Raw genomic sequence first — 126,712 nt, 5'->3', positions numbered from 1 at the left:
TTAACCGTGAACCTCAACTTGCCATGCTCAGTACCGAGCAGACATGTTTACAGGGCAAAACCCAACAGAAATTAAGAGGGGTAGAGATGCTTGAAAACTGAATTTTGTGAAGAAGGGAAGAATCTTTCTTTCAGTGGCCATCAGTCCACATTGAATGCTTACAGAAGCTCAGGAATTCACACTACTGTCATTTCTAAAAGTAGCTTAAAAGGTACTTTCAGCTCCTTCCTCTCTTAAAGATGAGAGACCAAGAGCCTTAACACAAGTTTTGTTATACTAATTTACATCCAGCTCGCTCCTGGAATCACGCCAGACACGAACACCTTCCTAAACAGAACTACTGTCCTCACAATCACAGTAAAAAGTCTAAAAACATGAGTCAAGTGCACCATGAAGGTTCAAACCACATGGCCAATAAAAGTAACAGAGAATGGCTTTAGTTTTAAAACTTGTATCTTTCCAGTCCAGACCTCCTAACTCTGGCAGTCTGACATGATTTGGGATTGGAGTTTGGCAACAACAGGAAAAGTCAAGAGGCCAATTTAAAGTGGCTCCATTGTACATATGTTACCTCACTCCCCATTAAGTATTTTAATTTAGCTGTAATCATAAGCAAATTACTTTTATTGTGGAAATTGTACTGTCAATATTACAGTGATGATAATGTTTAAAAGCATATTAGTCAAATATTTAGTGATTAAATGTTAGAAACGGCACAAATAACTGTGTCTCCTGCTCTAGACACCACAAGCAGGGGAAAACAATGTGCTCTTTCCAAGCCAGTACGTGATAATTAGATGAATATTCTTCTGAGCTGTCTGCAAACCGCTGCCACCAGAGGACCCTCTGGTCTGCTCTTCACCCTGTCCCCACTCCCTCCTGCTCCACGCTGGCGCCCCAGGCGAGCACCGCTCCACACGGCAGCCGCAGGGGCCCGCTGCGGCCAGCTCCGGCTCCAGCACAGCACCGCACACCACAGCACCGCACACCACAGCACCGCACCGCACCGCCAGAGGGGAGGCCTGCCCACTGCCCGGCGGCGGGAAACGTTCGCACTCGCAGCGCGCACCGCCCAGGCCCTGTGCTCGCAGGCCCTGTGCTCGCTGCCCTTTGATGGCCGGGCTCTGCCACACGAGGGCTTCCTGACAGCCCTAGCTCGCCCCTTGCCAAGGAAAGCGAGGCCGCGGTCACGACCGAGGCTCATGCTCTGCATCCTGCTCAGCAGCCCCCCCGCACGGCGGGACCAACGCCCCGCACGGCGGCACCAACGCCGCCCCCGCCCCCGCCCCCCGGCCCCGCCGCAAGGCCCGGGGTCCCGCGCCCCGCCCCGCCCCGCGCATGCGCGCTGGGCCCGCGCGCCCCGCCGGCCTGACGTCACAGAGCTACGTCTGGCGGTTTCCGCGGAGGGGGGGGAGAAGCCGGGAGCCCGCCCGGCGCAACCGACCCCGCTAGCCGGAGCGCGGTGACGTTACCTTGACGGGCAGGCATGCTGGCCAATCAGAGGGCTAAAGACCGGCACTTGATTGGCTGGCGCGCTGGGGGGGGCGGGCCGAGTGCCGGCGTAGCTTGGTTGCGGTCACACCGGGTTACATAGGGCGGAGTACGGCGTGTCCTTGGGCCCAGACGCCGGGCGGACGGAAGTGACCGGGGCTGCGGTTCCCGCCGTGGGCGTAGGGTCAGCGGGGCGGCCGGGCAGGAGGGCGCGGGCTGCGGGGCGCGGGAAGCCGGGTGCGGGCAGCGGGGCGCGGGCAGCAGCCGGGCCCGCCGGGACCGTTATCCGGGGGGGGCGTCGGGGCCGCCGGGCGGGGGGCGCGGGCGGCGGTGTCTGTGTCCGTGTCTGTGCTGGGAGCGCGGTTCCCGCCGCCGTGCGCCGGGGCGGGGAGCCGGGCCCGCGGCGCCGGGCGGCGGTCGGGGCGCAGCGGAAGGTCACCGCGGGCGGCTGCGGCCTGCGCGGCCGGAGGGCCCGCCCGGGCTCGGCCGGCGGCCGCTCGAGGGGCGGGTCGGCGCGGCCGGGGCCCCGCGCCCTCGCGGGCCGTGCCAGGGCAGCGCTGCGGGCCGGGGCTCCCCCGCCTCAAGGTCAGGCCCCGCGGTGCCGGGGCGGACCCCCCGGGCGCTCTCCCCGCAGCGGCTGCGGGCGGCGCGGTGCTCGGGAGGCGTCCCGGGTCGTGGCGGGGGGGGGGGGCGGCTCTGCCCGCCGCCCTCCGAGGCGGTGTGCGGGGCGCTTCCCGGCTGACGAGGAAAACTCTTGTCCCTTTACGCGGGATTGGTAACGAGTGGGAAACGTTACTGTTATAACAACCCCAGCTGTATAGGGAAGTCCTGTTCAATTTACTCATCAGAAGTTATTCATGCTGTTTAAATGCTGTGGGGCAATCCCTTTGGCCGAGGGAAGGCTTTTCCTGCTCTGCAGGCCTGTTTATCACCTTGGTAGCTTTTGCATAGTCTAATGATTCTATGCTAATCTTCAAACCTAGGAGCTATAGCTTGTGGGTAGAACGTGTGCTGGCGAATTACTAGGCTGATGTGCCAAATATTACCGTTTTACAAAACAACAGGACACTTTGAATAGGTGACCTTGAAATTGCGCTCATGACCTCTCTGTGTGTTCTTGGCCTAGTACTGAAAATGGGAGATATTGAGAAGGGCAAGAAGATCTTTGTCCAGAAATGTTCCCAGTGCCATACAGTTGAAAAGGGGGGCAAGCACAAGACTGGACCCAACCTGAATGGCCTGTTTGGACGCAAGACTGGGCAGGCTGAGGGCTTCTCTTACACGGATGCTAATAAGAATAAAGGTAAACTTCCAAGCTGCTGTTCTGAGTTCCTAGGAGCAAAAAGATTTAGTTCTCAGTGATAGTTCCAGAAGTATTGAAACCTGCCAATAAGTAAATGTGGAGGACAACCATAGAAATGTTTTATTCTGAAGTCACTAACTATTTTTTTCTTCTCTCTAGGTATTACCTGGGGTGAGGATACTCTGATGGAGTATTTGGAAAATCCAAAGAAGTATATCCCAGGAACAAAGATGATTTTTGCGGGTATTAAGAAGAAGACCGAGAGAGCAGACTTAATAGCATACCTCAAAGATGCCACTGCAAAGTAAAAATTATCTGCTGCCTTATTTATTACACAAAGGAGATGGCAATGGAAATGTCTGTGATAAGATTGGTTTTTAAACTTTCTATTTTTACATATACTGTGTCTAACCTTAAAAATCTGTCTCGCCCATCAGGTAACACTGCTCATGGTGGGCCGCTGGAGTACACATGTGTTTGGCAGCCATTAACTTAATGCAAACTATGTAATTGGGTTGATTTAAATGACTATAATGTTCAATTATTCTTGGTCGTAGAATTAAAAAAAAAGGAATAAATAAACATTTATTGCCTCTTCATTGTTTAAAAATAATCTATTAATAATTAATTAATAATCAAATTAGTAATTGTCAATAGCATAATGGCTTTGACAGCCCAACTCTTCAAGATGAAAAAGCAGGGTGGTTTCTGGCATCTTCCACCATACATATTTTGTTTCAGTATTTTGAGTGTGTGTATATATATATATATACATAAAGAAAACAAACCACACAAAACAAAGGCTACAAAAACCCAGGATAATATTTTTCTAAATTAGGTGTTGTGGTATATGTTAATCTGTCAAAAGCTTGCGATAAAGATGCATTTCATCTGACTTAAGTACTATTTGTGAAGTTGTAGTTGTGCCCAGCCATTTTTCTTTTGTCTAGGGGAAGCATGTTACCTAATTCCTCCAGACTTTTGACAGCTGCATGCACCAGTAGTTTATAACTCCCTTTCAGAAACATCTCCAGTTCTTGAAATGTTATTGAAACTCTTATTGCTCAGTAAGTCTTTTGAAAAGAGCCATTCTTGGTGTAATGAATAGAACAGAAAAATATCCTGTTCTGGAAATACAAAAGCTAAAGGCCAAGCAGAGAGTTATTTAATCTTAATAATTCAGGACAAGTATTCACCTAAAATCTACTGTTACAGACAATTTCAGATGAAGGGGTACAGGAATAAGTATGCTGGTAGACTACAAGAAGACAGTCTTCCTCTGTGCCTGGCTGTAGCCAATGTCATGACTTCAAAAGGTTCTATTTCGCACAGTGTAAAGCATTATTTTTAATGTTTTAACGGCATTTTTTTCATATTAAGTGAAATGTTCAGATGAATGTATTTACTTTGTAACAGCAGTAAGGCATAACTCAGAGCAATCAATACTGTAAATTAAAAAAAAAATAATTAAAAGTCTTGTTTGCTGTATGTGTCTGAAATGATGCGAAAGAGTTGGAATATAGAGCAAAGTGGGACTTCCAGCTTTACATCAGTAGGAAATGAGACTCGCGAAAGCTCGACTTGAAGGAAAGTGAACATTAATAGATTTGGTCTGAAAAGTATGTACAAATGTGACAAAGTTAGGAAGTGTTTTGGACTGCAAATAGCAAAGCTAACCTCTTCCACTGGGGATGTGTTAAACAGCACTTCTGCTGTGTTTTCCAGGTGGGACAGGAGAAAACTCAAAGCACCTTTAGAGCTGCAGCTGTGCTATAGGATTGACTGAGTTTGAGTTAGGGCATGTAGAATGGTGTGCTTAAAGACTGAATTTCTAAGGGCTGTTACTCAGAATTAATGGGTGGAAAGAAAATAACAGGTCATCTCAATGATTGCCACGTTTTTTGACTCAAACCAAATATGGAAGCAGCATTTCCTCCAAATAGGAAGGCAGACTGAGTATGAGCCATCAGCAGCTTCTTTACTAAAAGCTTGTTAAGAGATACATTCAAGTTGTAGTTAATGACTCCTAATTTTCAGAAATTGTGTTCATTGTGGCACTTTTGTGGCTATGCAGAACCTGGCTTTCACTGTGTCAAAATCCTGATAAAGCCGTTCTAGATTACAGAATGTAACCCTACACAGCTCTGCAGTCTTCTGAAATTATCGTGGAGAGAGAGAATTGTGCCACTTTTCTTCTGTTGACACCTTTATGATATGAGAAAAGAATTTGTGATCCTCAAGTACCTTTTCTTCCCTTGTTAAGCTAGAGAAGAAATGGACTGGAGAGAAGAGGATTTTACAGTAAGGTGGCATTTATTTCTGCACAGGCAACAATTTGCAAGAAGTAAGATACCCATCATGAGAAAAACTACTTCAGGAGAAAGCAGAGTGATCCTTTGTCCAAAGTAAGTAGGGGACACAATTCAGCTTGGTTTGTTCTATCTGTGTCTCAGAGACCTTAGTACAAAGACAAGTGCAACTTACACATACCATTGAACTTTTTAAATTGTAGACTGGGAATGCATCCTTGTTTACAGTCTGGGGAAGAGACCCTTCTGAACTTTAAAATTTCAACTTTCAATGTATACAGCCCTAGACAGCAACAGCTTGTAAGATTTGCTGAGGTCATTTACCTCCAGACAAACAGCACAACAGTATTTCTACTAGTGGATCAGTGAAGTAATAATATTGAAATGGAATAAGGTTACATTATTGCTTGTTGAGATAAGTATTCATGACAGTGCCTGGCTGGGTTGTTTGGTGGGAGGGAGGTGTCCAAATTGATTGTGGAATGAAGCTTTATAGAAGAGTATGAAGAGTGGGGTTTGCTTTAGTTACATGAAGTAGCAGGTTCAGTGTTTTTCTTTCTGGTAGTGGTATCAGTCTAAATGTTTGGTATTTCAGTACTATTACAGTACCAAATTAGGGAATCATGGCACCATTGCCAAGCATTGCACCATCCCATAAAAATGGTTCTTGGCTACGAGCTTATAGATTTGATGGGGCACGACTTTAAAACTGATCTTGTGATACGTTCACATGCAGTTACACAAATGCATGTAGATTGTGAATGTCGGTAATGCCTGGACAAAAGGTAAAATTCAGAAATACAGTTTTTCACAGTATGACTTCAAAACCAAAATTAAACAGGTAAGATACTTTTAAAATTATAGAAGCTATCTACATCCCAGTGAAATTTTAATTATACAGAAGCTCATCTTTATTTAGTTTAGTAATTCAAGTACAACCAGTACAAACAGCTACATTTGGGAGAGTTTCATTTGCAGCTGTCCATGTAATTGTAGGTTTCATTAAAGATCTGTTCATTTTAATAGGTCTGGTCTTGTGTGGGATTGTATAATACTTTCCATTTTTTTGGTATAAAATACAGTATCAGTGACCCAAAATAAATGTGACACATTATAATTCTTTTATGAAGAAGAACAGAAATTAAATAGTTAAGACCTATGAGATCTTCCAGTCTCATGTATATCAGAGGCCATTGAAATGCACACTTTTACCTTTGCAGTAAGCATCAATTGCCTTTGTCTAAAATACAGCCTAAGAGTCCCAAGGCCAAAGCCAATGGAGTTCTCTGTATTACTGCACATAGGATGAGTTGAACCATTTCAGACTGGTGTCCTGAAACCAGGTTATTCTGGCAGGAGAGCAGCCTAGAGCTAGGAGTAGGAAATGTTAACCCAGGGGATGTGTGTGAAATCCTGTCTTTTTCCCACATTCTAATGGCTGAGTCAGAACTCCAGGTAGTTACTGCCATCTGCTCATGATCCAGAGCTTGCAGCTAATTACTTGCATGGGTTTTTTCCAGAATAATTCTTTTGATATGAAATACATAGAATATGATGGTCACCTTTTGAATAATTGGTTTCTGTCTAGGTCTCAAAAAAGGTAAGAGATGTGGATGACATGTTTGCTTCTGTGACAGGATAGAGATTTGCATCCCCAGATTTCCAGAAGTCTGCTTTAACCACCAAACCAAACATGCATGCTGGGAAGAAGATGCTCTCTATATATACACACCTCTGTTGGAGAAGTCTTTATGGAAAAGGAGAGCCAGAAAGAAAATGAGCAAAGGAGAAGCTAACTATAGCATAGTGTTCAAAACACGTAGCTTGGAGCAGGGGAGAAAGTGTGGTTTTTCCAGGTTATTTATGCATTGAATTTTAAACAGTCTTGGATAAAAATATACCTGGCAATGCAGAGCAGAAGTCATTACTCTGCTGGTTTTACATCTCATTATCACTGTTCACTGGAGCATGCTCAGGTAATGTGAGCTGCTGCCTTGTTCATTTTGGAATTGCCCACTCTCCAGATGCGTCTTCCCTTTCCCCATTCTCCATGTGTTACAACATGTTTTTACATGTAAGACTGTGCTGTCTCTGTGTTAGGACACTGCCAGTCTTTTGGTTGCAAGCACTGAAAAGCTGTTGATGGAAACATCGAGTAGTGTTCTCTTCCTTACAGTAATTACAGAAATACACTTATGACTGCCTGGTGACAGGTTTGGGTTTTTTAAGGTATCTGTGTGACATTGCCCTTTAGTGATTATTTTTTAATTCTAAATTTTTAATAGCTAATTAAAGCAGCTGGAGTTTAATCTGGCTTTTATCTGCACTGTGTCTCCAGGCTTTTTTTTTTACTGTGAGCTGCAACATGATGACGTGGGCATTCCCTGGTGCATAGTGCTTCCAGACAAGTAGGAAAAATGTACCAGATACACTGAATTTTAAAAATATCATTGGTGTCACCTACCGTTAGCCTCAAGAGCCTGGTGCTCTCACCCAATTTTCTTTGCAGGATGTCCCTATGCTGACAGTTACCAGCCTTTCCCTGAAAGCATTTCAAACGTTTCTCCTTTTACTTCGGGTTCATTGTTCAGAGAATAAGGAGAAACGAGAATTAGGTTTCTCCATATCTTGCCATGTTTCTTATGGGACCTTGTAATTTTCTTTCCGATGAGCCTGTCACTTCACTTGCTATCGATACTAGACCCAGCATTCTTTCTAGTGCTATTTTAAAGGTAAGGTAGCACATTTTCAGCTCCACAGATTTCTTGCCCTAGTGACTGATTTTAGTTATGACTCTTCATGTACATGTTGTCATTGGTTAGCTTACCCATTTGGTCTTTCCTTCATTTTACTTGTTACTGTTATCATTTATGCTTCTTTTCTATTGGTTGAACAACAGGCAGCTTCTTGCACCATACTATTTAAATGCACTCTTTAATTTACACATCTCTTAACTCTGTAGTGGACTGGTTTTTAAAGTTTTTGGGTAATGACTCTGACTGAAAGTATTTTTTTTCATTGTCTTTTTCATTGTTTAAAATGATTAATTTTTTTTATGTACTGAGAAGAATTTTTTTTTTAACTATCCCTCATACAATGGCATTGTATTATTTTGTATACACCGCTGGTTTGGACCCAGATAGTCTTATATATTGAGGAGTGATTTTGTCCTTTTCAGTGATACCTGCGAAACAATTTTTCCTTTGTGAGCCTCAGAAATAACGCTTCCAAAAAACAATCATGGTAAGTTCTGAGAAACTTCTATACTGGACCATTTGATCGGTTTATTGCTTACACCAAATGAACAGGAGGGGGAGCCAATGTACTAAAAAGCTGGAGGAGAACACAGCACAGACTTGAAGGTAATTTTGAACAAACCTTGGGCAGATTGACAGACAAAGTTCATTTGTACAAAAAGCAGATTTACTGCAAGTGCACAGCAAAAAACGCTGGAGGTGATTAGTACAGCTGAATGCACTGGTATGTCTGCAATAAGGCTAGAGTCTTCTGAGATCTTAAACAGAATCATGTTTCAGATTTCAACAGGCTAGCTCAAGTTTGAAATAGCCTGTATTAAATTTCAACCTTTTAAAATGGTAAAAGATTCAGTTAAAAACCAAAATGTTCCTTTCTGACTATTCAAAGAATCTTAATGAAAAGTAGCAATCTCTTAATGCATACTCTGGCTTTGTTCCTGCTGTAGAGCTCACATTGGTATCATCAGTTGAAGTATATGCTTGAAATGGATGCACAGATTGTAATATGGTTTCTCCACTAGCAGTTAGGTAGGAACAGGATGACCTTTGTAGCATAAATGCACTTTAATTCCATTTTTAATACTGTTTCATGGATGATGCTTGGTGATAGACACAAATCACTCTGAAAATTGTGATGTTGTATAATACTAGTATGACTAAATATTAGCAATGTTATGATTTAAGGTCCCAGGAAAACTAATACTTGTGTCTTTGAGTCAGAGCTCTACCTAACTGGAATATTTCTCATGGGGTTATCAATGTTAATTTCATTATCAGTATGGATTTTCTGGCACACATCCAAACATGAAGCCTCTGCAGCTCTTCAAAAGACCATGTTGCCTTTCTTCCTATTAATCCATGGTCTATGTATATGTCATAAGTCAGGCTTTTTTTCAGTGCCTAACTCTGTCAGGAGCAGTGTGATCAGACATTAAAAATGTAGTTGATCTCTGTGTTTGCTGTCACTCTGATTTATCAGAAAGATGACATCTCTCTCCACCCCAGCATGCAATGACACATCAGAAACTACTCCCCACGGAAAGCAGCAATCCAAAGGGAGAGCTTTGCAGTTTAAAGGTGCTTCCACATCAGAAAATCTATCAAGAACATAGAGGAGTCTTATACAAATGAACAGGGTCACAGAATAGAAATTGAGATGACACAAACGAAGCAAAGAAAGGGGAAACAAAGTGGAGATGAAATGAGGGTACAGGGTGAAATATTGCATACTCTCATTACATGTTCAGCAGTTACAAAGTCTGTATCTGTGTTTCAACCTGTTGAGCCGGGTATTGTAGCATGAAAGGAAAAGCAGTGGAAACCCAGAAGCAATAAAAACCAAACTTGCCTACCTCCAGTAGAAGGTTTGGCAACTCTGTGTGAGTTCAGTGAATATACCTTTGGTTGGATGCCTTTAATTTTGTTACAGCTCTGTGAAGTCATCCAATTGAAGCTACCTGGCTCCAGCAGTCTGTACTTCGCTTCCACTGATTTTAGTGATACAGATTCCATGTTAGCAAATCAGTGAGCTGAGAAATTGTGTGATGTTTACTCAATGCATGTATCAAATATTGTTTTGCAGGGCTGGAAGCTCTGGTCCTTCTGTAACACTAGATAGAGCCTGATGTCCCCACTTCCACAACATGCCTGAGTTGCACTGCAGTTGGTGGCATAGCTTTACATTTTGCTCCAGCTTCAGACCTGACCTGAATAGTACAGGTCAGTGAACTTCAGTAGCTACAGTGAACATAACACAGATAAAAGGGCAACAAGAATGACTGTAGCACAGGAGAGAGTATTCATACAGTAGAGTCAGCATGAAAAACAGCCTTTGTTCCTCAGCCAGAATATATAAAAAGCATTGATGGGGAGCATGGCCTAAATTACATTTACATTGCAGATTATTTTTCTTAATTTAAGCATGCTAGCTCTCTGAGCTGCTCCATGCCAATCCAAAACTCAGTTGAAAGTCATCAAGAAAGTAATAAGTGACAATAAAAAGACCCAAAGCCCAGTGCATCCACTTCTAGTTACATCTGTTTGGCTCCAATTGTCTGTCTCTTTAATACCAGATTTCAAATAGTTCAGCCTGATGCTCTGACTGATCAGGTTAGCTAAAATTATGGGGTTTTTTCTCTCAGAAAATGATTTCCAATAAACTTTTTCTTCATTTTGAGATTTTAAGAGAACTATTCCTTTGATAAAGCAGTTGGTTTTACTTTTCTCGTATCAATCAAACCAGCAGTGTGTATAGCACTGATACTACCATGAATAAAGCAAGAGAGAGAGAAGTCACAACAAAGACTTCACCCACTGCCCGCAGGGAGCTGGGATAGTCCCACCTAAGGGTTTCACACCATGGCCCAGAGACTGCACTGTCTGCATCAGTTGTGCACCACAACAGTTTGGTGCCTGGTAGTTGGGATGGTTTTGCTGTGTCTCTGGGAAAACTTTCCTGGACCGTTTTTTGTGATCTACTCACATCAAGCCCATGCCCGCTGCTGCAGGGGTTAGAAAAAGAGGATAAAGGAAGAAACAGAAACAGTTACCAGTTTGTGCTGTGATGTCCAGGCTCAGTCTTGAAGAGTTTCCAGTTTGGGCTGATGTGCTGAGAGGTCTTTTACCACCCAGAGTTATTTTAATCTTAATCTTCCTGCTGCCCATTACCATTACCATCTCTTCTACCCCTCCACTGCATCTCCTTTTCCTGCATGGCTGCAGCAGTAATGTCTACCAGGTCTTGGCCATGTTTTACTTCTTCAAAAAGGGGGATGGTCTCCACTGATCTTACAAGTGGATGTGGTTTTCCTTCTGTGTCTACAGCATTACAATTTTCAAACATCCTTTCTTTCTAACCTTAGGGTCATAGATTTTGGTTCTTGCTTTAAAGAGCAGCACAGGATGCTCTCTGGAATAGTGATTTCTTAGCTAGTCTTTTGATTTCTCCAGGTAATTTTTAGGCAATCCAATTACCCTTGTTTGTTTTGCCAAAAGAGTTGGCCTCTTCATTTTCTGTCAGAACTTCCAAGATAAGGGTCAGCAGGGGGTCTGAGTTGTGGTGTTTTGTGTTTTTTTTTATTGGTTCTTTGTTGTTTGTTCCTTTGTTTGTTTGTTTTGCAAGAACTAACAGGTTTTAATTTATAGAGTCTCTGAATGTCCTGTCCTTGTGAGTGAAAAACATAATAATACAATTACAAGGGCTTTGCTTTTTTCCCCCTGTTTCTCTGACTGGTTGAAGGTGACTCTCAGGTACTTCAAATATTGGATAATTATTGGGTAATAATTTCTTACTACTTCATCAGCAGAAGTTCACTTTATTGGTGCACATTATATACCCACTTTCTCTTCGTTTATGGACCTAATGTAATTTGAGAGCTTGTAACCTCCCTAAAAATAATAGTGAACATCAAGTGTACGTTTTATGACAGCATTCAACATCAAAAGGTTTCAAAGGCAGTTTAGTTAACTTTCAGTAGCATGGAAGCATAAGTCTAAACAAAAGCTTTAGAGTAGCACAATGAGAGTCTTTGTCTTAGGAGCTTTATATTAGAAGAAGAAAATATAAATGGAATTGTGAAATGTTTGACCCTCTGGTGACCCATCCTACTTTCCTTGCTGTCTTCAGCTATTAGAGCTACGTGTCTCCAGAGAATCAGATACATGGCTGCAATGATTGCTAAAACATTCAGCTAGCAAATGCTTGTTTAAACTATTTTTAAGGATGTTCCTGCATGAACACAATACCTTGCTTTTTCTTTAATTTTTGTTTAACTGAAGCCGTTGTCTCTCACACAGGTGAAAGAGAGGGGGTAGTGAACTCTGACCCCTCTACAGAGCTCTTTTTCACAGCTGTGGTTATACAGAGGATGGTTGGGACTTTCTGTTTTTCCTGTGGCTTATTCATGTGTACTGGTTTTTTTTCAGCCATAGAGGAGACCTTTTCCTTTTTGTAAAGCCACCTTTTGAAGCAAACTCTGTTATTTTGTTGCTTAAGGCCGTATTTTTCACTAAAATTGTACTTCAGTAGGTGGAACCAGTCTGAGTTTATACACTTTTGTGTCTGTCTCTGAAACTGTTTCAATTTTTAAGTGGTCCAGGGAGTTTTCTTGATTATCAGGAGCAGACTGTTCAGGAGTGGTACCACTTACAGTTGTAAAATTGAATGCTTCAGACTTTCAAACTGTGGGCAAATATGAATTTGTTTAAATTTTGCAAGTAGGTGGAATTTTTCTGTCTTGCCAAGCTTTGCAGTGATTACATGGTGCTGCAAGCAATTTGTAAGTATTGAATAGACCTTGGTTTCTTAAAAAATGCTAGGGTTTTCCTCTTATACTTTAATGGATATGAAGCTGTGAACCTGCCAATGTATGTTTAGCCGCAGAAAGTGCAAGTGCTAATAAGTCCATGCAATGTGTACAAAGCATTCCAAAGGTGTGAACTTAACTCTTTATTTCTTGTCAACCTCAGGAAATTCAAGGTTTCAAAAAATGAAAGGTGTCAGCTAGGAATTGCCTTACATGTGTTTCTGCCTCAATTTTAGCTCCTACACTCAGACTTTGTTGGAGAGGATTTACTCTCCATATTAGCCTCTGGTTTAGTTCCCTGTCACCATGAACAAAATGACAAACCTCTTCTGGTCATTGTATTGGCTGAGAAAGTGAGTGTAGACCACTGTGTTAAACCATCTCAATAGGTGCTTGCAAGGGTTTTGTATATATACATGTATGTTAGGCCTTAAGGTTTGGGCTTCTGTTTTTCAGCTTTGGCCTTTTGTTTTTCAGCTTTGATTGTTTCTTGCTGTTATGTACTTTCCTGGATTATTTCTCTTTAGCATAAAAGCTGGCCACAGAAAAACTCGGAGGCCAACATCTGTATTCCTTGTTTGAATTCCATGTTATGGAAGACATAGGAGAGGCAGTCCAGTACTTAAAAAGAAGTGCATGTTTTGCCTGTGTTGCCTTGAATCTCTTGTAGCAAGACAAGCTAAATAATCACCAAAGCAACAGCTTCGGTAAAAAGACATTCTATGACTGGAATCACAGATTTATGTCCTAGAGGAATCAACTCTTCATCCTGCATTTATCCAGCATTAAATAGTCTATTTGAAAAGGACTCATCTACAGTGAATGGATAGTGACCTCCCCCCAGAGCTCCTGAAAAACTTGTGGTTTCTCTGTTCTCTCTGAACAAGTCCTTCTCTTGGTATTCCTCTGCTGTTTGCTCATTGATTAGTATCTTAAAAATATATATATAAGTTCTGTATTCTCTCGCTGCTTCACAGTGTATGTACAGATAACTAGAGATTAAAAGTGCATCGTATGTTGCTACAATAATAATTACAGACTCAGTGCACTGAGTGATTTTTATTTCTTATTTATTAATGCTCCCTAGCAGTTCAGAACTGATAAATAGGATGTTGTATAAAGATATCTAGCCCAGAGCAATGTTTTCAGCAATCCTGTTTTTGCAGCTCCTTTCCTATTATGCATATCCATTTTCTTTATCTGTGTCTGAAGCTCAGGAGAAAAATAATCAGCTTTTGTGCGATTTAGACATTACAGTGCTTCTCTGTTTCTAAGCACTCAAGTAATGAAGGCTTTGGGAATCATCTTCAGCATACAGTATTACTGTCTTTCCAAAGATGTCATTGCTGTTAAGTTTAATGGCTACTCTACAACTTAGAAGCAGCTATGAAAATCAAAAAGGATGGCACCACAACTATAGACTGAAATCAAGAAAGCTGTGGTTCCTACTCCAACAAAAATATTGAATGCATTAGCAGAACGTGACTTCATTAACAGCTTTGATCGTTATCATTTACAGGAAAGCAAGCTCTACTCTGGCACACATTTTAGTGATTGACAACTTTTTGAGTATTTCAACTAACATTCATTGACAGGTAGGGCAGCAGGTCTAAAAGCATTTAAGATTACAGCAGTATTCCTTAGAATAATATGACAAATTGTTACTACACTAATATTTTTCATTTTAAAAAGACATTTTGCAGAATGTGTAGTGTATGCTAGTATTCATATATATATTTAAAACCATAGGCATGTCTCCTAGCTAATTATGTTGCCCAATATATTTCTAACAATATTATTTAATATACTTTTTTTTTTTTTTCCCAATATAGTAGAAAAAGAAACATTCTAAATTTTCTCCTTCATGGCTTTTATAGGTTTGCTTAGTGTTGACTCAGTTTTGAGACTGGGGGTTTGGATTGCTTCCTTCTGCTTCTCCTCCATCCTCACCTCTATACACCAATCTTACATCATTCTCATTGGTCCTTTCTGCAGCCCTGGCTGGATTTGTTGTTGGTGATCTTTTATTTCTGTCTAGCCAGCAGTGAGTCCTCTCCTAGGCTGCTCTCACTGCTACTGCCTTTTTGTGACATTAAATGTTCTGGAACAGCAGGATGGATTTCTTGGATTTCTGTAAACCACCTGCCTGAATAAGAATATACCACTCTGCAGGTCAAAGACTGCTATTGTTTCCTGAGCCAGCAAAACACTGATAATATTTCTTGGCTGTTTTGATGATTTACTTTTTTTCTCTTCAGTCTCATATTTGTTACATGAATAGCTGCTATAATTTTGATTTAGAACAGCATCATTCGATGTTTCAGATAATCAGGATCAGTTTCAATTAGGCTTTTCCAATTTTACTTACAGCAAAAAAAATATCAAAGTGGGTAGGAATGCTATTGTGTCTCTGGGGATTTCTTTCTTACAATTTTAAGGCTTGATTCTTTCCAGTTTTACAGTGATACAAATTAAGCAGAAATGTAAGGCATGATGTAAATGTGCTCTGATGTAAAAGCAGGGGGGACAGAGGAAAGAATTTGGGCAAAATGAAGAGTACCTAGATCCAGGTAGATGCATGATTTTTAAAAGTGGAAAACGCAGAGGTCCACATGAATCCAAAGTGAACCAGAAACCTGGACTCAAATACTGCAGAAAAGCTTGAGAAGCAACTGCTTTGATGTCCCTGCCCAGTCTTGCTACAGTTAAATGTTTTCATATATGCCTCTTCATGCAGGAAGGCATAGAGGTAAGACATTTGGCAGAGAGAAGAGGAACACAACCATGTAATACAAACCTTCCCTGCACTTCCAGGGACCGGGAAAGAAAAGCCAGACAGGCTGTTTCTACGTCCTAACTGATTCTGGGTGAGTACAGAGACCTAGCATACTTCACCATAGCTTAGATTACCTAGGGGGTTTCTCGAAACTGGGAGAGCCTCTCAGCAGCTGTGATGCCTGAGGTATTGGAGATCCACCGGGATCTGCCTTTGCTGTGCCCAGGTCTGGAAGCAGCTGGCGTGAGGCAGACTATTTTCCCAGGCAGTTAGAGAAGTCAAGCAGAGCCTCATTTGCTGTCACCACATCCTAACAGAGCAAATAACCCCATCTGTAATGGAACTGGGCACTGTTGCTGTCACACTAAAAGGGATGAAAAATGAAGTTTAAAGAAAGTGAGAAGAAAGCAGGCAAGTAAATCAAGTCAAGCTAAAATCAAACCTGCTCTTCCACTCATGCCAGTGAAAAGAGTGGAGACAAGGAATCAGTGAGTTCTTGAGGGAACAAGAGCACTACAACAGTGAACAGTGGGAACTGGAAATACACGATGTTTGTGCCTCAAATATTCACCTTGTTGCTCACATTCAATTTTTTACCAATTTTTGCAACAGTAAGGGCCATTAAACAACTCTACATATATTCACAAAACTTGTGTTCTGGATATGGTGATGTGGGAAACTGTGTTCTCTTCCTCAGTCACTACAGACCAGCCTGTGGCACTGCAGATCTGTCCCTGCAATACAAAGATCTGTTCCCTCCTGCCACCTATGGGCACTGGATGCTGGTATCTGTCCTTGCTGCCAGTTCCTGAACACCCTCGCTTTGGCACCCCTGAATGAGCTGCAATGTCACAAAGAGCATTGTTTGCTCAAGTCACTGAAAAATCATCTACATCATTCACATTTGGCAAATCTGTGGGGAGGAAAGAAGGCACAAATCATGGGAGCACCTGGTGTGCTTCATGGCCAACACCTAGATGGGGAAATGCACAGGTACTGAGGGAAATAAAGGGATGAAAATTCAGTTGCAAAAAGGAGTAAGAGAAACATGGAAGAGTGGAAGGGGCTGAGGAGAAAATGAAGAGATTTCATGTGGGAAAGAAAGTCTTCAAGACCCCCTCAGGAAGGAGAGAACAAAAGGACCAGAGATAGTCAAGGTAAAGGAAAGCTGGTGAAGTCAATGTGGAAATTAGGGAGGCAGACCCAATAAGGTTTGCTGGCGAGGTGGCACTGAAGGGAAAAAAAAGTCATAAGGAAAGCATATGACTTTAGGAAGGAGCAAAGTAAATATAATTTTAAATGACTTGTTTAATTCCAGCTGACAACTAAGCACTACTTACCCGTGCACTCACTTTCCCCCGGTGGGATGGGAAGAGATTTAGAACAGCAAAAGTGAGAAAACTCCTGGGTTGAGATAAAGACAGTTTAAAAGGTAAAGCAAAAGCCATGCATGCAAGTGAAGCAAATAAGGAATTTATTCACTACTTCCCATTGACAGGGAGGGGTCCAGCCATCTCCAGAAGAGCAGGGCTCCATCATGCGTAAGGGTTACTTGGGAAGACAAACACCATCTCTCCAAACATCCCCCCAGCCCCTTTCCTTCTTCTTTATCCAGCTTTGTATACTGAGAAGGATATCATAAGGTGAGGAATACCCCTTTTGTCAATTTGGGTTAGCTGTCCTGGCTGTTCTCCTGGCTGCTTGTGTACCTGCAGACTAGCAAAGCATGGGAAGTGTAGAACTCCTGAATTTCCTAGCAGCAACCAAACCCATCCGTGTATTATCAACATTCTTCTCATACCAAATCCCATACTAAATCCTAAACATAGCACTATTCAGGCTACTAAGAAGAAAATTAACTCTATCCCAGCCAAAACCAGGACAGGACTGAAGAATTTCCATGGAAAGTGTGAGAAATGAAAAAGACTACAGAAAATTCACCCAGACATAAAAGGACAATACTAGAGAAAGAGTAAGAATTAGAGCAGGACTAGAAAGTTATTTGCTCTGATTTATTGCATGTTTGGTCCATCCAGCATTCTGCCCTGATAGTGAGTGACTAATGTCTTGCTTCTTTACCTAGATTCTGCTCCTTTCAATACAGTCTATGCCATCCCTCTTTTTCTCATTCTGAAAAACTGACCAATCTTGCACTCATACAGCTGAAAGTCCATAGAAATTCAAAAAAGTAATCTTACAGCAAAAAGCAATATAGGAATAGTGAAGCACTGTGCCTCCATGGGCAGCAGCTGCAGGAAAGTGTATCTCTCATAGTACTAAATAGCTCATTGACCTAAGCCTTAGTTGCAAACTCGTAAAATGATAGCAATTATTGGAAGCACCTTTAATTCCTGAAATTGATAGTCCTATAGTGTCATCCTCTGATTAAAGTTGCTTTGGAAATATAAAGTGGGGAAAACTACCACCCAAGCTGTATTTTTACTTATTTTAATAATATGGGCATACAGTTCAGTAATAACCAAATTGTTGCTTATATGTAAATATATAGAAAGTTTCTGTCCTGTGGTAGATGCCTAGGAACACCTGAAGTACACGTTTTATTTCAACCAGAAATTATGTTTTAAAGAAGTTCTCATGCCTACATGATAGGCACATTACTGGGTTTTTGAGGACTGCATTTTCATTTCTCATCAGCTTTCTCTATTTCTTGAATTAGTGCTTAGGAGAAGACCTGCTTAAGAAAGTGTTTCAGCAACCAAGTCAAAATTGCTTTAGAAAGAAATGTTTCCATGCTTCAAAGTGGGAACAGAAATGGGAGCTTCTGCTATTCTTTTCCATCCTAGGCTTGCTCTGGCTTTTCAGACACAAGGGCCTGGTGTACCTGTGCTGCACATTGCAGCACAAAGTAAAAATTTCCAGGCTAGCTCTCATTGAGTTAGCATTGCTATCAAAGAGACAAGAGCTGCCTTGGCAGAGCACTGCATGACAGCCAAGTTCCCCTGCCAAGAAACTAGATTGGATCCGTCTCCTCTTTTAGCTCTAGGTCAGGCATCACAGCCATGGGCGATGCCATCTGCACATCCCATCACATCACTTTCTGGTGTGGAGACATGGGCCGTGTTTTTGAGGGGAAGAGAACCAGCACTGACCACTTCCCCAGGTGACCCACCAGGCGAGCCTGCCTGCCAGCAATCCCTGCGTGGTGGCGCCGTGGCCTTCCAAGGGACTCTTGTTCATGAGTGACGCAGCAGGGCCAAGAGACCTTTGCATCTCTGGCTCCTGATCAAACTCCTCCATGAGGGGAGAGGCAGGCGGGTGGCAGCGGCTGACTGGGAACATCGATCTGGGTATTGATTTATTTCCTTCTCCAGCCTGAGCAGAGCAGAATCCTGCCCCTCCTTTTGAAGGGGGCTGACTGCACAGGGACCCAGAGTAGTGCAGCATGTATCAACTGCGGGTGGAAATGCCTGGGGACGCTCTGCAGCCATCACAGCCAATGCTTCACCTAGCACCAGGAGCAGTGCTATTGATTTTGTTCCATTCTCTTGTCATCAAGCTGAGTTGAGACTCAGTTCTTCTAAAAGCTGCATTAGAAAAATGTCAGCAGAAGATTCCCTGCACCTCCACTTACTGTTCAGAATGCTCATGGGATTAGCTAGGCCTAATGCATAATCTCTCTCTTCAATTGCTGGAAATCTGTTGTTATGCCAGGCTCTGCCTTTTCTGAGAGAAGGAGTATTGTGCCAAATTTCATACTGAGTGAGTGCAGTTCTATAAATCAGCATTAATGCTTAGCTTATTAGAACTGCAGGCAAATAAGACAAGGCTAAATGAGCGATACAGTGTATTTAACTATGTATGAGGTACAATTCAAACAGCACAAGGGCTTTGTGTTGGAGGTACTGCCAGTGAACTCAGTAATCAAGTTGTTTACTGGGGAACACTCCTTTAGCCAAATGATGAGAAATCCTTTTAGACAGTGCATGACTGTGATGCTGTAAGTTTTGCAGTGCAGAAAGAAGCTTGAAAATCTAGTTTAACACTGAGCAAGAGCCTGGTGATCACCAACCATAACATTTATCTTAAGGTAAATTACTTTCCTCTAGGAAAGAGCAATTAATGTTTAGACATAGAGATATAATGGGCAGTTCAGAAAGAGAGAAATATCTTCATCCCTGTGTCTCAAAAACTCGTTGTCTGGAATGTACATAATTCTGCTTAACCTTCATCAATGTCCTCTGCAGAACTTCCTGCAAGTGTTCCAGGCATTTGCTTATTAAGGGACAATAAAAAATATAATGAGATTAAAATGGTTGTGTTTTATTCCTGAAGCTGTTTGTTGCAAGATTCTGACCCAGATTCAGCCTTCCTCAGGGCAATTTTGCACTGCACTCTGGGCAGGGTGCCCTTGAAAAGGGCAGAGCTGGTGGTGTGTTTGTGGACTAGACTCCAAGGTGTCTTAAGCAGCAAATATCAAACTCTGCTTCCTTTGTGAATTGTTTTTTTTTTTTTCTAAGTCAGAAAATTAAGGGCAAAAAAATAAAATTATTTAGTCTGTTAAGAATACGCTGTCTAAAATCTGTGTTGAGATCATGTTTGAGAAACAGTGCATTAACAAGAAATCAAAGTGGTTTCTCCAATAAATCTGAAATCAGACCTTAATGTTGAAAAAAGAATAAAATAAAAGAGGAGATTAGCCATTCAAGCTAGTATCCTTTGGATTTGCACTTTGGTACTGATCCTAAAAGTGCCAAGTTGGCACTCAGAGTTCAGATTTACAAACATGACCCTACTTTTACCTTTGCTGAAATGCTCTGTAACATACAGGGCTCTCATTTCTTTTTTCCTGAAGCAGGCTTTTGTCATCCTAATTCTGCTATGAAAAAGAAGGAAACATAGGAAATATAATCATATCCACTGGCTTTAGCTCATATCTGAAACTTAACTGTTCTTTCTCCAGTCTGTCCTTTATGCATTGTCCTTCCTCACATCCCATTTTCAATTCTGTTCTTCACCCTTCTCCCTCTCCTTGAGTAGGTAATTCTACACACCTCCATGACACCTGGATTAGAAAACTGTGCCTTAAGGAGGCTGAATGCTAATGCCAGCTCACCAGATTTCAAAGGCTGTGGATTTAACTTAGCTGCAAGGTTGTAAGGAGTGCTTGAGGTTGTAAGGAAGCACAAGCCTCATTTGTATCTCCTGCACTTTCAGTCTGCTGTATCCACCTCATTTTGCCTTTGCAGAAGCACAGTTAATGTCTCTGCAGCTCCCCAGGAAAAGACTCTGTTGTCTGTTTTTGTTTTCTAGAGACGGTTTTCAGACAGGTTTCAGCCACAGGGATGTTCAGATAGGTGTACCAATAAGGGTTTCTGTCTCACTGCTGCAGGACCAGACAAATTTGTCTTGATACAGACAAAATCAAGTTTCTTTTCTTTCTCTCTGTGTTTCTTAAATATAGACAGGTAAACACATATAACTTCCTATCTGTTGTTTCTCATCCCACTGGGCCTGATTGTCACACTAGGAGGCTATAGTGGGATGGAAGGAAGTTTCCATTCCTGTATGATTAGACTTGCCCAGTGACATCCCACTTCTTGAAAGGGAGTCAAGATCCACAGCATCCCCCACAATCTGCCCTTTGTAGCTGATAAGCCAGATCTGCGCATCAGCAGATGTCATATTCCCCCACCACTAAGGAACCTGTTCTTCAGTGTTTGGCCTGAATTGTCTCACTATCTGTCCTAGGACTGAGCAGGCAGTGGTAGATGAACTCAGCACTGCAATTTGTGTTTAACCATTTGCTACGATTCAGAGAAATTATTGTGCCAGTCCTGCTCATTCACCCAGCCTGTTTCACCACCAATGTCAGCCCAGTGCTTGCCATACAAGTATCTTTCACTTAGAGGCTATTATATAGGAATATAAGGGCACTGTGAGGACTCTTCTTCACCTATGTGCTAGGGGAGGCTGGCACAGCTGATCTGCAGAGCCTGAGGCTTAATTTTTCAACACGAGTGAAGCTGAGATGGAAATGTCTCCCCACAGTTCAGCTCATGCAGAAGTCAGAATGGAGAAAACATTGCTGTAACTGATAGCAGAAGTAGACTGTAGACAGTCCCAAGCTGCAGGCAAGTGCATTTTACAAGATGAGGTAAGCGTGTCAAAAGATTCAAAGACTGATGCAACCTGTATGGTTTCTACCAGTGTCACAGTTTTGGCTTTCTTCATTAGAAAATAAATGTTCTGTATGTTCCTCAATGGAAGGTTTTAAAAGAAGAGTGAAGCAGGCATGCAAGTGTCAGGAATAATCCCCATACTCTGCCTGCTGCCAGTGTCCTTGGGAGCCAAGATGGGATTGACATTTTCCTCCTATAATTATGTCAAATTTCATTTATTGGCTTTTCACAGTGAAGACACTAGTCTGGAACAGCTGCTGGGGCTGTGTAAAATTAACCTGAGCCTTGCCCAAGCTCCAGCAGATGGGTGCTGCTCTGCACAAGCTGACGCATTTGGTGCTGACGTTCCACCTTGAAGATGAGTGCAGAGGGCTGAAGGCTGGATGTACCCTGGAGATCAGCATGTCCTGCCTTCATCCGGCTTTATCTTCTTACAACTTGCAGAGGTGGATTTACAGGGGGAAATCAGGAGGAGTGTAATTCCCATCTGTGAGTACCTTAGTGTATTTTCTATCATGAGATGGGAAACCGACCACAGCAGGCACTGCTTTTTTCCCCAAAACACCATCGTGACTGCTTTATAACTAACCCTGAGCTATGGACATGTAGATGAGATACCTTTGGAAAAACCTAACTACCTCCTGAGCCTTGCTTTCCACCCCAAAGAACACAGCAGAATTTATTGAACTAAGGCAAGTCTGTCCTGCGTGGAAATTTTTACAGGAGATAAACCGCAGGTTGATTCTTGTGTTAGCAAAGGTGGTTTACCTTGGCAACAGTAGCTGTTGCGTGCTGTTGGTCTAGGGAGGCTACCTCTGGGCTTCTGCCTGGCAGTTTTATCTCAGGGCAAGTCTGGCTGGTGCTTTCAGCCTGGTTTTACCTGTTCTCTGAATGCTATTGTGCAGTCTCCAGTGCTCCAAATACAGTGCTTGGCTGTAGTTTGTCCAAGACTCATTCTGTTCTCTCACTCTCAATGCTCTTGTTTCAAATTAAGGCAGTGTTTCATGGGGAAAATGAGCAACATTATGGTGAGTCAGGAAGAAGTATGAAGTCAGTTGGCATAACTTAACTAGGGAGAAGCCTGCATGTTGAAGATTTCATCCTATAAAATGTCTTTGAATCAATTCAGAGCACTCTTTCATCAAGGACTAAATCCCTAAGGATTAAGGACCACTTTAGTCACATAAGGACACTTCAGTCACGTTAGGACCACTTTAATCCTAAATGAGGACATCCATTTAGGACTTCAATGCAGATTTATTTCCCATGGTCAGACAAATTAGCTTTACTCACTGAGTGTCCCCTTGCAGACAAACACTGAATCTCCTTTGTTTTGCACTTTTGCATGTCCTACAGCAAAGGACTGCTGCGTCAAGCCTGCTACCCCACGTGTCTAAAATCCTCTTTCCTTCTCTAAGTCCCTGACTTATCCCTTTTGTCAAGTCTTGACTGTCTTCATAAAGTTTTGTACACTACAAGCTATATAAAGAAACAAATTGCATTGAACTGTATTAGCAAGCAATCTGGAGGGGTTTTTGTTTTCGTTTGGTTTTTGTCCCGCACAGTGCCAAAAATTATTTTTTCCAGATCTTCAGACTTTCTGAAACACTTATCTCAAACTCCTGAGTTATTTGAACTACTTCATGCCTTGAAATTACTGCATATGGTCGTGTTTTACTGCTTTGTTCACTGTGCTCTTTATTCAATGCTGATAATTTTTTCAGAAATTATTTAGACAGTGCTACAATTAGCATATTTCACATAGAACTAGCAAGTCCATCTACTCTTTCACTGTAATTAGAGACAAATGTAACAATTTGAAAATAAATAGCCCAGGCATGAGGTGGTTTTGTAGAACAATACAAAAGAAGTGGGTGGACAGGAATGTGGAAATGGAGCCAGGATTCTGAGTGGTAAAAATTGGCTCACCTCCATCAGCTTGCTAGAGATACAATAGCCTGAGCTCTCACATTTGGCTATGAGCTATAAAATGATAAAAATACATAGTATAAGGAGAAATATGTCCTTCTAAGTTGTTCTTTCAGTGGAGTTCTGCTGGCAACAGCACAGATTGAGAAACAAATTATCTAAACTTGGGTTTCTGTAGTTCATTCTTGGCCATAACTCACATGGAGTTACAGCAGAGGAACTATGCAGAACGACGGGATCTCTGATAACTAGAATGACTGGAGATGTACAAGAGGTAAATGAAGAGTTTTCTCCATATTGTAAAGATTGGAGTGGCCAGGAAATACAATGACTTAAACTGAGACATTATGATTTGTAATTTTATGCCACTGAGCAGTGGAGAGAGAGGAATATTGAAAAATCCCTTGGATTTTTCCTGTTCTTGTGAGCATAGCTGCTTCTTTCCGTGGGTAAAATTCCAGAGTACTGTTTAAAAAATGCCAACATATCTTTAAAAAAATCAGGATACAGGTTCCAAATTCAAGGTGCTGTTGGAATTTGTAATCCCACCCTGCCAGTCATCGCTAACTTCATATCACGAGTCTCCTACACCACAGCTTCTGTTTATAGCTTCTCACAGGCAGATCTCTGGTTTGTGTTAAATGGTTGGGTTCCCTTGGCATCTTCCAGGATATCATGGGCAGTGCTCAATAAAAAATGAACACCAAAAATCTGCATCAGCCATCATTTTGTTAGCACTAAGAGGAGAAAATCAGATCTGTGCAGCCCACTTTCGTGGTGTAGTATCTACAGATAGTGCCTGGAAGCAAGAGCCTATCTACTTGTTTGCTGCTGTTTAAGGAAGTCAGATTATTAAATCTAGTTATTAATATCAATCTTTACTTGAGAGTTTTGTTTGTCTTTTCTATTTTTCTATAAGTCAAAAGATTCTATGACAGCTCAGAAAGATCTCATCATAGCTATGCTATATTTATTAGTCAGAAGTCTGATAAGATACGGCCTTTTCTCCCCATGACTTCAAATATATTCTTCCAATCTCATTTATTTGCTGCTTCTGGCTGACAGCATCTCTTCAAATGGCTTAATATAGCATGTAAATGTAATGAATTTGCAGAATATAGAGCATCAAAGAAGAGAATTAAGTCATACTTTGTCCTCCCTCATTTCTCAGGCTAATATAAAATGTTTTATGCTTCTCTTATTGAATTGGAAACAAGTTGTTGCTTTGCTTTAAATTTAGGTTATGGTAAAAATACTCCCACATAGTTACATGGAAAATATTGTAATTATGAATCAGCTTCATTGTGTTTTCTTCCTCTCTCATACTAGGAGTAAGGCTAGTGATCTCTTCCAGCAAGGAGGCTGTGAGTGCTGCTCCATTCCATCTGATGGCTGGGGCTGGGACCAGTACTTTTCACAGTTGTCAGCTGCTTCACACTCACATTACTCCTATCCTGAAATTCACAGGACAAAGTTATTTGTGCAGAGCTTTACTGAGCTGTTAGCATAAGGGCTATTATTAGAATAGTGTTGGGAAGCAAGACTCATTTGTCATTTATTAATGAAAAAAGTACCATTACAAGATTATTTTGTGTAGCTAACTCAGGTTCTCTGCAATCAATGATCCAACAGTCACTTGTATTGCTACCGCTCATGCAAAGGCAGACTGCAGGAATACTGGAGGGCCAGAATTTGCTCAGAATTATTAATGTCGATACAGTTGAGATGTCTGTGGCTTTTCAGATGACATCTGCAGCTCAAGGGAGGCTGCGTAGGGAAGAGTTAGAATTAAGAGTCTGAGAACTTGCATAGTGACTCCCCCCTCAGACATGACGGACCTTCTGGGCTCAGTGCCCAGGGAGAGCTGCCAGGGACTGCCATCATCACTTATCTGCAGAGAGGACATGAGTAATGCTTTGGATGTCACCCCACACCTCTCCTGCTGTTGAGTGGTGCTGCTGCTGCTGTGGCAGAGCCACAAATGCCCCCTGGCATCCAGGGTGGCAGTGGAAATGCTGTCAAACTCATGTTTTGCACTGAAGGCAAACCTCTGGGCCTAAGTGGCACCTTGGCCTTGGCTAAGAAGAGATACAGAGTGGAGCCTGAGGCTTTTTTCACTAGATTTTCAGTGGTTCTTCTGTTATTTGGACAACCATGAACCTCCAATCCTTTGCCAGGTTCTCACTTCTGTAGGTTCTCACTGTCCAGAGCACAAGGATGTGTACACTCTCTTTCAGTGCATTATTTTTCTTAGAGAGAGAAAGAAAGGGCTGGTTTGTTTGGGTTTTCCACTTTTGTGTCTTAGGGAAATCAAGTATTTGTCAGAGTCTTTAGAACAATTTGGCCAATTTCAGCATAAGGGATGACTGGGCAGAGATCTCAGAAGCATGAAGATCTGACGGGTGACTGGATGGAGGCATGAAAGAAGGAGCAGCAGAGGGAACTCAGCTGAGATTTCTCTCTCTGACAGCAGATGGTTAACCAGTGCCTGTAGCTCTTCATACCTTGTGCTTGCTTGTGCTCTGCAGGAAGCCTGAAGTCTGTAAATAGGGACATAACTACATCTTTGGATGTTGTATGAACAGATCAAGGGACTGTAAGAGGAGCTTGATGGGGAGGATGATTTTGGAGAGACAAAAATCTGGGGCACAGTAATAGCAGTGTTGTAAGAAACATAGCTGGGAGTTGGATTACATATATGGATTAGTGCTCAGAACACAGAAAATACATTTATAAGGTTTAAGGCTTTATTTGCTTTACTGCTGTCCTGGTTTGAGCCAGAACAGAACCAAATTTCTTTTTAGTAATGTTATTTTTTAGTTAAGTCCCTTCTAAGTAACTGCACTTTCTGGAATTAACAGCAAGTTTTTCAGTCAGTGTCTGCTCCTAGGACTGATAACTCCTGATGTTTATAGTTATTGCTGGAGAATGGTATGCAGAAAGGCTCTTGCCTATACTTATTTCTTTAGAAATGAAGGTCACTGCTTGGTTCTGCTAAACTTCCTAAGGGCCAGAAATAAAAAGGAGGAAAAGGGATCACACCTGCCACCCTCCCAGGGGGAGGAGCAGACTGGACAAGTGACCCAAAACTGACCAAATAAAGTATTCCATCTCATATATTTCATCAGCAGTATAAATCTGAGGGACCACGAGGGCTGAGCTCTCTTTGTCCATAGCCAGCATCCTGGGAAGACTCCATCTGTTCTTCTGCCTTTGATCCCAATCTGTGTGTTCCTGAATCTGTCTTCCTGGATCCAGCTCCTAACTGCTGCTGAGTCCAGAAGCCCAGTACAGGACTTTCCCAGGGCTACCCCTGGTGATGTGAGCATTATTGGGGGGGGGGGAATGTGATAGTGGCTTTGTATATATTTGTACATATTTCATTATTTTCTTTTTCATCACTATTGCTTTATTAAACCTGTGTAGTTTATTTTCCAACCCATAAGTCTCTCTCCCTTATTCTCTTTCTTTTCCCTTTTTGGGAAGGGAGAGGGGTTAACAGAAAGCACTGTAATTCATTTAATTGCCAGTCCAGCATTAAACCTTGACAATTCCTAATGGGATAAGTTATTTTCCTCTTCACTCCCAATTGCTGTAGCTTTGTTTTTGTACAAAATAGAGGCGGAAGTCACTACAGAGCCATCTCACGTAAGCAGAGCTTACCCAAAGTGTAGTGTTTAGCACCTTCTCCTACTCTTGGCTTTTGGATGTGTTTAGTGTGGGTGTTCTGCACATGTGAATAGGCCTTATCAAGCTGTGACCTTGAAAGAGCTGCTCTTATGCAAGAAACCAGGTTCCACTAGTACAGTGCTTGTACAAAAGTCAACGGCAGCCCACCATAGAGTTATTTGCCACTTCCACGGTACACGGAGGTTTTTCACTTGGCAGTATGCCTAGCTCAGAATTCATACCAACCAGAGACTAAATCTACATCTGTTACCTACTTCCAGAAATAGCATTTGCAATAGATCTGATTGCTGTTCTCTCTGTCAAGGTAACTGTGTCACCCTTTTGCAGTTCAGTGTTATGTTCTTGAATGACTTGAGCTTTACTGAAGCTCGAAGGCAAATGGCAACAGCGCTAATATTTCTGCGAGCCTCTGAGAAAGCAGTGGGATATGACAAAGTCAAAAGTCTCGGTATAATTACCTCCAGACTTCCATGATCCATGTTACTTATCATGCGTGTGATCTAATGTAAAGTATTGTAGAACTGTACAGGGATTTGGAAAAGGAAGCACTCTGTCTTGTCAGGGAACAAATGGCAGCTGGAAAGCCTGGTTTGAGAGAGCAAACCAGAGGCCTTGAATGTTATTAATTTCACCAAACTGAAAGACCCTGCAATTATATTCTTTGTAGACAGGCAATGGACACAGTCTGCAAAAATGGACCAAAACAAACAAACAAAAAAAGCACAAGTTTACTCTGCAGAAAATAGGAAGACCATCATTTATTATTGTCCTAATCTGGGACCATGAAGAAAAGGCAGTAAAAAGTTAAATTGAAATGACACCCTCCTTTTCCTTCCAAGAGTTACATTAGAGCCAGAATCCTTGTTACTTTGTCTTGCTCCCCTCATCAGTAAGTTTCAGAAATTCTCTGAGAAGATAACTGTTTGTGGCTTTTATGATTACATCACTGGCATGTTGTCAGAAGAAAAAGCTTGCCCTGAGCTGCTACAAGGTAGTGTGCTGCCAAAGAAAGTGGTTCTTGGCATCTGAGGAATCTCTGACTTTTCTCAGCAATGCTTACAAGACTTCTTGAAAGCATTGACAAAAGGCTATGTCCGCATGGACAGCTTAACATGCTCATGAAGCACGTATTTGATCATCAGAAGGAGTTGGTAAGAATTCATTGTGGAGGCAGAGGAGAAAGGAGAAACAAATTGCTAATACAAGACTAGTGCTTATTATCTAGATGAGCTTAATGCACAGTAAGATGCAAGATGTCATTGCAACTCTCCAGAGCTTCACTTCACACCATGAAAAGAACTTGGGCTTAGTCACTCAAAGGCACGTCACTGTTAGATGTGGGAAATTTGTTTGAAAAAAAGTATGTTACAATGACTTGGCTGCACCCTAATCAGTTTTGTTGCACTGTAAATCAATTGTATACCTGAAAAATTTGTTTTAATTGCACACATTTAAACTGTTTGCAGACCTCTTAATATTGATGAGTTTCTCTATTTGCTCTTTTTATCACATCTGGAAGAGATCTTTCCAATGCACAAATATTTAGAATAACAGCAGTTTTTTGAACCAGATCAGTGTTTACCTTTTATAACACCTTACTCTGGTTCAGGTGCCTACTTTCAAGGTTAATAGTGTCAGTGTTCCTCTCCCACTCAAAGGTGTGCTTTGGAGTGCTTTTGTATCAGCTGACAAATCTTTGGAGGAATGGGTTTGACATTTGACAATGGGGTTTTTTTAATCTGTTGTATCTCAACAGCAAATAAATGTGCAAAAGTGACACAAGCCAACACCATCTCTAGCTTTGTAAGGGCAGTGTCATGGACGAGAAGGAGTAAATGACTACACACAGTGGATCTGGAAACTGATGTTTACCTAACAACTGAGAATATTAGAACTTTTACCCTTCTTAATTATTTCACGTGCTCACTTACTCCAATCACCACTTCAGTGTTAGTTCCACTAGGTCTTAAATTCCCGTCCCAGAAAGGACATCACTGTCCATCCAGGAAGGCTTGGCAGAAAGTTATCTCTGTTCATGCTGTGCCACTACTTCCAGTCACCAGTCTTAGATGTTAGTAGCCAAGGTCTCTGGCCATTCCCCAGCTCTCTGATCACACAGCTCTCTGATCTCTAAGGTCTTCCTCCACTTTCAGGACTTTTCTTCTAGCCAGGATCTTCACCATCCTGTTTCCAGGCCACCTCCTTTTCATTCAGATAACTTCTTTTCCAGAACCCTTTATTTTATCACTAACTCTTCAGAATTCCAGGACCTCATTTTTCCCGTTTTAAACAGTGTGTAGAACCACAGTGCACATGCTGAGTCTTGTAATAGATGGTTCTGTCTATTGTCTCTTCATTCAGGATGTGCCATTTCTGTTTAGTCCAAGTGCTACCAAAATTTACTGCCAGCTAGTACCAGTTGCAGTCAGCAAGTAGTAGGTTTCTGCCTACTGTTCAGGAGTTCAGCTTCAGACATTCACCCACATACACACAACTATCACAGTTTAAGACATTATGTTTTACCTAGGACAAAAGTTTTCCACATTCCTCATGCACACATTAGCTTGGACTGCAATTAAAGGGCTTGGGGTGAATGCTTGAGGACAACTAGATTTTAAAGTATATCTGGCTGGAGAAAACACTCCTAAATCTTACCTGGGCTCAACTGGAAGAAGTAATGTAGTTAGGAATAACTTGTTTTTTTCTGTCTTCTCTGGCAGAGTCCACAAAGGCCACCCTCAGGTTGTTGATCCAGAGTCAGGAGCACAACCCTGCCAAGTTAGTTGTGAGAGAGTTGTTGGGATAAGCCAGACAAGGCAATAACAATATAAATACACACCACCAGTAAAACTTGTCATCAGTACATACGAAGGGATTTAATAATAGACAGTTCTGCAGTACCAAGCTCTAAAAACTAACATGAGCGCAACCCGCTAAGTCCTAGAGTGCATCTCCATGACAAGATGGGTGCATTGCTTCCAGATTCCACCTGGCTCACATGGAGCCTGTGTGGCTGTCTCTGCACTGAGAACGCAGTTACTATCCTGCCTAGTTAATTCTTCCACAGCTAACCAGGAGGAGACTAATTTTGTTTGTGTTTGGATTGGGTCAACTAAAAACCAGTTGTCTGTATTTCATACAAACTAAAAAAAGACAAGAACGACTGGATCTGGTGGCTACAGTAGCAGTATTTTACCAGAAGCCTGCTTCATACTTGCAATGCCTCAACCCAGATTTTACTAGAGAGTTTTTTGCCTTTATCTTCCTTTGCATTTCCAGGACATAATTTCCATTTACCAAGTTATTTCAGCTGGATTAGATAGCCAGGCTTTATTTCTTTTACGATAGCTGAAAATGTGAAAAGAGCTCCCAAGTGTTGAGCATTTACAACAGAAAATGATACTTAGTCTGTTTACTTAAGGAAAAATGCCTACTCAGCCAAGTTGTTTGTTCACCCATCTATCAATTTAGTGCTAATAACTATGAACCTGCATACTAATTTCAGCCAGGTTTGTCAAATTTGCAAAGTTCTTGCAAATCATGTAAAAAAATATGTGGTTAGAGGGGAAAAGCCTATTATTTCCTTCACAATGCAGGAAAAAGGAAGAATTCGGCCATTGTTCTTCTGGTTGAGAACTGGCTGGCCCATTAGTCTGTGCTACTAATTGACCAGGTGCAGAGTTCTAATTTAGCTATAGCACATCTGGCCTCTTTCTGGTAATTTGAGGACACGGAGTGAGGTGACACTATTGTAAGAGAGCTTAGGGATATGTAGGTAAACTGGAAAAGATGAAGTGAAAACTGAGGCTATTGAGTGGAGCTTTGTAGGAAGCATGTAGAGAAAGAAATCTGTGGGAGATGAGACTTCATTAGTTCTACTACCCATGAAATACTGTCTTCTCTTGCCCTCTGGAGTTTCTTACTCTGAGGTTTTGGGGATTTTTTTTGCCATTTATACTGAGAAATCTCACCTGAATGACTCAGATATTTTCTGCTGGCAGTTTGGAGATGTCATTGCCATTCAGCCTACATTTGCTGGATAAAAACAACAGCTACCTTTCTGGGCATCTCCTCCCTGAGCTACTTTTGAGAGCAGAGAAGACCGAGCAGCACATTCCATTCCTTCCTCTCCCTATTGTCTGCGTCACTTTTCTTCCTTTTCTTCTTTTTGGGAGTGAATGCTAAATATACACCTCACATTGACACTGGGGAACTTTTATGACAAGAGTCATAATTTATGAAAGCGACAGCTGGTTACATCTGGATCATTTCCTTTTAAGTGTGAGATTTCAGAAGTTGAAGTCATAGAGATGTTTAGCATGTACTGGCTAAACAAGGTGCTGTTCAAATTCAAGTTATTCTCAATCTCAAATACATATAGAAGTGAGAAGATGGCCACCTGAGGAGGTGAGAGAGGGGAAAAAGGGAAAAACAGAGGGGAAAAAAACAAGAGGAAATATTTGGGTCTGCACTTACGGTACATGTGAGTCTGGTGACGAAACAAAGGAGAAAAAATGTAGATGAAATGAAGGAGTGGAAATGCAAAGAGCTGCACAAAAAAAGCAATATGAAATGTCTTTGAAGAATGCTTTTACATTTCAAACCTTCCCTGTAGCAGCCTTTTGGCAACTGACAAAGTGAAGACCAGAACACTTCATGCTATCTTATTTTGTTTATTACCTTTCATTTTCTTCCTACAAATGTTAATACTCTGTTCAATTTTTTACATATGCTGAGCACTCAGTAAATGTCTTGGATGAGCTGTCAACATGTACTTGCATCCTGAACACCACAAATTTATTTGACAGCTGAAGTAGACAATTTAAACAAAAATTGGTTAGTCAAGACTGGAGTCTATCTCCTCCTTGACAAAGCCAAACCCTGAAGAACATTGATTCATTTGACGCAGTTCTTTCATTTAGCTTCAGAGAAAGGCTTTGCTTAGAGGAAAAGTAGAGGAAAATATAATCTGACCCTCCAACATTACTGTTTCTGCTTCTTCAGTGTGTAAGTGCTTACCCATGATGCGTGAGCCCTGAGCACCTGTATAAAGCATTTTTAGGACAGCTGAAAGCAATTAAGGGGGTTTTGGTGTACAACTAATTAAACACACTAGATCAGACAAAAACATTAAAGCACTGCATCTTCTTGGAAATAGTTTAATCACTTCTGAATTCAGGGATTCATTCTCTTTTTTTTTTCTCTCTGAGTAAATGAAACCCCTCAACCCACACCCTTTGGCACAGCTTGTGTTGTGGTAGCTTTGGCATTCCCCCATGAGATATTCACCTCCCCCACAGGGAAGAAAGGGGAACTGGTTCTCCTGCATCTTTGCCAAGTGCTCCAGTTCTCCACTACTTCATTTTTTTTAATCTGGCCCTCAAATACTTATGGGTTTTTTCCTGTTGAAACTCTCTGGCGAAGTCAGTTCATATTTGCAAGCAGTATCGGGATGACAACAACTGCACTGGCAGTTTTACTGGTGCTTTTTTTAATGATTATCTTGCTAGTTCTACTTAAAACTTCCTTGGAGGTTACAGTTTATTCAGAGCCCACTGCATACAAGTGTGATGCAGCCTACGTTCCTTCCAACAAGCCTTATCTTGAAAGTTCTTTGTTGGCATTTCATTTACAATTATATTGCTTCCAAACATTTCCAGTAGCTTTATTAGATCCATCTGGTATTCTTCATAATCCTCCCAAACTCTGCCAAACCCAAATAATCTGTATCACAAGCAAATTTTACTACCAGACCATTCATCCTCCCTGACTGAATAATATACAGAACACTGGCTCCAGCCAGGGTCCTTGGGGCATCCTGTTATTAACCTTTTTCCATTTTAAGAGGTAGTAATTTATTCTACCTCTGTGTAGTGTCGCTCTTGGCTAGTTTTTAATTCATGACAGAACTTTACCTTTCACCTCTGATTCTCAAGTTCCTTTACAGCCTCTTTGAAAAAGACTCCATTGACAATGCTTCAAGGCTCTAAATTTATTGCATCCCCTCATTCTTTATTAGCCAGTATTTTTATAGGGAAATAACATTTATGCCTTAGAAAATAAATGCTTTTCTCACCATTAGCAAGTGACTTATTTTGACTTCTTGAAGCCAGTGTGTGGGAGGCATATTTGCTAGCTTTTCTCTCCCCTGTTGCTGTGACTGTTTGCTTCTAGCCTATAATAGTCCCACAGCTGCCTCAGAAACGCACCTTTAATTCTTTACCTCAACACTGAGCTAAAACTCTATAACCTATATTTTTCCTAAAATCAATATGGGTTCCACTTCAAAGAGCAAATACTGTATTTTTCATTTTCTCCTTGCAAAGTAGATGTTTGCCGTAACATATTGCCTTACCTCTTTGAGGTCAGATAAAGACCCCCTTTAATTCAAAGTGTTGTGGGATGAGTTTCCACAATTCGGCTGCTTCTTATTTTAGTTCTCACTAGATGTTCATATATCATCTGCTGCCAGTTATGTGACATGATTCCATCTTTTCAAAGATGTCTCCAGGACTCTTTTGCCTTTATTACTTCTAAAAATCAAGGTAAAACCCTGAATTCCTCACAAGTAGTTATTTTCTGCCCTTCCATTATACTAACTAGTGTGCTAATGAATGTACATGAACATCTTCGTATTTCAGCCAAATATTTTTTTTTTCTTTGGCTATGAATGGACTTCTCCTTTTTAAAGACTTTAAAATGCACTTGTTCACTTTTGGTTCCTACAAATTGGTACTGATCAATGACCTCCACATTTTTGTTGTAATATTTGCCTCATTTTTCAACAGTTTGGACTGTTTTTTTATTCCATTTAAAAACAGCGGCTTATTGAATAAAAATGTTAACAACTGGTAAATCCATCTTTATCTGTGTTCAAAAGGAGACCTTAAAAGCAGCTGATTTTAAAACCATGTATTGATATCCCTTTTACACACCTCTTCTGAAGGCAGGCAAGTGGAAAGGCATCTGCACATCTCTGTCATGGTTGAGGGCACTGTTAATAGAATTTTGCCAAGTGACTACTTGCCTGATTAGCAACTGACTGGATTGAGATGACGGTGATGAACTGGCTATAACGGGGCTGCAGGTGAATAAACTTCCCTTCATGCTTTTTGCTAGTGGTCTCCCTATTTGTGTTTGCCCAAGGCAGGCTGTGTGGGAGGTTTACTTTTCCTCTATTTTACTTTGTCAGTCAGTCGTGTCAAACTGTGGCCCTAATGCCACAAATACTTTTGTTTTTCTCTTTCTTAACAACACCTTTAAGTTCAACTGAAGGCTTTCATTGCTTCATCATTGTTAAAACTTTCTTAACCACTGAGACTGAATCCTCAGAAGCAAACCCTTAGAAAAACGTCGTGGATGAAAGGACGCGTAGTACAAGAGACTGGGTAGCCTGTTTTGCCTCAGTTATCATGGGGTAACAGTGAGGGGAGGTGGCTGTCCTCCCAGCAGCTGCCTGGATTCTCATCAATGTCTTGAGATGCCAGGAAAAATCCTAGCCGCTCAATATTTTGATCCTTTAGGCAAGGCTTCTGAACCAAAGCTTGTTGAACTTGAAGGACGATTTTCCCATTGATTTCAATAGCTCTAGATCTGGTCTGACGCAGCTGCCTGGAACTGTAATGCTCCTTCAAATAAAGGTGAAGAATTAATTTCTTGGACATCTCTTCTGCCTGGAAGCATTGGTAGCCTCTAGGGAAAAGAAGAAGAAAAAAAAAAAAAAAGAAAAAGAAAAAGAAAAGCAAATCTATCTGGACTTGCTGACTTGTTTTGTGTGGAGTCAGGGTTATGATGTCTGGGAAGATGCATTTTTCTGTCAAATAAAGTATGCTGGCAGAACTGAAAATGGGAAGTAAGCCATACTAGTATGCTTCTGAATTGTTTGAAAGCTCAGGCCATGACACTGGTGGCTATGGTACAGGAAGAGCAGAGGCTACTACTGAACATCAGCAGCACTCAGTGCACCTAGCTTAGCTTTTCCTCAGTGCACCTAGCTTAGCTTTTCCTCAGTGCAACCTGGCAGCCAGACTGAACTACTGGAAATCTCCCAGTGCAAAATGAGGTGTTAATTTGCACCAGCACAAGCATGCTTTCTATCTTCTCTAGTGAAATTCATGTGTTTGTACATATATCTAAGAGCTGTGGCAGTGGGTAGGTCTGGTACATTAACTTTTTACTGATGTGCAGGTCCCAGGGTGCAAAGTATCAACAGGCACGAACAGGCTGTAACTTTGCCTAGTCTGAGAACTGAGAGACTGTCTGATCACTGGAGCAGGAAGACTCCAGGACAGCTCTTTGGTTAGAGGCCAGAAGCCTAACTTTCAAGTCAGTGTGGGGACAGTTGATTCTCTGCTTTTTTATTCTGACGCCAGTCAGTAATAACTGTTTGCTAATAAGTTCAATGTCTGTAGCTGAACTTGTAAACATTGTTGGGGTTGTGATTGTTAGTGCCATTACTGATCCTTGCTGAGTATCACATGCACTCAAATGAGGCATTAGCAACTTTAAAGAGTTCACACAATGGAAAACTTTCCCATTCTGGCAGGAAATGAGCCCTGTAGGTACAATTTACAAGATTTTAACAATATGATTCATTTTTACTTTGAAGTGAAATGCAAAAGCACCTATCCCATGGCATTACAGAAAATGCCTTCCAGATATAAATTCAAGTGCCTTATCATACCTTTTCATTTCATGAATGAAATAAAAGAATGAAATAACTTGACTTTAGCAGTTTTTGTGCATTAATGTTTCCATATTTTTCCCTATTGTCTGTATTCGAAGAAAAAGTAATAGCAAAGCTAACCCTAATAAGAGATATCAGATCCTATTCTCACTGCAGAAAACATGACAGTCTTCAAAGATTCAAGAATCTCTGCACAGTTCCTCTGAGAAAAGCAGATCAGGAAACAACCTCTGGACTTGAAGTGCTCCATGCTGTGTGCAATAGTTATAGAAAAAAAATAACACAAGAGGTATGCCTGAGCCTCACCCAGAACCCAGTGAAATAAGTAGAAACTTTGGTTGCAACGCACAGTATATTAAATTTTCCATCTGCAACTATATGAGGCTTTAGAAAGGCAAGAGACCTGTGGGTGTGGAGTATGTCTGCTAATCCTTAATGCCCCACAGCAGGTTTCTGTCCCTCCTACTTCAGAGAGAAGCCCTCACTAGCAGCCCAAATAACCAGGTTTGCGTCAGTAGGGAAGGATAATCTGGCCCACAGTGCACTGAACCACACTGTTTCCTAACAGCTGTGTTGCCCTCTGCCAGCTGAACTGCATCTGGTTGCCAAATTCTGCAGAGACCTGTGTCACATCCCTGTAAACATGCTTTCTGAATGCAGTAAACTTCCGTGTTCTCTGATCTTTTCTGCCTTAAGTAATATGGAAAAAAATAGGACTATTTTTCCATCTGACTGCGTTTTAAATAAATATTAAAATCCCAGAATACTTGAAAGAATGAGTAATAGTCACCAATGAGGGGGAGGAAGATAAATGTTCTAAAACAGTGTCTGGTGTGTATGAAACCAGCAAAAGACGGACAAATCCAGAATCTTCAGTAGCCAGCTTGTTTAGCCTTTTGTCTTAAAGGAAAATACTAATTTATTTATTTTTTTAATCAGAATAATTTTCTCTTGAAAACCTTGGAGTTGTCTCTCATTTCCACGTCAGTATTAAAGTTACTGCTTGAAAAGTATCCTTGTCTGTGTGAAGCAGAAGCTTAGTGATTCTCAACTCCCTCTTTCTCCAGCAGTTGGGATGTTAGATTCTCTCATTCAACACATGGTGATCACTTGACATTCACTAGTTGGCCCTCAAATGCAGTAGGCCTGGGAGCCAGACCAAACACAACTGGGCCCTCCCAGTTCCCCTGGAGCTAAATGAGACAGACAAATTCAAGTCTAATCAACAACAAGAAAAGTACTTTCAGTACCGGTGATGAATGTTACTATTTGGAATTCAGCTATTTCCACATCCACAGATCCTATTGTGGCAGCACAAACACAAATACACACACAAAAAAGACAGTGTTCTCCAGAGTCTGCATTTTTTGCTTTTTGGGTTTTTTGGTGTTTGTTTGTTTAAATAACTTCTGTTGCATGCCTTCTGTATTTCTTTGGTGTGCCCTGGCACCTTTTGGGATGGATCAGCAGTGCTGTGTAAAGAGACTATAAAGGTATCCTGTGTCATGTTACCCAGCAGGTATACACCACACAGGGTCATGGCAGTCATGGTAAATCTGTCCATCTTATTAATGTCTTCTGCCTGGTACAGCCTACTCCAGCTTTGTAAGCCTTGGGCCACAGTGAACTTCTTTTGACTGTTTGGCACAGGGACTCTCTTAAAGAGCAATTTGGGTATGGGGAAAGGAACATCTGCTTACTTTCTTCACTGTGGTACCATCCACTGGGATAATTCCTTGCTGAGTGCCAAACTGGTGGATATTAATTCCTTTTCAGTTTTTTTGCCTTCTCATTTGGACTAACTTCCTCCCCCTCATTGGTGACTATTACTCATTCTTTCAAGTATTCTGAGATTTTAATATTTTTAAATATTTTTAAAATTTAGTATACTTCCTGCTCTCTCTGCCCTCATTGAACAAGTAAACTATTGCCAGTTAAAACAGTTTGTAAGGAGAGGAAAAATAAAGGTTGTTGTGGAACCAGGTCTGCTCTCTCCCACCAGCTGTCGGGGGAAATTAAGGGTAGAATCAAGATTGCTAAAAGTATTTGCAACGATTCATGGGTTTTGCAACATAGGTGAGGTGTTTTCATACAGGCATTACAGTATCAGGCACCTCAGAGGTAAACTGGGTACCTCAGAGGCATTCAGAAGGGCTCCAAAGGGAGTTTAATGAGGCTAATTTTAGCTGGGAAGCCAGACAAGCCATAGAAGACCCAATGAGTACAGTCATGTAAAAAGAGGCCTGAGAAGATCGAGGAAGTAGGCAAGCATTTAGAAGTATCAGCAAGAAAAACACAGGGAAGGTACTGCCAGTATATCATACCAGCCTGTAAATGCAACCAGACAACAACATTTGCCAAAGCCTTGTCAATGGAATAGAAAGTTTCTCAGGGGTGACTAAGAATAAAATAAAAGGTACTGGCATAAGGACAGAAATGACATGATGGGAAGGCTGGTGGAATGAGGAAAGCTACCCAATACATATTTATTTTGGTGCACAAGGAAAGATGTTGCTAAATTTCAAGACAGGTAACTCCTGGCCAGGACAGAAGATGTATGTTCATAGTCATCAGAAGAAAAAGATACATGAATACAATAACATTGCTATGTACACAACTCTGCTGCTGCTCACACCTTCTTAGCCACAAGGATACTGACACATACATTTCTCTGCTGTAAATGCAGAAGTTCTCCACCAGTCCTATTTGTCTTAGTTCAGCTCAAACCACAGGAAGTAACTTAAAATTCACAATGAGCTTTTCTCTGTCTCGTCCATATACTTGGAACCTTTTTAACTCACAAAAGACTAAGACTGTTATACATGAAATATCATTGCATGTCTTTCAGTTCAAAAGAGATGTAGTCATTGTTTTCACCAAATGATTTAAAAAAAAAAAAAAAAGCACAAAAGGCTAGAAATCAAAAGACAAACCCTTTCATTGAACCACTGGAAAAGAATGGTAAACTATCTTTACAAAATCTCAGGAAGAGCAAGTTGAAGGGACACACATAGTGGTAGAGTTTAATTCAGTTCATGTAATTAAATTCCGAATTATATTAGATCAAAGGGAAATTGAATTGAAAAAAACCCCACAACAACAAACAAAATCAAACAATCAAATGAACAAACAAATCCCACCAAACAAAAAACCCCTGTTGGATTATGCAGAATGGAGTTCCTCTTCTTAATAGCTCTGGAAAGAGTACAGTGTCATGAGACTCCATCAATCAGAGCAGAAAAACCAAAGAGCAAGGATAAGTGGAAGGGTAAGTGCATGGCACAGAGGAACTCCCCAACCACCTTCCTTTTACTATTATAAACCGGATGGGTTTGTGTTGATGGATCTATTAAGAGGGAAAAACAGCAATCTATATTCAGGCAGAGGCTTTCTGCCTATACATTTCCCCTCATATATACAACTATATTTTATTTTGCCATCTCAGTTAGCAGACTGTCACTGCTTCTCTGAGTGTTGATTTTTGAACAGAAATAATGAGCTTATTCCAAAGGGCTGCCTATTAATTGATTTATAAACTTTTATCTAGCCCAGGAAAAGGGAGCACTCCAGTATTTTTCCATTGTTTCTGTTCAAAACAGGGGCAGAACTAAAGGAAAGGAAACAAAGCCCTAAATCCATAGAAAGATCAAACTCCTTCCTGATGTAACTCTGGTGAAATAATCTAAACCAGCTCAGAGATGTGCTCAGTCCATGTCCTAAATGTTTCAGGAACCTCAAACAGTGCAATGTCCATATAGCAGAACTCAAGATGGAGATTTTGGGCTGGAAGACAATTATATTTTTGCTTTCTTAGCTTTCTTTTAGTTGCAGGGTCTGGGGACAGTACATCCTCAGAGAGTCAACCCACTTCCTTTTAAAATCAGGAGGTGGTCTGAGTTAGGTTTCAGTGGGAGCTGGAACAGCCACACCTGCATAGGAAACATATTGTTACCTAACAGCGTGTTAGTACATCATGTAATCCCTGGAAAGGTGCACCATCAACATAGTCCAGTTGCCTAATTTTTCCTTAACTGTTTTGCTACTGCAAGCTATTTGGTGCAATCAGTTCAACAAGCGTGCTCAAGACAGTGCTAATTTTTGTCCTAAAACTTGCATTTATAAAAACCAAACTTTTATAAAACCCGAAATGTAAGGAATTGGTGTATGCTATTTTTAAATTCCAGTTGTTTGCAAACTGGCAAATCCCCTCTGGCAATACCTGAACTCCCACACAGCAGCATCTCGAAACTACGTTTAACAATGTAATAAAAATGAAAACTGCTTCTGTTGCTTTTCATTGACATAATTGCTTGAATTTCCACTGTGTAGGCAGCGTCTCCGTAAGCTATCATCAGGCTGTATGGCTATAGCCAGCAGCAGAGGCACCAGAAGGCCAACTCTGAAAGCGGCATTCGAGGTCTCAGGGTCACTTTGGAGTCTACGGCTTGGGAAGCCTCTGCTGCATAGTGTTCTTAATTAGAACCCTTAAAAGGTTTCATTCAAAGTGCAAGGTAACTGCTCTACTCCTGGGTTATGCTGCCACAAGTTCCCGTCTGTCAATAATACCTCCTCTACCTTTTGGGGTGTCACCTGAGCTTGCTTTTCCAGGTGCTTCTGCTCTTTTCAAATGCAGTATGGAATGTATAATGGAAGAAATGGGTTTTCTTGCCTATAATTACCCCAGTTGAGAAAAACACCCGCTTGCGAATGGAACCAAAAAGCAGCTGATCGGTTTGGGGCACATGAGGCTGAGCAGGCAAAGCGGGGTGGTTCTTCCCTCTCCTTCTTCTAGTTGTGGATTCAACTGCACTTCATAAAAAAACCTGTGAATTGTGTGCCAGGTCACATCCCGTCTACATCTTTGCAAGCAGCAACACTTTGGGAAAGACGATGAGCAGCACAGCGAAGGGTCCGTGGCAGCAGTCCGGGGCGCTTCGAACGCCCTGGGTTTAATTAGTCACCCGAGTTGTTTCTTTTTAAATAAGACTCGGAGGAACAGGCTAATGTTCGGGTGGCGGGGGGAGGCGGAGGGGGGCTTCTCTCCCGCCGGAGGAGCTCTGCCCGAGGCGGCGGGCAAGGCCGGGCACGGCGAGCGCTGCCCTCCCGGGGCTGGATCCCTCAGGCCGTGGTGGATGCGGCATTCCGCCCTCCCTGTGCCCTCCCGGGAGCCCTCCCTGTCAGCGCCGGCTCGCACTTCGCCCCGAGGCGCCCCACGGACGGGGCGCCTGAGGCAGCCATCGCGCCCTTGGGCTCCGAGACTCCCGCAAGGCCGGTGCGGGATCAGTCCCCCCGAGCCCCGCCTGCCCCGCCCCAGCCCCGCCCCGCCCCAGCCCGAGGGGCCGCCCCCACCTGCCCGCCGGGCGCCGCCCGTGACGTCATGGAAACACCTCCTGGCCCCGCCCCAACGGCAACGCCCCCTGCCCGCCGGAGGGGCGGGGGAAGGAACGGGGGCCTCCCATTGGGCAGCGCGGCTGCCAATCCAGCCGGGCGGCCCCGCCCCCGCCCCCTCCCCGGGCGCTCCCGGAGCCGAGCGCGGTGTCGCCCCGCGCGCGCCGCCCTTCCCGCCGGGAGCGGCGCAGGTGGAGCCGCGCGGGGTGGCTGCGGTTGTCGCTCCCTCCCTCCCTCCCTCCCTCCCTCCTGCCGGCTGCGGGACGCCGCTCCCCCAGGGCGATGGCGGGGGCGCCCGCAGGGCGGTAGGTCGGCCGGCGGCGGCGGCAGGTGAGGGGCTCAGGTGGGTGCCCGGGCTTGAGCGGGGCCGCGGGGCCGCTGCTTCGCCGCGCCGCAGGGACGGGGCAGCGGGGCGGGGCGGGCGGGTAGCGGCGGCTGCGGCCCCCTCGCTGGAGCCTGCCCAGCGCTGCGCGGGGCGGTCGCCGGCGAACTCAAGGCTCGAGAAAAGTGGGTTTTTACCACCCGGATCGCGCCGTTCTCGCCCGGCGCCGGCGGGCGGAGGTGCCGGCGCAGCCCCAGCCCCGCGCCTCCCCTGCCCGCTCCTGCCGCCCCGCAAGCCCCGGGCCCCGCTGTCGCAGCTCTGCGCGGCTGCCCGGGGCGGCCGCCGGCCGAACACCTTTCCCCGCGTCGGGAGAGCGCTGCTGAGGGCTGCCCGTCGTTCCCTGAAGCCCCGGTCTGCTCTCTGGCACCCGGACGGGGCGAGTTCCAGGCTGACCGCGGCAGGCGGGCGGCCGCTTCCCGAGCGGAGGGGTGGCTGTCCCTGGGGTGGGCAGGGGCAGGTCCCCCCGCTTGCTGCGTGCGCTGGGGAGTCGAGCGGGTAGCTGCGGCTGGGAAATGGAACTTCAGAAATCTTGGGCGTGTTTGCAAAGCCCTGGCTCTCGTCTACGTCTGTGTTTCGCTGTGCTCGTATCAAAGAGGGGGGAAAAAAAAAAAAGCCACCATTATTTTTCTTCTTCTTCCCCACGTCTTTAAGAAAATAGGCTAATTAAATCCAACCACTTAAGTTTCTAGGTTCGTTTAATTTCCATTTGAGGACTAATTAGGCAATATGATCGTTTAGATACTCCATTACTTGAAAACTGTTTGGTACAGTTCACTGACAGTGAAGTACTCTTCACTGACACTTGCTGGTTTATTTTTACTAGGAGGATATTTGGAATGGCTAGAGAAAAGGGAATTTAATGAATTCATTTATTCCTTGAAAGGTAATTTGGCTGTTTACGTTTTTGTCCTAGGCCTCTATAGTCTTAGCAGTGCTTTTCCTTCTCTGCTTTCTTGAGAAGAGACACAGGGAACAGCTGGCTGTTGCTTCATCCCTTGACTTTCATTGATTAATCATAGAGTTCAGAATGTTTCACTCTACTTAATTTCAACAGAGCTTGTAAGTCTGGTTTGGGTATTTAAAGCAAGTGTTTTCATGGATGTTTTCTGTAAAGCCGTGGGTAACTCAGCTTTAATTTCCTTGAGCTTTGTTTATTACTGAAAACGTCAAAAAAACCCACAACAAAACAATAACAAAAAAAGTCTGTATTAATATTCCCTAGTCAGTACTCCCAACAGATTAAGCTAAGTATTTTCCCCAGTGGTTCCTAGTCCATTTTGAAAGCAGTAGCATTCACAGTTCTTTCTTCTCTTCTTTACTCTGATATCCCCCTCCCCACACGCTGCGTTATGTCGATGTGCATCCTCTCTTAAAGTTGTGTCTGATATCTGGGTTATGCTAGAAAAGTGGGAGGGGAGTTTTAGGGATTGTGGATGCTCTCTGTGTATGAGTGTGCATGTGTGAGCAGTGAGCAGTTGTGGTTGGACTGAAATTACCAACGTGTTCACCAAGGACAGGAAATCATGATGAGACTCAGCTGGAGTCTGCTTATTGCAACACCGTGTGTGTGGCCAGCTCAGTCATTTTTGCAAATGTAAGTAGGCTGCATTTTATACAAAACCTTATTTGTGTGGGTTTTTTTTTTTTTTTAAGTAGCTGTGTGTATGTCACAAAGAATTTGGTCTCGTTCAAACCACATCTGCTAAAAGCAGATGCGTGTCAGTTGAGCAGCCCTTCATTTGTTGCCTTCTGTAGTTTTTGTTACGTGCTGTGCAGAAAGTACAGTGGTCTCAGATCTGAAGGTTTCTAGTTGTAAAACTTAGTTTTCAGTTGCTACCAACAGTGCTCTTAGCTACAACATGAGAAAAGCTTTTTCTCTCAAAGTAATTAATATATACATTGATAATAATTTTTAGGCTTAAACTTGATTTGCTGTAACGTGCGTCTAAAACAAACACAGTGATGAGCAAAGCACCAGAATGAATGTCCCTGTGCAGTCATGGAGTATTTTTCTAAGTCAGAAGCAGCGTTGTGTCTGTATCAGCATATTTTGGTCTTACTGAAGTTAATCTTAAACAATTTCAGTTATGTTCAGATTTGACTCACCAAAGGCACAAAGTTCTGCTGGTTAAAGGGTAGGTACCATGATACACCGCTACCACGGTCGCCAAAGAAACTCCTAGGAGAATCTAATTGCCTTTTCCTGTATCAGGTTTCAGATAATAGGATGCAGATATTGTGAGATCTGACAAACAACTCTCCAGACTGGGACTAATGTTTTTCTGTTAGCACACTTGCCCAGCTCTGCTCTTTAAGAAGCAGGATTTTCATGTCTGTCTTCTGCATTTGTGGTTGTGCCCAAGCAGTGTACTTCGGGGGGGTGATGTTGTTTTCAGACTCTTGCAGCTGTCACATGTGGTACAGATATGTAAATCCTTGAAGATTCTGCTTTGAAATGCATGTTTTATTACTTTAGCTTCTCGTTTATCTGAAGGACAAGGAGGTTTTGTGTGTGTAGCGGTCTGTCCTGTTGTGGCTGATTGTCCTTATATTTTATGTTAGCAGCATATCTCCTTTACTTAATGATTGGACTCAATAGTCTTAAAGGTGCTTTCCAACATAAATGATTCTCTGATGTTAAGTTCTAATGACCTTAGAGAGAAGTTTGCTTTCTGCCTTCAAGGTTGAGTGATGTGGGTGTTGATGCTAATGAGTATGACAATCTCGGTAAAGCAGGAAGCATAATCACTAGGGTAAGTACAGCTGCAGGTCTGATCCTAGGAGGCAGCCTACCCACTAATTCCTTCCCCTTTCAATCTGTTTTAGCTTGTTGCTCATGCAAAGTTCTTGAAGCTGCTTGTGACTTTCACGTAATGCATATATTCAGAAATAGCATATTCTATTATATATGTAATGCTGACATGAATTAACACAGTGTTGGAGTAGTGGTTTTGGAGGTCTGCCAACATGAGACTCATGACACATTGTTGCAAGTTGCTTGAAACACTTAAAAAAATAGTCTGGGACAGCCTCAGCTGAGGAAGGGAAATGGAAAACTTGCACAAATTCTTTCTGATTTTTCTGTGACTAGGTGTCCCAAATAGGATAATTATAAATTATCAGAGGTTGTTTTTTTTTAATAGGAATTCCATGGCAATCCTGGTGCCCGCCTTATTAGTAGAAGCAGTAAGTACTCTAAAAAGTGCCAGTAGCTGAGACCAAGAAATGCATTCGGTCAGCTGAGCTCTGCTGTCCTGCCTGCCCGGTGTGCCAGAGCAGCCCTGGCTCGGTGCAAGCTCCTTAGGGCAGAAGTCCCGTGTTGGTGTGTAGCGCTGAGCACGGCAGCATTTGATCCTATTTCAGTGTCTGGGTGCTCTGTGGTGCTGACCACGGAAGTAAAGACATAGAGTTGAGGTGCTTTTGCTGTGAAAGGTGATATGCAATTTTGACAATGCCTGTTTGCTAATGATTCAGTCTTTGGATGAAGGCTAGATGTGGCTCTTCAAACTCTTTCTGTGGAAAATATGTACTGATAAGCATGACTAGACAAGAATCCCTGATATGTGCAACAGGAGGAAGGAATAAGAGTGAGAACTGACTTTCACTGACCTCTAAGCCCGAAGTTGAAGTAGTGCATTGAGAATTTCTATGAGTTTCTAGCTCCTAGAGAGATCTCCAGACTTACTAATTGTATTTCTGTCTGTAAGACAGCTTGACATAAAGATAGTGGCTGCCTAATAGCATCTGGTAACTCCCAGAAGAAAGGCTGCTGATGTGATTGTTTAGGTGCCTCTGCATTGCTTTTAAATTTTGTAACAGTTTGAACTGAATTTGAAAACTCCTTCCTTTGAAGTTGTTGAATAGCATGTTAGCCAAGCTGTGCATTCCTTGTCTGACCAAGAAGTGTGTGTATATATATATCTGTGTTTCTAGATTTCTCACTTTCAAGGCCAGTTTTAAAATTACAAGTACTTGAACTGAAGATTAGCTTTTTAGTCTTTCAAGTTGTGGGCTTTTTATGGCTGAATCATATTTAAGTTGGCAAATGCAGCTGCTGCCATGTTAACATTTAATTATTTCCTTCTGAACATTTTCTTTGGCACTTATGTTAACATTGGTGTGCAAACAAATCTCCCTTTCTTCTGCTTTCCAGTGTAATGGGAATCAAGAAGGTTTTTCTTTTTATTCATCTTTCCCTAACAGCAACTTCTTAAGTGATACTTTCAGACTCTGCTGGCGTGCTGGTTGAACTGAAACCTAAAAAACTGTCTTAGCAAAAATGTGGTAGTATGTGGTGCTGCAGCTGCCATGCAGCACTTGTATTTAACTGCTGTTCTTAGAATGAAGACAGTAAATATGCAAAATAGTAAAGGTGATAATCTAATCCCTGTTTGTACCAGTGTTTATGACTATTCTGCATTTACTGTAATGATACCTGCTGGATTTCAGTAATGTCTTTTTGTTGCCATTAAAAAAAACTTGAAGCATTGGGTTTTCTGGCAATTCAGTGTATGATTAATGTGTTTAGGGTAGAATTCTGAGATATTTGCCTGGCTGAATGTAGTTGGACTCTTCCCTTGTCTTAATTTCTGCCAAATCTGTTATTACTGCTCATGATGATGCTGCAAAGAGTCTATTATCACATATGTCATCTCTTACCTGTTGTGGTAATCACTTAAGTCACTTTTAGGTCACCTCTCTCTGATCTGATGTACACAGATTTTTCTTGTGATTCTGGATGCTTTTTCTAGGCATAGTGAATGCATTGTTACAGTTCTGATTTCAGTCTGTTCCACTTTGATATAGTTGCTGGTGAAAATGGAAGAAGCTCCTGGTCGTAATGGTTCCAATAAACAACAGCTGTGTGGATATACCCCATTTGTCTTGCATGTTTACTGCTTTCTGCCTGAAGAGTAGCTGAAACCACAGAAGTGGCAATTTCTGAGCAGCTTGTCAGCCACCAGCAGACCTGTGGGTGCAGGAGACTCTATCCTTCTCAGAGAGCAAGACCATCTGTGTCACTATTAATTCTGCTTGATACAGAAGGTTAAGTCCTGCCCTTCAAGTTTTCACATGAGCAGAGTAGGCCCTAGGTCTCTGGCATTACTTTCTTCTGTCTCACCAATCATTCACATGAAAAAAAAACAACACCTTGCACAGCTTTGTTGCAATGTCTCCCCCTTTTCAGGGATAATTGCTTTGTCATTGTGTCTAGAAAAATAATCTTGAGGAGGGATAGACAGACTTTTTTCATACTGTTAGCTCCCCAAGTGAAATGTACAGTTCTGAATTTTACAGAACTGTTGCTGTCCTGTCTGCAGAGTCAATAGAAGGCATTGAAACCAGCTTTGATAAGTTTTATTGTCAGAAGGGTTCTGCTGCTGCCTCAAGCTGTGAGGCATAATAGAAGCTTCTCCCCTGACCACCATGCAGAACATGTCCTCATATTGGCACATGGGACTTTGCTGGCTACCAACTGCATTGCTAGAAAAAAAGGTTGTTTAATAATCTTATAAAATACTGTATTCTGAAGGAGAATGAATGGTTGTATCATTTCTTTCCATATCCTTTGCTTGTGACAAAGTGCTGAGATCCCCATGACACAGCTTTGACTGAATAAACAGTGAATTTAAATGCAATTTATAATTTAGGGGGTGGGGAGGAGGAAGGGAGAAGAAGTTTCAGTATGAATGTGATTTAGTCACTGACTATCTGAAATACCTTAAAAAAATAAACAGCAGGTGTCAGTTAATCTTCTGTGGTAGTGCTTGAGCATTTCAAAATAACAAAGTGTAAATCATAGCAGTGGGGATCCTGAAGACACGCTAGTGATCACTGTCTGCATACTGGGGAGCTGATGAAGGTGACTCCAGAGGAAGTGGGCTACTGAGCCTTTGCTAGTTTAAGATGACTGTGGTAGGAGTTGGTGATGGGTTTCTCAGATTCCCTCCCTGATACCTTGCTGCTCACCAAAGGCAGGCAAGCTGCTACTTGCTGAGATACCTTTCAACAGTTTAGTAGCTGTGTCGGGTTTCCCCCCTCCAACTGGGTGTATATGCATCTGTGCAGCTCAGTGGCACGTGACCTCTTGGTTCTTTGGAACAAAGTACTTGTTTAGGTAGCAGATGTTCTGAGAACTTGTTAGTCCATTTCCATTTTTTTAAAGGAATTATTTCACCACTTCAAAAGAAGCAGGCCACCTAGCATGCATCAGGCTATTTGGAGAAAAAGGTGTTATTAAGACTAGGCTTGAAGATAAGATTTCTCCTGGTTTGTTTTTTTTTTGGTAGTAAGCAGGTGTGATTAATAATGCTCTGTGGTCTACCCTGGTGCTGTCATGTCCTGGAAGCTTCTCAGAACTGCATTTTACTTGCTGTTACTGTTAGATAGGGCTAGTTGAGTCACTCAGAACAGCCATGTTTAGTTTTCTTAAAATGTAACATTTGGATAGTGGATTTTCTCACTTATAAAGATATATAACAGGACAAGACCAGAGGCAATGAAACACGGGAGGTTCCCTCTGAACATCAGGAGGTATTTTTTTTCACTGTGAGTGTAGTTGAGCACTGGCACAAGTTGCCTGGAGATGTTGTGGAGTCTCCCTCTTTGGAGATGTTCAAAAGCCATCTGGACATGGTCCTGGGCAAGCAGCTCCAGGTGGCCCTACTTGAGAAATACTTTTGGAGAATGACAGTCCTGGTGTTCTTTTCCAGTCTTGCTTGGGCCTTAACTCAGTCAATAAGCAACCCTGTGGTTGGACAGGTCATCTCTCATACAGCATGGTGCAACCATTGTTGGAATAGGCTACATATGGGGGATTGGTGGTCTCTACCTGCCAGAATTTTGACTTGTAGAAATAGAACTAATGGGTTTTGCTAATTTGTTGATACTAAGATCAGGTAACAAGCAATTTGTACATGAAGAGAGGACAATCTAAGCTAAATGTAGTCCTATTATTGAGCTGTAGTTACAAGCATTTTGGGAAAGAAGAGTTGATATTTGCTGGGTTTTTTTCTGATTAAAGTTGAACAATGGAAGGAAAATAATTTAAGTATTGATCTACAGAGCTTTTTCATATCTTGGCAAGAAAGCTCCTGTTTTTGAAGAAGTGGATTCAGTAGGTGTATCCTTACTAGCATCAGCAAATACTATTTACTGCACAAAATGATGGACAGCTAATATGTATCATGGAACTTCATTTTCCTACCACTGCTGGGATGAGGGAGTACCCAGCTGGGTTTTGGTTCCTGGGTTGAGTATGAGGGGCTGTTTAGCCATGTTATTTCTTAACTTTCTGTCCCAAAAAACAGATCTAAAGGGAAATTAAATCTAGAGTTTGGGTGTTCAGCAAAATATTGGGTCTTAATATTATGATAGATTCCGTTCTTCCTTAACTAAAAGGTAGTGATGTATTTTCACTGAGTGACCTAGCTAGGAAGTAACAATTCAAAGCTCTCACACTACTGCCACAGCTGCTGAAATTCAGGAAGTATAAAGCCCATTCATTCTTTCCTGGTTTTTGTATTTTTTGTTTGTTTGCTGTAAACATTATACCACTTAGTTAATTTGCAGATTTTTTTACTGTCCTTCAAATCCACCTGTATCATCTGCAAGGCATTAAAGTCAGAAGTACTCAATACTATGATAACTTTGTAAACGTTATAAAACTGAGGTTCACTTACTGAGTATCTCACAGGGCATTAAAAATCTTGATTGTTGGGGAAGGAGAACTTGCTGCGATAGGCAACTGGTATGGAGAATAAATAAAGTTCTTGCCTTTTAGCTGATGTCCAGTCTGTTTTGTTGAAACAAGCTATTTAACATTCTTATTCTTAGAATAAGAATAAAAATGCAGAGCTGAAATAACGTTATTTCAGTCAATTCATTGAATAAACATGGAACTTCATTTCTGATTCAGAGACATTAGAATTTTTCACTGGATAGCTGAACTGTAGGATTCTCCCCTGATGAACACAGAGTTCATTTCACAGATTATTTTCCTATGGATAATACTATATTGCACTGTACTCTTTGAAGTTCAACAGGATCAACACTTCCACTTGAAAATCAACAGCAGAGCCATTGCCAGCATGTCACCTTGGCAGATGAGTCTTACTGTTTGTTTTCTTGGGTTTTTAGAACAGAAAAAGGAGGGGGGAAAAAAACCCCAAAAAACATCCTGTCAGGCTTTCACAAAATGGAGTATTTGATAAGGATGACTGGTAAAATATTTCTTTTTCTGCCATTATTGCAAGAAGAAGGTCACTTTCTACTGCCATGTCATTTGCATGTGATTGCTGGTGTACTGAAAATCCCTTACTGGTTATGATCTTACATTTTAAAAGATCAACTTTCAAGTAATGGGACACCAAGGAGTATTTAAAAATGTGTACAATGTCATTGTTTTCATCAGGCAGGCTTTAATAATCTGCTTTTAGTCCTAGTTGGTTAGTGTGATAAGCTGAGCAGGGAAGATGCAACTTCGTATTTATTTCTAGCTTTATTGCCAGCCATTTCTTGATTTGTAAATAAGTGGCTTCCTTAATTTTGTAGTAAATCAGTGATAGAACAGTGGCTGTATCTCAGCATCATCAAGTGACTGAATGTTCTTACTTTGGGAAACGTTTGCAGGGTTTGTCTGTGGTGATGACTGCTTCTTTCTTGAAGAGACTGAGGAAATTTTGGTTTCTGAGGCATATTTCAGCATTTCTGGATGCCATTTTCAGTCGTGGTAATCCAGACATGATGACAGTTCAGGTTGAACTGCCAAGTGTTCCTTGCCAAATGAACTTGCATTATTTAACTTAATATGACTAGGATACATGGTTAGCATAAACCCACCCTCTATTCAGTGCAGGATGAGAGTTGTTTGCTTCTGGTTTCCTCAAATTACACTATTAAATAGTTCAGTGTGTAGAGCCCTCCTGCAAAAGAATAATCTTTACTTGCTGTTAAGTGATTTCTATGTTCTAAACAACAAAAAAAAAAAGCTTGTCCCTTGAATATTAGGAAGATGTAATGCCTTTCTCACTATGGCCTGCCTCCACTCTATATCTTGCAGAGCTTGAATTTTTGAGGAATTTTAAGTCTTAATATAATTGCTCAAGTCTGCAAGTGCATTGCCACTGGATCCGCCTTGAATTGGTTACTGAAGAAGACAGAAGGTGTGGGCTGTCCGTCTGTTGTGCATTACTTTATCAATACATTAGTATCTTCTGTATGTCTAGCCTAATGGACTTAAGAGATGAAAGTGCTCTTTGGTAAGGGAACTAGAGATGAAGGAAAACAGGATTTTTATGTGTTAGTGTATGTTACTTTAATTCTCACTTCTTATTTTGGTTGTCCAAGCTGGTTTTTTTTGGCTCTTGAATATCATGGAGATGTTCTGAGTAAACAGGGATGAGTCATCTCATGAAGCTTTTTTCCCCAGTCTGTGAATGCCACTGAAACATTTGCTTGCAAGAAAGTTTTGTGGAATGTAGGCACACAAACAAAAATCACAAGGCATATATTGGCTAGATTTGTGTTTGGATTGGCTTTGTTGAAGAAGTGAATTAAAAAAAACTGTTCTGATCCCCTAATTCCTCTGTGAGCTCAGATTCTGAAATACCTGGTTTTGTCTGAGTCCCAGAACTCTGGAAACTACAGTCATCCTCTTCAGAAAGGCACTGGCCTGCAAAATATTGACATCAAAAAAAGAAGAACATATCAACAGATTTCATTGTCAGAACTGATGCAGTAGAAGATACATGTGCCTGGCAGCCTAAACATAGGTTCTAAAACGCAGAGTTTCCTTGATCTGCCAATTTTTGAAATTAATATTCCTTAAAAAAAACCCCCACAAAACATTGTTTTTCTGGGGGATTTTGTTGTTGTGGTGGTGGTTTTTTTGCTGGCATTTTTGTTTCTTTGTTGTTTGGTGTTGTGCTTTTTTTTCACATAATAAATACATAAGAATGAGTAAAGCTGAGGTGATTTTCGTAATGGAAACTTTGGAGTACTAAGGCTAAATCAGTTTGCAGTCCAGATTAAATCAGCACTAGTAACATTTTAAGTGACTGTGCTGACACATCACAGAGTTTTTAGATGCTCCTGTTCAACATTTGTGCCAGTTCATACATTTATATATGTTGCTTCGTAAAGTGCCCAAGCATGATCCTAAAATAGCTGGTGTCACCCAAGGGGTCCCATTAGCAAATAATTTTAAATCTTCCCTGCTTTGACAAAAACTTTATTCCAAGATTCTGGCTACATGTATCCATGGCTGGTTTGGACACCTAGCTAGAGATGGTATTTTCCTCTCAGTGTTTGCAAGATCATCTGCATTCCCTCTAAGCCTTGGTTAGAAGGAATTGGTTAACTTTTTGCTCTTTTCACATTGGGGAGACTCTCCCTTTACCCCATTCAGTCTAGAAGACTTGCATTTGGACTTGAAGTGATGCAGAGAATCTTGCTATGTAGACCACTAGGTACGCTCATGGTATTCTCTTCAGGACAATATTCTGATATCAGTCGGTCTTGCATAAGCTTATAGTGATCTCAGGTGTGTCTTAGGTGCTATTTTTTGTTTCCTGACCAGTTGAGATGCTGGCAGTTCCTTGCAGAATGACTCTTTTTTAATGTTTTCTTATGTATCTCTGTAGGAAATGCCTTACTTTGTCAGTGGGTAGCTTTTTTCTCTTTTCAGACTTTCACCAAGTTGGTGATGGAATTAATGTGTAATCAGGTCATCCATGTGAATACCTTCACCTCCATGGTCACTTCCAGGTGTCAGAACAGAACTTTTGCTTATCTCGCTTGGGTTCTGACATTGCCTTCAGGACTAATGAACTGCATTCCCTGTCACCACTTCTGTTTATGTGGTTCCTCTCACCTGATGTTCTAGTAGTTTTGTGCATCAGATGTGCCTTTTTGTCAGCAGCAATTTTTATTAGACACCTTAATTCCCTTGCTAAGAGTAGGACTGTTAAATAAACCTATCTCCAAGATAATTCTTGGCAAGATCTTCATGTGAACAGTGTCCAGTCTTAATTTTTTTTTTTCATCATCTTCTGTAGCCAGTTACTTAGTGACTTTGCAATTCTACTAAATAAGATGATTGGCAGCTTTATTATTTTTTTTATGAACCTGTTGTCAGGTCCAGATGAGAATTACATATTTCCCCCCTGCACTTTTTTTTTTTTAAAGTCAATCTGCTACCACTGATTTTGGTATTTCCTCTGACTTAATCTGGTATCTTGCATATTATTGATCTTAGTAGGGCTGATTTCTTTTCCCTTTTCTCACCTCCAAATCCAAATACAGGTATTCTGTTTGCTCTTCTGCCATCATAGAGTATCTCCCACTCTTCATTTTGTCTGCTTAAAAAGTATGGATTATGGTTTTTAAATGTTTATATTGGTTAGAGATGAAGTGGATACAATAATGTGAGAAATGCATTAATGTTTTATTTGCAACTGTATGTGTAACTTAATTTCTGTTTTCTTTCAGAAATCTGTAGCAGTGTCGTGTGGTTTCTTCAACTCATGTTCAGGAAGCTGTTACTTTTGATTCCATGATAGTAGTGCTTGTTTCCAGGCCTGTTTCATAATATACAACCTGTCTTTGTTTCTTTACTAAGAAATTTTCACTGCCAAGTTGCTACTTCAGTTAGTTCTAATGTGTTACTGAAGAACTTTGGTTTTAGTATCTTAAAAAATATATATTTTAAAAATTTTTAACTTTATTCCTGTAGTTTCATAGAGGAGGTGCAACTTCTTTAATCAACTCCTTCCCTACCATTTTGGGAGGGGTGGAAAAGCTCTTTATCTAGTTAGGCCTATTTAATTGTGCAAGTTATCTGCTGCACACTGCATCCCATGAGGCATTTCCAGATTTGTTTCTGCTCATTTGATGAGGCAGCTGCTCAGCATTATCAGTTTAGAGAATATGAGTTCCTCTCTCTGCCTGGCTACTTAAGCTAGTTCCTTTTGCTCATTACTTACTTTAGTCAGAGAAGTTAACCTCCTCTAATGCCAAATTCACCATGATACTTTCCATTCTAATAAAATAAAATCTGTACCAAGGCTGCTTTCTTAGAATCTAGTGTAGACTCTCAGCACTCTAAAAAAAGGACAGTCCTGCTCAGAGTGCTTTTTTTGGACCCAAGTGGATTCTGTTAATGCATGTGCTGTTGTTTGTTCGTTGTTTTGTTGTTTGTTTGGGGTTTTTTTAACTCTGTTTTAAGTTGTGTAGATATGTACCACTCCTATCTCTACTGGCTTTTCTGAATAGTCTGTATGTTTCAGTATGTGTTTTAGCCACTAAGACCCTGTTGTCCGTGTGGTATCTAGCCTTGCATTTAGTATCTAATTCAAGTTAATCAGTTGTGTAGTATAGGCCTCTTTTTATTATTTTATTATTTTTTTTTTTTAGCACAGAAATACTTTCAAATGTTTTATCTGGTCATGCCTGTTTATCAGGGCAGACTACTTGTCTGCCTGACCCCTGTTCTCATCTGTTTTAGGACTTTCAGTCCCTTATCAAACAATCAGAGATAAGAGTCCTTCTTGGCCGCATCCTCCTTTTCCTTCCCTAGTGCAGTGAGGTTAGATGTGGAGATTGTGTGGGTGCCCAACAACTTTCACTTCTCACTTTCAGCTGTAAATCCCTCCTTCCCTTCTTGGGTGTGTCACCTTGTTTTAGAGGGTCAATGTCCATGTCTCATGAATAAGACTCTGAACAGTCTAGTGTTTCACTCAGCTTTCTTTCAGCTTGTTATTTTAATGTCTCTCTATCAAATCTCTTGGGATATAGCTGCATCAGTTTTTTGAAGTCCTGTCATATAAATAATCTTAGATTCTGCACCCCTTCCTCTCTTCTTTGAATGTAACTTCAGTCACCTTGAATGCCCAGAAAGAGTATCGTTTCAGATCAGCAGGGAAATAAATAAAATGTAAGGAGGGAGGGTAAGAGCTGGTATATGTGAATAATTTGGTCAGACTGTTAAAGCATTCACTTGAATGTGGCTTTATATCTATATCAAAACACTAAAAAAAATTGTGTTTAAGTGAATATGTACATTTAACTGAATGATAATACGTAGTTTTCTTTCCCCATAAAGTCACAGATATAGTAGTAGGTCTTGTCAGAGCTACAGCTGAGACAATTTTGTAGGTCAACAGATGCAGAGAAAAGCACCTAGTAAATAAATAGGTTCTGGAATTTGTGGACATCATAACAGGCCACATCTATTTATTTATTTTCTGTGGGAGTAATCTCTGAATAAACTTACTGGGAATAGGTTCCACCTTCTGCAGGATGGTATGTATTTATTCTGGTGGATTCTGAAGGACAGTATGTATTTATTCTGATGGATGTTGTAGTTTTAACATAATTGCTTTTTAATTAATGTTTCCATTACATTTTTGTGAATGTTTTGGCCTCAGCTGTCCTAGGCTGAGGATGATTATGCTTTTTTTGTGGGTTTCTGTGTATAGAGGTGACACTAAGAGGAAAAGAAAAAGGGGTTATACTTACATAGGTGTTCTAATTTTGAAGAGGAAAGTAAAATCTCTCCAGTATTACTGGCAGCAAGAAAACAAATCACCTTCTTCTGGTATCTTCTCTGTCCTGCTAATCCCAGGATCCAGATTTAGTGGACAGTCACATGATGCTACCATAGCTGCACGCTTACTTTCCCAGCCTAATACTGTGGTTGCTTTGGCTGATCTCCTGTATTCTTCCATTCCTCCTTTTGTGTGGGATTTTATATTAATTTTTTAAAAGATGGCACATGGTATGTCTTTATTCATTGTATTTTACATGATGACTTTAAATGTGGGGAGACAGTGAGGGGTTGTTTGGTGCTGGAGACTTGTGCAGCCACACCTGGCAGCCTGTTTTGCTCTGCCCTGCCTTGCCTGTGCCTGGTGGCCACTGCCAGAGAGCAGAACAGCTGAGCTAGGAAGAGCCCTGCAGAGTTGTAGGTCGCTCGGCTCTGATTCACAGTGGTTGCCAAATAGCATGAGGAGTACATTTATGTGTAGCAGATGCATGATGTGTTGTTTTTTGTTTTTTGTTTTTTTAAATCTGTACTAAATAGGCTGTTCTGACTGGCAGAGTTTTAAAACAAAAATGTCTCGTGTAAGTGTGAGAGGTAACATGTCTCCAGTATTCGTTCCTATTTTTGATGCTATTTACCCACGTTTTGAGTCTCTTACTTAAGAAGGAAAAATCTTAGTGGCAATGAGTGTCCCACGATTTTGTGCTTTATCAGAAGTGGATAATTAAAGCCTGTCTGTGCATGCACTGACAGCAGGGAGCCTTTCTGTTCTGTGACAGCTCAGCTAGCGGTAGAGCATGGATGTTCCAATGCAGAACCATGTATGCCAGGAGGCTCTCTTTAAAACCTCTTAAGCAACAGATAGATGCAGTTTCTTTATCCTGTTTTATCCAGCCTGTTCTGCACCTCAGAAATGGTAGTGCAGAGGAGAGAAAAAGCAGAGGCATGCTACCTCTGGTCTTACTCAGCACAGAAGGGACTTGCTGGCAGACTTCCAGCTGGCGCTGCTGCAGTGCATCCACAGGTCTTGAACACAGGCAAACTTAGCTGGCCTATCTCTTCAGCATTAATGTAGCATTCAGTAATCCGTGCAGTCTGATAAATACTTTATTTTCCATAAGCAGCATTTTTCCTCTTTTCCCCACTCACCAAAACAGGGATGAAGATGACAAGAACTCTTAAGAAAAATCAAGAGTTCAGCTCAGTAAATAAAAGATGGGTGAAACTTCAGAGGAAAAATCGGTAGAGGGCACAAGTCAGATGATGAGAGGGGAAAGGGATTTGCAGTCATGGCCTGAGAAAGGGAAAGGGCTATCATTGCAGCACTGGCTTCTTTATTTCTTTTTAATTTAACTGCTAGAATTGTAGAAAAAGTGCAAGCATTTTAATAACGTAATGACCTCTAAAATGAAGGTGAACAGAAATGCTGAATCTGTAGAACAGATTTCTAGCTGTCAGCCAAATTTTCTGCCTGAAACCCATTATCAGCTCAGAGAGGGAAACTAAAGCTTGCCACATAAATCTTACCGCTAAAAGTTTTTAAAATCCTTATGGAGTATAAGAAGGGAGAGGAGAGAACTTGTTTCATGACTTTATTGGGGTGCTGTAGTCTCTGCCGACATAGTAGATTTTGGACCCCCTAGAGTATGTGATGCCAGTACAATGGCTGCAGGGAAGGGTCAGGTTACATGCATGTGCAGGAGACTTGTTCCTCCTCTTCCTCCCCTGCCATGCCTAGCTAGGTGGCATGTGGGAAGGAAACGGGGGGGGGGGGGGGGGGGGGGGGGGGGGGGGGGGGGGGGGGGGGGGGCGGGGGGAGGGGGGGGGGGTACCAGGACAGCTTGCTGGTAAAGGCTATGTCTTGACCGGAAATGTAGGATGAACAAGATTCAGTACAGTCTGCCAATAAAGCAATGAAATGGCTTAGTTCAAAAAGGAGATGGTATCCATGCTTCTGTTGCCTTCTGTAACTGGAACCACAATGGTGGAATAGAAAAGCAATTGGTCTTTCGAAAAGTGGAGTTCTGAGTGGGTGTTTTGGAGACACAAACTTAATCTTCTTAATTGTTTGCTTCCTGCTTCTCTGTGGTAACATGCAACGGTGTATGCTGGTGTACTTTTTCTAAGGGGAAGATTTTTCTCTCCTTGAAAGTTAGAAAAGCCTAGGGGGAGCTGATTCTGAAATTATATATATATATATATATATATATATATATAATTCTGAATATATATATATATTAAATTCTGAAAGCTATTGTTTAGCTCTGAGCAATTAAAGCTAGCACTATATAATGACAATTGTAACTAGCTTATCCGTCATGCAAACTGTAAGATTTTTAGTGTTTGTTTCAGTGAGACTTGGCATCACTGGCAGCTTTTGCTCACATGCATCAAACTCTGAATTTTAGAAGGCATGTCTGTTGCAGGTTGTTTCAGGCAAGCCACTTGCTTTCTTGCTGTTCCCTGTCACTTTGTTCCTAGCTCCATTTTCAGTGTAAAGCTTCCAAAAGGTGTATTTCTGCTTTACCCTCCTGTCTGCAGCTGCCCGTTTTGCTCTTTTTATCTCCTGTATACTGGCAGCACATTCGTGCAGTGAGCTGGTTCAGAAAAGAGTGTAGCTAAGAAATTACTTTTTTTTTCCCTGGTTAGTTATTTACTGGATTCATATTCCACTCTGTAGTCATCTTGCTACGTTTTTTTTCAGGAGCTGCAGCAGAAATAAGTGGCTAACTTTGAGAAGGGAGAGAATTGACTGGTTCCTCCCCAAGGGTTTAGGTCTTCCTGCTGCAGATTTACACCAAATTACATTCTATTGCCAGATTACATCTTTTTGTACTCCTGGTAGGCTCTTCCAGAAATATTTAGAAATACGTAACTTCTTTGAGACTATTACAGTACAAAACACCTTAAAGGACCATTGTAGAGTTGTTAAAAGGTCAGTTATTACATGTTCATTCTTATTTTTCCTTGGATACCAAATAACTTTTTCTGTATTTAATGAGCATCCCTCTATGATGCTCACATGAGTTGTAGTCACCCACTCTGATATATGGTTATTGTTCAATTTGCTCTTCTATTTCAGTGTATCAGACTCCAGAATTTTTCTGTCTGAGTATCTCTGTACAAGTATGGATTAATTTTTTATTTCACTGGCATAAAAAAGTTATAAATCAATCAAGAGTGTGGGTAAGCTGGTCTGGATCTCCCACTTGATTTTTTTGGAAGTGTACACCTGTATTGCAAAATATTCAGGAAAAAAAAAAAATCACATGAATGCATCGCTGTGCTGGTTGATCAGACTAGATCACTACAGCATGGTGGATGCAGAGCAATGGGGAACATGGGGTCTTTTTTTGACCAGGAAGTTGTGGGGAAAATTTTGCTTTGGGAGGAGGAAGACTTGCTTCTGTGCAAAACTGTAGAAAGATTGTGGGATAACAAAGGCATCAGTTATCTTTATGGGGTGACTAAATGGTTGGTACAAACATCAGCTCCCTGGTTGACTTCTTGGATACCTTTAGGAAGTGCCATTCAAGGTAAAGGCCTCTGCATTTACTTGTCCGAGGTGGCATGGAGTTAATGAATTCTGCAGTTGTGCAGGCAATGCTAAACTCTTACTCAGAGGGCTGCACAATAATGTGGAAAATTCTGGATGTAATTTTAGGTAGCTCTTAGTTATATGAAGACTGTGAGGTTGCAACAGTGGAAAAGGCAATTTCCCTTTCCAGTCCTTCAGTCTGTGGAATTGCTGTACAAGGTCTCACCTTGGAGACTGTGTTGAAAACTTCAATTATTTTTCTTAATTTTGATTTTGTGATAGTGGTTTTTAATTTTATTTTTTTTTTCCTATTTTCAAGCAACCATGTGTTTTGGGAATTAGCACAGAACTGCCAGTGTTCCTAGTGAGGGATAACGCTTAGTTTGTGTTCCCTTGTAGCTGTCACTTCCTGCTCGGGTTCCTCTAGGGTCCCTGCTGTTTCAGTGTGATATGTATTATACTCCTGCTAATTAACATAGTTGTCTCTAACCTGTATCAGATTCTTTTTTACTTATTTCTCTCACATTGTTAATAATACAAATAATTAAAGGTACTATTTTTCAAAGCTGAGGGTTCTTCTCTTTTCCAAGGCTTATCATAAGGTCATTTTGTTGCCTTAACCATGAGAAGCTTTTAGTATATGATTAGTTGGAAGTTTTATATGTAGAACAGCTTAATTTCTGAGTTACTGGGAAAACTGCCAGCCATAGATTTGGGAAAGTCTGAGTAATAAAATTGTAAAGCTGGTTCATCGCTCAAATATGTTATTATTTCAGCTGTGTCTGCCTACTGCATGCTTCTCCAGGCTAAAATGTCAATAGGGTCTTACATTAATAGCTATTTTAGGTCTGTAATCTTAAAAGGCAGCACAAATGAAAGAACCTTAGAGTAATATAAAATATCAAAGTTAACACATCAAGTGTTCTTTCTTGCTCTAGTTTTTAAAACTTCCACCTTTAATATTTGGATTACTATTAAAAATAGGCATGTTCATACATTAAAAATATCTAATCCTAAATTTAGATCACAGATGTTTAGACTCCAAACCAGCCAGGGGTGGCGGCATTTCTGGAAATGTTACAAATAGAAGAAGCAAGGAATTGAGTGTAAACATGAAATTAGGAGCTATCAAATGTGGACAATTGGTAAGAGAAGGAAAAGCTAATGCCTAAAACTCAGTGAATTGAAACCAGGGGAAAATATTTCCATTTTCCTTGGAAAATATATTGTCACTTTAAGAACACTACTAAATAAGGGCAGTAATGTCAATAATGCAAGAAATGCAGAATAAATTGGTCCCATTACTGAAATGAAGCTGTGTGGTCTATTGATAGCATGTAGAAGTAAAAACAAAGAAAGAAAAGTTAGTTTGTAACTTCTAAAGCTATTCTTAAAAACAACAAACAAAAACCAAACAAAAGCAATCAAAAAACCACACCAGTTCAAACAACCCCCCTCCAAAAAAAAAACAAACCACAGAAAACCAAACCAAAAGCTACACAGTAGGTAACAATTTGAATCTAGGGTACAAATAATTTGAAGAATTCTGCTTCCTGTATTGATCTTGAAGAAAGATCAGGAAAGCCTGATAGCACCAGCGGGAGCTTAATGATGTGCTGTTTTTTTATAAACAGTAAATGATATGTGGCTCCCAGACACTGTTTCATCTGGTGTTCATTACTGTCTTTTGGTAAGATTATCGTCAAGCTGATATGGGGACTGAGTGCAACAGAAAAAATTCAAATCTAAAAATTGCAGTAAAACACAATACAGTCAATGAATATAGAGGCTAAACTGTTGATCCTTTTTAGCTCAAATTGAGCACATTAAACTTCATCATAAGCCATTTCTGTTTGGTAGTGTTCACATTGTACAGAAAATTCCTGCAGGCTGCTAAAATTGTAAAATCCAGTTACCTTCAGAAAAAGTGCATTTGACTAAATGTCAGAAGTGCATGTTGGTTGCTTTGAAGCAGCAGCTGGGTAGTGATACAAGTCTGTCAGAGAGCAGTACCCCTGGCATTTCTTTCTATGTGGGATTTTTCTTTATTTCTTTGTGCTGACGTTTGAGTGGATTCCTTACACCCTCGGTAGAGTTACACACAGTTCTGGATCCTTGAGGCAACAACTGTTTCTGTCACAAAATGCATTGTTCTGTTAGTGTGACAGTACACTAAAACTTAGTTATATAGGAGACTACTGCTAAACTGAATTTATATATGTATTTCAGGAGAGGAAGATGTAGCTGTGGATGTTGTATTTTAAGGAAATATTTTTGGGGACACACACACAAAAAAGAGGGTAGAAAAATGTCCAGGTATCATATGTTGTACTCCGTACTTTTCTTGTGCTTCCCAGATATGGAAGAATGATGCAGCAGGAAATTTTATTTCTTATGTAATTTTTTTGTTTCTTTTTAGATCCAGCACCAGACTCGTGAGCTTACCACATCTTGTGTAATGGAATTGCTCAGAATTTCACTGCTGTAAAAGAGGAGATTTGGATTCTTCATAGTTGGCACTGAGACAGTACCCACTCACTGTAAGTCAGTCATCTTTATGTCATGGATGTGGTGGCTTCCCTATAGGAAAGGAGAAGTTAAACTGGCATGGAGCCTGCTTCAGCCTAGAGAGGACAGGATGAAAGAAGGTGCTTAAGAAGTTTCTTGCCATGAAGAATCACTCCATCAGTGGAGAATGGGAGAGGGCTGTAGTATAGCTGGTTTTGGGGATAACGTGTTGTGCTTATTTGTATGTCTAGAAGAAGAACTGAAGGATGTAGCAAGGAAAAGATAAACCTGAAGTTGTGCTGTGTGTCCCAAGTCATATTGCCAGTCATGGCAGTGGTAGCATTTTACCTTCTCTGATAGCACGTAAATATACTCACTGTGCATCCTGAATACTTAACAATTATTCTTTTGGGGTTGGGATGTTAATAATACACTTGAGCTTCCTGGCTAGCTACTTGTGCTGCATCTTAACTTTTTTTTTTTTTAAGTATTCTTGGCCTTTTTAACCTATAGGCATTAAATGTGTATTATAAGGCACACTGCACAGGTAGGATGTTGTAGTCTTACATGCATACAACTTAGGCATTTGCTTTCAGTTGTGGAAGGCTGGATGTTCTGTACTATGCAATTCTTCCAGTCCTGCAACTGTATATAAACTAACACTTTGAAATTATGTGGATCTTTTACCTGTGAAGCAGAATACAGCACTGCTGTTCTGCATCAATTTCCCATTATTCCTACATTTGTATTTGTCTAGGCCTGGTCACTGCTTTACCATGATTAATTATTTTAGACTTAAATATCTGACAGTTTCTATTGTGAGCATGTAAAAAGTATCACTAGCTGTATATGGCCCAGTAGGACTTACTTTTCTCTGGAAAGCTGGAGATGAGTCATGAAAACTGAAGTAGGTAGCAAGCATATGTTAGATGTGTGCTGTAAAGCACATTAACATCCATGTATGTGTTCAGCTTCTACAACTTAAGAGCTGAAAAATAATCTGAAGAGGCAAGCAAGGAGTGGAAAATACTTGGTTTATTAGTGTTGGTAGGTACTGTAATACTGCTACAATGGGCTCTCTCTGGGAGGTGCCCAGTTGCTACAAAATCCTTTTGCCTATACAGATAGGACAGTTTATCAAATACTATTACAAATCAGTTAGCTGATTATGTTGGAAAGTTTTATGTTTAAGTAGTTAAGCATTGTTTCATGATTGTCTAATGACTTTCAAAAAGTTAGTTTACTTGGCAGAAATGAATATGGACTTGTGCCACCCCACTATGCAACATGAGGCTGTTTTATTTACTGAGGGTGTTCCTGTGGAACAGGTACATTCATGACTTCAAATGGAGTCATGCAGAAGACCCGTGAAAAGTTAGTGCTAGCCCTCACTTTACTTATCCTGATCTTCCCAGTGCAAGAATGTTCTCCATTTAAAGACAAAATTGACAGTTTTCAAAAGGAAGGGTGGTAGATCTACAGGGATTCAAAGCTAACAGAGTTTTAACAATTAAAAAAGGAAATTTTTCCTTGCTCTTCTAACAGCTATAGCAGGAGGCTGTAATGAAAACTACGGTTTATCTTAACAATAATATTTTTGTTTTCATACTGATGTCATACCAGCGTTTTGGCTTATGTTGTTGGAATGCATTAATTTGTAACACCCTTTTTTTTTTTTCAATATATTAAATCTCACATTAACACATGGTGTGATTTCACTAGGTAGCCCTGTATCTTTGCAAAAGGAAAGAAACAGTGCTCAAAGTGAAATCACCTTAAAGTGAAGTTATCTTAAATTCAGTTTTACAGAGTTGAAGTCTGAATCTATGGCTGTTATAGAAGTGGTTTCCACATGTTACTGAGCCTTTAGAGGAAGTCTTTACTGCTCTCTTGAATACAGGAAAATATAGTGAAGTGATCCTCAGTCTTCATGAATTTTATTTAAGAAACTTCATGGAACCCCTGTTCTTTTAGTGGGAAAGACAACAGGTCATAAAACATGCAAAAGCTCCAGCTACCTCACTGTAACCAACAAACTGATAGTAATTTTCTTGCAATAATGCATTTTACAAGGAGTAATTACCAAAGACTTTTAAATCAACACAAGTTAAATTCAAGGTTTATAATCTGTAGTGTTACAGTTTGGAAAAGATAGGAATGAATACAATGGTTCACTCACTTTTTAAAATTTATTTGTGAAAGTAAATATACAGGAATGAAAACTTAGCAAAAACCCCTCTTGTATTTATTTACAGCTGATCACTAACCCTGGAGAATTTCTTGCACATGCTGTAGCTTTGCTGTGCGACTAACTGTAGAAGTGTGCACATTTGTGTCTGAAGTACTGATAAACTTTTCCTTTGGTTTTTAGTCCTTGACAGCATGCTTTTTATTTTTGTTTCACCCATTGTTGTGTTGTTGGAAGATGAATTGGAGAGAAGAACTGTGACTGTCTGGCTGTAAGAAGAGCAAAGGGGTCTTACTGTTGCAATTAAAGCATGGTCTTGGCTTTGTGTAGCATGGGCCCTTCTACACAAGTAGGCTGCATTGGGCAATTTTCCAGATAAATACTTGGATGTATCGAATTTGGAGACAAAGTTTATTTTCTTACTAGTCCAAATCCTGCTGGGGGTGGTTGAAGAGTGAGGAAGTTCACTGGCCTGTTTTTACAGTCATCCCATGACCAGAAATTCCAATTTTTTTTGAAGTCTCCTAAGTGAAAAATTATTCTTCCCTCAGACCATGAGTCATGCTTTCACTTAAGACACTGAATCTAGAAGTCTATTTGTTTTATCTGGCCAAACTATATTTTATACTTCCCCTTTAAAGTTTTTGCATATCGTTTACATTTTGGGTTTGGTGGTTGGGTTTGTCATGGGTTTTTTTTTCAGTAAAATATGGTTATCAAGGAAATCTGAAAGAAACCTCTAATTAAGAGGTGGTGATAGCTAAGTAACAGCTGTTAAGGGCATAATTCAGCATCTCCTCCTTACAACTTGTAAGATTTCAATCTAATCTAGGCTGTATTTGCAAACTCCTTGTTGAAGGAATGCTGCTAATCAGGGTGCAGGGGCTGCCATGATGCATGTACTTTGTGCCTGTCTCTGGCATGGTCAGTACCAGATGCTATAGAGGAAAGTGTGTGAGAACTTATCCTGAATAGCTATAGAACATTTTCCCTTTTGTCCTTCCAGTAATCTTCATTAGGGTGACTCAAGATTTGATGTGAAAGAGGCTTTCTTCAAATTATTTTTTTTGGTTTATAGAAATTACAAATCCTCTTCTAATATGTATATACCTCGATGGTGTACACAGAGCTAAGTAAGTTTGTGATAGGGTTTGACTTTGGATATATTTGGCAAAAATGTCTGTTTTCAGGGGTCCTGTATATTACTTCTACTGGCAATAATTGCCATGGCCTAAGGTACTTCCTTAAAAAATAATGTTAATTTCATTGAATTAAAAAAGAGAATCTACAAAACCCAGAAAATCCCCAAACACCAAGCTAAAGAAAGCAATTACTCAAACAGCTGAAGTAACAAACAAATGAAGTTGGCCCTTGAAATGAAAGGGAAGGGGGAAAATAAACACATCCCTCTCAGTGAAGTAGCTTTACACTGTATCATTAAGTCTCACTTGAAAAAATTGAGATGTCTTGTCCAAGACACTTGCAGTGAGAAACATAATTTTTCATTCGAGGCAATTCTCTTCGCTCCCCCAGAAATGCCTGCAAGCTCTCACTGGCTTTGTCTGTGTTCTTCAGTTTATTTTCTACCTGCACTTGTATTTCAGATGGGAGATTTTTGAACAATATCACAGAAGTGTTTATCAAAAAATAAACCTGTAACATTCAAAAATACTAAAGTCTTTCAGATTGTTAGTTTGTCAAAACAGTATCACTGAAATGAGCCATGATTTAGAAAAGGTGGATGTGTTGGCAAGGAGTGACACCACGCATCGATAGTCATCATCTCTGTATGATGGCAGCAAGTATGGAGGACAGTATGGCTCAAAGATGTAGAAGACAGCTGCTAGAGGCATTAGAGAAATAGGAGGAATGAAAGGAAGGAAGGAATTAATTATAAGAATTTCTTAACTTTGTACTTGAAATCAGTTATTTCACATGGTATGTATGTATCTTTCAAAGCAGAAATAAAAAGACGTTCAAATTGTGAACACAATGTAAAGCATAAGCAGGCTAAAATCTTACTTCTAAATGTACTTCATTTTATTTGTCCCTGTTTTCTTGCATTTAAATTTTTTGAAAAAGCAAATGTAAAGGTTTTTGAAAACCCCCTTAAGACTGAAATACAACTCAACATACATGACTACTGGTTTTCTTCTTTTCTTTGAAGTCCTAGTGGAGGAGGATATAAATACCTCTGCAAAGTTCTGTTGGTCAAGCCGCAGGTTGTTTAGCATGCATCTGTTTAAGCAGATTTGAGTATTTTGGGATTTATCTTGTTAGCATTTTCAGAGTTGTTTAAGTCATGACTAGCAGCACAAACTCTGAGGAATATTTCTGAAGTGGGATCTTTGGCTGTAAGCTGGAGGCCCTTTTCATAGAATCATAGAATCGTAGGGGTTGGAAGGGACCTCGAAAGATCATCTAGTCCAACCCCCCTGCCAGAGCAGGGTCATCTAGAGCACATCACACAGGAACGCGTCCAGGTGGGTTTTGAATGTCTCCAGAGAAGGAGACTCCACAACCTCTCTGGGCAGCCTGTTCCAGTGCTCTGTCACTCTCACAGGAAAAATTTTTTTTCGAATATTCACCTTGAACCTCCTATGCTCCAATTTGATCCCATTACCCATTGTCCTATCAATGGTCAACACTGAGAAAAGCCTAACTCCATCTCCCTGACACTCACCCCTTACATATTTGTAAACATTGATGAGGTCACCCCTCAGTCTCCTTTTCTCCAAGCTAAAGAGACCCAGCTCCCTCAGCCTTTCCTCATAAGGGAGATGATCCACTCCCTTAATCATCTTTGTAGCTCTGCGTTGGACTCTTTCAAGCAGTTCCCTGTCCTTCTTGAACTGAGGGGCCCAGAACTGGACACAATACTCCAGATGCGGCCTCACCAATGCACAATAGAGGGGGAGGAGAACCTCTCTTGACCGACTAACCACCCCCTTTCTAATGCACCCCAGGATGCCATTGGCCTTCTTAGCCACAAGGGCACATTGCTGGCTCATGGTCATCCTCCTGTCTACCAGGACCCCCAGGTCCCTTTCACCTACACTGCTCTCCAGCAGGTCAGCCCCCAACCTGTACTGGTACATGGGGTTTCTCTTCTCCAAATGCAAAACTCTACACTTGCCCTTGTTGAACTTCATCAGATTTCTCCCCGCCCAACTCTCCAGCCTGTCCAAGTCCCTCTGAATGGCAGCACAGCCCTCCAGTGTGTCAGCCACTCCTCCCAGCTTTGTGTCATCAGCAAACTTGCTGAGGGTACATTCTATACCCTCATCCAGGTCATTGATGAAGATGTTGAACAACACCGGTCCCAGTATCGACCCCTGAGGGACTCCACTAGTCACAGGCCTCCAACTAGATTCTGCCCCATTGACTACAACTCTCTGACTTCTTCCTTTCAACCAGTTCTTGATCCACCTCACTACCTGATCACCAAACCCATTCTTGATCAACTTATCTACAAGGATGCTGTGGGAGACGGTGTCAAATGCCTTACTGAAATCAAGATAGACCACATCTACCGCTCTACCGTCATCTATCCACCTAGTAATTTCCTCATAGAAGGCTATGAGGTTAGTCAAACATGATTTACCCTTGATAAAACCATGCTGACTGCTCCTGATGAGCCCCATGTCCTTGATATGCCTAGAGATAGCGACAAGAACAAGTTGTTCCATCACCTTTCCAGGGATGGAGGTGAGGCTGACTGGTCTATAGTTACCCGGGTCCTCCTTCTTGCCCTTCTTGTAGACTGGTGTGACATTTGCTATCCTCCAGTCCTCAGGCACCTCTCCTGTTACCCATGACTTACCGAAGATGATGGAGAGTGGCCTAGCAATGACCTCCGCCAGCTCCCTCAGCACCCTTGGGTGCATTCCATCCGGACCCATCGATTTATGGATGTCCAGATTACTCAACCGATCCCTAACCCAATCCTCATCTACCATGGCAAACTCCTCCTTTATCTTGACTTCTTCTGGGGCTATATGAATCTGGGGCTCATGGGGAAATCCTGCAGGAGTAAAGACAGAGGCAAAGAAGGCGTTCAGCACCTCTGCCTTCTTTATATCCTCTGTCACCAGGGCTCCCACCTCATTCAACAGTGGGCCAATATTGCCTCTAGTGTTAGTTTTGTTAGCTATGTATTTGAAAAAGCTCTTTCTATTATCCTTAACCTGGCTTGCAAGGTTAAGTTCCAAGGAGGCCTTAGCTTTCCTAATTGCCTCCCTACATTCTCTGACAACAGTCCTATATTCCTCCCAAGTGACCAGCCCCTCCTTCCATGATCTGTAGACTTTCTTTTTCCACTTAAGTTTGCCCAGCAGTTCCTTTTTTAACCATGCAGGTCTCCTAGCTCCCTTACTAGATTTCCTAACCATTGGGACGCTCTGATCCTGTGCTTGCAAGAAGTGGTTCCTGAATGTTGACCAGCTATCTTGAGCCCCTTTACCTTCTAGCACCTTGTCCCATGGGATTTCCCTTAACAGTTGATTGAGTCACTTTTAATAGTGACTTGCAAGGAACAAGGAACCACTAATGGTGTCTTCTGCCTGGGTGTCTGGCTGGGGGGATGGATGCTCCAGCTGTGCTGTTACTCATCACCACTGGGAAGATAAGTTCCTGTTTTTCAGTTATGTACATGTGCATCACATATTATTTAACTTATAGCCCAGAAGTCTGACTGCAACATACTAGACACGTGTGCATATAAAACACAAAAAAATTGTCATAGAAAAAATTCTGCACATTAAGACTTGATTAAAAAAGGTATCATTAGCACTTGAACAGAGTGACAGCAACAATGTAGATGTATGTATAGAAAGTATGTATATAAATATCACAGAATCATAGAATGGTTAAGGTTGGAAGAGACCTTCAAGATCATCAGATTCCAACCTCCCTGCTATGAGCAGCAACACCTCTCACTAGACCAGGCTGCACAAAGCCTCATCCAACCTGGCCCGAAGCGCCTCCAGGAAGGGGGCATCCACAACCTCCCTGGGCAACCTATTCCAGCACCTCACTACCCTCATGGTGAAGAACTTCTTCCTGATGTCTAACCTAAATCTACTCTCTTTCAGTTTAAAACCATTACCCCATGTCCTGTCGCTGCTCTCTCTGGTAAAAAGCCCTTCCCCAGCTTTCCTGTAGACCCCCCTTGGGTACTGGAAGGCCACTATAAAAGTCTCCCTCGAGTCTTCTCTTCCCCAGGCTGAATAGCCCAAACTCCCTCAGCCTGTCTTCATAGCAGAGGTGCTCCAGCCCTTTTTATCATCTTCATGGCCTTTCTCTGGAGCCTCTCCAACAGCTCTATGTCTTTCCTGTGATGAGGGCTCCAGAGCCGTATGCAGTACTCCATATGTAGTCTCACCAGAGCAGAATAGAGGGGCAGAATCACCTCACTTACCCTGCTGGCTACATTTCTTTTGATGCAGCTCGGGTTTCCCTCTGGTCTGCAATCACACACTGGCAAATAATGTCGAGCTTCTCATCTGCTACCAATCCCAAGTCCTTTTCCTTGGGGCTGCTCTTCAGCCATTCTCCTCCCAGCCTGTATTTGTGCCCGGGGTTGCGCCAACCCAGGTGCAGGTCCTTGCTCTTGGCCTTGTTGAACTTCATGCAGTTAGCACTAGCCCACCTCTCCAGCCTGGCAAGGTCCCTTTGGATGGCATCCCTTCCCTCTTGGGTGTCAACCACACCACACAGCTTGGTATCATCAGTAAATTTGCTGAGGATACACTCAATCCCACTGTCCATGTCTTCAACAAAGATGTTGGTCCCAATACTGACCCCTAAGGAACACCACTTGTCACTTGCCTCCACTTGGACACTGAACCACTGACCACAACTCTCTGGGTGCAGCCATCCAGCCAACTACTTATCCACTGAGTGATCCATCTGTCAAATCCATGCCTTGTCAGTTCAGAGACCAGGATGTCATGTGGGACAGTGTCAAACATCTTGTGCAAATCCAGGTAGATGGTATCAGTTGCTCTGCCATTGTCTATCATCTCTGTAGCCTTGTTGTAGAAGGTGCCAAACTGGTGCCTTAGCAGATTTTCCAGGAGGATCTGTTCTGTGATCTTGCCAGGCACAGAGGTGAGACCGACAAGCCTGTAGTTCCCCAGGCCTTCCTTTTTCTGCTTAGGAACCTCACCAGACCATCATGAGCTCTTAAATATGATGGACAGAGGTTTAGCAACTGCATCCACCAGCTCCTTCAGGACCTGTGGATGGACCTCATCAGATGCCATAGACTTGTGCACCTTCAAGTTCTTTAGATGGTCACGAATCTGTTCTTCTCCTGCAGTAGGGGGTACTTCATTCTCCCAGTCCTTGCTTTCACCTGCTGTGTCCTTTGCAATGAGGCTGGAATACTTGCCAGAGAAGACTGATGCAAAAAAGTCATTGAGAACCTCAGCCTTCTCAATATCCTGCATAGCTAAGTCTCCTTTTTCCTTCAGGAAAAGGCCTACATTATCCTTGGTTGTCTTTTTATTCCCAACACACCTATACAAGCTAGCAAACTGTCCTTAGCTAGGTCTTTGCTTATTTAGCAAATAGCATGTTACAAAGGTCAAGGTATGGAAGCTATACTTTCCTTTATAAAGAATATTTTATTGCTGTCACAAAAGAAGTACTCCTATTTCTGCATGCTTTTGTATTTCAGAGTACTCTGAAATGATTGTGAAAACCAGCATTGCTGATTTATTTATTAATTTATTTCTGTTACCAGTGGTAAAAAAGTCCTGAGTCAGTATGTTATCCGGAAGATAAAATGGAAGGCTGTTTGGTGGTTTTGGAGAAACTGTGGCAACCCAATTTGAACTGTTTGCTTTCACACGATCTATTTAATTTGCTACCTGTGAAATATGTATGAAGACATGAAGACTGATTGCTCTAAGTGGATGTTACTGAAATAATATTTCACTGCTTGCTCAGCTGAAGAAAAGTCAGGCCTGCAGTGTCCCTCAGATTGGATCTGAGTATAAAAAAGCTAGTGTTTGATTATGTACAAAATGTTAATTGTTGTTCTGCTCTGTTCAGACATAACTAATGTGTGACTTAATTTAGATACACTAGCTGAGAAACATTAAATTCACATGGGAAGAAATGCATTTGTCACATCTATTAACTTTCTTATGCCTGATGCATAACATCCAACTTGACAATTCCTGCACTTGTTGTTGAGTTTAAGCGTCTTAAATTTGCTGTATATGGTAGCTTAGATGCTGGAAATTTGCTGTATATGGTAGCTTAGATGCTGGATTTTATGTCCAAATGCTTCATGCTATTTGCCTAGCTCTAGCAAAGTATTCCAGGCACAGGGAGTGAGTCAAGGAGGGAGATGAAGATGTGAATGTGTGAACAGGAGATCTGAACTCTGCGCAGTTTGCAGAATTCCCAGGCAAAATTAATATAAAATCAGATCCTTCTGCACAAGGCAGCAAAACCAGTGCATTGCAGCATTTACTGGAAACTCATTATTTTAAAGCATTGTATCCTGGAATTGTATAAACAACCCACAAGAGCAAACAACAGACTTTACAAAATGAGTTGCTGGATGCCATAGAGAGTAAAAGCTAACTTAAATCCAGTTTGTGGGAATGATACTGAAATTTTTAATAGGCTGGTGATAGGCTAGAATTGGTATAGCTGGGAATGCTATCATTCATGTGAAAGCAAAATGTGAAGTGTTAAAATTTAATGCAGTTTTGGGTTAGTCTAAATGAACTACACTTCAGGATGGATATTCTGTGAAACACAAAAATGTGGTCAGCTTTTGCTGGATGCTATTCACATTCTGGCATGTGGCTCCTTATTTGTCCCACTTTCGAAATCTCTGAAAAACCTAATGGTGCTGAAAGGAGAGAAACACAAAGGAAGAGATCAAAATGTTTTTCTTCAAGTAATTAGCTAACTTTTTTGTACATGACACACATACGAAAAATGTGGATTTTGATGTGTCATGCAAATTATACCAGAGTGTTACAGGAGACCTTGCTTGCTTTGTCACTGTTTTATTTCATTGTTTGATGCAACGGTCTCCTTCACTGTTGAAGCAGTCAAAGCAATGATCACCTTTACTGTTCCTCTGCCTAACTGGTATTGTAAAATCACACCTTTCAGTCTTCTCACTCTGGGAACAATGTAGGAGTAGCTTCAACCACAATTATATTACGTTCCAGATTAGTGCTAGTCTTCTACTCTGAAAGATCATTCTAACAAGGGACATGGGGGGGCTTGCTGGTCCTTCAGTCAAAACAGGAACTTTTGATTCTCTGTCCTTTGCCCTTTTGATTCTCTGTCCATATATGCAGCCTTTCAGAGCTTTGTTATCTAACCAGTTGTGTGTTAATTTCTCAACATCTTTGTTGCTAACAACAAAATGCATCCTCAAATTTCATCCATAACGGGTTTGCTACATAGAAGCCCTCCCTCTTCTACTGCAGGAAAGCCTGTAAGTCTTTCCAAAAGGAAATTTTTGCAACAGTCTCTCCATGGCACATGAAGTGAAAATATGCTCAAACTACCTTACACTTTTTCCCCAGATGCTGATGAGCAGTCAGGTGAGTTAGCACGCCTGACAACAACAGTCTGAAATTGGAGCTGTGGAGGATTGTCAGCTCCCACAGCCACCTTGTTTGTTTGCTGCTAGGACAGTTGACTTATTTTCCTATTTTTGAGTACAGAAGAGAAGACTGGAAAACTGCAAATGCTGATGATGTAACTTCTCCAAATGTAATAATTCCAACTGCCCTTGGTCATTCCAAGATTTGCATTCTATGTAAAACCTTGTCATTTTGGAGTAAAAAAAAAGTAAAATATTTGAATATTTTTGGAGTATTTTATAATGTGCCCTCAAAAACAGCATTACATAATGCTTAGGAGAAAAGATTTGGTACATTTTATACGGAAATTTGAAATTCTTTTTACTTGAATTACCATTCATGGAAATTATTTTTTCATATTCCTCCTCCAGCTCTTCAGTTTCTACATGCATTTAATGTTTCTGTCTTTTCTCAATTAAATGTATAGAACAAAATAATGAAATTCAGTTCAGTGGTTGGTTTACCTGTCTATATCACAGGTGTATTTTTTCTTGAATAAAGTGTGCCTTGTGAAAATGCTTTGATGTCTGCAAACTTCAAGTTTTGGGGTCAAGACTTGATGAAAACTTTGTACATAGAATTTCACTCCTAAGCGGCCTTTGAAAAGACAGTTTTCTGTCAAAAGTGCAATTTTATGGCATAAGCTTTGTAAAGTTGTTTTCCTCCTTTATGTGTTCTATATTTTACAATGTAAAAATATATTTCAGTGAGTTTCTCAGACCTTTTATCTTAGAAGTATCACTTCTGGAAAAATTGTGGAAAATGCAGTCACTGAAAGATTAATATTATAGGAAGTTAAGGAACAAGATATGTAGGTCAGCATGGGTGAAGTGGGCATGACTGCCATCTGTTAAGAAATTAGCTTTTAATGTTATATTTCTTGTAACTTCATATGTTGTTAGTTTATGCATATTTTTATAAAAAAAACCTGTTGCTCTTTCTTCTTAGAAATGGCTTTATTTTCCTTTTCAGAAACTCTTCAAGTGCATTATATGAAAAATTGTGAAAAATGTCTTGTTTAAGTATGTCAGGATGCACTTCATGCTGCACTACACATAATTAACCACAAGTTTAATTTGTTTTTGTGTTGTGAGTCCTGATGGTCTAGAAAAGCCAGTACCATATGTCAGCATTTTAGAAACAAATACAAAAATCACGAGAGTGAAGAGATAGAAGAGTGCCACCCTTCTTGGTCTTTGCCTTCTAATGTTAAGCAGATTAAGGGTAATCTACATCACTTGTACATGCTTCTGTTTATTGCTGCTTTTGTAGGTTATAATTAAAATCCAGTTGTTAGCTGCAGTTCAAGTATAACCAACCTCAAAAATGCTATGAAGCAACCAAGACATTAGACTGCACATATTATAAAACTCTTTATGTTGTTGTCTCTTGTCTCTGTAGCCTGTTTACAGTGACTGGGATGGAAGTAAAAAAATCAGTGTACTCACTGGAAATAACAAATACAGATTGTTAGGTTCTAGCACCCTTTCACTGACCTCAAATCAAGTTCTTTGTAAATTATTCATTCCTTCATATTGCTGAGGCATCCTAATTAAGACCTTCCATCTTTTATACTTTTAAAAATGCTTGAGAATGGGAGTGTAACTGAAGCATGTTTTTTTTTTAATAATGAGGAACTTCAGGTTTGGTTTTTCGTGTTTGGGGGTTTTTTTAATTAATTTGAAATGTATAGCTAGTAGCTTGTACTACCCAGAGTAGTGCGAAGTGTTTACTTTCTTCCTTTTTCAAGGTCAAAAGTTCTCTTACCAGCTCTGTCCAAGTAGAGCCTCTGAGGTAACCCTCATTGGTTTCATGTTTTCCTCCAGCATTTCAGGACTCAGTGAGGTGGTGATGAGGTTCTATCATTTGAGGTAGGGAGATGATCCTGTTTATGGTGTCTTTCCTGTTCAAGAGAGACCCTGTTAACATAGTTGGAGGTCCTCATCTCTAGGCTGCATCTTTTTTGGCTGACCCAGCTATTTTTATTGATACTTTCCCATTTCATATTTCTTAGGCCTGTAATAATTCTGATTTATAATCTGGTTGCCCACATCTTGTCTGTCTCTCATTTAGGTCTCTCTCAGTTCATCTTTATCCTATGACATGAGGATAATGTTGCAGAAAACCTGATCTGTGGAACCTCTCTTCTGGTTCCCGTTGTCAAGGTGTTTGTTACAATCATAAATATGAATGGATTTAAGACCAACTGTGATGTAGACTCTTCTAAGAACACTGTGCTCTGCATCTGCTTCTCACAGTTCTTGTCACCTGCATACATGTACATGATGCATGTTTCCAAGCAAAAGGACAGCTGCAGGCATTGTCCTGTCTGTTCTTGAAGAGCTCCAGCCCAATTCCTCACACTTTTAATTTTTATTATTTTTTTCTTTTTTGAACGCTTGGATTTAAGAAGCTCTTACCTTTTGGAATTAATAACAAAATACTTAGCACTTAGTGCTAATTGTCCTCCATATTCTTTATACATGGTAATTGCTTCCTACAGCTCATCTCTGAAGTGTTAAGGTTTATTCACACAGTGTGTGTTCAGAAACATGGGGTTGGGATGTTAGTGGCCCCTTCCATGAGGTTGTGTTGGAAAGGGTTAACATTGATGTGCTAATAACTGCCTACTCTTGTTCAGAGTACTATACACCAATTTTGGTGTTTCAAGCTATCTTAATAGCTGCAGTTCTGCATTGATAAATACTAATGCTTTAAAGTACACTGAGAATGATGTACTGGAATGGACTTAGAGACAGAAGCCTCTAAAAACAGGGTAAATTGATCAAGAAGAAATGTGACATTTTCATAACTCTTGGTCATTATACTTTATAAAGTGTGTAAATGAATTTATATGTATCTTAGGAAGAACTGAATCTTGTTACCATGGTCATTAAAGTTAATGATATTTAAATTTTGAGCTAATAGGCCTGCTTACAAAGGAGAAGCCCTCAACATTCTCAAAGGGAAGCTTTGTTTCCTTTGTAACTTTTTTCTTTTAGAAGTTATGTGACATACAGAAGGCATACATGTCACTTCCAGTGTATTTTGGACAAACAGATTTCTAGGAGGAGGACCTAGGTTTTCTTTTGTTTTAGTTTGGGGTTTGTTTGGTTTTGTTTTTAGAAAGTAGATAATGCCAAAATGTGAAAAGCAGAACAACACATCAAAGAGGACAAAGCAGGTTTGTTGTATCCTGCCACTCTTTAATGAACATGTCTGGCTTTCCTGTTTGAGGTAAAGGATCTCTGTGTTTTGTTTGCTGTTCATGCATACCCCATAACGTTTTTCTTTAAGCTTTGGTGTGAATTATTCTTGGGCCACCAAAAGTCTTCCAGTAGTTCTATTTGCTCTTCTACCTAAACCCACATATTTTTGGTTTTTCTCTCCATAGCTAAACCAACTATGTCAGCTGGCTTAATAAAATTATTGCTTGATGTCAGCCTTGATAGATTTATGCATCTCACAGCATTAGGTAGCTTATCACGTCACAAAGAGACAGTCTGATTTGAAGTTAAATGGATGCCTTCAATGATTTGATAGGAAAGTGATGTCTTTTTCTTGATGTGCAGGCACTGCTGTCTTAAGATCTTGAATTACTACATACTGGCAGACTGACAGATATTTTAATGAGAGAGCACTGACTTCCAGAAATAACATTGTGCTTATCAAAACTTAATCTAGGAAAACAAACAGTTTGTATTTCAGTTACATTTAAGCAATAATAAATGCAGTTTAAAAAATGAATAAGCCTTGGGGCATCCTCATTTTAGTGAACAAAGCAAAGCTTGAAATAGTAACAGCAGAAAATCGAAAGGCAACAAAGCTTGTGCCAAAGCTCTGCTGGTAATGTTTCTACTACCAACTCTGGGATGTTATCACTAATGGATGGGCTTTCCCAAGGTTTTTAGTACAGATTGTAGAATGATACCATGTGCCTCTTACTTTCCTCACTGAAAATGATAATAAACCTCTTTTCTATTGCCTGATCATCCTTTGTTTTGTTTACTTGTAAGGTCTTCTTTAGATGAATAGCACTTCCAGAGCTAACAGAACTGATGTGGCTTTATTAACTGAGCACAGGGAGCGCTTTCAGCCTCCTTAGGATGGCTGTATGTGGTGTATGTGCTGCCAGTGTAGGATTTGATCACAACTCAGTAGCTGTTATTCTCTGCTGCATCATCATGACAGGAAGACTAAGGACCCCTCTGTTACTGGGTCACAAGCCACTTCCTGCAATCCGCCAGCTTCTGGCTTCTTGGTCAAGTCTGTGAGAGTCATGCTAAGACCTGGAGGGGTCATGTGGGACCTCACTCAGTGTGGTAGCTCCTGCTAGAGAGCCCTGAGCTGGAGGCTGTCCCTAGACAAGGCTCTTTCCAATAAGCTGTGGGGGGGAGGGCAGGCGGGCAGAAAGAATTAATTATTTAGGACCGCACAGTGAGCTAGGTCAGTCCTATTAGATATGATTTGCAACTATGATTTAAAGTTGGGTGGAAAAGGTGGTATGGCAGCTGGCTGATTACCATAATAATACAGCCACTACTGCATGTATTTTCTATATTGCTAAGTCACCAAGATTTTTAATATATCTGTCTAAAATATACACCCAGCAAGTTTTTTTATATAGTATATCATAGATCTCCTGGGGGGTGGAAAGAGCGGCAAGATTACACATTTAAAAGGAATCATATTGCATGCAGTATGACAGTCAATTTCTATGGTGAATTTGAGGACAGTTGGTATTTTTATATATACTTCTGTTTCCAGATGACGATTGACCTATTTCTAAATTTCTATATTATCTTTTCTAATATAAGGATTGAATTATTCACCCAAAGGGTTAGTGAAACAGATACTTGCTTTGTTTGAGGAAAGTCTGACTAGACTTCACATTGTAGCATGTTCTTCTTTGATGTCTTTCTTGATATGCAGGCTACTGGATTGTTTCTGGGGGATTATTCTGTTTTGTTTGCGTGGGGGTTTTTTGCCTTCCACACACTGGAACATAAAAGATTTTCTTTCATTAAGTGATGAACATTTTACATTAAAAGTATTCTGGTGTTAAATGCAGCATGTTTATTGTTTGTCTAGCTTTTTCCCTTTCCCATTCTGTGTCTCTCCTGATTAGACAATGAGGAGAGTTTTGTTTGAACTAAATTTGCTTCTTTTGGGTCACTGAAATGGCATGATTTAATTGCTACAAAAGCCTCCTTAAGAGGGTGATCTAGATGGTAGCAACTGTTTCTTTGCATCACAAACTACTTGAGAGAGTAGTATGTGTCCGTGGCTAATGAAAACATCTCAACAGAGGTTGTGATTTGATCTCTAGAGACAGTACCTGTCTGATGGAAAGCAATTCTGAAGTATTTCCTGTAATTGTTAGTCTCATGAAGTTGTTTTCAAAGTTAGTTTAAAAAATCCAAAGTTATTAAAACTATTTTGTTTGTTTATACAAAGTTTGCTCTGTAAAGAGAATACCTAGCAACAGTACAGCAGTTGTGTGCTTTGTCCTTTAACAGTATGAACCTTACGGTAATTCAAGAACAGCTAACACCCTCCTTGAAATACTTCTCCAGAAGTTGTAGATGGCATATCTGTGGTTTATACCTATTTCTTTCTGGTTTTGAGACAGATGAGGCACTGGAATAGGTTAAAGCAAATCATTTGAACTGTAATGCAAAAGCCAGGAAAGCATTACTTGGAAAAGACTGTTGCTTTGTTTATCCAGGTGGATGTGAATGAATGTAACTTAATAATTTCATAATAGCTAGAGAGCAAAGCTTTTAGCACAGTTTCTATTTTAATTCAGTGGAAGTCACTCAATGTTGATTGATACTCTGATTTGGATTGCTCAATCCTGTGCTTTCTGTGTCCACATAGCTCTCACTAGGCTTTCTGTTGTTCCTATTCTTCTATTCACAAAACCTGAATTAACTACAGTTATAGAATGAAATATATGCTTCCAGTTTCACTGCTCAAAATCTCTCTTAAGTGTTCTTTCACTGCTGAATCAGCTCTGAAGCAGCTGTTCAGGCTTTATATTTCTTCCAGTGCCATAACAAAAATAATTGCATAATGCTGACTTTTTTACTGCAGTTTTCCTTTCTTTTTCTTTTCTGAATTTCTGCCTTTCTTCATTTGTGAGATGTTGAAAAACTTGGATTTTTATGTAAGCTTATTTTTCTGAGAGTTGAAAGAGATTAATTGTGATACTGAGAGGTTTCTTTGAACCTGTGCAATTTTAAAGATTTGGAGACAACTCAGGGCAGTACTTTTCTTTAAAAAATATAGGTCTTGCTGTTGTACTTGTACGTTTACATAGGTTTTAATTGATGTAGAATGATAAGGCTCTTAGTAACAGATGATAAGTAGAGATAAGTGCTGTTTATGGGTTTAGGATGTAGTAGCTATAAATAATATTTGATACTCATGTATTCTTAATTCTTCAAAATGCACCTGGCAAGGTCATTTGCAAAAGCAGTCTTGGCCTACTTTTGCTGCTGCTGCATTGATAGTGAAGAATTAGGCCAAAAGAGCACTTGTGAAATTCCTGTCCTAAATTTATTTGGATTTGCCTCAGCCTCACACCTTTGATTTGTCTATTTAATGTAGACCAAACTAAGTGGCACTATGTGCTCCAGAGGAAAGATGGGAACAAACATTGTTCTGCAACTGTCCTGTGGCATGGGGAGGAGGAGCAAAAGGTATTGAACCTGAAGCAACTGGATCATGGTGACCTCAATATATCAATTTTAGCTGAAATCTTATCTTAGCGTAATACTGATTTTTATGCCTGCTTTAAAATTATAATTGCTCTTGTACCTGGTAGCCTTAAGTTCCACAAGTAATGTAGGGTATCAGTCACTCTAGAGAGGCCCAGTCACTTCTGCTGGCAGCCAGGATAAGAGAGTCAGTTTTGGATCCAGTATCAGTATTTTCACACCTTCCTGGATAGTATCATTACTGTTGCTGAGCTTAGATTTGCTCTAGGAGTATTTCCAACTAGGACAAGGTAAATATCATGAGGAGGGACCTTGTTTCAGGTGAAAAAAGGCCATGTTGGTTGAAATGTTACAGCAAACTATATTGTCAAAGTGACACAGAAGATTGGAAAAGAGTTTTGTTTGGAAATTGGATGCTTCAGACTACAGCAGTAGGGAGAGAAGTTTTCTGCAGTGTACCGTTGCCTTAATCTTAAATATGTTTTGTTTTGGTTTTAAGAAGACAAGCTCTTAAAATACACAGAATGTTTTACTAGAGATCTTAAAATGCTGCTTCTCTCAGAATAGGTTTTTAAGCCTCTTGAAGAAAAAATGAACGGCAAACTTTAATAACCAATGAGCCCAGTTCAGGAGTGTTCTGGCAGAGCAAGCAAGGGGAATATAAACTAGTGCCTCCCTGTTTTGGCAATGACATTTCTCTTCACTTTGTGCAAACTTCCTTACATTCTTCTCACAGTGGTGGTTATTGCACTTTTCCTAATGTGCAAATTCCTTATCCAAAACAATAAAATCTGAAGTGATACACAATTCATAAAGCTCCACCACCCCAAGTTTTGGAAAGCATCACCCTTTTGTTATATTCTCTGTTTGTTTTTTTAAAAGTATGCAGTTACCATGACAACTCTTGCCCACACTGGAAATCTGTTATTGGGAGTTTCTGATGTGGCTTTTATTTGCAAATGCTGCAAACACCACTGTTATTAAACAGACTGTTAATTATCCTTCCAGTCACTGACTGGGAAAACTGATGTGGTATTTGTTACAACTTTCTTATTCCAGGTAAGAGTGGTCATGCACAGCTCTATGCAGCAAAGTTTGCATGCTCACTACTTTAATGTATTGCTGTTTATACAGAGATGGGTTTTTTTGTTGTTGTTTTTTCCCTTACAACCTGAAGCTATGATTACTTGTTTAATTATTAAGGAACTAGGAAAAAAAAATAAAAAAATTGGGGGGGTTAATCACCTTCCCTTTTGTGAGACATTTAATCAGATTTTTTTTCTCATTTTGAGAGTGTTTTGGTTCTTTTTATAGAAATACTTATAATATGCTGTGCGGGTCTTTATTCATCTTTCTTATTATTATTAATTTTGGCCTTTAAGAAGATACCGTACTCTGTGCTCTGAATAAATAGTGACAATTAGGTCATGCATTTAGGATCCAAAATTTGTATTGTTCCTGTTAAAGGCTTGAAAATTTATCTTAAAGAAATTGTTGAATGCATTTCTAACAGTGTGCAGTAAAGCAGTCAGCTTCTATTACCAAAGGCTTTGTTACGATTTCATGATTCATGTTGCAAGATGACAGTAAGAGATGGCATGTGATAAGTGGGTGTTGTTTTTTTTATTTTCCATTTTAGGAATTTCCATGGGATGTAGATCATGCTACTGGACTGCATTTGGGTGAAGGATGAGTTCTGCACTTCTCATAGGAGTCTTCCAACACATTTTCTACATTACTTTGTAATAGTGTTATAAGTAAGCTTATGCGAAACAAACGGTATTAGATCATGAGTGAAGAAAAAAGCTTTGGTGTATCCCAGAAAATGTTGTCTCCTTCAAGAAGTACTAGCAGCTGCTCCTCCAAGCAGGGAAGTCGACAGGTAATACAAACTTTTTCAACCAAACTGGAGGCATTGCTAAGATTGGCTGTTACTTTTGCTCTTGAATATCAGTGAATCTCTTAAACTCTGTTTTCTGTCACTGGTTTGTTTTATTTCATCACTTCCCTGTTTTCCTTAATCTGTTTTGTTGTGGGTTTTTTGGTGGCAGCATCTTGTTTAGAGTCAAATGCAGTAAAACACATTACCAAATAGCAGGCAGTTACGAAACTGAAATGCTAACGGTGCCTTTGAATTTTTATCACGTTGTATGTATGGTTGGTTTCTTTATAGTGAAATATTGATTGGTTTGATCCTGAAATTCCAAATCTTCCCTGTGAGATACTACTTTTGTGGCAGAATATTGTGTAACTGCTCTGATTATTTCAAATTTCCAGGGAATATGTGCATACATGTGCGAAAGTGAATGCATTTTTTCCAAAACTTGCCATAGGGTCTTACTGACAATGAAAAAGTGCCTGGGAATGCCTGTGTATGGTGCTTCTTGGTGTAGAAGCATAGTTAAGAAAATAAGAATTTGTGTAACATGATGTGTCTGGATACCTAATGCAAAGGGTGCTTTGTTTTCTGCAGAGATGCCATTATTGATTAAACCTTACACTTTTAGAAGATGTACCTATGAGTGTTTGCACCTGACAAGCAAGGCTGCTGAAGACAGCTTTTGTTTGTGGGCAAGAAACATTGACCTTCAGCCACACTGAGAATTAAGCTTAAATACAAGATCCATGCTTGCAAAATCATGAGCAGTATGCGTAACATAAGCTTTTATTTGCACAGATGCTGACTTAGTGAACCTCTTGAAGCTGCCTCAGGTTGAAATTTTAATTGGAGCATCCCAATCCCCCAAAAGCTTTGGAGACCTCAGCTGTGTTTTGAATTAACACCTGCGTTTCTGAGACTTCTGGCCCTGTACATAGAATTGGCAAGGCAAATATCTCAACAATTTAAGCCTATTAAAGTGCTGTGCTTGTAGAAAATGCTATGCATTTCTAGTATACCGAGCAAATAAATCCCTGCTTTCAACATGCCTTTTTTGTTTTCCTGCAACATTATTTTTTATATCCTCGGTGTGAGATTATCTTTAAAAAGTGTAATTTAAAACATTTGGTATTGTCGATTTCAACAGTTCACGTCTATCAAGTGTTACCATGTAATATTTAAATAATGAGATTTACATGACCATGACTAAATCCACTGGTGTGTTACACAGCCAGTATAAGCAACCATACTTATACAGAAGCAATTTCTGCAAGAACCTTGCTTATTGCCATTTAACATGATCAAATCCATTGGTTGTCTCAGGGGTTTGATACTATTATTAGTGGGTCTCGTTTCTGATCCATTTTTTGTCCATCACCTGCCCTCTGTGGAGCAAAGGAAAAATTCAGTAAGGTTTAATGTTATCTTGTCAATTCCCAGTTTTTTAGTCCTTGATCCTCATACAAAAATGCAAGGTGTATCTGACCAAGGTGTGAGATGCAGCTTGGTGTTTTGTTTGTTTTCCTGGTGTGTCCATGCTCATTCGTTGTAGTCAGGCAGATGATAAATTGCCTTGTACACCTATTAGGCCAAGCAATAAGGCCAAGATATAAAGTAGATTACTCAATGTATTTGGAAGGGTGACAGAGTTCATATTTCCTTGTAATAATATAGGACATTGTGATAAGTAACACAATTTTTATAGATATTTCAGGATGAATCTTTTCATGGTCAGTTATTGCAATACCAAGTAAGTAATGATATAGTTCTGCATCTAGGAAAGCTACAAGTGTTGACTGATGGGTCCATATTTTCAGGGGGTGGTAATGATAGAGGGCAAGCCCACAAAAGTTGGGGAGTTTGTGTGACTTGTTACATGCTGAGTAATGATCACTAAGCAGGGCTAAAAGCTTTCCTTGCTTGATTTTCCTATATAGTTGTTCCTATGTAGTTTCCTACATTGTTTCAGAAATTGCATGTGCTTTTTAAGGTTCCACTGGTCTTTCTGATATTTTTACTTTTTAATAGGGACTTCTAATCTTTATAAGGAATACTTTAATACTTTCTCTGTTTCCTTCTTTACCAAGTGAAATAATTTTCTGGCTTGTCCTATAACTTTGCATCTGCTGAAGTGACCTAGAGGTATCCCTTCAAACTAGCAAAATTTAGGAAGAAAAAACTATTTTAAATTATGGTTTCTTTCAGCATTGTCAGTGTTTACGTGCACGGCTGTGTATTGTTGCTCCTTCCTTAAATCACTGGTGGTTTTGGTGTTTTTCACGTGACTATCTTTTCACTCTGAAGTTGTCTTGCAGGTTACAGAACAAAACAGTTATATGTTTTGCTGGGGAAAACAAATATTTAACTATCCTGTGCAGTGTATTCTCTGGATATTTACTTGAAAATTACTTTTGTGGGTAATTTTCCCTTATGTTTCTTTAATTTATTTTTTAATTATGTTTTGTGATAGTAGCATGTTTCAGTGAATGTTTTTTGTTACATATACTCTTCTGTGCTGCATGTGGAAAGCAGGACCTTTAGGTCCAACAGTCAGCAAGACTTACTCATCTGGACACAGCCGTGCTTTGGGTGAGAAACGGGTATCTTCCTACCTTTTCCTGCTCCCCAGAAGGATCCGGTCTTACAGATTATAAAGATCTTTACCTTGCTAGATAGGCTCTCTCTTTACTGGTATAAACTGTATAGTACATGTTATAAAATCCAAGTTGTCTGAGCAGTGGGGATGTTGAGATTTTGTCTCTTTGAGTGTCTTGTCTCTTTGCTCTCCGCTTCCCACAGAGGATTTCTTGTCACACATGATCAAGTAGTTTTGTTTGTATCATTAATTCCTTCTTTTCTCACTCCGCTTCTTGTATTGGTAAATTGGAGCTTCACTGTCAATCCCTATTAATATCCACCTACTCAGGGCTCACAAGACTGGGGATGAGTGATGCCACTGTCTGAGACTTAACTGTTTTGCCCTTTTCATCTGCATGTTAGTTTGAATGACAGCACTTTAGATGTTCCCTTAAGAAAACAGCAGCAATGTAAATTTCTAGAAGTCTGTTAAAATCCCCTAGTTTAAGAAGTACTGCAGATTTTTCTTGGGTTTTGGTGTTGTGTTTTGGTTTGATTTTTTTTTTCTTTGCAAAGCCCTAGTAGAAGAGTACAACATCATTCTGTTACAGGGAAGTGCTATGATTTTGATAGTTTCCTTCACCTTCCAGCTCCATGAAGGGCTTCTTATTCTTCCTTCAAACACTTGTGCCTCTCACAAGGACCTTCAGAGCTAGGCTTGTTGCTTGCAGGTTAATGACAGATCAGCCTGACAGGTGCTTTTATCTGTGCTGCTGATCTGACGCAGCAGTTCTTTAAATCTGATTAAGTAGAAAGAAACTCTGAAATGCACAGGAGAGGGGACCTGAATACTGAATTTGTTTTTCCCTCAAAAATAGTGGGATCTGAGTTTTGAGTCTCTCTAATTTCCTAGGCACAGGCTCTGTTGAAGGCACACACTAGCACCACATAATAAGCTACCTGAGATCAGGATACAGACTCCTTGTAGTCTGAGGCTGCGGTGCCCACTCAAGTTGATCCCTGTCGAGATGTAGACCAAAAGTAGACTCCTGTGATATAGAGGATGGGCTACTGTGCCAAAAAAAAGAGTTGTCTTAAGCAGGGCTGCAGGACTTGGAGAGACCTACTCCTTCCTTTGCTAAACTTTGTGCTCTTTTTCTGCCACATAGAACACATCTGAAGTGTGAACCAAAGACATTAGGTTCACCTTCACCTTGAAGCCCCAGGCAGGCTACTGCCATATGCCACTTCTCTGCATTTCTCTCTGTCCCTCTCCTTCAGTCATGGAAAGGGATCTCTTCCACAAAGCCACAACTCAGACTGTGTTTTGTGAGGAAGGAAAAATGGTGTTGATGTTCTTTACATTTAAATTGACCTGTAATCAAAGGAAGATGTATTGTGGTAGTTATTTTTAAGTTTAGTATGTTAACTAACTTAAAAAATAGATTCAGTAGAGAAAAGCTTTATGTCAGCTTTATGTTAAAAACCCTCATGCTCTGAAAAAGCGAATGAAATAATTTCCGCCAACTTTATGAACCGTAACAAATGCTTTAGTTGCAGCTGATGCCAACCCTTATCCTCCACAAAGCAGGTTTCTATTTTGGGTGCTTTAAGTATTTGGTACAACTGACTGCATTTTATATGGGAAGAAAGTCTGGCACTGTCATCTGTTTCATTCAGGGAGCCGCAAGTGCAAGCATTGTTCTGAAAGCCATTGGAATGTATTGCTTCATTCCTGCTCCTGAAATAATTCACCTTGAGGAGCTCTATGGTACAGATGCTGCAGAAAATGAGGAAGGTTTTAATTTGTTAAATAAAGAAAATTACTACAGTTGCCTAATGACAGACTTATTTCTGAAGACCAAAGTGTATGTTCTTTTTTTTCTCAGTCACAGAGCAGGTATAAGCCAAGTAGCAACTGCAGGGTGAATTTTCAGTGTTCATATGAAATGAGCACCTCTGGAGCTAAGAAAAGTAAAGAGTATGTTCCTTCCTCAGTCTCAAGAGAAATGTCTGCCTAGGAAGAAAATGCAGTATTGATCATTTAGTGCAGATATTGGCCCATAATAATACAAAACCTTTGGTAGTGTCATAACCTTAAGACACTACCAATCTGGACATCAGACTTATGCTAGAATTGCTAATGCCATTCAGTTAGAAGTTTTGGGGAGTTTTTTGGGGGTCTGGTTGGGTTTGTTGCTTGTTTTTTTATTTATTTGGGTTGTTTTGGGTTTTTTTTGTTGTTATTTTGCTGTTTTTTGTTTGTTTGTTTTTAATTTAGTGCTGTGTTTTGGGGTATCTCTTTCAGTTCCCTGTTGTGGTATCAGCAAAACGGATCACAGTCTGAATGCTACCATAGCTTTCAGGAAATCTTGTATCTCCAGTTTGATCCTTTGCTTTCAGACAGATGAGAACAGATGATAACTGACGATCTTGATTAATTTTCCTTCATTTTAGAGAGTAAGCAGTTTTCTTCCCCTTCTGCAGCTGCTCCCAGCAATAGCCAACTGATGCTTTTTCCTCATTAAATGAGATGTCAGATCTCTTGCAGAAGAAAATACTGATCAAGATCCTGCAGAGTTTGGGTCAAGAGTGAACAGATCCAAATCAAATTGCAGCAGCAGCATTTTGAAAAATGTGGGAGTTCGAGGATTCAGGTGGGAAAGGTTGGACTCTTCTGGACAGATGTATGTGGAAGAGGATCAGATGCTGTCACTGCAGTCTTGTACCATGCATACATCCAGCATGGCTCCCCCATGTCCTGCCAGCAAACCTGCTCCAGGGTGTGTCCCTCTCTCCACATGTCCACAGGTCCTTCCAGGAGCCTGCTCCAGTGCAGGCTTCCCACAGGGTCACAGCCTTTTTCAGGCATCCGCCTGCTCCAGCATGGGGTCCTTCATGGACTGCAAGTGGATATCTGCTCCACCACTAACCTCCGTGGGCTGGAAGAGGATAGCCTTCCTCACCATGGCTGCAGGGGAATCTCTGCTCTGGCATCTGGAGCACCTCCTCCCTCTCCTTCTTCATTGACCTCGGTGTCTGCAAAGTTATTTGTCTCACATATTCTCATTTCTCTCTCTGGCTACAGTTGTTGCACAGTTCTTTCCTCATTTTCTTAAATATCTTGTTCCAGAGGTGCTGCCACCATCACTGTTGGGCTCTGTCTTGGCCTGTGGTGGGTCTGTCTTGGAGCCAGCTGGCATTGGCTCAGTCAGGCAGGGAGAAGCTTCTAGCAGCTTCTCACAGAAGCCACCCCTGTAGCTCCCCTGCTACCCAAACCCTGCCACGCAAACCCAATACAGCACAATTAGCACTCTTGCAGATTTTTGTTTCGTTTTTGGTTTGAAGTTTTTTTTCAGTCAGCCAAGGCCTTTTTGAGAATACTGCCCTGTGAATCTTGCAAGGAGGACCACAAGTACCTGCCTACCTGATGTAGTTCTGTTTCCCCCAAAATGTTTCACACTAGGCTGCTTTTTTTTGTCATTATATTCTGTACATTAAAGTGTTCTTAGTATTTTTCAAATATATGGGGATGGTAATAGCACGTGCCATTTTCTGTCAACTGTTCATAATTCTAGATCGGTCAACTCCTATGGTAGCTGGCAATAATTAATTCATTAGATCTCTGATAGAAGTGTTGAAACTCATGTTACATTGTCATTAGCCAGTGTTCCATAAATAAGAACTGTAAAAATACTATGAGATTTAGTCTCTTCTCTGTTATGTTGTTTCAGGGTCTTTAATTTAAAGAGATTCTAACAGCAAAAAAGAGAGATCTTCTTTTAATTAGAGGTGATCTGAATGAAGAGTGGTTTTTATTTTTCTTGTACTCTCTCTTTTTGTAATGTTCCTCATAGTACTTGAGTTACTTCCCTGGCTTTTAAAGTTTATTTTATTTATTTTATTTTGTTTTATTTCTTTTACTTTAAGATGATGCAGTTCATATCAAACAAAATCTTGAGTTACTCAATATGGGAAAAAGAATGTTGTAGGAATGGTCTTCATTTGCAGTGTCTTTTATTTCTGCTTCATAACCTACAAAACATCCTTTTAGCATGAAACGTTTCTGCTTGTGATGGCAGAAGATTTTTAATGCTGCATTTTGACTGTGTGTATTTATGTATAGAAAAAGATACATATAAAATACATATAAAATTCTGCTAAGCACATACATTCAATGAAAGATATTGTCATAAAAGTAGTTTAGTTTGTAGTTTAGTTAGTATTGTCTCTATGAAAATAAAAAAAATCTTATCTCTTGGGAGATACATAACAAAGTGTAAAGATGGATCTAGGGTTAGATTTCAACTTGTTTTACTTAAAGCCTTTTATCCACTTGAATCTCTCAAAAATGCTGTTCTTTGGAAGAAAGAAGATTTAGATCTGGATTTTCTGTTTAAGCAGGACAGCTGGGAAATTGTAGAAGGACTCCGGGGAGCGATGAATTGTACCCAGGAGCCACAAAAGCAGGAGGGCTGCTTGCTGAAAAAGAGGAAATGGCCTTTGAAGGGCTGGCACAAGGTAGGAAAAGAATGTGTATCTGAAAGACTGATACCATGTGAATGGGACATGCTTGGTGTGGTTTTGTGGCAAAAGGTGACTTAAGAGCAGAGAGTGTTCTCCAAAGAAATATGGGGAGGGGTTGTAGTGTGGTTTTGTTTGTTTGAGGGGTTTTATGGGTGTTGTTTTTGTTTGGTTGTTTGGTTTTTAACTCTGACTTTCTGATTACAGAGATACTTCTTTTTGGACAGAGGGATTTTGAAGTATGCTAAATGCCAAGCTGATGTAAGTGATCTGAAACCCTTCAAGGCCTTTATGAGATACTAACACTATTTTATATAAAAAAAAAAAACACAATAATTACATATTTTTGGCAATGGGAAATAAAATTTCAGCAGTTCTGAACAGTAGGTTTAAGAGGGGAAAATAGTGGTTTCAGCACTATTCATCTATTTTTTTGCTTTATTCTTGAGTTATTGTGGTTTTTTTCTTTTTCTTTTTTGCAGATAGAGAGAGGGAAGCTTCATGGCTGTATTGATGTTGGACTTTCTGTCATGTCTGTAAAGAAATCAACAAAATGTATAGATTTGGACACAGAAGAGCAGATATACCACCTGAAGGTAGGTCTTCAAGATTCTTGTATTCTCACTCCCAAAATAACAACATTAGCTGTGTATGGTGGATACCCTAATTTTTTTTAGTACTAGGAGGATTGTTAGTTACACTAATAATTTATTTTTTAGTATTAGCAGATTAGTTTACACTTTGTAATTTGAGAGGCCTTATTGAGCTGTTCCAGTGTTAGTAACTGTTCTACATAGAAATCTCAAGGATGTTGCACGTCAAGCAGCATTCCTTTCACCCAGCACTTTTTTTCAAGAAAGGGTGTGCACTTTGTTGCATGAGTACTTTTCTTCTCAGTAGTTGCCTCTTGCTCTATGTCTTATCTATAGGAAGTATTTTCCAAAGTCAAATACGTAGATTTATCTATCCTTGTGGAATAAGTTGTATTAAAATATATCGCCAACATCAGTTTTTTATTTGTGATTAGTTTAACCTTGACTAAACCTTAAAAATGGCAATGAAGAAATGACAAATCAAGTATTTGTTTATTTGTATTGGTTGTTGTGGGTTTTTTTTTTCCATCTGGAGGTTGCTAAGTATAGGGTTCTGCACTGGAAGTCATAACTATAATAACTGACTTTATCATGTGATTAATTTTCTGTCACGCTTAAGCTTATACAGTATGTGATTTAGTAGGAGCATCATTTGAAAAAAATTCCTGATACTTTTCCAATAAAGTTCAGCCAAGCTAGTTGGCCAGTGAGCACAAAATACCTTTGTTTCCTTGTTATTGATTTTAAATGTGGATGTTATAAAGCCTGAAATTTTGTGTAGGTGAAATCTCAGGAGCTGTTTGATGAATGGGTTGCAAAACTTCGGCATCACAGGATGTACCGGCAGAACGAAATCTCCATGTTTCCTCATGATGTCAATAATCTTTTCTTCCCTGTCTCTGCAACTGCCGACTCTGCCCCTGGTTTCTTTGATTCCACTCCCAGTAGAAAGGTAACAGTTATGATTTATAAATAATGAGATTTCATCAGAGTTTAAATTGGTCTGATTTGTGTTTATTAAGTAAAGACCATAATGGAAGCTTATTGGTGGGGTTTAAGTTATGATACAAAATGTCAACAGGAAAATTATATTATTTACTCCCAAGTGGTTTTATCTATGATGCTCTTCAGTTTTATAATATTGTCTCATTGTTTTAATGCTGTAAATTGCATTTTCATGATGACTTTTAAAACTGGATATTGAGTTAGAAACCTCATAATATTTGAGACAAAAATCAGTATTTGTCTGATACTTGCTAGTGAATATTACTCTGGATTACAGAATTACTAGATTTTTTTTTTCCCCTTTAGCATTTTTTCATTTGTTCTTTAGCTAATAAAAACTTTTATTTTACATTAATTAATCTGTGTATACCTGTGGAGTACATAGGAATTATCCAAGAGGTAGAAGAATTATTCAAACTAATCCAAGGAAATTGTTGTAGATGGGCATGGGGTCCAGATGGGTCCAGTCAGCAGTGTACGTCTCTTTAGATAAAGTCTGTGACTGTGAGTTTCATAAATGACCTGACAGGTGCACAGTCCAACACCTTAACTGACTGCCTTGATGCAGTAGCATGGAAAAGTGATTGTGTTCTATGCCTGAAAACAAACCTCTGTGCCTTCACTAGTGTGCACGTTGACTGGCTGAGGTTCACCCAAAGAAGCTCTTCTGATTCAGTCTAGAACCCCTGACCTCTTTTGAGAATATTGTTTTTTAGCAATACTGTGTCACTTACTATAACTGAAATGTCTCTCTGTCAGCTCCAGAAGTGTCTCCTAAGGTTTTCTTTCCCCTGGCTGTATTGCCACATGATCTGAGTGGGCTTCTTCTCCAGTGCCTGCATTTCACCACTTTGATAGGACTATCCTGGAACTGATTATGAATTCTACCAAACACAAACGTGTCTGAAGAGCTTTTTGCTAGTGATGTCTGAATGGAAGGAGATCTGTGCCAGCAGGCAGCTGCAAGAACAGTAACCCTGCAGTAATGGGGCTGTTCTGCAAAGAGCTGTCTGCATGCTTTCCAAGGTGCCAGCACCTCCTTGGCTCTGACAGCCCACTCTTCTGAGGCTCTGTCTGCAAGGAAATGCCAGACCTCTTGTGGCCATTTAGGTCTTTCTCCCAAACACAACAGAGGTAGAGGGGGAGAAGAGTATCAAGGGCAAAGGTGAAACATTGCAAATCCCGTGGTATCTCTGTGCTGGTGTTCTCAATAATAATAATAATCATAATTAAAAAAAAAAAATGCATGTGACCAGCATGTCTAAAGTCTATGCTCACTGTCAGGAAACTATGTCTTCTTTGGCATGAAAGACTGTAATTCACTTCAAATTTATTAATCCAGATTTGCACTGCAAAGAAGCCCTACTTATTTTCATGTGAAAAATAGAAGGGGATAGCTCTTAAGCTGCAGTTAATCACCTTAGCTCTGATGAAGCTAAATGGAAGTCTGCCAATTTACACATCCCTAGCTTCATATTAGTCAATATCAATCCAGCAGTTAGCTTAGTTGGAGAAAAATGTATGGAGTGAACTTTGCATTGAATTTTATTTGCTTTTAGAAGCACCTGATCAGTTTTCACATCTGTTTTTGTTGTTGTTGGGAGGTAGATTTATGTATCTATGTGTGTTTATGGGGAATGCTTGGATTCTGAAGCTTAGTCATGCTGATCTAAAGCCAACCTACGCTAACTGAAGTTATATAAACTCCCTCTTGCCCATTTCTTGGTAATGCCTGTGTCCTTCTTCCCTCCTGCCTGTGCCCCTCCTATATACTAATTCTGGAAAACTTGGTTATATGAGATAGATTTCTGAAGAGATAATTAAGTGGGATTTGTTCACAAAATGCCAATACATGCTCGTTTAAATTCATTTTACTTGTGATTTTAAAGGTACTGGGATTGTTACTTGGGCATGCATATATAGATAACTAAAGCTCATACAGGTTTATGTAGCAGTAAAATACCTCAGCTACATAGTTTAAAAAGAAGTGTGCTTATGGATGCTTACTGCTATTGCACACTGATTATATAAATTGACCTAGTCCTGAATGACATCACATGGATAGTGCATTTTATTTTAATTTGCAACTCAGGTTGGAGCATATAATGTAAATTTTAAAAGACCAATTGAGAAAATGGCAGCCGACCAAGATGTAGATGATGTTTCCTATTGATAGATTTAAAACTAGTACTACTTGAGTTTTGATACAAGCTGAGCTAGAGATAATGAAGTTTGTAAAGTGTATGCTTTAGAGAAGAGCCAAACAACTTAGTCAGCTTTTTTCTTAGCCACCGAAGTGGTCATGAATTGGTGCTTAAGATGAAGCATTTTAAAACTGGTTTTAAATAATATTTTGAAAAGCATGTGATTTGTGCTACTTCCTGATATAGATACTATCAAAGATGAAAAGTTTAGCAAGGTCTAAAAATAATTAGGCTTTTGAATGGCTATTATTTGTAGTGACATTACAGAAGAAAACCCTGTTCTAGGCCACAATCAACTGGTAGTACTAATGGGTAGAAATTTCTTCCCATTGGAAATTACTTAATGGTACTGCTCAATTTCCTCTTACACAGAATTTCCAGCATCTCTTGATGTGTCTGATAGTCAGAAAGGCTGAAAATAAGTTTGAAAAGGGTTAATGAGACATTTTGAAAGGGTAGTATTTACCCAGATGAATTGTATATCACACATGTATTAAGGCCTGTCAAGCCAAATCCATGCTGAAGTCATACAACCTTGAGTAAAAACTTTAAATAACATCTAATGAATTTTGTTTTCTTCACTGAAAAATAGCTTTAACAAAAATGTGCATGTTACATTTAAGTTTTTTGAGGGGCTTCTTTGAGGAACGTGGAGAAGGAACATAATGTCCAACTTGGCTTCTGTGGCTTCTATTAAAGTGACTTAATTGATGCAGAACTTTGCCTTTCCTCAAGATTTAATTGTCAGCAATTTTTTATGGATCATTTAGTGTTTTCACTGCTCATGGACAGCCAGTACATTAGGGATCCTGACATTATGCTCAAGAATCCTACTTCATATGCTTCTTCTCCATATTATTGATGTCTTCAGTCCTTGTCCCTGATCATAGACTTCAGCAATTGGCTGTCAAATTTTGTAGATACAGCAATAAAATATTGTTTGTTAATTTTTCACTTCTTCTTCTTCTTTGGAACAGGCAAGCAGCTTGACCAAACAGAATTCATTGTCAGCTGGAGGTAACTTGTCATTTTCCTTTTCGAGTAATGAGTCCAGGATTTCATCTTGGCTACAGTCTTCTGAAGACATGGAAAAATGCTCAAGAGGTAATGATAGATGAAGGAAGTTGGAAGTAGCCTAATTCCCCTAGTTTTTCTTGACAACTAGAGTACTACACCATATGCAGTTTTTACAGTTAGAGTTTTCTCTGAAACCAGGAGGAACAGGGTGGCTGATGATTAACTGGCTATTCACTTGTTTTCAAAAGGACTAGTGATTTTAACTACAATCCAAATAAGACTTACCTACACAGATAAAATCTTCAGTGTGTCTGCTACTTTAGGGCAACTGAAACTACTCTCTTATTCAAAACAGACCTCTCCAACTGTCACACATATTTACTGGAAATGAACCAGCTGTTACAGAGCATGGATGTTCTCCACAGGACATATTCAGCACCCGCTATAAATGCTATGCAGGTTTGTTGTGCAATTCCAAAAAGCAACCCCTAATCCTAAATGATCTTGGTATATCTTCTAAGCTTTGCTGGTTTTATGCCAATCTGTTATTATTTTTTCCCTGTATGTTGTTAAAAGGTTGGACCTTTTGAAAGCCCAAAGAAGGAAAAGAGAACACACAGGAGGTGGCGATCCAGAGTTGTTGGGAAGGAGGCTAAAGCAATGTTACAGGTAGCTTCAGTCCTCTCAGTTCCCATCTTACTCCAAATCTTAGTTTTTCATCACTTCTTGGTGGAACCAGTTTAGGAAATAAGAATCCTTTCAAGTAGTATTTTGTGCTAGTTCATTTTAAGTGGTAATATATCAGACAACAGACAAATATGTTGGCATTGATATCTGCAATAGGATCTGTGCTGTTACCTTCAGGAGACTGGCCGTGGTTTTTTACCCATGTTTTTGATCTGCTTCCAATTTTGGTGATTGTGGGGTTAATTTTTTTCATCAGTACATATTTTTCCAGATTCTCCAGATAGTTTTATACACATTTGCATCCAGAGGCCAAGTGATTAGATATAAGTGGGGGAAAATTGTATAGCATGTGCTACAGCTCCCAATGGGTGTGTTTCTTGGACTTCTGCCCAATCTCCAATTATGGTATCTTGGGCAAAGCTGTATCTATGGTTTCACTTGCCAAGTGTCACTGATTAAAAGCCTATTGGTAAATGACAGTAGTTTTCCCATTTTTGGTGTCTCCAACATGTAACCCAGGTGGCTACAATAAAATAAAATTTTCTTTACATTTGTAAAAACATCACAAGTTACTATCCTCTTTTTATAGGTGCCTTCTGTATTTTCTGCCCCTATGAGACTGCATGCTTCCAATCCTAACTTATCTACAATAGATTTTGTAGAGGAGAAAAATTATTCAGATGGCTCTGAAACAACATCAGAATTTACTAAACTGCAAGAGGACTTATTGCACATTGCACATAAAGGTAAATTAAATTGTGTTTCATGTGTGGTTTTATATAATCAGAGTTTAAATAATGATGTGACTTCTGCGAATGCTTTCTGTTCAATGTTTAGAAAATGCAGAAAACACCCTCCCTTCCTTTAATATCCCTTGTGGAAGAGCAAATGTTGAGATCCTGAGTAATTTGAAAGAAGTAGCTGCATCATCACATTTTTTAATTTTTTATTTAATGAAGGACATCCTTTTGTTTTCTGTTCTGAAAATGTTGATGGCCATTTTTTTTTCCCAAAAGTTAAAAATACTAAAATCAATTGCTATAAACATAGCAGATTTATACTCTTTTGTGTTTGCATGCATATATGTGTATATGAACACATGTATGTTTGTATATTCAGTGTGCTTGACTGGATTTCAGAGTCAACATTTGCTGGTGATGCAAGGGTTGCTATGGCAGTAACCTATTTTTAGTGAATAAAGAGAAGTAAAATCGTGTAAAGCAGCCAGAGGGGCAGCCTGACTAGAAATGTTTCTCCACAAAATAATTTTTCATTAACGGTGTTTTGCTCCATCACCCTTGCACCAGAAACATTTTTATTGTTCCAGTGGTCCTGCTGAGTAAAGCATGGAAGCATTTATATCTGAAAGACTTTTGGGAGAATTTGCTTTGTCCCCTTTTGCACAAGATGGTGGTTGATGTTATCAATATGTATTCTTTGCTGGGATTTCCCTGCTAGTGCTGATGTATCTTGATTCTGCTATGTAAGAAATGTAATAAGCTTTATAAAGTCAATTATAGTCAAAACTGTTGTGTGTTTTCCAAAAAGAGAAAAGAAGTGGGGGTGGAGTGCAGAAGAAAAAGTTGCTAGTAAGTGGAGTAAAGAAATCGCCTACTCAAGATCATCTTACCTGAAATGTCCATGTTGGAAATTTCTGTTAGATTGACCCATGCATTGAGGGGACAATTGACTTGCCACTGTTCAATACAGTAGCATTTTATTAAGAGTATGAAGAATTTTTTTCCAAAGTTGCTTTAAATTATGCCCTTTCCAAAAAAAGGTAGTGAAGACAACCTTTTCTTTAGCTTTTCATACAAATCAAAGAAAATGTAACATGAGTACTTTATTATGAAATGATTCTTAAAATTTAAGTTAGTATCAAACTTACTAAATTGCGTTTAAGGTCACTAAAGATTCTGGTCACGTCATCCACATCTGAAAGGCTAACATAAAATAGTGGATGCTCTTCTTTTCCACACTGTGATACCGTTAAGGATTTCTTCAGATTACAGTCTGAAAATTAGCTTTGGTAATGGTTTGCAATGTTGAAATATAAATTAAGAATATTTTCTCATAAGAATAAACTAGGTTATATCAAATACTCAATTCAGCTTAACTCTGAGTGGATGATTGAAAGAGAGAGATATCAGAGATTTCTTGTTCTTTGTTCTTTATAGCTCCATTTCCCTGTAAAGGGATACATTTTTGCATTGACAGTTCTCATTACTGTATTACAAGGCTTGATTAGGCCCTCAGAAATCCTCTAATTCTCCAGTTAGATAAATGTTGTAATCCTGCATAAACAAATACTACTTGAATAAATTTGTATTGTTGTGACTAAAGAAAAGATTAAATGTCTTAAAAGTAGCAAAATAAGGAAAGTGCATTTCTCCTTTAAAAATCTAGTGATTTTAAAATTGCATGACCTTTGTCTGATTTGAATGTTTCAGGCTGGTGATGCTGGCTCAGGAAGGAGTAGAAGTAGCAGCATAACATGCACAGCATTCAGGATCTGACTCTTTGAGTCACTAAATCATCTAACAAGCTGAAATTTCCTTATCCCAAAAAGAAATAACAAAACTCAACACCACAGTTGACTTGCGTTAAAGGCGTGTGGAATAGAGTTATGACCATCTGAAGATTCAAGCTAATTGGGGAACAAAAGCAAGTGAAGAGCAGATGTGGTTAGTTAGCTTTGTTGCCATCTGTCACAAATTATCAGAGTAATTTTGACTGTGGTTAGTATAGTCAACGTGGTAGCATTCACCATAAACTTTTGTCCTACTAAAAAAATCTACCTTATAACCTTGATTAATATTACTTGGTTTTAGTAACCCACCCTGGATCTCTTAACCTAAATTCTTGTTTCTGTCACCATAAATGATGTTTTATTGAAGTTTTACATAACTGGCACGTATACAATTGGTAGCTGTTTTTAACTGTCGCTTTTTACAAAATGGTTCTAGTTTACTTCACCCTGAGGTCAGCTTTCAGCACCATATCTACAGAGAGAGAAAAGGTGAAGCAGATGCTGGAGCATGATGCATCCTCATCTCCCTCTGCACAAATAGTTGGCTTGAAGAATGCCTTAACATCCGTAAGTGAAATGCTGAAGTTCAGCAAGCTTCATTGCCATCACATCATATTTTTAAATTTTATAGTAGTTAATTTCTGTTTCTTTAATGTCTATTTTGTGCTAGAATTTGCAGTATTGAATCAGTAAATTTTTTTATATGGTGTTTTTCAAAGATTTTTTCCTGAATGCTAATGGCATTGTGAAATCACTTAAGTTTAATAGCTTGATTTAGATATATAGTATAATCTGTATAATTTGATATTAAGAATTAGAGGGCTACTCTGTGATGATGAATCTGCTTCCTCTCAAAACATACACTGTTTTATCACTCAGTTCTGGTAGGTTGCAGGTTTTCTTTTATTTTTCTTTTCCTAAACAGCACTCAAGTATTCACTGAATGACTTGGCATAAAATAAAAGTGAGAGTGGCTGAAAGCACTCAGCTCTCCCTTCTAATGCACTCAAGCTTCATCATGCTGCACCAAGACTCTGCAAAGCAAATTCAAGTACAACTTGTTTATATTGACTTCCAACCTTGATTTTCTGTTAGGCTTCTGTTAGGCAGAGTTCTAAATTTCAAAAGACTGTACTCTTTAAAAGCTGGTGTTTTTTGTTGGTGTGCTTTTTGTGATTAGTTCAGACCAGAACTTTCAAGTCAGGCATGTTTGAACGTGCCAACCACACAGTGATCTGATTTCAGAGCAACAAGTGTCATCATTTCTGTGGCCATTAAATTTCAGTGTTTGTTGCAAATTCCTAATCAGAAGTGAGGAAGACTCCCTGTAATTGATAAATATGATATAGGTAATCTTAGGATTATGTCAATATGAAAACTTGCATTGCTTTACAAAAGCTGCATATGGTTTTAGATTTTTTAAGTGTATAATATGCCTCTTTGCCTAGACCTTTAGGGGCTGTGATGTCTTCATAGTATTTTACTCACTGACTTGCATTTTTTTGGTTTGGGCTTTCAGATGTTGCACTTGTCATATCTGAATAGGTGACTTTTATTTTCCAAGTATTATTTGCTTACCATTTAATATAAAAACATGTTTTAAGATTTATGAACACAGCATGAAAATATTTTTCTTAGCAATGAAATTCTGGTGTTCATCTTCATCCTCTAAATATATTTTGAATGTCATGCTTTTAGATCCTATCTTAATAAGCCTTTTGTAGCCCATCCAGAAGCCATCTGTGAATCCTGGCACTTTCAGCAGAGGTTAGCACCTGTGAGACCTACTCTTAGCCCGCAGATCTGTAAAGCCATGATACCAGCAGAAATTTTCTCACCCTGTACAGCAGAGATCCTGTAAGAGAAATGAATAAGCCTCCTTTGAAGATGTGTGGAAGCACAGATATGATAAACTTGACATATTTCCAAGACTTCCTTGCAAGAGAGTCCTGTGTTGATGACTTAATGTTTGTTTTTGTTCATTTCAGTTTTTTTTTCTGTACATGAGGAACAAAAAATCAGACTCACAGGTTGAAAGCTATAAAACATAAGCCTGTTTTGCTCTCATAAGCCTGGCAGGGGAAGAAAGGTGAACAGATTTGAAGTGGGTAAAACACTGCAAAATTAGCATCTCTGCTTCTGGTTCCCTCATTAAGAAAGTATCCTTGAGCCACATACAGTCTAATAAAAGCAAATATAGAATGGGGAAAAGTAAGATATTTTTCTTTGGAAGGGAGGAAGAAGACAATAGAAGGAAGAAAACAATATAAGGAAGAAAACACTTTGGAGCAAACAATGAAAATTGGGAGATGCTATTATGGGAAAGCTGTGTAAATTCTGTTTTGCACTTACCTGATGTTGTGGGTATAACCTAATGGTGTCTGCTTGAACGCTGGACACAGAAGTGACAGATGCACTTATGGCAAATTCAGACCTCAGATATGTAATGCCAGGAATTACTTTCTTCCCTCCATCAACACTTTGAGCTTACTGTCTTTTCTGCCCTCAAGACTATTTCCAACAAAAATTACCATTGAAATCAGAAGCATCTGTGGGACAAAGTGGATGTATAAACAGCAGGGTTCTTCACATCCTCATGTTGATTTAGATCACTAAAATGAGCAGTATGTCTTCAGTAATTGTTCCAAAATTAGTAACCCAATCTTTTTTTATTTATTTTTTTTCCCCCCAGAAATATTTTCAATGCAGGCAGGGTTGCACTCTCTTCTTGCAACTCTGCTCTGACTGACACCTGTCCATCAGATGCACCCAGCATGAGTAAATAACATGTAACAAATATGAGTTTGCATTAGAGGCTTTTATTTTTATCATTGCCATTATCAGCTGCTAGGACACAAATTGTATCTGTTCATGTCTGAGTTTGTTTCTTTCTCTGTCAGTAGGAGGCAAAGGGTGATGGAAGAATCAAACATATTTGGATGTGACAAGAGTCAGAATTAATTATGAGAGAGGCTAGGTTGGAGATAGGGGTGAGGGAAGGGAGCTTGAAAAGAAAGAAGATCCACAGAATTGATTTATAACTCATTCAAGCAGCTTGCAAAACCTGGTAACTTGAAATATCCCTGCCATCTTTGGCTTTTTTTTCCCCATACTGAACAAAAATAGTTCTAACTTGAGAGTTAAGGAATGAAGTTTGAAGCATTTATAACAAAAGATTTGCTGAACCCGTAAAAAAAATCATGTGGACATGGTGTTTTATACTGCATTTTAAATACTCTTCACTCTTCTTGACACAACAAAGCCATGTTCAAGTTAGTTGAGAGAACTTTATATCCCAAATATTTTTGTTAAATATTCCAGGCATTAGCACAAAACACAGATCTTAAAGACCGGTTACGCAGAATACATGCCGAATCTATGATCCTTGATTCAGCATCTAATGCAAAATCAAGTCCAGATTTGGTGAAGGTGGGTATGGATTTCCTCTTTCAGTGATGTCTGTTTCTCAAGCCCCTACATCTAAACAGTGCTGCGTAGCTGCCTTTGTGTCCTGTTCTTATCTTCCCTGTGGTGTTTTGTGCTAGTAAAATGAGTCTGCTTTTGTGGTTGAGTAGTTTCTGATGATGTGTTGTGTAGTGTTTGATTTCCAAGACTTTCCTTGTGAGCAGTTTTCCAGAACACACTTTCATTACTTTTTTGGTACTGCTTCCTGGTGTTCTCCTTCATGTCCTGCACGCTTCCCGTTCAGCATGAACAGAGCCGCTGCCTTGTTACCCTCATGCTGTTTCTCTCTCCCTTACTCCCTTGTTCAATTTCTAGTTCTGTTGTCTTTTCGGTTGCCTGTCTAAACACTGTTATCCCAGAACACTGGCTACTGTTGAGGTTTAGAACAGCTTTTGGACATTTCCATGAAAGGATCAAATAAATGAGATATACGAGAGCCCTTTCAGCCATTTAGTTTTCTTTGTGGAAACCTGGGGAGTCTTCTACATATCCAGTTAGCCAGTTTGAGAAGGACTGATGTTCAGACAGTTTTTTGCCTTGCTGTAGAATGCATGTGAATGTGGTGTATTTACAGGTCACGGGACCTAGGTGTTACTGGTGTCTTATTTCTGGTGGATTTTCCTAAGTGTTAACTCATACAGAATCTTCTGCTGTGCTTGTAGTATTAAACTTGAGTGGATGTAACATCAGGGGATTTATATAACTTATTATTTCCTTTTATTTCTAAAGACAGTTTAGTCACTCCATCTGTACACTTCTGGTTTAGTTCTGTTTTAGCAGAGCTGTGTTTTGGTCATATTTAGCTCTTTGCTTGGTTTTGGGTTTTTTTGGTTATTTGTTTTTTGTTTAGTTGGTTTTTTTTTTGTTGTGGTTTGGTTTTGGGTTTTGTTGTTGTCATTGTTTTTTTGGGGGTGGATTTTTTTTTCTTTATGGTAGTTGGTCATTCTCATGCCTTTTGCTTTTAATCCCACGAGAATTTGAACAGCGTTTAAACTGCTTTCCAGACAAGCATTACTGCATTGCTTTTTAATTTCAGGAGTTCTTTATTTTCTTATGTAGTGGAGGTCCTTGCAATGACAATGGGTTATTTCTGCAACTATGCATTATATAGATATTATATATATACACACACACAGACACACACCAAAAATAGCTTTTAAAAGGTCCTTTAGAGGTTTCATTCACAAATTCCCTCTAGCATGGCTTGGGATGAAACTTAAGGATGAAATAACTTATACTAGAGAAGTTTCATTTTCTGAGGACTGTGATAGCATAGTGCGCTGTGAGGAATACAGGGCCACTGCACAGAACTTGTCTCTAAATGATTCAACAGCTGCTGTGACAGACCTGTGAAAATTGAAGTGGTATAAACTAGTATCTCAAGTCTTTCCATAAGGTAAAGGTTTGGTTTTTCTCTTGGGCAGTAATTTATCATGTCAGAGTGGGAAGATGAAAGAAGACAATGTGAAACTTGCATGTGATAGGTAGAAAATACTTCTTTTCCAAGCCTTTCCAGCTCACTGTCTTTCTCAGCCTCAAAATACAGTATTGGAAACAATCCCAGTAGCAATTATTATTTTTTTTTTACTTGTATACTAGTGTCACTGCCTTCCTACTGAAGAGGCAATGTTAAGGTTTCCTCTTTTCTTGATGCTTCAAGTATATATATATTTAAAAAACAAGTCTTGTATGATCTCATGTCACCATTATCTGTAGTAAAATGTACCATCAGAAAAGCTTTGAAAGAAGATTTGTCAGTTTGATTGTAGACTTGTCATATTGTTCATTACCTTGTTCTGAAAGGAAAACTCTACAACTCCTACAATATTTTGATAAGGCAGTAATTGTTACAAGTTAGTAAAGCATCTCATGCAGAAAAACTTGAAAGCAGCTAATACACTCCTTTGGGCCGGCTGGTCCTTTTCTTTGGTGTTGGTGGAGTTAATCAGGGAAAGCAGTAGTGCACAATGTTCTTTGACGTTTTTACTGCAGCCACAGAATTAACCAAGCCTTGCTGGTCTCCCCACCTTTGCTAGGCCACCTTTTGGAACTCTGCTTATGCCAAGGATCAGTAGAGCTTCCATGGGAGGAGTTACTAAGATCTCTGTGGCAGTCAAATATCATTGCAGCAGCAAAAACAGTGTCGTTTCGTGGCTTTGATAATATGTTGGGTTTGCTTAATACAGCTATCTCAGGTGTGGAGATGAAGGAAGGCTTTCCAAAGCAAAGCATAGAAAATTATCTAGTGAAGAAAGAGAGTTAGGAAAGCATTACTATTTTACAGAAAGCAACTTTGCCCCTCTAAATTCTGCATGCCACTGCACTGCAGCCTTGGCATTAATAGCAAGGCTTAGGTGGAAAAGACTAATTAATTTGCTAAGATCAGAAGAGAATGTGATATAAAGGGATGAGAATTTTGTTCTTTTGGGAGCTTTTTGATTATATACTTGTGTATATCTGGTTAAATCACTCAAATATCAAAGCGTTTTTACTTTTGTTTGTTTGTTTTGAGGAAAAAGTACATGCAGTGCCAGAACTAAATTACCAAATATTACCCTTTTTTTTTCCTTTTCCCTTTGGTCTGTAATACTTTGGTTTTAAATCCCTCCTTGAAACACAAAGTACCTTTCACTAAATTGGAGAGGAGCATGTGCCATCTTCTCCCAGCATTTTACAGCCCTTTAACTTAAGTGACTGGAATTGCATGCAGGAGTGCTGTTTGGGGTACCTCTCCTCTCAAAACTTTTTATTTCTTTTAAACAGGAAAATGCAAGAGAAGAAGGCAGAGGTCTGGTTCACCAGGTCTCCAACGAAAGCAGACTGTCTATAGCTGACTCTCTCACAGAATTTTTTGATGCACAGGAAGTCCTACTGTCTGCTAGCTCTTCAGAAAATGAGGTCTGAGCATAAAGATTGACATTCTGATGTGCTTTCTTACCTGCTTCTTGACACGTAGTCTTTTTGAGTGCTAATTTCACATCAGATGGCTGCCAGAAAAATGAAAACTTTCAAAACACGTAGAAATTAATATGCTGCATATATTTATTTATTGTCATTATCTCTTCACTTCAAACTGAAACGAGTGTGGAAGATTCTTATGTGCACACTGAGGCAAATGGTCATTAGGCAGCTAGTATGCAGATACTGCCTGTATTGTACTTTCTGCCTTGAGTCGTCATACAGGTGCTTAAGAAATTGTTATCACAGAAATATATATTCATACCTGCCCTTGAGGTACTTGTAGGTATCTTGTGGCTGATATTGTGCATACTGAAACTAAATAGCTCATTTTGTCATCTCTCTCAGACTCCATAAAAACCTTGGCTTTTGATATAAAGAAAGCCTTCTTCTCTGTGGGGCCAAGAAGGTGAAGCATGTTTACAGTAAAAGCATTGGGGAATTTTCAATGATGGTGATGTCTCCCAAACTCAATTGTGTCTTGTTAGGACTTCTTAGTACTTCCCTGTAATATCAAAATACAGCCTAAACAGTTCAAATGTATTAGAACAATAATTGCAGCAGAAAATAAGAATTTTCATGTGCATATGGGGTTATTTTAATGAGTGATGTATCTTGCTTATTTCCACACCCCACACTCAGGTATCAGATGATGACTCGTATGTAAGTGATATCAGTGATAATGTCTCAGAAGATAACCTAAGCAATGACATGGAGAATGAAAGACACACTTTAGGTAAGTTCAGTGGGTTTTTTTACACCACGTTTTGAGAATTTCTTTGTTTCTTTTTGTTTGGGTTTGTTTTTTTTTCCCTTCTCTCTCTACAAGTAATTGCATATAACAGGTTTTGACACAAAAATAATCTGTGCTTTTTCTCCTATAGCCTCAGATTACTTTTGAACACTACATTCTGGCTAATCTGTTTTACAGAGCCCAAGCACCATTGATTAAGCAGAATGCTGGTTCTCTGTCAGCACAGAAACACCTATTTTCTTGGCTTCTTTGGTGCAACTCCCACTCCTTTTAATTTCCTATAATGGCCACAGGATTTTTCAAAGTAGCAAGGCCTAACTGATTTCTTATTTTTCAAAAAGTAATTTTCTTCTTGTCACTTCATTTTTCAGTCTACAACTTAACAACTGCATTCAGAGTTCTGTTGTCTTTAGCAGAACTTGATGTTTAAAGGAACATGAGAACAATTGCACACTGGCACATCTGGTGTATGAACAAGATTTCTTTCTTGCATGTTTTAATCATGATAGTCTTGTTAGTACATATGCTTATTTAACCACCTTTCTAATTAGAGACAGAATACAAAAATGAGGGAGAAGAATTGATCATAATAAACTAATTGGCTTGGTGCCTTCAACTTCTTTCAGCTAACCACAATGTGCTTCCCACTCCAACAATATATTTTTGTCTTCAAAACTGCTGAACAGTGATTTTTGCTAGCAGCTGTTTCCTGGTCATCTTTGAGGACCGGTGGATCCCTATGAAATTGAGTAGTTTGAAATGCCTGGACTTCTGTTGTATTCTGTAGCTGTTCAAAAGAGAAGTTTTTTTGTGGTTTGTTTGTTTGTTTGTTTGTTTTGTTTGTCTTGTTTTGTTTTTGTGTGTGTGGGTGTTTGTTTGTTTGTTTTATTTGAAAGATAGGAAGGAATTCAGATTGATTTAACTCATGATCTGGACCTTAGAAAACTGTACTAGTGTGGCTGTTCATCTTCTTGTAACAGGGACTATCACTGAAACTCCTCTGTATTAGCAGCACTTCCACATGCTTCTGGTACCTGCTATTTCTGTGCTTTGGGCAGCCTGCCACTCTCATAAATAGCAAACTGGATGTCTTTTCCCTACAGGGCTTTAGCTGAACCATAAATTTTGGGATTATGATAAAATCCTCTGGCCACTGTAATGTACAGGGTCAGACCAGATGGTGATAATAGTCCAGTCTGGCCTGAAAAGTCATTGAGTCTAGCTGGAGGTGAGATGTCTTAATCTCCGTCAGTATTGGCTATTTGTCACAGATTTTTTCTTATGGGGGGAGAGGGCTCTCAAAGGACATAGCCAAATACAAATTCAGAGAGCTCTTTTGAATGAAGAAACATTTTTAGCATTTGCCTCTTTCCTCTCCAGATATCCCATAATTCCTGATATATCTAAGGGAACATCCTTCTTTTTGGCTTCTTCTGATATTAAATAAATTCTTCCAAGAGTGAAGTATATGACCTGACCTCTTAACAGTGTAACTGTTTCAGGTAGATTTTTTTTATTCATAGAGCTCATGCCATTTTTATGCAAAAAGAAAAGGCAGTGAATTGTAAATAGTTTACCAGACCTTGTTACGGTTACTCGATTATATGAGATACTAGGAATTATAGTTTGTGAGTGGCAGAAAAGACAGCAACTTCTTGCTCAAAACTTTGAGGCTGCTGATTATGCTTGAAAACCTCTATCTGAGGCATGAGTTAGCAGAAGTTAGCCCTTATGGTTATCTGCACTTTGTCACTGTTGGAAGCACTGCTGATACCTTGCTCAAGTCAGTGGACCAGCAGAGGAAATGGTGATTGAAATCGTGCACTCAAGGGCAGTGATTCCTTGGGCATGTGCAGTACAGGGATGATCGTGCTCCCCAGTGTTGTTTAAGTCATCCAAGACAAAGCTGTAGGAGGAAAGCCAGATGAGGGGTTGACAGGTTGGGACTGTACCTGAATGTCTCCAAATGGTAACAGATTCTAGGGCAGGAGCTTCCTAGGTCCTTCTAAGGATGTGAAAAGATAAAATATCTTCTTGTAGTGGCAACTGTATTCCTCTCTGAAATGAGATTGATGTACAGCTAAGCACTGTTAAGTCTACTTGCAGAAGCTTGTTGCTCTGTTTTGTACTGCCACAAAATATTTCATGGCACACTTAGAACTATTTATCCTGTTCCAAATGCTTTGACATAGTAACACAGACATGTATTCATGTCAAGGACTCTGGACACAAGTCCTTTTTCATCTTCAGCCAATCCATAGCTCCACAGTTGCTTCAGCTTTTCCACTTATCCACCAACATATGGGACTACCTCTAACATCACTAGAATTTTTTAAATACTAAGCACTCTGGGGAGCACTGTGAAGAAGCCTGCACGTAAATCTGTGGCGCAGTAAATTCCCCTGGTAGGAGTATTAAAAAAAGCAGGAAAAGAAAGGTAGGAGTTGTTATTATGCTTGCATCTGTAAGTTACACCTTGCCTTCTGAGAAGCATCAGCTTAATTGAAGCTCTGTCAAGGAAGGAGGTTTTATGTCACTTAAACAGATAGGAATCTATCTCTGTTACAAATAAAAGAGATACAATATTTACTCTTTCAGATTCAAAGGGAAGCTTGAGCCTTTCTTATAGCTTTTAAGGGAAAACAAAGTAATATTTTATACATCTTTTGTACCTGGTATTTACCTCAGTTAACATACAAAAATTAAAATATTTTTCTTTATTTTATCATTTTATATCAGGCTATCTTCAAACCACAAGTGAAATACTTGAATGAATTGTAAGGGTGGAAGGAAGTCAGAAGAAAAGATGGTTGCATTTTAATGTATGTTTGCAAAGGGAATGAAACTAAGGAAACAGTGAATTGACTTTTTCTGCCACTTCCTTCCTTTTCAGACTGTATTTCTGAAAGTGGAATTAGATGCAATTCTAAACGGAGAACATGTTTACCAGCTCCATGTCCTAATACGAGTAACATCAGCCTATGGAATATCCTGAGAAATAACATAGGAAAGGATCTCTCCAAAGTGGCCATGCCTGTTGAATTAAATGAGCCGCTCAACACCCTTCAGCGTCTCTGCGAGGAGCTGGAGTACAGTGAACTACTAGATAAAGCAGCACATACACCTAACCCCTTTGAACGGATGGTAAATATGTCATTCCAAATACTTAGTAGCATTCAATAGAATTAGCATAGAGTGAATGTAAAAACAATCTGCCAAATAAGTGATGTTATCCTCCATTTTTCTTTTTCTCCCAGCTGAGAGAGGCAGCTCTCTCCACATACTTACATACATGCTATTTTTGACTCTTCTGCATAATTTCTGTTGCTTTGTCAGGAAGTCTCTCTCCTCAAGTACCTTGCTGTTCTACAAGGTTAAATAAAGAAGTAGTTTAGTTATGTTTTTCAGCTCTTGCTCTGTAAGATTAAAAACATACAGCAAAAAAGGAGGAGGGTTTGAACTAGTATAGTTCCCTCTTAAGTATGAAAGCTATGATTTATCTTTTTTTAAGTGTGTCTAATCTGGTAACACATTTATGCATAGAGGAAGATGGATCTTCCAGCCCTACACTACTGTGATATCGTTATATCAACTAAATTATCTTCATGTGTTTTATTAACTGGTTTTGTGAAGTTTTGGGATTGATCCAAAATGTTCTGGATCTCAGAGCTGCCCAGAGAAGCTGTGACCGCCCTATCCCTGAAAGTGTTCAAGGCCAGGCTGGATGGGGCTTGGAGCAATCTGTTCTAGTGGGAGGTTTCCCTGCTCATGGTAGAAGGGTTGGAGCTTGATGATTTTTAAGGTCCTTTCCAACCCAAACCAGCTTGTGGTTCTATGCTGAGTGCAGTAATGGTGTCATCTTCTGCCAGTGCAGAACCCTGATTTCAGCATTTGGCAAAAGAACAAGAAAAAAATGCATTTCAGTTGTTCTGAGCTACTCAGTATGTAAGCCTGTAAATACAGGATTAAAAGCTCTTCAAATTATCTTAAGCAGAAGCTATAGATTGTCCCTTAAGCTGAAGTAAGCTTTGGAACTCAATATATCTTATTTTTAAATGAGGTTATTAATTAATGTAAATAGCCATGTTATAAATTATGTTTGAAAAGCCTCTGCTCCATTCTGACATCCTGGAAGGGTTACAATTTAGCATCTGTTCTAAGGGCAAAGGGTGTGGCTCTTAACTGCGGGTTTTGGTGCAAAGCTTTTTTTGTTCTCTTGAGAACACATGTTAAAAGAAAATTAGCAGTAGTTGTTCATATGGGAGTGAAAGGTAGCCTTTTCCCTCCTTCCCACACACAGGCATCTGGAAATTAGCTGAGGGTGTTTCGCCTTTGAGAAATTCCTGAGGCAAAATTAATGCTAGTTGTTGCATAGTAATGGTAATAGTTCATAAAAGAGCCATCCTGAAGTAGATTCTGTTTCTGAAGTGGTGGAAGGACAGCATCTACACTTATACAAGATGAGGAAAAGAGAATGAAAAGGAAGAAAAATGGTACAAAAGAGACCTGAATTGAATAACTCCAAATTTTAATTCCTCAGGTTTAGGGGGAATTATGCTTGAGTTGACTGCAAAAATTTGGAAAGGTTACCTGTATCTCCATCATAATTGAGTTTCCTGATTAGGTAACAGCACGCAGTAGATAAAAGACAATTCAATTCACTCTGCATTAGAAATAGCAAACTTGGTGAAAATTCATCCAATACTTCCTGTGTCGTGTTTAGGAAAGGGATAGTTGGTAGATCCATAGAATCACAGACCATAGCTATAAAAGCCAGTTATAATACAAAATTTAACACTTTTTTTTTTAAGGTTACTGCTTTGAACTGCGAAATGCTAAGTTTTTTTCAGAAATGGTGTTTTCAGTTGATGAAATTTGCAATGTTTGACCCTAATAACTCCATCCCTGGATGACTAGATGACTTTTTGAAAACAGAATAATTCTGTAATGTTTGAACTAGTGCTTAAGCTGCAGGAGGTATGCATGTTTGTAGTCTGCAAATGATGGGAAAAATACAGAATCTGTTGTCAAGATAAGACCTTAATTATATTTTTTCTTCTGTTAAATCAGAATGTATAGCAAAAATTGTGCATGGCTGTGGTAAATTATTAATCCACATACCATATATGTTTTCCCCAGGTCTATATAGCTGCATTTGCAGTCTCTGCATATGCATCCAGTTACTACCGAGCTGGAAGTAAGCCATTTAATCCTGTGCTTGGAGAAACCTATGAATGTATTCGTGAAGATAAGGGTTTCCAGTTCTTTGCGGAACAGGTACTGAATGCTGCAACCCTTAGGCTTCCTACTTGATACGCTGCTTAATTCGAAAAGGCACATCTGGAATCCTCTGGAATTAAGCAAAATGCAAAATTACTTTACATAGCCTAAGCCCAGCAAACCTCAAGAGACACTGCAGAATTATAAATGAAGGAAATGGCTTTGGGGGAAAGTCTGCTAACTCTGGGATGGAGCATGACAACCAACAGCTGACACTCGAGAAGCCAAGGCTGGCAGGCTGCCTACTACAGTAACTAGATAACTTGGTTAAGTAGAGTGCAATTCTCTATGCTGAAATCTGATCACAACTGCAAAAAAGCATTCACATTCTTGACATTTCCTCTTTCTGTGTGAGCATTGAAAATACTGTACCTTCAACTATTTAATGTCTTCTTTAATAACAAATATTTCCCTTGTCTATCAACCACTAGTAATTTCTGTGGCACCATGAATATTTCTGCTTCCTGTCCACATGCTTTTGTAGGCTAAGCCTTTCAAGTCTCGTACCACAGTTCAGCAGGTAAAGGATGTATGCAACATATCAAGGTCTGAGTGTTTATTTTAATAGTTCCCCAATAGGACAGTAATTATTAAGTATGGGTCAAAAAATTATAAATGTCAACCATCCGAGTAATCAAAATTGCTACGCTTGAGACATATGTTAAAAAGAGATAAAACTTTAATAATCTAGTGCCTAGCAGAGGAGGAATGATTGGAAGCTCTCTCATTCTGTCTAGACATAACAAAAAAAAACCTAATTACAAAAAGTGCAGCAGGCAAAGGTGTACAACCTAGAAATCTGATCAGAGAAAGCCTTCCAAGAGGCTTTCCTTAGGAAACAAAAAGTGGTTTTGACCACCTCTAAGGATACAACATTTTGTACATCATGTTTTAGAACTGACAAAAAGGAGAGCTAGGTGTTCTTCCCTTTAGTCTCAGGAAATGTCACATACAAGAGAAATTTAAAGTTCAAGTGATGTATCTGGTTCTTCATTGTGCTACTTCAGTTCTAAGCTTATATGTATAGAGAGCACTGCAGTGGTGGATGAAGATTAGTACTGATCTTAGTGTTAGATTGGATTAAAGGAAGAGATTTTCCCCTGAATATTGGATAAATCAGTACAAAGACTACTTTTTCTAGAGAGGAATTTTAAGACATGAGGGGGATTGGATGCTTAACATTGGATGTTCTAATTATGTGCAATAAGTGACATGAGTTTATACAGTGGTAAAGTTACTGTAATAGTATGTGGTGGAGGAATATTAGGGAGGGCAGTATAAAATAAACGATATTTCATGCAGTTTGCAAGCATTAAATATTTCTCTTTGCATCCGAAGCTGTTGCTTATTGCTTGTTTGTGCAAGGACTTTGATGCTTACTCTAGATAGCTTGTTAGTGCAGATGGTATGTAATCCATTAAATAGATAGGCAAAGTGTATAACATAACAGAGATTCTGTTCTATTACTAGAGTGAGTTTAGAATAACCACTTAGTTCCATGACCTTACTTTGGAATTATAAGTGAGAGCTAAGTTTAAGCCATGAATTATAGTGACATCTGGGGTTAATCTCTGTACAGTATGTGAGAAAGAGAGTATTGGTCTTGGTGGATTAGGGCATAGCTGAGAGTAATTAGTACTTTGATTTATTTAACATTTTTTTAAACCTAGTAGAGAATGTTCACTAAATAACTGGATGCCTGAAGAAAAAATGCTCAATTGCAGGTTTGCAAAATGAGAAACAAAGAAGAAAGTAAAACTGCATCTGAACCATGTAGGTGGTTAAGAAATTAAATTCATAGTGGGAAATAACAATATGATTTGAAAAAGGAATTGTTGTCTGTCAAAAGAACAGTAGTCATTACACATCCAGGAGTTGGTTCTGGTCAGTTCTTAGTTGTGTTCACCCAGGAGAGAGAATTTACAGCCAGGGAGGAGTGGCTGCTTTCACTTTGTGAACTTTATTATTTACTATTCCCTTTTAATATTCTTCATTTTGTATTTCTTTATTTACTCACAGTCCTTGCTTTGCTGTTTTGGTAGTTGCCCTAAATCATGTAAATGCTATTACCCAAAGCTGATAAAATGCAGTGTACGTGGTTAGTTTCATACTAGAAACACCTGAGGTGTCACTACTGCAGTAGCAGGAGTTGCTAGATGGAATTTCATGGCTTGATTTCTCCACCAGTGGCCCCCTCAGAGATGCTGATCACTGTCTTCTCCCTCATAGTCAGGGTTTTGTGGGCATTTACTGTACAGAAGAACTTGTCCGTGTGCTTGAAAGCAACTTCTGTTAATATATTAAGGGGATTTAAGGTTAATGTAATTATCCCATTACAGATAATGTACAAAATATATAGTTAGATCTTCACTCGTGAACAAAATTCACAGGCCTTTTAAAATAAGTGCTTCACATTTATTTCAAGGCCTCTTAGGTCTCAGTACCTTATTAATCTCACTGACTCCCCCTTCAGGACACCACTGCAAGAGGAAAGTAAATGTTCAAGTTGTAAATCCCACATATGAATGAAAAATTAAGGAGAAAAAAAAAAAAGAACCCAAACCAAAATGACTGTTCAAACTGTTAATATGTCTACCTTTTTCTTTCTCCTTTCATGTCTTGCTATTAGGTCAGTCACCATCCACCTATTTCTGCATGCCATGCTGAATCTGTGAATTTTGCTTTTTGGCAAGGTAACTTTTCAGTCTGTCATTTACTTTTACAGTGTTCATAATATTTTCATTATATGTTTAGTATGAAATATCCAGAAATTTGGAAAAGGTTAAATTTCCTGCTTAAATTGTATTAGAATGGCTTTAAGTAATGCCAGCCTATACTTACTTGCATGTTTCTTATTGGATGTTCTGCCGTTATAAAAAGGTTCAAGTTTTTTATAGCATAAAGTGATTATTCTTTTAATGTAAAAATATGTGCATTTCTTTAAAATTATATTTGTTTGAGAGGGGAAGCATTCTTTAGTAAAGAAGAGTTGTACCTCAAGCTATTTATAAAACAAGTAAGCTAGAACTCAGCTTGAAAAACTGCAAGTAAATCCTGAGTCTTGGCAGATCTTGTAAACCTGTCTGAAAATACTTTCCAAAAATGAGCATAACAGTAAGGATAAATATATTTACCATGTCTTTCTGCTGGCATTAGTATAGTCTTTAAGTTTTGTGCTATTTGACTACTAACACTGTGTTTCAAAAGAAGAGTGTTGGAGCTTTATTTGCTGTGTAATGCTGGTGAAGATGTCAGCCAGTCACAGTACCTGTGTGGTTAGATGTTTCTGGAGTGTACACAGAGAGTAACTATGCCTTTTAACTCAGATAAAATCCTTCACCAGGAGGTTTGTCAATTCACAGTGTAGCCATATAATAACCTTTAATTATGTTACGAGTGACTCTGCTGACTTGATTATAGTTGTTATGGACAGAGCTATACTGAACAGAAATTGGAACTCTCTCAGTAGTCTGAGTTTCATTCTTCGGTATAATTCTTTCCTTTGTAAATAAGTACAGGGACAAGAATCCTTTGGTTCTTAGCCAAAAAGCAGAGATGCCCAGAAATTTATTCAGTAACAGGCAGCTGTACAAATAAGGCTAGATAGCAGCCTGTCTTAATAAAAATTGATAAAACTGATTTTTTTAACAAATGTTGACAATGGTTATCGCTATAATATTGCATTTAGAGAACACAGCTCTTCTGCAAAGAGCTGAGAATTTGATCAATGAGAAGGAGTCTGAGATGAGCTCTTGATGAGCACAGGAGACTCAGTAAGGGTTTTGAGGGTTTGGTTTTTAAATGTGGCTAGCTGAACTTCTGGGAGATTCAGGCAATTATTTTTTTTTTCAATACAAAAGCATTTTGTAAATACTGTGGCCTCTTGTTATGGGGCTATATTACGTAGAAACTTTAGCATCAAGTTAGTCATAAAGGTAGCTTGTCAATGCGGAAAGTTCTTTCTCTGTGTAAAGATCTTTTATCTTTCCATATTATCTCCTCAGCTGAGAGACAGTCCTCAGCAACGTTGCCAGAGTAGGGCAGTCATCCCACCAGAAATAGACTTTAGTTCACCTGTTTTAACATCAAGAAATCTCTTGATCATCTCTAGTGAGCCAGAATACTGGATTTTGACAGGGACAGTTACGTTGGAAATAATTTTCCCTGATTTATGAAGCTGACTCTGCTTTTGCGAAGGAGTGTGGACACATGAACAATGGAAATACGGAATAGCAAGTTCCAGCTATTACAGCATCTATGCCTGAAGGAGTCTGAGCATAGCTTTGAAGCAACACTTGGCTTTTCTTTGTTGTCCTAAAATACTTGCTTGATCAAGCTGCACACCAGTTCCCAAGATGTCTTCCACCTACTGATCTCAGTGGGACAGCTTTGCCATTTATGAGAACATAGAATATAACAGTCTGAGAATACATTTTAACTGTTAAACTCAGCAGGGTGTGCCTTTTCCCTTTCTCTTCCATGTCACTGCAGAAGAGAGAGAGCTAGTACAGAGCTCAGTTCATCATCATCATATTCAAGGTAGTTTTGGACCTCTTATGGTGCAGTATAGGAATCACAACAGAACTGCTGTCACTAAAGATGCTGACCCAGCATCATACTTCAAAACGAGAAAAACCCCAAGAGATCCTTCTCTTAAGTGGTAAGAAAAGGATCGTTTTTTCCATGAAGAATTCTGCCCTCTGTCCAATTCCAACCTTTGCAATGGTAGGCAGCTTGGTGTGTGGCTCAGTCCTATCCCTTGCATATGTATGCTTGGGTGATATGGAATCTACCAACTATGATTTGAGCATCTATCTCACAGTTCACGTAACAGCCTTCCCACTGCATAGGAAAGTGTTTTGGTTTCCCTTGTGTTAGTATGAGCATCTTTTTGAGACTACAGATTAATTTTTCCCCTCTTTGTCAGATTGGGCAGGCAATGGAGTTCCTAGTGTCTAATACAGCAAGAATATTATTTCCCTGAGCTCTGAAGTTACTTTGAAAGTTACTGCCTGATTATCTAGCCCAATTTAACTCTGAACTCCTTCTGCCATGCTTCTCTGTCTATGTTTCTTTCTCTTTCAGGTGGTTTTGCTCAATGCATTTGGCTAAACTTGCATTGAAATTTCTCCTCTTATTTAGAGACATGATGTGAAACTTGGACACTTCTCTGTAATTCAGACAAGGTTTTTTAAAGGCCAGTTAATCTTACAAAGGAAGTTGGACTAAAATCCCTCTGCAAATTTTTGTCCTTTGAAACATTCTCTTGCTTCTTTGTTGTGGATGTTCTTAATTGCTATATTTTTGTATTTGAAATTCTGCTTTTGTTTTGGGAAATGTCTGCATTCATTCACTAGCAACTGAATTGCAGAGAAATATATTCTGTCTATAGTTTACTCAAATTCCTCTCTTTTGAAAAAGTTTTTGAAAGAGGACTTTTAAACCTCTCTTACTTTTCTGTGTAAATAAACAATAATATAATTTTTAAAGAACAAATTCAAACCCATGTTCAAAGGTCCACAGCTTTTTTGAACACTTTTACTATGTTGCACTTTGTTATTTTTCATTTCTGGAAAATAAAGTAGAGCCCAGAAATAGATTGATTCATCTGTACCTATGCCTGAACATGTATTTTGATGGTTTTTTTTCCTGTTTCAGATGTAAGATGGAAAAACAAATTCTGGGGAAAGTCCATGGAAATTGTTCCAGTTGGTACAACACATGTAACTCTTCCAGTGTAAGTGCTGCACTCGTGCATTGCTCTTCACACACAGGCACGGACATGTTTGCACACACTGGAGCCACATTTATCCAGAACAAGTTGTGCTGCATTAGATCTTTGGATGAACTGGTGATTATGACTTAGTTTAAAAAGAAAGAGAGGAGGTGGGAAAAGAAAACAAACACAACACCAAACCAAAGCCAGAAACATAAAACCTATTCCAACAGTTATATAAAAAAAAAAAAAGTTGAAATTAAAACATCACTCCTGTGTATCTCGAAAAAAACCACCAAAGTTGGTATTTTCATACTATAGTTAAGTGTTCAGTACAGTTTATTTTTTTAGTAAAACTCTGCAGAGTTCCTATGCTGGCTTTTCAGAGTGCCCTTTATAGATCAACAATTAAAAACCTTTAAAATTTGGCCTATATCCATCGTGTTTGCAGAACCAGAGGTCTGAAGGTTGAGTAGTGTTCCAATTAAATCTGTTTTCCAAAGAGAGTCTACAAAATCGATTATTCTGCCATCTGAAAAAATAAAAATACCTCAAAAACCCAGCACTCATCAGACTAAGCAACTAAGCATGTCTTTTTCTTTTGAGTGGGTATAATTGTGATAAAGTAAGATACTATTCAAAAGATAATGTATAAAACATGGTGTGTTCATAGCAGCCAACCTAAGCTGTGCAGTGAAAGGTCTTCAGGATATGAGTGAGAGTTCAGAGGCAAGATAACTAATGGATTCATGCCCATGGTGAGCTGATGAACTGGAAAATAATGTAATTCATAAGTGGTCTCCATGCGTTGGTTTGTATTCCTGTGTATCTGGTATAGAATTGGGTACAAAAAAGGTATTGAGATGGCAAAATGAAGCACTAGTGTTAAGGTTATTTTTGCAGCAAATGCAGTATTTTTAGCATGCATGATAGAGCTTGTGACCTGCAGGTATGGGCAGGAAAACAAGTTACTGTGGGGTAAATTCACAGCATATCTGCTAGTCTGTAAAATCTGTCCTTGTGCCTGCAAGCAAGTGAAAGCAAGTGATTAAGAGGAGGTAAGGAAAGATTCTAATATCCTCATGGGATGTGTGTGAGGCAGTCGCTCTGTGGAAACTGGTGCTTTGTAGGTTTAGTGGTTGGCTGTCAATACCCAGAACAAATTGTAGAGTATGTGTATATATATATATCTTTAGGACACTTTCCTTTTCTTGAAGCTTTAAAAGTTGTTTTATAAGAAGATGTACTTCTTTAATAAAAGGTTAAATGTTGCTTTTCCTATTGGTATTTGTTCATCTCTCCCTGTCTGCTGTCTCCCAGTGTGCAACTGCATCTTGAACTACCTGGTGAGAACTTTTGCTTTTGCCTGAAGCACACAGCAGATGCAGCCCTGAGCACTTGAGCCAAGCTCATTCCACTCAGCAAGTCTTCTGATTACTCCAGTGTCCCTTGTCCTTGTGTTTTCAGTTGTCACTGTTTTATAAGCTGTGACGTGGGCATTTCAGCCAGTGGAAGATAATTAGAATGATTACTGGTAAAGAGTGACAAGTAAACTGAGAAAAAAACTGAATTCAAGACCAAAGTTCTGGTCTTGGCAGAAGTGAAAAGAGTTTTCTGGGATAGAGGATTGTTGTCATAGGGTTTGTTTTTGAGAAGGTGTGGACAAGAAGATGAGACATTCCAGAAAACAATTTGGTTTGTGAGGATTTTATAATCAAGTTATCTGCAAATTTTTTCACAAGTTTATGAGCTTGTTTGACCATGGCATGAGATGTTTTTTGTGTGTGTTTTTCTTACAGTTTCAAAGACCATTTTGCCTGGAACAAGGTGACATCTTGCATCCATAATATCTTAAGTGGGCAAAGATGGATTGAACATTATGGAGAGATCATCATCAAAAATCTTAATGATGACACTTGCCACTGCAAGCTGACTTTCTTAAAGGTAACCACAGCAATGTTAGCGGTGCCTTTTCTAACAGACACAGCAGTGAGTGGATGCTCCCTGCTGAAGCTCAGTACAACTCCTTACAAGCTGTGTTTTCATATAGTTCTGTTGTAATTACCTGTGATTCTTTGAAAAACTTTAACTCTGAAGGAACTGCCACTCACTAGGTAAAGCCAGACAAGAAAGAGAAGTAGCAGTTTTCTCAGGTGGTTCCACTGAAGATGTGGAAAAGTACTGAGGAAAGGAAAGGAAGAAGTACAATGAAAAACCTGCTCTGTGGTTGATGACAGAGGTAGGCACAAGGTGTCTACTGACCGTGGTTTGCCACATGCTTCCTGCTAACCCATTGGCATATGCTGTGGTTGCATTCATCAACTTTAGAACCAGTGCTTACGTGGGGTGCGTCACCCAGTGCTCTTTTCTAGCCCTTTGCAGGTAATCAGAGAAGTTTAAGTGACATGCTCAGCAGCAGAAAGTTTCCTTTTCTTACGTGTTTTCCTGAATACTTTGTGCTTTTTAAGAGAGTTAAGGTGATTTTTTTTCCCCAAATAGTTATTTGAAAGTACTCTATTTGCATAAGTGCAGTGGATGTTTAGAGTTCAAATAATAAAGGCTGAGAGCCTGCAAATCATGCACATTTGATATTGTTAACTGTCTTAAGTGAAGATTACTGTATCAGTTCCTTCTCTTCCTCTTCTGCAACTTTGGGGAAGATTTAGATAACTAAAGTCAGGAATCAGTGTTACTTGTCATTGGGCAAAATTCAAGCTATGCTTCACTTAGTACTGCTCCAAAATAGGCAAACAAAACAAATACAATTGTCATTGTTAGTATTTTAATAAGATTATTAATAATACTAACAGCAGCTGTTTGTGTTTGATGTTGTAATGCGCACCTAAAAATAAATAGTTTTTATTTCTGAAAACTACTCTTACAGCATAGTGCTGTTGACAGGGAAAAACCACTCTCATTTGATCTCTCATGTACCTTTTTCTCCCTGCATCTTGTTCCTTTTTTTTCTAGGCAAAGTATTGGAATCCAAATGCCTACGAAATTGAAGGCAGTGTGATGGATAAAGGTGGGAAAGTTGTGCATCGACTCTTTGGGAAGTGGCATGAAAGTTTATACTGTGGAACAAGTGCATCTTCAAACTGCATATGGAGAGCAAGTTAGTGATCAGAATGGCTAATGTACAGAACTTAAGACCTGCTTGAGAATAAGCTTACTACTTTCACCTCTTTATTAGGCCCCAACTTCTTGTTATTTCTGTGTGGAATATTAGATTTTTCTCAAACATTTAAAATTTAGACCAGAAGAATACATCATTTAACATAAATAATATGGATAACTTAATCCCATGGCTTCCTGTATTTTCTCCATTCTACCTCATTTTCACATTTGGGCATGAAGTGGGTATTGAGGACTCTAAAGGAAGAATTTAAAAGAAGGCGCAAAATTCCCTACTTTTTGTGTAGTAAAGTGTGTATTTCATTAATTGAACCTTAGAGAATAGCTCACAAAGCTCAGTTCTGTAATGAGAGCTATATTTGGACCTCTCCCAAACTTGTGGAGTTTTATCTAATGTAGTTTGAAAAAGCACTGTGATAATGGCATGGCCTTCATCACAGTTGTGCTCCAATTCAGCTGGGAGAAATCTGTTTTGTTGCAGTGCAATTATCAAGGGAGATGTTGCCTTTGTCACATGATTAAAAATCTCTTATTCCTTCAGAATTGAGACAGTGGTTCAGAGGTGAACTGCAGGGAGCCTGGAAATTTCCTTCTAAAGATAATAGCATTTCACTGGAATTCTGAATCTATTCTTTTCTTCTGTAGATCCGATGCCAAAAGGTTATGAACAGTGGTATGGATTTACTCAATTTGCACTGGAGTTAAATGAACTGGACCTGCAAACTAAGTCATTACTTCCATCCACTGATACACGTTTTAGGCCAGATCAAAGGTAAGGAGTTTTAACTCTTAAATATCTTCCTCAAATAGTTCTTAATCTTCTGAACACTCACTTTACCCTAAGCTCAGACTATTTTGTGTAGTTCCCTGCCGTGTGTTTCTGTTTCCATATTAATGTCCATCTGAAACAGACATTTTAATCACTTACCAAGAGATTGTCCAGTCATTACAGACCAGAGTTTCCTAAAACTGGCTCTTGCATGATTCTAGGTAACTGCCTGTCCAAAGATGTTAAAACTTCAGTACCTCAGGTACTGTATGTTGAGCACACTGTGTTTAAATAGCCAAAAACTGAGGCACTTGCAATTTCTTTCTGTGGTGGAATTCCTACTTTTGCTAATTTCCAAGTAAAAGAACGACTCTGAGCTTGTTATAAGAGTTTTCATTAAGTGCTTTCTGACAGTGTAGTTGTCTGCAGATGTAGCTGTTTGCCTTTTAAATACTGCAAACTGCTTGCTGGAAAGATTACATTCTGGAGCCCTAGAGGACCCAACAAAGAAGGGAGGCATGGAGCACCAATTGTGTCTCTTATCACTGCTGGTGTCTATAGGTTTCTAGAAGAAGGGAATATTGAAGGAGCTGAAATGCAAAAGCAGAGGATTGAGCAGCTACAGAGAGAAAGACGGAAGGTGCTGGAAGAAAACAATCTAGAGCATCAGCCTAGATTTTTCAGGTACTATATAATAATTAGCATATACTGTCACTTCCTGACATTCTTATTACAAATCTGGTTCTAAACTGCCTTAGAGCTGGCTCGATTTTTCTAGGTTTCTTCTATATTCTTGATTTTCGTACTTTGGTAATGTAGAACGCTCCAAACATAGTTAAAACTCAGTATTATATATTTCTTTTCCATTAGTACATCCCTGAATTTCTTTCTATTTTTTTATCTTCATGACAATTGATATTTAGTCTACATTTGAGTTTCCCTGAGTGAATGTAGCATCTGTGATTCTTTCAACCAAGGTGAAGACATTGGGTTTAGCCTAATTAGCTATTCTGAACTTTTGCTGAATTCAGAAGTGTGCAAAGTTGAAACCTTTAATTCCCAGGGCTTTTTTTGAACGTTTCCCCTGTTTCATCAGGAGATAATTTTTATTCAAAGGGCACTGTATTTCTGCCTGTTAAATCAATTAACAGAACACTTTGGCCATCAAAAGACAAAAATTAATCTAGTGAAGACATGGCCTTTTGCCCTCCAGCTCTCTATTCTCCTGCAATGAAAGAGCTGGAGCCAAGGTGAATGTTGTGTGGGGCTATGTATTACAGCTAACAGACCTGGGATCCTAATATTTTTCTGGATAGATAGTACTGTACATCTGAGAAACACAGAAGCATTTAAAATAGATGCAAATAGGTGCAAAGAGTAAATGGGATAGATGACTGCATGTCTGACAAGCTGATGAACTAGCTCATCCCATGTCAATCTAAAAAGAAGCAAATGTTGCTTCCAGCAGGATGGAGGCAAAGTCTAATACTTCCTAACTGTATATTCACAATGAGAATTGTGAGTAAGGATGAGGATTTGAATCCTCACTATGAGGATTTGAAAACTGAGATTTGTGCTGTAGATTTAAATAACAGAATAAAAAAAATTATATCGCTATACAGCAAAAATGTTACCGTGTGTTAGATATGAATTACATATTGGGCTTTTCAGGTAGCGATTTCTCTCTTCAAGAAATCACAAGTCTTGATTTACTTAAAAGAATAATTTGCTGTTATGCCAAAAATGTTGCACAGTGGACAGAAAGCAGACTGATTCCTTCCGGGTATGGTATCTGATGTGATGAGTCTTGCCTGAGAGCTACAGGCTCTCTTTATGAAATATGCTTTGTGAGCCATGTTTGAAGAGGTAAAGGGAGGGTTCCCTCTTTCCACTCAAAGTTCACTTTGAGACCACAAAATAAAGCTGGACTGTAGTTTTAAAGTGCTGAGAACTGGCATGTGACAGTGAAATATGTGTTGATCTCAGCTGAACATCAGGCTACTGAAGTTCACCTCCAAGGCCTGGTGCAGACGTAACAGTTCAACTCTCCAAGCTACACTGCTTTGTTTGAAGGCTGCACTGCATTGCACTGCACCTGGTTCATGGCCTGGATCAGGCATCTGTACGCAGTGCTACATTCCATTACACAGCATTTATATGGAAAAAATAAGCTTAACTTTTCCCGCATTTGTTCCATCTTTGACAGGAAATCCAGCGATGACTCCTGGGTGAGCAATGGAACCTACATGGACCTCAGAAAAGAACCTGGTTTTTCCAAACTGGACAATCCTGTCCTCTGGTGAAAAAGGAGCTAAGTGAAGATATTTTGTGCTGTATTCTCGGATCCAATTTAAAAGAAGACTATATAAAATACGTCTATATATATACATACACACACACACATATATATATACACACACATATAATATATGTGTGGGGCGTGTGTACGTGTGCAAGTGTGCATATCTGCAGAATTATGCTTAATTTAGAATCTGATAATATTTTCCTTTACTCTGACTGTTGCAGTGATTGTTTGAATGTACAAATTCCCTAACTTCTTTTTATAAAATATTTAATAAATAGTACTGAATGTTAACAGTGAGAGGGAAAAAAGGAGCTTTTACACTGTTTTTCCAATGTGTACTGATATCAGTTCTGAGTTAACTTATGCCTTATTGAACTGCATTGGAGATAGTAGCATCAGCATCTCCTGGCAGTGCTGAGCAGTTGGAGTGCAAGCCTTAGCAACTCAGTAGGCTTCCAGTTCTGTGAGTAGTTAAGCTGTCTCTGGGCTGGTGTAAATTGCTAAAACAGATTATCAGCTGGTGCTGCGATCTGAGTATGATCTTTTGGTGTCTGTAGAAAAGATTTAAGTAAGCTTTTGTTTGCATTAGCTTTCTTAACATTGTGGAAGAGGTAGTTCTGAGCTCACATCAGTGGTTCTACTGCCTTATACATAAGCTGTACCTGGCTAAGAGTAGTGCTAGGAATTAAGGAATTGCCAAAATTTTCCACTGGGAATCTACGGATTTATAGCCCCCAAAAGGGCAAGAGGAGGATATCCTTTGTATATACTGCTTGAGCACTGACTAGATGAAGAAGCTCTTTTCCAGTAAGCAAAATCTACACAGAGCACGAAATCCTGTGCTTCCATAGCTTTGTTTGTTTTTATTAACCTAACAATTGCAACAGTAAGACTTTTTAAAAAAGTAAGCAAACTGATTGTTTTAAGCTAGAAATTTTTTCTTAGTATTTTGATATTTTCTACCTCTTAATAAATAGCATATTTAAGATCTTATATTTAAAAAATTACCATCTGCCTTATGGAGAAATGTATGAAGTCTTTGATCTTCCTCTGTTTATGTTCAGATAAATATTCGAGTGTCTTGCACTAAATCAATTGCATCTCTTTCCTGTAATTTTATACATATGGCTAGAATTGTGAAAATACTAAACCATGGGTCAGAAATAGAGCAGGAAACAAATGTAGCAGAAGTCACACTTTTGAGTGAAGATTATAGCAATGGGCAGTATTTGTTTTCTCCATCAAATCACAATGCCACAGTCATTAACAGAGTATTTTGCATTCCTACCTATCTGCATCTCAAGCCTGACCCATGATTCTTCATGTTTGTTATATGTGTCTGTGACTCTCTGGCAACAATGCAGTTCTCATGGTTAGATCTATAGCCTGTCACAACCCCCATCCCCTTTTTGTTTTCCTTACATGACACTTCAATAACAGAAAATATACCCAGAAGCTGTTGGCGTGTTTAACTGGCTTATTGACTGGAACAATTGCACAGAGCATGGAAAAGGAAGACTCCTAGGGGGAATAGCATTTTAGAAAATTTCGCACTTTACTGTGTGCTGTGTTGTTCTAAGAAAACCCATTAAAAATGGATCCATGTATTATAGGTAACATGAAGGAAATACTCTGAATGCTTCCATTTTAAACCAAATCTGCCATGTTAGATGAGACATAGATTTGAATTTTGCTTTCTGTTACCTGGAAGCCCCGCTGTCTTAGAGGCAGATTAATGTTTTTTCACCATTTTTCACTTTGCCCAGGAACTCTGCCTCACTGTAATTTCTGTAATTTATTACCAAAGAAGTTAGCATAATTCTTTCTATTTAATGTGTCTTTCCAAGTCTTGACTACCACACCAGCAGCTTTTACAACAAGGCAAGGTTCTCATCAATATGAAGACAAAATCTAGGCTTTGATTACAAAGGAAATCCTAACCCTTGGGGGCTGTTTGGTTTTTCAAGGAAAGCAAGGATCTCTTCATGACTTGTTCCCTTGATGTGTCTTATTCTTGTATTAACAGCCAAAACTTGGCACAGAAATGAGTTGATATTTGTAATAATCCTTGCTGTTGGAATTACCATTTGTACTAAGAATAACGTTCATTTAACAACAAAAGAGGGTATGGGAAATTAAAAAAAAAAAAAAAAACAACCAAAAAAACCCAAAAACAAACAACAAACAAGCTTTTAAGAAAAGGAGCAAAATTTATGGAGGATGTATTAATTTTGTTCATCATCATATTTGGCAGCTTCTGTGACTGCTGGGTTTGTGTTTTTTTATGTATGGAGGGGATTTCCCCAAACTTTAGCATATGACCTAATGGTTGATAGCATCTGAAATTAAAGGACTTGAGGCTAAAAGGCAAAGTTAAAGAATTGTAATGCATTAAAATCAACAGGTGTTACATGAAATTAATCTCATATTGGGTGTTTGAGTCATGATTCTTAAGAAGTCAGAGGGGCAGTCTTGCATCTTACAATTTAAAATGTCCAAAATATATTTGATTAATGACAAGAAACATTGGGCTGAGTAGTGCCTTATATATTATTTTCTTCAACCAAATTCCCGTATCAAGAAGGTAAACTTTAAAATTTTACTTTCGTTCTCCAGAAAAATAATGCCTGATAATAGCCCAGGATATTTCTTAAATACACGAAGCAAAATCATTGCACAAGTAATAGCTCCTTTTGTAAATCTCTGACACACTTCTGTAAACAGTGTAACCAGTCGTGAATGATCCTCTCACCTCATGTTTCCAAACTGCAAGAGAGTTCTTGCTGCTTGTTTTTGTATGAAACAATTTGATTTAGTTGTTAAACTTTGAACAACTGTATAGTAAGTGGAAGAAAATGGTCTTGATGTTACTTCTGTGTATTTCTTCATAAAAATATATTCATCATTCACAAACCTTCATATACTCTATACAGTTATTCTTAGTAAAAGATGGAATGTCATTTTCTTTCCCCAAACGTAAGAAGTGTTAATGGGTGCAAAACTTAGATTAGCTTTCTCCATTTTTACTCTGAATCATAAGAAGAACATATCAGGCAACTTGCTGCTTCCTTTCATACACAGCAGTGACCCCCAAGCTGTTTAGTTCAGTGGATCAGTCTTAACATTTTGTGATGATCGTTGCCTGCTGTTACAGCTCTCTTATTTGATGACTTTATAAACATTACTTAATATTATTTTGGAGGGCAGTTTGAGAAGCACTCATCTAGTCCTGCTTTTCTTTGTATACCCATCCACAAAGTAAAAAAACTCGCTGTAAACTTATGTCAAGGTGATGGAGCAGCTCAGGCCTTTGGGTGTTAAAACACTGGCTCAGTTTCAAATTACACAGCAAGGAAAGGAAAAATCCAGGGAAATAGTGTTCATAGAAACAAAAACTCTACTTCCAGATTTGCAGACGTGACACTTAATTTCTGATTTTGGTTCATAATAAGTTTGGAATTATGAAACATCAGTGTAACTTGTTTAGGAGACTACCCTTGATAACATAAAGTGCCCTTTTAGACTGCTTGGAACTGGCATGCACCATTAATCATTGCATTCCTTTCTTAATCTTTGCTCTCTGAGATATGTTTTATGTATTATTTTGTCAGCACTGATCTAGTCTTAGACGCTTTTTGCCATACAGATCCAGTAAAGTACTTAGCTTCTTTATATAGAGATTGGAAAATTAGATGCATGGGAGGAAGAAAACAGCCACAATTTTCAGAAGGAAACATCCTAGAGGCCTGTTCCTCCACCACCAAGTTTTTGAAGATTCTGAAGCAGGATTTCTGGTTTCTCTAAAAAACTAGCCCCTGAAGGGGAGCTGGTGGTTGCAAACATGGTCACCTTATTATTTGGAAATTTAGTGCTCAAGCCAGATCACAGTACGAAAGGAACACAAATTCATGGCACCAGAGCATACAATCAGGGACTGCTTGTGCAGGGATTGCACAAAGGGACTCAAAAAAACCCAACCTAACAAAAACCTCACCCCTTCCCATGCCTCCACTTTCCCTCAGCTGTTTACAGCCCTGTTTACATTTTCTGTGTGGCCCCTCATATCGATAAGTCCTTATTCAGTGTCCTGTTTTCTCTCTGTTAACAAAACCCTAAAATCTGAAAAATAGGGAAACAGTCCATCCTAAGAAGCTTTTAAATGAGAAATCATGCCTAAAAGCTGTAGTGCAAAACTTCCCCATAAACACTGTGGCCCACTTCTGTATCTTTTCCTTGACTGTGAACAGGACTTTCTTCCCATTTGCACTCTGGAGTCAGACCACAGCCTGGTAAGGGTGATGTGCTACAGAAATATATAGCTATATCTGCTCAGCATACTGCTCATTAATGTCTTTGCATCTGCTTTTGTCTAAATCATTTCTGTTGTCTCTCTAGATGACCAGCTTTGCAGAGCAGGAAAACTGCAGCATATCTTATTTTATTCAAAACAGCTTTTTGTGTGTGTGTACAACTTATACAGAGGGGGAAAGCTGAAGAGGAGTGCAAAACTTGATCCACAGTGCATATATAGTAGAGAGAAGGATGAAATCCAACTTCTCCACATAGCTGAATACATTGTGCAAGGGCTAGAGTCGGATGGTGCTATTCAAAGTCAAAATGAAAGGAGGGTGGTTTTTCTTGTTATGCCTACTATAAATAAAATTCACAGTATTCACTAACTCCGTTTTCCTATTTCCTAGCTACTGGTGGGTGCAACTTACTCCAGCAGCTGTGGGTTCATAAGAAACCGCACACGTTATCTGGTTTAGCTGTTGAAACTTAGTAAATGCTGTAACTTATCACCAAATGTATTGCTGTACTGCTCAGTTCTTAGATACTGTCCTTGCTGCAGCTTTTGAAAGCAATAAGAGAAATTTTCCACATGAATAGCCATATGTTTAAAAAAATAATTTTAAGTGGTTAATTTTTTATATAAATTGTGGATTTGGTGTTTTTGTTGTATAAAACAAAATTGTGTTAAAGCTTATGAAAATCTTTGGGAGGTCCACAAGAGCTGATGAGCTCCTTCAGCTCTGCACCTTTGAGATGGCTGGTGTCCCTGAGAATCAGGTAGTCTTGTATTTATGTTAACAGTATTCTAGTTCCAGTACTGGAAAAACATACCACATGTATGAGGTATTACATAAGAAAGCTGCTTAATGCTGGATTTGCTGCTTGTTTTGATAGGGCATTAGTGATTTCAGAATGAAGAAAGGTATCTTATGTGTTAGAGTTGTCACTGACTTTCAGATTTTTGAGAGAAATTTCCGTAGTCAGGATCATTCCTGTTTCCTGCTTCACTTACTCCAAAAATTTGTAATAATGTTGGAGCACCTTGATGCGCAATTTGATTTATTATTTTTGTCTCTGTAACCAATTTGGTTGGATGTTAATAAATCATACTTGCAAAAGGTCATAGAGCACCCTGACTTTTTCCCAGAGGTTGTAAGCATCTTTCTTCAAAGGTTGCTAGTGACAGCTGAAATAAGCTTAGCTGCTGTAGTGATCTGTGCTTTTTACATTTGCCAAAATGGCAAATATGAAAGAGGTTCCATCTGCCAGAAGCCTTACTTATCACTCTTACCATCTGTCTGTTGAGCAATGTAGTTGAGCAATGTTCCAGTTTTTTACCAGTTACCTGCAGCCCTGTGTGGCACTGTGGCATGGCTGTTATGCCAGACACCAGGGCAGGGAAAGTGGGAAGCTGATGGAATTAATTTACAGCTGCAAGTTGGTTCTCAATAGCAGTTTTTAGTAGAGAGATGAGCAGTGTAAATGTTATGCTTTAGCATGAATGTGCTAAACTAACCACAAATTACATGTTCTCCATAAAACAACCTTTAAAAAGAAGAAAAAAGATTATTTACTGGATAAAATAGATAACTGGAAGGAAATTATATCAATGTGGTGTTTTCTCCCTTAAACACGGTGAGTGAGGACAGCTCTGCCAATCATATCTCAGCTATGTCTCACAGTCCTACCATGTGTGTATTAGGTGCAATAGGAATGGATTAGGATCTTGAAAAAATGTGGGAGTACAGTGAGTGCAATTCCCAACCAACCTGTAATTCCTGACTGCAGTTCTACAGCACTTCCCAGACTGAGTGTGTGCAAAGATTTGGTGGGAGGGAGCATGGTGGTTTTAGGAAGAGCTGGGAAAATTGGATCCATCAATCCATTACCATGCAAAATATCCTCAGCTGTTGTACATAGCAAAATATGGATAGAGGCCAAAAGAAAAACATCTTTTATAGCAGGAAGAATCAGCTCCTGTTTTATTGAAATCCATCCATTTTGTTTCTGTATTGCGTTAAACACTTTGGAAATTGGTCATCATGTCAGTGCTGATTAATTTCACAGAGATCTAATACACTTTAATTGGCACATGAAATAATTAGCATTTAGTGCAAGGTGCCGGGCAAATAGCAGTTTACAGAAGCAGTAATATTTTATTTTCATAATTATAAAAGGGAGAGGAAGATGGCAAAGGATCCTCATTACTGGTGCCCTGATCATGGGGGTGAATTCCTCATGAC

General features: G+C 39.6%; 2 protein-coding genes across 7 annotated transcripts; both read left to right on the top strand.

Moving 5' to 3' along the window:
- Positions 1 to 1,556: 1,556 nt before the first annotated feature.
- On the top strand, positions 1,557 to 4,282 carry LOC127381311 (cytochrome c). Its single transcript, XM_051611479.1, has 3 exons — positions 1,557 to 1,675; positions 2,618 to 2,794; positions 2,954 to 4,282. The coding sequence occupies exons 2-3, from the start codon at positions 2,626 to 2,628 to the stop codon at positions 3,100 to 3,102; spliced, it is 318 nt and encodes a 105-aa protein (XP_051467439.1). The 5' UTR covers positions 1,557 to 1,675; positions 2,618 to 2,625; the 3' UTR covers positions 3,103 to 4,282.
- A 37,228-nt stretch (positions 4,283 to 41,510) lies between these two features.
- On the top strand, positions 41,511 to 125,592 carry OSBPL3 (oxysterol binding protein like 3). Of its 6 annotated transcripts, XM_051610415.1 has the most exons (25): positions 41,511 to 41,616; positions 61,156 to 61,276; positions 78,669 to 78,760; positions 80,418 to 80,660; positions 87,636 to 87,755; positions 87,966 to 88,019; positions 88,241 to 88,354; positions 89,133 to 89,303; positions 92,538 to 92,664; positions 92,933 to 93,036; positions 93,154 to 93,246; positions 93,854 to 94,010; positions 96,231 to 96,361; positions 99,116 to 99,223; positions 102,023 to 102,157; positions 102,860 to 102,953; positions 105,865 to 106,115; positions 108,111 to 108,248; positions 110,881 to 110,944; positions 113,910 to 113,988; positions 115,767 to 115,911; positions 116,938 to 117,082; positions 117,748 to 117,874; positions 118,433 to 118,555; positions 120,078 to 125,592. In XM_051610415.1, the coding sequence occupies exons 4-25, from the start codon at positions 80,568 to 80,570 to the stop codon at positions 120,172 to 120,174; spliced, it is 2,670 nt and encodes an 889-aa protein (XP_051466375.1). In that variant the 5' UTR covers positions 41,511 to 41,616; positions 61,156 to 61,276; positions 78,669 to 78,760; positions 80,418 to 80,567; the 3' UTR covers positions 120,175 to 125,592. The 6 variants fall into 6 exon arrangements, with proteins under 6 accessions (XP_051466375.1, XP_051466373.1, XP_051466376.1 ...); XM_051610413.1 differs by lacking the exon at positions 78,669 to 78,760 and having other exon boundaries at positions 41,511 to 41,603; XM_051610416.1 differs by lacking the exon at positions 78,669 to 78,760 and having other exon boundaries at positions 87,639 to 87,755.
- The last annotated feature ends 1,120 nt before the right edge of the window (positions 125,593 to 126,712 follow it).

This window comes from Apus apus, chromosome 2 (assembly GCF_020740795.1).
Source record: "Apus apus isolate bApuApu2 chromosome 2, bApuApu2.pri.cur, whole genome shotgun sequence".
Lineage (NCBI taxonomy): Eukaryota > Metazoa > Chordata > Aves > Apodiformes > Apodidae > Apus > Apus apus.
This window is presented reverse-complemented; position numbering and strand designations above follow the sequence as displayed.

Coding starts and splice junctions, on each gene's coding strand:
- LOC127381311 (XM_051611479.1), top strand. CDS start 2,626: ATGGGAGATATTGAGAAGGGCAAGAAGATCTTTGTCCAGAAATGTTCC. Junction 2,795..2,953: donor GGATGCTAATAAGAATAAAG/GTAAACTTCCAA, acceptor TCTTCTCTCTAG/GTATTACCTGGGGTGAGGAT.
- OSBPL3 (XM_051610413.1), top strand. CDS start 80,568: ATGAGTGAAGAAAAAAGCTTTGGTGTATCCCAGAAAATGTTGTCTCCT. Junction 93,247..93,853: donor AGGCTAAAGCAATGTTACAG/GTAGCTTCAGTC, acceptor CTCTTTTTATAG/GTGCCTTCTGTATTTTCTGC. Junction 115,912..116,937: donor GCAAGCTGACTTTCTTAAAG/GTAACCACAGCA, acceptor TTTTTTTTCTAG/GCAAAGTATTGGAATCCAAA.